Source organism: Cupressus sempervirens, chromosome 6, assembly GCF_028749045.1.
Source record: "Cupressus sempervirens isolate cs-2001-9-10 chromosome 6, ASM2874904v1, whole genome shotgun sequence".
NCBI classification, from domain to species: domain Eukaryota; kingdom Viridiplantae; phylum Streptophyta; class Pinopsida; order Cupressales; family Cupressaceae; genus Cupressus; species Cupressus sempervirens.
The window spans coordinates 229,545,991-229,690,169 of record NC_143123.1 but is presented as its reverse complement, the minus strand read 5'-3'; positions in this window follow the sequence as shown (position 1 = coordinate 229,690,169).

The following is a 144,179-nucleotide window of genomic DNA, read 5'->3' as shown; positions in this document are numbered from 1 at the left end:
AAAAAATAATAAAAATTATAGGCATAAAATTCATCCAATTCTACACATTTCATCAGTTTACATCATCTTCATATTTTAAACACAAATACCATTTTTTTTGTCACTAATGTTGAACTATCACATTCTGATATCACGTTTCTTTATAAAAGGTGACACAAGTTTGTGCTTTTACCCTCCCATTTTCTCAATCCACTAATTTAGATCTTTTGGCCAACTTGATCATATCTCAACAGTGTCCATCATCGTCCATATACTCTTTAACATCAATTTCATATCATATTTGAAATCATTTCATATCAACTCAAAACCATTTCATATCAACTCAGAATCATCCCAAATCAACTTAGAATCACTCAGAATTAGTCCTAATCATCACAAAACATATCAAATGTCCTAAATCAATCATCATTTGTCTGATCCTAGGCATTTTTGTGGCTTTTAGTGCCTTGGAAATCTATCCTTCTATCACCTTGAGTGTTGATTATAAAATGAGCACTCTTTCTCTCATTTCTAGTCTCTAATTTTCTCATTCTTTCACTCTTGCTCTCACATTCAAATCACAACTTCTAGTATTCTCATAGAATTATTCATATCATAGACCCTTGCTTCAATATTGTGTACACTATAGGAAATTTTGGAGCTACATCACATGGAGAAGAAAGAAGGACATGGGAGCTACAAATGAAAGGGGGAATTTTGGATTTTCTTTCTTATTTTGATTCATTTGGCTTTCATGGTAGACTAGAGGGTGTTAACATATGCTTATTAGGTTTGTTATTTTATCATAGTATGTTAGACATTAGATTATTTTATAGGTCCTACTTTTGGTGAACTCGATGTGAACATGCTTACCTAACTTGGGTTTTCTTGTTTTGTGCTTGTAGGTGCAAGGAAGGAGCTCACTTGGAAGGGTATAATGACTATCTGCACATCCTTATCACACCTAGATTAATTAGGGGGTATATTAATATGGTTATATGCTTTCATTCTATTCATTTTGTTAGCTTTCTACCCTAGGGTGCACTCTACTCTGTTAGGGCACACTTGGGACTCTTGGGAGTAGTTTTAAGGGCTGAGGAGACACCATAACCCCTATTTATTGTTCGTAACTAACCAATTGCACATATAAACTACCAACTACACCCTTATAATCCCTAAATACACCATGGGGATAGTTTTCACTATCTAGGCACACTTGGTAGTATAGGTGTCAAAATTTTCAATTTCTAGGTCTTGATTGGGCACCATTTCCACATAACTTGCCACTGACCTCCCAACTATGCCCAGAAACTACAAACTATGCCTTTGAAAGCCCCAAGTTCACCATGGGTATAGTTAACACTATCTAAGTGCACATGGGGCATTCTAAGCCATTCTAGCCTTCTAGGGCATAGTCTACTCTGTCAGTGCACACTTGGTTCACAAAAAGCACCTATTTCAATTAGAATTTGCACTTATGATTTTTGTTTGCTTCTAGGAACTAGATTAGAGGTTTTTGTGTTATTGATGGATTTTTTTAAGTATGTGGCAATCATTGGATGAAGACTAAGTATTAAAAAACAACTAATGTTTATCTGTAGGATGTTGTTAAAGACCATTGTGTGTTTGTCAAAACCATGTGTGTGGATTTCCTAGATTAGATAACACTTCATTTGGTGCTTAAAATAAACTTTTTACTTTCTACTTTGTTTGTCTACAATGTTTAAATACCTAGGAGTTGCATGCACATATCCTCTCCCCTCGCCATTTGTGGATCTTGGGTGTAAGAGAAATCCATGTAATATCTATAGGAAGCCTTCCTTTGACCAAGATACTTGATATTGGGTATGCCAGGGGACAACTTCAAAGTGGTAATGGGCCAAAAGCTAGGTCAACATTCTAGCCATATAAAAACTCAATTATAGTGAATGTTGTGCCGACAATATTGCTGAGTGATAGCTCTCCTCCAATACCCTTGTGGTGCATCAAGCCTTGGTTCTCAGGGCTGGGAGACCTTTTGAAGAAGTTTATCATTCACTTGTTTAACAGAATACCATTACTTAAAAACATGTTTTAGTGGCCAAAATCCTTTCTATCCACTAGCTCAAGGGGTCACCTATGCCTTTGAAGACATCCTACATTCTTGTGGTCCTTAGTAGAGGCAAAAATCCCTTGGGAAGTCATGCCCCTTGGGAAGCATATCTTGGTAGCCTCGACAAGTGAGTGCATTGTAAGGGGGGGCCTATGGTGCCAAGATCCTAGGTTGTCCACTTTGGATAAGCATGGCTCAACTTCAGTTCAAGTAGGAATTCAATGGATACAGTCTTAAAGCCTAGGTTGTGGTGTGTTTGTTCACTTTTAACAACAGTTATTCTTGTCTTAATGTGTCTTGTGTGTGTGTAAAACATTAATCAAGATAAAAGCCAACATTCAAATTTACACCTTGTCAAAACATCAAACACTATCAAAACATTGCAACTATTGTCAAGACTTTGTGAACTTTGTCCAATACATTCAAGTCTTAGAAAACATAGCAACTTGTGATCCCTAGAAGTGCTTGGCTTAACATAGTTTTCATCATTACATAGAATCCACTTGAATTCACCATAGCTTAGGCCTCATATTTACCTCATATAGGCTTCATCTTTCATCTTCTAGTCCTCATTGTGCATCCCTTATTCTTCACATTGGATTCATTAGGGTTTAGTTTGCATCGTTTAGTCTTTGCATTTCAACCCCAAAACTTGCATTTTCCATTATCCATCTTGCATCCTTGCATACCAAAACCTCATCTTGAACACTTTAACCATCATTTTAGGTGTCATAAACATCATTTTAAGCCTCCATTCTAGTCTTAACATTTTCCTCTACTGTTTACCTCACAGTGGCATCAATTTGGAAACCCTAGCACCTAAAATTGCCTTAGTTTTAGCATAGCTTCCCAACTATGCTTTGAAACTACTAAATATGCTCAAACTAGCCCCAATTTCACCATAGGAATAGTTGGTACTGTATAAGAGAACTTGGTAGTATAAGAACCCAATTTGGGCTTCCAGACAACATTTTGAGTCTTCAATAGTGTCCTTAGGTATCTGTATAGGCCCCCCTATCTCAACATGCCCTAATTTGCATTCTTCATCTCCTAACCTTCATTTGCTTCTTTTAGGACATCATTCCTTGGGTCATAGCCTCAATTTGATATCTCCTAAACCATCCTAACATCAACCCTAGCATCCTAGCTCTCTGGTAGAACAATTTGGCAACCACCCCACTTAGATTCAATAGACATTCAACCCAGCTTCCCAACTACACCATGAAACTACCAATTGTGCCCAAACTAGCCCCAACTCCACCATAGCTGAAATTGGTACTATTGGAGTGCACTTGGTGCTATTATGGCATAGTTGGGCACCTATATGACCATTTTGGGCCTCCAAACTACATTTTGGGACCCCAAAATTGCATTTAGGATCCTCTTTAGGGCCTCATTTTGCACATGACCCAAAATTGCATCTAGCACCCAAAACCTCATTTTTCATCTCAATAAATGTCCATATTGTATATTTGATTAAAAAACCACCATTTTGATTCACATAAATGCCATTTTGAACCCCCAAAACCTTTGAATTTAGTCAAAAATCTGAACAAAGTAGGAGTCTTGGGGTATCTCTTAGTGTTGATGGGTGATGGATCTTGACTAGTCTTTTTATCTTTTCTTATCATTTTCTTTGGTCAAACATTGTCTATGTCTTGATAGATTTGACCTTTTCATCTTTATCATTTTGATCTTTTTTTCTTTTATCACTTTTTGGTCAAGATCCAAAGTCCATTATCACAAGGTTAAACTCCTAGAAAAATGCTTTCTAAAGATTTCACCTAAGTTCAAAACCTTGCATATACATTTATCATTAGCCTAATCATATTCCTAGCATCCCTAAACATAATTTTGACTTACCCTAGTGGTATGTTCCCCTCATTTTTCATTCTTCAAAACCTTAGCACCATTTCTACTATCAAACCCTATCAACTTGTCTATCAACAAAATTGTCTTCTTAATTACTTATCCTCATTTTGCATATCCCAAACATCATTATCAACCTTGGAAAACCATCCCTTACATATTCCACCTTGCATGAATCAACCTCTAACATCATTATCAAGTCCAAAATCAAACCATAACCTTCATTTTTCATACTATAGGGTCATTTCATCTCCTTTAGTCAACCTCCAAAATGTCACTTTACGTTTGCATTTATATTGTCTCCCTAGGACATTTTCATCTTGCATATCAAAACCACACTTCATTTGGAATTTTCCTAGGTTGCATAACATCCTTAAACACTAGAAAATCCAAAAAATAGTCATATCATGCATACCGACATCCTAAGAATCAAGTTTTGACCTATTTTACCAACTGGACACTTTAGGTGCATAGTTGGTAGTTTTAGATTGCACTTGGTAATTAGGGACCTCATTCTAGGTTCTAGAACCCTAATTTTCACATCCACACCTTTCATTGCATCCCTAAACCTTGCACAACACTCTAAAACACTCAAATCATTCACATTTTGCATTTTAGGCACCCTAACACCTCTGTTTACCCATTGCATAACTCCTACTTACCAACTGCTTATCTTTAGGGCCGCAAGTGCACCAAGGGAACACTTGGTACTATTTAAGCACAATTGGTAGTTTAGGTGTCCACTTGGGAGGCAGGGAGTCCATTTAGGTTTTCCTCCACTTCATCTGCATCCTTAGGTATCATGCTGACACTCACTAGGACACAATCAGCTCAAAGACCTAAAGAACTTTATCAACCTTTGTTTTCTAAGGCACCAACACAACCAAAACCTCATCTAAGACAAAATAAGAGCAAGGAAACCCAAAAAACCTTTTACAAAGAAAAAATTGAGGCATCACAATTGTTACTTGTAGACCCATTAAACATGTATCCATAAGATCACCAAAATCAACAGATGATCCAACACACCCTAAGAAATACACCTACCATGAGGTTTCCTTAAAATAATTCTCCTACACATGGGATGGTTCAATGGAGTCCTAACTTTGAACCTATATTCATATCGATACCACCTAGAGGTGGAAGTGTACCAACCACACTCAAGGATGAACAAATGCACTCCTTTGAATTCAGAAAACCCAACACAAATACCTTCAACTACAATATGTCAAACACACAACAAGGTATTGTAAACCTAAGTGATGAATCTAACACTAACTATGGAATCAATGATGAAGAAAAGGCTAGGGCATGTCAAGACAAAAATTTCCACAATAACTTCAAACTATTGGCAGCCCAAGAAATTGTCAAATTCAACCCAAATGTGGAGGGACCTAAGTTGAAATATCAAACCAACACAACAATTGAAAATGTACAACCCATGATCAATTTGGATTAAGATAAGGGAAAACAACATTTGGAGTTTTCAAATGCAATAATGGCACCTATAAGGTCCCATCAAGAATCAACCATCGAAATCTTCCAATGTACATTTGAACAAATCAATATTAATCCCTTGTTTGATGAACCACAACCAATGAAGGGAAATAAGGCTCTTTCTAAGTATCCCAAAAGGACATTAAGACTTGATCTCAATCACATGGTGCAACAACAAGATGTGCCTAAAGGGATTTATGCTCTAGGGATGCCAAACATACCTACTTTGGAGACAGATAAACAAAGTACACCTTTGCTCCTAACCCTACCAAGTGTTATGACATCAAATGTTATGGAGCCTCCCACAAGAACACCATGTGAAACATCAACTAAAACAATCCCTATTGATACACAAAGGAAAATTTTTATTGACATTACACCTATTCTCAAAAGGAATGCATCTCATTGTCAAGTCAATATGATGTCACAAGGAGAAATCTCCAACACACAAAGGTGCGAAAACAACAATACCAACATGGTGTTCAATTCTCAAGGAAATAACCAACTACCCCAACAACATCAATTTGCCATAGTCCAAGGGCTTAATGTTTCCAACACACATTAGACATATCAATAGTAGCATCAACCACAAAAACAACTACAAGTGGTGTAAGCATCCAACATCCCTAACATGCGCTTCAATGTAAACCCACTTGACTTACATGCAATGTATCAACAAAAATTCCAACAAAAACAAGCCATGTTTGCTAAAAAACAAGAGCAACTCAAACAATAGTTGGAATATCAAAGATGACTTGAGCAAAAAATTTCATACCAACAACATTTATTATAGAAAAAATATGTGCCACAACAACCTCAATAGATACCTCTACAACAACAATCACATACACGCCCTCACATGCAACAAACAGATGTTACCCAACAACAACCACAAAAAATGGCATAACAACAACACATGGTACATCAATTGTAGTTGATACCGCAACAAGTGCCACATCAAATACCATAACAAGTACCCCAACATGTGTGACAATAGAGACACCTTTTTCTTCAAGGTAATAACATCCCTCCACCACCTAGTGACACATCACTAGACTCATCAGACATAGAAATGTTAGAACTAAGTAGACATAGCTCCCACCACAGCAAATGGTCTACTCATAGGCACAAAATACTTGAAGGGAAAGCTATCAGACAAAACCCTAATGAAGAGCTATTGCAACAATTCAAACAACTTTCTAAACAAGTTGAGGCATTGGGAGCCCAAAAGAAATAGGCTCTATATATAGAAAGGGACCTATTTCCTAATCTATTTGACAAAATTCTGTACATGCCTCCATTCACAAAACACTTTGAGGCTCCAAGGTTTGAAAAATACTGAGGAAAAGGCAACCCTATTGATCACATGCAAGAATTTTGTGCCTCTTGTGCCGAACTCAGTGATGAGCTCAATTACCTCATGAGATTGCTCCCTCATTCTCTAGGTGGGCCCACACTTGAATGGTACTCCAAACTTCGTGGTACTATCAAATCTTGGTCAGAGCTAGTAGACAAGTTTATCTCCCACTTTTCCTTTAACATTACAAATGATGTGTTTCTTTTCAATTTGTGCTCAACTAAACAAAAGATGGGAGAACCATTTATCACATTCTTGCTACATTGGAGAAGCTTAGTTAGTCAATGCTCACTAGACATTCCTAAAGAACAAGTTAACTTGTGCATTGAAAACTTAATCTTGGACTTAATGTATGAACTCAAAATCAAGATTCCAATCACCATTTCTAAACTGATCAAAAAAGGGGCTAGTATTGAAGATTCTCTTATCCATAAGGGAATCCTCAAGATAAACAAGGAAAACACAAACACCAACTCATCTAATGACAAGGAAATTTTTTTCTCCAAAAATAAGAATGTGACCAATGAAGGCATTGTGGATGCCCGTATGATTAGCATAGCACAACGTCAACTAAATTTGAAAGGAACAAACCCTACAAGTTCACAAACTCCCAATCAAACACCACCTCCACAATAGAAAACTGAGACTTCCACATAGGAAAAACCCTGAAGACACCCTAGAACCAAGGACAAGAAATTCAAACCATTGGGGATACCTCTTGAGATTGCACTCCAATAGTTACTCAACAATAACTTCCTATAGTTACCCCTGATCAAAGATGAATTGTTAACTAAAGCAGATTGGTGGGATGACAAGAAATTCTATGATTATCACTGCAGCAAAGGACATAAGACCTCATCATTTTTCTAACTAAATCATGCAATATAAGACCTCATTGATGATGATGTAATTACAATTGATCCATCACTGCTAGCATCCAATTCTGATCACACTATCTTCAAAGATCCATTGGGTAATCATGACAAAGAGAAACCCTCCAGGTCAAACTCAAACTCACAAGGTAATGTGAATTACAAATGCATTGGATATGACTACACCATTAACTATTTCAATCAGTCAAATTACCACATATCCACATTCACCTTAAAGGCTGAAGACCCTCGTTGTGCTATCACTACACATCATACCAAGATCACTCTACTTGGAGCCCCCTCTAGACCTACTACTTCTACTAGACCTACACCCCCTAGTAGACCTACTACCCCTACTTCATCTAATTATAGCCTTGTTGAACAATTCGACAAGACCCCTACATAAATATCCATCTTGGACCTACTCTGTGTGTCTCCCCAACATCAAAAGATCTTGGATCAAGCCCTTAAAGAATTAGTAGTCTCAGATAACATTGATGTTGCCCAATTCTAAGCCATGGTGGGGAACCTATCTACATCACAACATGTCACCTTTTCCCCTTGGGACATTCCTAAAGATAAACCAAATGACAATGATCCCCTTCACCTTGAACTCTTTGTCCACAATGTTAAAGTCAGACATGTCTTGATAGATGGAGGAGTAGGACTAAATATTTGCACACTTAAAGTAGTCAAAGGTTTGGGTTATTCTAAAAATGATGTGGATCCCTCTTAAAGGATCACAATCAAATCCTATGATGATGGTGAATGCTTCTCTATGGGGGGTCATCATCTTACCTATCAAAGTTGGTCTAGCTACTAAGAACACTTTATTCTAGGTCCTAGATATAGAAATGAACTACAACATGATACTAGGTTGCCCATGGATCCATGCTACAAAAATAGTGCCTTCTACCTACCACAAATGCTTTAAATTCTCCTATAATAATGTAGAAGTCACCATTTTGGGTGATCTAGATCCCTTCCAATTTTGTGCCAATCTTAGAGGAACCACTACATACCAGGTCCTGACAAACCATGCAAAAAATCTACTTGAGTCCTCCAAGTATGTTGATCCTTCCACACTCATGCCCACATTCAAAGGAAAGCTCAAAATCCAAGACCAAGGTTGTGGTGAGTACTCCATGTCACATGCTTTTCACATTGGGAAACTTCCTTTATCTCCCAAGTCATATGGTAAACCTCACCTTATATAGAACAAGCCTAAGTTCACATTTCAAAAGAAACCATTTGTGGCTTTCACTAGTGGAGGCAGCCTACATGAAGAACATGTCTATGAGAATACCTCTACATGGATTGAAAAAGCTAAAGAATAACAAGAACCTACTCCTATATCCCCTAACAAGTATGGACCTGGATTCACCATCATGAAAAAAAAGGGATATGATGGATGTAGTGGCATGGGACCTCAAAAGCAAGGCATTATTCAACCCATCACTGCATCAAGATGACCTTGTAGCTTGGGAATTGGATTCAAACCATTTATTTTAGGTCTTCGTAATACTGAGTCATCTGTATCTAAGAATGTGAATGCTTCAAAGTATAACAAGGCATCTGAGAATACCCAACCCAAACCCACCCAATCTATATCCAACATTGATGATCCTGATACCTCCCTTGGTCTTGATGATATGTTTGTTGACCTAAATAGCCTACCTATAGAAGATAAACATGTAAATCCACCTATCACTCAAACGAGTTCTTCACCTTGGATCAAAACATTTTGGGATCCAAGCCCTCCTACTTCTGAACATGATCTCGATGATATCACTAAAGCAAATATCCATATATATACCTTTGACCAAAGCTTATTCAACATTGATGATGGTATTTCCCTAGTTTTCCTTGAACTTATTGATTGGGACCAACAAGGACCACCAATTTTTGACTAGTTTGAGAATGATGATGCCATCATAGAATTCTTTGAGCTCTATGAAGATTTACCACAAGGCGATCACAAATCTAGATTTTGCATTGATCTAAATGTCATGGAATATTTTGGGGAGTCAATTCCATCTTCTAGTCACAAAATTGAGAAAATAACAAGAAAAGACACAAGTAGGTCTCTTTGTGAAAATCAAAAGGTGTCGTTAGACCATGAAAAAGTAAAAATAAAGGATGTATCTAAGGGTGAAAACCTCTTTGAGACACCGGAGGATGGAAGATTGGACACACCCCCATTAAAGGAAAGATCAACATTACTTGTGGAAATGGCAAAAGAGATTAATCTGGGAACTCCTAACAACCCCAAGGTCATACACTGTGTAGCCTCATTATCACTAGAGGAAAAGGATGAATTTGTTAGATTCTTTCTAGAGAGGTAGATCAACTTTTCCTCAGCTTATGCAAACATGCTTGGATTAGATCCTGAACTAGTCCTTCATCACTCACTGCTAAAGCTAGGAGCAAAACTAGTAAAGAAAAAGTTGAGAAAAATGCATCCTCAAGTTGCCCTCCTTGTCAAATCTAAATTGAAGAAATGATTGGATGCCAGCTTCATAAGACCCATTGATTATGTAGAGTGGATATCCATTCTAGTACCGGTAAGAAAACACTCTAGGGGTATCCAGATATGCATTGACTTCCATGATATTAACAAGGCATGTCCCAAGGATGACTTTCCTTTACCAAATATTGATATCATTATAGACATGACAGTTGGGTATGAGATGTTATCATTGATGGATGGCTTTTTCGGCTATAATTAGATAAGAATAGCCCCTGAAGATCAACACAAGATTGCTTTTACATACCCTTGGGGAACATACTGCTAGAATGTTATGCCATTTGGTCTTAAAAATCTCAAGGCAACATATCAAAGAGCAATGACTACCATCTTCCATGATTTCATGCACATCCTAATGGAAGACTATGTTGATGACTTTGCAAAACCTATAAAAGAAAAGATCATTTGGGCATCCTAGATTAGATATTCAATAGAATGGAAAGCAAGATCATTTGGGCATCCTAGATTAGATATTCAATAGAATAGAAAGCTATAAGCTTCATCTAAATCCAAAAAAGTGTGTATTCAGGGTTTTTTATGCAAAGCTCCTAGGATACATTATTTCTCAATGAGGCATTGAAGTGGATCTCGAGAAAGTAAAAGAAATACTTGATATGCCTCCTCCAACAAATCTAAAAAAATTAAGAGGAATACAAAGATGATAATAGTCTATTCATAGATTCATTGTGCAACTGGCAGATAAGTGTCACTCCTTTCAATACGTCTTATGTAAGGAAGTATCCTTTCAATGGAACAAGCAGTGCCAAGAATCTTTCCAACATCTGAAGGATTATCTATTACATCCACTAGTTTTAAGGGCTCCTATTATAGGAAAGCCATTCATTCTATACATATCTACTATAGATACAACATTAGGAGCTCTCTTAGCACAAAATGATGAACAAGGAAGAGAGTGATCCATATAATACATTAGTAGAACACTTGTGGGCTATGAACTAAATTATTCATTAATTGAATGGGCTTGTCTTGTTGTTTTCTTTGTAGCCCAAAAGCTGAGATATTACATGATCCATCTAAAAATAATGCTCATCTCTAAGATTGACCCACTAAAGTATCTCCTAAGTAGGGCTACTCTCATAGGACACTTAGCCAAATGGGTCATGATCCTCAGTGAATTTGACATAGAATATGTAGATAGAAATGCAATCAAAGGGCAAGTAATAGCAGATTAGTTAGTAGAAACACCTATGATGGATGGTCATCATATGTTGATAGACTTTCTAGATGAAGCCATATTTAACATGGATATAGCTAATTAATGGAAGCTTTACTTTGATGGATCACATACATGAAATGGTTCAGGAGCTAGCATTATGTTTATCACTCCCTAAGGAGACATAATCCCTAAGTCATATAGGATAGCATTCCATTGTATAAAAAACATAGCAAAATATGAGGCACTGATCACAGGACTCAAGATAGCTATCCAATGGAACATTCAACATTTACAAGTCTTTGGTGATTCCTAGTTGGTCATCCACCAAGTCAATGATGACTATGAAACCAAAGATGATAAGTTAATGCCTTACAAGCAAATGGTAGACTCCCTTAAGTCTAAATTTGTCACTATATCTTTTCATTAGCTACCAAGAATACATAACAAGCAAGTTGATGCTATGGCTACCATCGCTTTTATGATTGATATGCCTCAAAATGTGGAATGCTGTGAATTCCTTGTGGAGCAACTTTTGATTTCGACATTCAAGCTCCTTCAATTTGAGTTTGTGTGTGAACTTGTTGATCTCAATTCTCCCTGGTATCAAGACATTTATGATTACCTACATGTCCAAATTCTACAACCTAACTTGTCCAAAAATGGTTGTCAAGCCTTTATCTGTCAAGCTGCTAGATACGTCATAATCGGTGACACCCTTTACAAGAGATCCTTTGACCAAACCCTTCTTAGATGCCTTGACTTGCAAGAAGCTGAAATTGCCTTACATGAGGTTCACAAAGGTATATGTGGAGGCCATTTCAATGGTCTAACTCTAGCTAAGAAACTTCCTAAAGCTAGATATTATTGGCCAACCATGGAATAAGATGCCCATGATTTTGCCAAAACATGTCATAAATGTCAGATAAATAGCAATCTAATCCATGCACGAGCACAAGAATTGAAACCAGTCATATCTCCATGGCCCTTTTCACAATGGGCATTTGATCTTATTGGAGCTATTTCTCCTCCATCCTCTAATGGTCATAAGTTCATTATCATAGCAACATAATATTTTACCAAGTGGGTTGAACCTATCCCTCTGACCTTCACTACTGCAACATAGATTTCAAGGTTTATTCTAAACTACATCATATGTCAGTATGGAGTACCCTTGGTTATTATTACTAACCATGGTAGTTCATTTCAAAACAAGGATGTGGACAAGCTCTATGAGAAGTACAACATTTACTGTGGATATTCTATTATTTACCATCCACAAGGCAATGACTAAGCAGAAGCATCTAATAAGAACATTGTTAAGATTCTCCAAAAGACTTTTAATGATTTTAGTCAAGACAAGCACCTACAACTAAATCTAGCTCTTTGGGCCTACTTAAAAAGTGTCCATGCTCCTACTGGTGCAACCCCATACTCTCTTGTCTATGGAAATAAGGTCATACTTCCCATTGAAGTTGAAATTCCATCATTGAGAGTGTCCCTACAAGATGTTGTTGATGATGAAAACTACCAAATATCTAGACTCCATGAGCTATAAATACTTGATGAATAGAGATGAGCCACCTTGACAAATTTGCAAGCTTACCAAAACTGACTCAAATGGAGCTATAATAATAATTTCTAAGGTCATCATTTTGAGATCGGTGATCTAGTCTTGAAGATGAACTACAAGACTCAGTAGCATAGAGAAAAACAAGGCAAATTTGAACCAAATTAGGAAGGACCTTATCGAGTTACTGCATCATTTGGGTCCAGAGTATATCAGCTTGTGACTCCAGAGGGTGAACCACTACCCATGTCCATCAACAACATGCATGTTCATAAATACTACACTTGATTCTGTCTAGAAGTACTTAAAAAATATCAAAAATAATTGAAAAAAGTCATTTAAAAAAAAAAAAAAAAAGTGAAACAAGTCATGAAAAAATGGATGCCTTGATGAAAACCTGGCAAATAGGCATATTGGCATGAAAATTTGAGTCAAGAGAAAAATTCCATTCAAAAGTGAAAACCTAGCGAATAGGTGCTTTGGGCAAGTACCATGGTGAAAACCTTACAAATAGGCACCATGTGTAATTAGTTGTTGCTCCTCCACCTATCAAGATTCCATCTAGTTTTCTCCCCTTTTGTTATTCCTTGATCATATCCTTCATCTTGCAAGACATCCTTGGCTCCTTGACCATGGCTCAAAAACTAGCTAATATCTATTGTTATCATACCTAATGCACGACCAATCTATACATACTCTATCATTGGCCTTTGTACATAGTTCACATCTTGTTTGGGGGCACCTTACCTACATGGTGCATGAGTTCGAGCTTGAACTAAGGGCATATCCCTAAGCACTTTTTTTTAATCCATTGGATTTATTAGACAATAGATTGGAGCTAACACTTGTATATGATTTTATGATCTTGAAAAATTCAAATATGATCCTAAAAAAATTCTAAAAATCATAAAATGTCCTAAAAAAATCACTAAAAATTGTAAAATGTCCTAAAAAAATCACTAAAAATTAAAAAATGTCCTAAAATAAAGCCTAAAAATTGTAAAATGTCCTGAAGAAACTAGTCACACAAAAAAATCAAATATCCTCAAACAACCCTACAAATCAAAAAACCCACTGAAAATATATAATAAACCTTGTAAATAGTCACTGTGGATAATCACCCCTTTTATGCGAACATTTTTACTTTTATAAACTGAAACTCAAAGCATTGCACTTCAACAACAATCACCCCTATCTGAGCAATGTGAACCAATAATCAATCGAACATGTCACCAAAAAACTATCAATAGAACCATCACATGGTCAACCTATCAAGCACTATCTAAAGACCTCAAACACTAAAAAGCAAGTAATAATGGACAAGAATAGCTATTGGCTCACGCTATTTAGTGAGTGATTTATTTTTTCTTTATTTTTCTTCAATCATTTTCCTATGTCACTCGATGATATAAACTGATCTATAAGAGTGGTCAGGATGGTTCATGGTCATCTTTTATTTTCTACCTATTGTAATGTACTTTTGATAGTCTAGGGCATGTATATATGCCTTGAAAAGTACAAGATCATTTTTTGTCTACATTGTGCTTGTTTACACAAAAGGTTCTCTTTTTGCGCTCTGGCCCTTTATGCCATGATGCATCACATTCTATTTTTCATATCAAAATAAAGCTCCATTTGACATATAGTGCACTTTAAAAAAGCAAAAAACTTCTGATCATACTGACAATTCCTCATCTCATCTCCTTTATCTTCTATGTCTTCCTCATCCACTACCTTGGTCGCGTGCTTTAATACATCAAAAGCATTATTGTCCTACATTCTTGCAGATGTCAAAAGTCCAAAATAATCCAAAGCAATACATCTTTGCATAAACATGGAATTGATATTATCTTCACATTTCATTTGCATTCATTTTACATTTCATTTACATTCATTTTACATTTCCTTTGCAATTATTCCATATCATTTTACATTTCATTAGCATTCATTCCATATCATCTTACATTTAATTTGCATTCAATCCATATCCTTTACATTACATTAGGCATTCATTCATGACAAAAGCATGTGGCAAAAATAAAACATGGCATTTCCTACACATAACATGTGATAAATCAATGCATGATGTCATTATATCAAAATCCACATTAAAAGCATAAATACATCCATCTAAAACATCTAAAGCATCTGCATAATCCATCTCATGTAGTCATCATAACATAGGTGCATCTCATAACTATCTCACAAAAGTATCAGAGTACATGACCATGGTTTACATTAATACTAACTGCCCGTAGGTGTGAACCATAAAAGAGCATAATAGAAACCAAAAAGCAAAATAGAGAAGCCCCTCTATACATGAGTCTATCAGTGTCATCCCATTCTATCCCTAGCCTCAAATCCTCTATCCAACCTTGAGGATGATCCCTCTACTCTCTGTGGTGGCCTCATAGGCCCCATCATGCTTTCACTACTTTGTGTCCTTTGTATCTTGTGGGAGTGAGATCTTGATACATAGAAACTCTCTACTCTCTGCCTTGGTGGAACCACTCTCTCATACTGATCCCACCATTACTATGCTTCCATGTGTTCCTTGCTCATCATCATTTCCATCTCCCTAAAGTTTGCATCTTGGATGCTACTAATGAACTCCTAAGACTCTTGTACTACCATATCTACCTTGTGCATTGTGATGTGTCTCTGAACCATAGCTCAATCTCTCTTTGTTGCAAAGGCATCCCTCTCAGCCAAAACCAAATCCAACTAACTCTGTAGACCTCTAATCACCTCCATTAGATCTAACTAACCAGGCCCTATCTGTACCATTACTAGTACCCTATCAACATAGTCCACTGGAATCTCCTCCACATCCATCATAGCTACATCCCTAGCCTCCCAATAGTCATCCTCATCCTCTCCCTTGTCACCACCTCTAACACTGTCCCCAACCCCACTATCTCCTCCCTCCTCATTATCACCCCCTGCATCACCTCAGCATCCTCATCTCCCTCCTCCTCTCCCTCAGTATCCTCCTCATCATCTCCCTCATCCTTCCCCTTAGCATCCTCATCATCACTCCCCTCATCACCCTCAACATCCTCCTCCTCCTCCTCCTTAGTATCATCCTCTCCCCCATCCTCCTCCTCTACCTCTTCTCCTTCCTAATTTGTTCCCCCATCCTCCTCCTCCTCAACATCCTCCTCATCCTACTCTACCTAAGACCTTGCTTTTGGTACTGGTACTGTTGGATCTATCAAAGGCCTAGGATGATGTTGTGCAAAAAATTTGTCATATGCTACCATGGTTCCTGCATCCACTATATCTATTGCTGCCCTCATCTCCTCAACTATAACTCTACTAGCTATGCATATGCCACCTATGTTCTAATGGGTGCTCCTGACTCTTGGACCTTTTCTTTAGACCATGCAAATAATGCTAGACTAGTTGGTACATCTTGTATCTCCATAAACTATCTCTGTACTTGCTCTAGTAGGTACATCTCTATCACCAAATGCCCAATCATTGTGTTCTCTATGAGATAGCACTCCTACCTATAGTATGGTAAGTGAATATCATCATCATCCCATATGAGGATATCTCTATAAGGTCTCTAGATAAACTATGTCATAGTATCTATCTGATGCTGGAAGTACCTTGTGTACCCTAGTGGTCCTCATTATAGTACACCCCTATAGCTATATGCATAAGGCATGTCCTCCACCAACTCTCACTCTACAAGAGGCCTAAATACTACAATGTGCTCATAGGCCTAGATCTATAACAATGTACTACCAGTGCTAAATGATAGCCCACCTCTGTATGCCACCTGATGCAAATAGTATTACAACATCACTAGCATGCATGGGCCCCAGGAAAACATAGTACCCTCCATAATCATATGCTCTAGAACTCAACCCCATTCAATAGGGAATCCATTTCCTCACCTATCAAGAATCAACAATCTACCAATCACCCAATAGATCATAGCTGTTAGTCGCTCATAATGTGTCACCAATAGGTCCCACTCGATCTCATAATCTCAAATCCCTAACTCTACATCTCCACATCTCAATAACCAGTGTAGTGCTACTCATCCTATAGCTGGGTCATACACTACTAACTCTCCATGAATAGGGATCTTAAGGATGCACCATACATCCTCTAAAGTCATAGTTGCCTCCCTTGTTAGGAGATGGAACAAACCAATCTCTAAGTTTGATCTCTCTGTTAAAGCTATCAGTAAAGCCCTATTCCCCTCACCTCAAGCATGAAGGTAACATGATATAAACCACGACTAGCCAAGATCCCCCACTCACTAGCTATTATCTAGTGACATAGTGCAAGACTCTGTGGCCTATGTCCCCTTGTCTATAATACAAGCAACTCCTCCTACATAATCATATAGCCTATGTCAACCTCCTATGGTTTTCCATACAGTTTACCTTACTTTTGACCCAAGTTTGGCTTAGTTTGACTCTTGTTTGACTAATTTTGACTTTTACTAAGCATTTTTTACTACATTGACTTATGTTTTTAACTCTTTCTAGGGTTTTGAACATGGTTACCAAGTTTCAATTCATTCTGAGCTCATTTGCATCATTTTTGACCCTATCCCTAGCCATCTATCAACCTTTTTCCTCTATCTGAGCTAAGTTTGACTAGGTTTGACTTTTTTTCTAATCACCCTAACCTTAGTTAAACTATATTTTCCACTCTTCCTATGGTTTTGAACACATGCTCTAATTTTCAAGTCATTTTGAGTCTATTTGCACCCTTTTGGGGCCCTTGAACTGTTCTTTGTCAACATTTACCTGAATTTGACCTACATCTACCCTAAGTTTGACCAAATTTTGACCACTTAAACCACCTTTGACTACATTTTAACATTTTCTAACATCCCCCTAGGGTTATGCTAGTCTACCCCAAGTTTGAAGTTGATCTGAGACCATCTAGACCCTGTTCAGACTCCCAGAGCATCTTGGGGCATAGTTGGGGCTCCTAATTACACCCAAGGCACACTTGGTCATACCAAGTGTACCTAGGGCACACTTGGGCATGCCAAGTGCACCCATGGTGGACTTGGATGCATTTTGAGCATAGTTGGGGTGTTTGGATGCCCTATCCTGGCCCCACGACCCCTATTTGACCTCGACAGACTGCTAAGTGCCTAAAAAGTAGGAGAAAGCATGGGAAAAGCATGAAAAAGCATAAAAAATACAAATATGGCCTTCATGTACTCACTAGAGGTCCAACATTTTCCTGTCATCGAAACGTTTGCACTTGTTCACCATAGTGTTGCTCCTTAGGTAACCAATCCATTCTCCTTGCTCCAAAGCTCTTTTCTTCCAAAAGTGAAGGTGAAAATGACTTCCAAAACCTATCCAAGCCCTTTTATAGTGTGTTTTTTCTTAGATGGATGTGCATGAGGTCTTTTCTATGTTGGTCACAATGGCATTTTTCACTCCAGAGCCCATAACTTTCAATTTTTAGCTCTGATTTTTGATCCATTAGTTGATATGGATTTTTTTTATCATTGTTGATGAAATTGACCTATCATATGCCTATGTTGGTCAATTTTTTGAGGGGGCATAAATATATACCACATTTTTGGGGCATGCTTTTATGGCTTTTTCATTAGCATTCTTTGACACAATGTTCTAAATCACATTGTATCAAAGAGGGGCAAAATGTAGATGCTAAAAAATGGTTTGCATCTGTGTTTTCATCACTTCCTCATAATAATTCATCCCATTTTATCAATCCACTAATTTTGATCTTTTGGCCAACTTGATCATATCTCAATAGTGTCTGTCATCATCCATATGTTCTTCTACACCAATTTCATATCATATTCGAAATCATTTCATATCAACTCAAAATCATTTCATATCAACTCAAAATCATCCCAAATCAACTTAGAATCACTTAGAATTAGTTCTAATCATCATGAAACATATCAAACATCCTAAATCAATCATCATTTGTCTGATCCTAGGTATTGTTGTGGCTTTTAGTACCTTGGAAACCTATCAATCTATCAAGCCTTATCAATTTGACCTTAGTACTATCATGGCTCTCAATGCTAGGTCAAACTATCATTCATGTCATTTGATCTTTGACATAATTGAGTTTTTCAGTGTCATATCATGGCATTATCAACCATTTTAATAATATTGACTACATCTGTTGATATTATTATGGTCAACCATATCAATCAATCTTGATCCTGTAGCATTTATGATATTAGTTAAATGTTACATATCTTTAATTCATGTCATGTGTCCTTGGCATGTTATCAATTTTGATCAATCAATCAATTTGACCATGGCTTTGGTCTATCTATCATCATCCCAGTTCAATCCATATCATCATCACATTTTCATCAAAGGATACTGTCACACTTATTAAATCAATTTGGCCAATCATTTACTAATTTTCTCTATAGGATTAAATAACCCATAATTTAATCCTATCATTCTTACTAATTATTCTTCCTAATTGTCATCTTCAATCAATTAATTAATTTTATTAATTAATTGATTTATCATTCACAAACCTTGGAAATTCTCAATTTCCTAAGCCACATTTTCCATCTTTAATTCCATTTCACTAATTTCTATTTTGTGGAATAAATGATTTTTAATTCAAATATTTCACAAAATATTGACATCATCATGACACATGGGTGTGACACCTTGTGGATTCTCCTTTGACACTTGGCTAAGATATGTCATAATCCAATATTCTTATTCCCTTATGCATGTCTATCTTTAGCTTCCTTTGTCATAGGTTCTTGGCTTTAAGTGGGTTTGAGGTGTCATAGATTCTCAACCATATTTAGCCTTATTTGACTTCCAAGTGTCATAGAATCCTACACTTGGAATTTTGTGTCATATTTGTCATGGATTCTCAAAGGAATCTCATGCCAAGGTGCATATCTAAGGGTGATAAATCCAATGCTCTCACCTTGAGTGTTGATTATAAAAAGAGCACTCTTTCTCTCATTTTCGGTCTCTAATTTTCTCATTCTTTTACTCTTGCTCTCAAATTCAAATTACAACTTCTAGTATTCTTATAGCATTATCCATATCATAGACTCTTGCTTCAATATTGTGTGCACAATAGGCAATTTTGGAGCTACATCACATGGAGAAGAAAGAAGGACATGTGAGCTACAAATGAAAGAGGGAGTTTTGGATTTACTTTCTTGTTTTGATTCATTTGGCTTTCATGATTGACTAGAGGGTGTTAACATATGCTTATTGGGTTTGTGATTTGCTCATAGTATGTTAGAAATTAGCCTATTTTGTAGGTCCTATAAGTATATGCATGTGCTCCATGATGATAATTTTCTATTTTGAATCATCTTGTGAAATTCCAATTTGTGCAATTGAGAAATTTGCATTTTTGCCCTGTGTCAAACAAAATTTGGAGGGCCAGTTTGCATTTGAATATCTTATACCTATTATATGTCATGAATCATCACTTTAGGAATTTTTAGTGTGCATATAAGAGAACCTATGTTTCAAATCTCAATTCTCCATCATAAATTTTGATAGTGTTTTCAATTGTTCAAAGTCTCGTGTTTCATGTTGGTCTGCTATTTGCACTATGCCACAAATCTAAATAGCCCAATGTTGAAGGTTAGTATCATGTGCCCAGTTGATTCTATTGATGAAATTCCTTCAATGGTGTGAAGTATACATGAGATAAATTCTTGGTATCCATTGTGAGTCCCTCATGACTCCATTTGATAGGTTTCCTATGGCCATTTAAAATGAAATTTGTTCTAATATAGTGTTGGCATATTTTGCAAAGTTTTAAGCACCCTCTTCATAATTTTCTATCTCACACATTATTGACATAAAACTAAAACCAATGATTCTTCATTATTTTCTTCTATTTTATCTACTATTTTTCCAATTTATATCCCCTTAGTTCTCCATTTGATTACCTTTTGAAGCTCATACATTATGCATTTCTTAAAGGTTTCTAGAACTAATATTTTTAAGTGTGCAGAAATGGCTAAATGTGCAACTTTGAAAGTGAATAAATTTTCCCCCAATATACAAATGAACATCCATTTTTTTTTGTGGATTTTGAATGTGAAATACTATCACCATGCAAAGCATCAACTTCTGAGAATGTAGTTTGGTCACTTTTTGAAGTCATTTCCAGAGGCTACATAACTATTTTCAGCATTATAAAAGTGTGTCCAAGGGATTTATCTCACATTCATCATGTTGAGCGTTTTATGTTTTTTTATATGTGCAAGTGAAAACATATCAAATGTCAAAGCTTAAGGGATTTTGACAATGAAGACATGTGCACATGAAGCCTAGTTGACTCGATGGAATATGTACAAATTTTTTGACCAATCACTACCTGACACTTGGCACTGAAGGTGACTTCGCATGATGTGGACCAATCCCAATGTGCCATGTGGCAATGAATAATGATGACATGGAAGATCAAGTGCTCATTCCAAGTGGAAATAGTGAAGAGCTAAAGAGGTGGAGAAGTGGAGATGAAGGTTAATCTCCACAGTTAGTGAGCAATTAAGGAAGGAGGTGGGGAAATGGAGATAAAAGGTTAATATCCACATCTCCATAGTTAGTAAGAAGTTATTGGAGATGAAGAAAAGATTCAAGGGCCTATCAAATGATGACACATGATTCCTACAAGTTGGTCAACCCAATTTGACCTAGATTTGAATGTGAGGGAAAATCTCAAAGTGCAAAAAAAAAAAAAAATTTATTATTTTTTCCATTTGAATGTGCATCAATTTTTAAATAAAACTGGGTTATATTATAAAGTTCTTACTTTATAATCATTTTTTTTTTTTTGCAAAAGAAGGGCATGGTAATATGTTTTAGGCTTGAAACTTCAAATGCACACCCAAGGCATCATTTTTATTTTGATGTATGAGAATAATATATTGTCGGTAATGGGAGAAGATGAGGAATCCACTTTTTTAGTCAATTTGTGTGCAAATTTTAGTAGGAAAAATACTTTCTTAGTTTTATGAAATTGGAGCAATTTTAACAATTTATTTTGGTTTTTTCCATGGAGTTTCTAATTTAGTTTTAGAGAAAAATTTAAATGGGTCATCGTCAAATTTGTAAAGAATGTTCCTAAGAATGGTATTTTTATGGTGGAATTATTTAGTGGGGTTTTTGGCTTAAATTTTAGATACAATTTTGGCTCTTTTTCATGCAAATTAGTTTCTTCATCATTTGAAGATATATTAATGAGTTTGTTCAGGCAAATGATGGGATTTGATATGCAGTTGGAAGAAGAGAGATAAGAGAGGGTTTTCAACAAAATTTGATGAAGTTTGAAGATGAAATTTGGCACCTTTAGATTATATTTGACCATCTTTCATTCTTCTATATCTTTCTTTTTCTCTCATTGTAAAGGGTTCATTCTAGATTTTTGGACAAGTCTCCATAGCTATGATACCACCATTCTTCAAAATTTTCTCTATTATGAAGAACATTGGAATTTCTTTGATAATTAGATAATACAATTGTCTATTTTGTATTTTATAGGTTATTCTATAATCTTCACATTTTTTGTTTCAAGGAAATGAATATAAAGCTTCTTGATGAAAGTTTGAATTTGAATCTTGTCTCCTTTCTATGGGTCACAGACTAGAGTAAATGCTTAATATGGATTGACAAAACTAAAGGATTCATAGAAGGATTTGGTAAGAATGAGTTTCATTTTGAATATTGATGTCTGTTTACAAAGTGAATGGATAGACCACAATCATAAGTGTATATTTTGACTTGTTTGGTGCCCAATGGATAAGAGACTGATTAGCTAGGAGATTGTTGGAATTCTTTTGGAATAACTAAGAGGTGGGGTGAATTAGTTGTTCAAGGTCTAGATGTACAAATAAAACTTTTCTCAAAATTAAGTTAACCCATAAAACATTCATATCTATGCATGCATTCATTGTGTATCAACTAAAACTTATATCTAACTATCAAATCAACTTGTAGAAATATAAAGCATGAAACACAACACATCCATCAGCACATTTGACACAATGATTTAATGTGGAAACCTAATTTGGGAAAAACCACCACTAACATGCTACTCCTTTTTCATTCTACTAAAGTGATGCCCTATTAAAGGCCAACCTTATTAAAGGTTACAATACACACTGTTAAATGTGACTTGGTTAAGGGATTTCGGTCACCGTATTAAAAGTGGGCCTTATTAGAGGACTTTAGGCCATTCACTTGGAATGTGACCCTATTAAAGGATTTTATAATGAGTGTTAAGTGAACCTTACTCCAAAGGATTTTCCCTAGACTGATACAATTGTTAGAAAGTAACAGTAGAGATTTGATTTGATACAACTTACAACCTCACTTGTAGATTACATATCTCTATTTAGTCATCAACTCTACTTGGATTTCATTCTTTGTAGCTCTAACAACTTGTGCACCCTTCAAGCATTCAACCTCTTAAGCCTTCTTTCTTAGTACACCATTGTAGACTCTTCTCTTGGGTCACTTAATGAAGCAAAACCCCTTTATCCTTCTCCTTCTGAGGTTTTGACACCAAAATCTCTAACTCTTTTGCTTCATGACTAGCCATTCCTATATACAAGAAATTAGAACATTTTCCTACTCATTATCCATCATCTAAATTAGGGTTTTAGATGGATTAGGTAGGATACAATGTATCTACCCCATATCTTGTCTTCTCTAGAAACTTCTCTTAGAATCCATTTGAATTCACCTCTAAAATGGTTTACATAAGATTTTATACCACCAGCTCATCAATCTTATCTTCCTCCTAATTTACAAGTTCCAAGAAAAAAAAACTTGTTGGCTTTTATTTGGAAAATCTTTGATCTTTTTCATAATGTAGTAGCTCACCATTATCAATCTTCTGATGCTCAACACATACTGTGTCACTCAACATCAATTGTAAAATCACTTGGCATGAACTAGATTTTATTGGTGCTCGACATCAACTAAAAATTACTTGGCATCTACTATCTTGCTCGACATCCACTAGAATATTTTTTCACTTGGATCTGACTGACTTTTTTCTCAGCTTGTACTAACTTTGTTTGGCACCTACTATCTACTTGTTCAAGCTTGGAAAATGAACTTTGTTTGACTTATTCTTTTGAGCTTTCTTAGTGTAGCTAGCTATTTTGTAACCTCAAGTAGATCATGAATACATGATGTTATCACTATCTTAAATGATCCTTGTACTTCATTTCATAATCATAACTCAACCCTTCCTCTAGGTACTTTTGTTACATCTTGTTGATCAAATCTTCCTTGTCAATCAACTAAGTGATAGTACTTGAAACATATAAGAAATTGTCTTACTAGCAAATAGTAGGTTTAACATTAGTGACAAAACAATGATTCGAACACATAGTCTTCTACAAAAATCTTTCTAATTAATGATCTTTTCAATTAGATATCAACAATCTCCCTCTTTGGCATTGATGAAAAACCAAATTGATCAACCAAGTCATGCAAATGATGAACATCTTGTTCCATCAAACTAACTAGGTTAAAATAGTAGGCCAATACCCAAAAGAAAAATTGTATTGAAATTTCTCCCTCTATCAAAAACTTCCATCTTATGATTAGGCTACAAAATATAACGCCCTCTATGTTCCTTCTTAATTCTCTCTTTCGTACTAAATTGATCAGTAGAATATTTCCCTCTTTGTTTTGATTTTTTTCTCAAATTGATTTCTCCCTCTTTGATCAATTTATGCTATTTCTCCCTCTTTCTTTCTTGATCTTCTGATGATGTACTTTCTCCATTGTTCCTCTTGCACTTGATCAGTTTAATGTACTTTCTCCCTCTTTGACAACAATGCCAAAGACATATACTCAATCACTTGGCATCTTTAATATATGGAGATATAGGCTTTTGCAAGTTCTTCAATTTCATCCACAGTCACCTTGCTTGTGACTAATTTGTAGTTCTAGTTCTATGATTACTTTAGGAAATTCCTAAAGTAAGATCCACTACATCAATTTGTATTAAATGAATGTCAGCTTGTTTGATGCAAGGCACTCCCTCTATCTTTTACATAGCCTTTGATAGGGGTATCACCCCTAGTTTACCTCTTATATACTCATAAGCATCCTTAGGTAATGATTTTGTGAAGATATCAACAAATTTCTCCTTTGTGTTGATATATTTCATCTTCATCTCTTTATCTTGAACCAATTCCCTCACATAATAATACTTTATTGCAATGTGCTTTGTCTTTGTATGCATCATTGGATTCTTTGATATATTGATAGCACTTGTATTATCACAATAAAGTGTCACTGGTTCTATGATTTCTTCCTTCATTCCCTTAAGTACCTATTTGATCCAAACAACATTTGTGTAGTTAATAACAGTAGCAACATACTTTGCTTCAGTAGTAGATTGGGAAGTACAACTCTGCTTCTTGCTAGTCCATATAACAAGCCTTTTACCTAAGAAGAATGCTCCTTCACTAGTGCTTTTTCTATCATCAATGTTTCCAGCCCAATCAACATTAGTGTAGGCTCTCAATTCAAAATTTTCATTCTTCTTATAGTATAAACCAAACTTTTTTGTTCCTTTCAAGTATCTCATTATTCTTTTCAAGACCATCAAGTGATTCTCTTTGGGATTAGTAGAGAATCTTGCAACTGGCCCCATAGTTAATGCAATATCAGGTCTGTTGTGTACTACATATTCCAATTTTCCAATCATAGATTTGTATAATGTTTGATTTACCTAAGATAAATCATCATTCTTTGATATCTTGAGTGTTGTCACCATAGGTGTACTTACTAGTTTGGAATCCTCTAGTCCAAATGTCTTCAATATCTCTTTGACATATTTTGACTAAGTGATATATACACCATATTTCATCTAATATACTTGTAGTCCTACAAAGAATTTGATCTCACCAAACATTGACATTTCAAATTATTTCTTCAATTGATTTGCAAAGTCCTTACACAAAGCATCTTGTCCTCATATATGATATCATCAACAAATATTTTAGATAATAGTATACCTTTGTCCTTATCTATTTTCATGTACAAATTTTTGTTATCACTAGTCCTTTCAAATCCAATCTTCACAAGTATGAATTCTCTCACACCATGCTCTTGGTGCTTTTTTCAATCCATATAAGGCTTTGTGTAGTCTGCATACCATGTTCTTTGTTGGCATAAAGTTATTTGCCATTAGTGACAACACTTTTCTCATAGTCCAAACCGAGCATTGAAGACACAATTCAAACCGAGTGTTGAAGATTCAGTTCAAACTGAGTGACGGTGACAACAGTTCAAACCAAGCAGATGGACTCAGTATTAATTGAGTTCAGTCGGTTAACATAGAACTCAGTATTAACCAAGTTCAGTTGGTTAATTAAGAACTTTGTGTTAATCGAGTGAAGAGGGAAGCAGTGTTAACCGCGTGTAGTATTAACTGAGTGAAGACGGAAGCAGTGTTAACCGAGTGTAGTATTAACTGAGTGAAGACGAAAGCAGTATTAACTGAGTAAAGAAGGACTCAACGTTAATTGAGCTTAGTCGATAAGCAAAGAAGTTAGTTTCTGCGAAGTGACACTATATCTACCGAGTCACAAATGGTTACCGAGTTCCAAGCAACGTTGTATGACTAGTATGAACCGCGCCCCTACCTCTACCTAGTGCATGATGATGCCGTGTAACGTGGTGGTTTCTGTGTATCAGAAGGTCATCATGTCTATTTGAAGAACTCAAGTTTATTTTACCATTTGGCCGACTCAGTTGTATTTTTTTTACTTGTGTTTAGCCGACCTTGCATCTATTATTACTGGAATGGTATAAATAATGCTTTACATTTTGTAAAAAGAAAACAACAATAATAATAATAACAATGAAAGGATGTGTGATGTGAATATAGTAGCAGAACAGTATATTAGAAAGGTCTACAAGGTGCAACAAAGACTTCATCAATCACAAGAGGTGATCAATTGTAAAAGATCTAATCAAGTCATATATAGATCTGATTGGTTCATCCTAACAGGTGAATCATCTTGTAAATCCTCTAACCAGGTAGACTTAACAGTCTTTGTATAAAATCTCCTAACAGAGTGCATACTTATAAAGTGTGTTTCAAATCCTTTAACAAGGTGGATCTAGCAATCCTTCATGCTCTTAACAGGGTAGATCACTAGAAGTGATCATTGTATGCCTTAACCGGCTAACTTCCTACTGTAGTAAAGAAGATTTGTGGGTTTCATCCCCACCCCAGTTTTACTTTCTATTTTGGAAGGTTTCTGGCTCACCAAAATCTTTTTGTATATATGTTTTGTATGTTTATTTATCTCTTACATGCTGCAGATTAGGTGAATGAATACTTTACTGGTTTATGTTGAATTGATTAAAAGGTGTATTGTTACTGATTCACCCCTCCCCTCTCAGTAACCTGTTATATCTTGAATATTTCCAACAATTGGTATCAGAGCCTTTTTGGTTCTCAGGACAAAGCTTGATAGCTTGAGTAAAGATCAAAGTCAATGGAGATATTCAGACTAGAGAAAGTTATAGAAAATGAAAAGTTAGATCTAGAAATGGCCATGGTTCAACTCAAAGAAGCAAATGAACATCTTTCTCAGTCCCTAAAAAGAAGAAAGGAACTTGCAAAAAAAATGAATGACCATCTTTATGTTGAAGAAAGAATTGAAGATCTATTACCATCAAGCAATTCAGAAGAAGCTGACAAAGCAATCAAAGAACTTCTAGAAAAGAATGGATCTTTGCAAGAAGAGGTAAGAAAGCTTAAGAGAGAACAAGAAATACAGTCAATCAGGCTATGTGAAGTTTTGGATCAAAGAAACAAAGCACAAGAAGAACTGGAAGATAGAAGTCATGAAATCTACAATCAATCTCATCAGCATGATGATCTTATAGACCAACTTGCCAATGCAAATGAAGAAATCAAGATTCTCAGAGCACAAAATGAAAGAATAAGGAATGATTTAAACACTAAAAATAAACTCAATGAAAGTCTACAGAGTGACTTAAGATCTGAGAGACAAATCAATGAAAGCTTGGAAAATGACCTAATCTCTAAAAGGAAAGTCAATGAAAGGATGATGAAATCTCAGGCAGATGTGAATCAATTAAATGAGCAGAATCTTCACAGACAAATAAGCAAAGCTGGTCTTGGATACAAGGAAGCTGGTGAATCCTCCAAACAAGGTGAACAAAGGAATAAAAGACTCACTTGTAATCACTATAGAAAGTTAGGTCATACATCAAAAAAATGCTGGAGCAATGGGAAAGCAAAATTCAATGGTAAATGCTTCAACTGCAATCAGCATGGTCACAAGGCAAATGAGTGTAAAGAAAAACCAAAATTTGAGGGCAATTGTCACAAATGCAAAAAGCATGGTCATAAGGCATTCCAGTGCAAATCCAAATCATTCAATCTAGCTGAACAACTTGTCAAAGCTATATTTGGATGGGACTACAACACCTGGTGCAGATGTCACTATTGTGGAGAATATGGACATACTGGCATAAATTGTGCTAGACATCACCTAAGGAAGAAGGACACTATTGTAAGGTGCTATACATGTACAAAACTTGGTCATATAGCTAAAAATTGCATGAATATCAAAAGAATTGAAGATGAGAAGAAAATCAAAGAAGAAAATATTCGAAAGCAAATGAAACAACAATGGATTCCAAAATCTACCAAGCAAGATAAGTCAGATAGAAATGTCACTCAAGAAATGGGTGACTCCACCATTTCCAATTAATATTCATATAAGAAATATTGGAACTGCATCCTCCAAGATTTATCCTAAGCAGCTCCAAAGGAAGAAGAATGATCAAATCAGTATTTCAGATACACTTTGATTCCAGGTCTGTTCAACACTTTACCGAGTTCGATCGGTTGTAACAAAGCTTCATTAACCGAGTAGCAGTTACCGAGTTGAGTCAGTAAGAGACTTTACCAAGTTCAGTTAGATGCAACAAAGTTTCATTAACCAAGTTGTGTCAACCGAGCGAGGTCGGTTCGTGACCTAACCGAGTTAGGTCGGTACTTCAATATTTTCATTCGATCGCCGAGTTGATAATATCTACCAAGCTAGTGGATGACAACCTGTCATTTCATCTACCATTGTACCAAAAAATTTATGGCAAATTTGTTATCAAAAGGGGAAAAATTTGATCTTAATTTTTACTGTGAACAAAGAGCTAAGTTATCTTCTGCGATTTCAGAGCGAGCTTAAAACATTCTCGAGCGAATTTTTCAAAAGGGAGAAAGAATAAGTTCAGAATTCTTCTACACCTACCGAGTAGCAATGGAATCCAGAAGTGGCAGCTCCAAGACCAAGAAAGGTTCAGAAATGCTGGTTAAAGGAGAAGAATGGAAGGCGCTGAACTTCAAATTGGCACCAGCTATTGCAAAATCACTGGACCCTAACGGTGCTCAATCTCAAATCCCTACAAAGGTACTTCTTATTAATGATATCTGCTCTCATTTCAAATGCTCCATTCAAGAACTTGGAAACCTAGAAATTGATAATGCCCTAGGTGAAATGAGCATAAATGGAAACCTGAAACCCGAACATAAACATCTTGAAACAAAAGGGTTAACCCACATTTTGCACTTGCCAAGGAAATTTCATGTAAAATGGGTTAGGTATGTACTTAGTCGGGTTCACAATGGCCAATTATGGTTAGAGAAACTAGTGCCCATCACAAAGAAAATGATTAGCAAAATTACTGGACTCCCTATGTTGAGCAAAACCAAGACTACCAAAACCCTAGGTCAGGAAGAATTGCAGAGACTGACCTAAGTAGAATGGGATGGTAGGGGACTTAAGCTTAGTACAGTAGCTAACGTTGAATTGAGATTTGGTATTCACATCATTGCTCACAAAATCTACAGTTCAAGCCGTCCAAACAGTGTATCCTATGAAGCTGTGGATTTGGCATACAAAATAGTAAAGAAGAATGTAGAATTTGATTTATTGAAATTGCTTTTGTCCCAATTCAATAAGAATATGGAAAGCATAAGAACCTCCAAAAACAATCCCTGCAAATTCGGTTCGCTTTTGATTTGTTTATTTTTCTATATTCAAAAGTCTTTTCCATCAAAGGGGTCAGTAGTATGGAGTAAAGATATTCCAATTCTTTATCAGATAAATGAGTTCATTGCAGAATTAGGAAAAAATTTTGACAGTGTTTTGGATAACTATTTTGAAGATTTTAAGGAAAGAATGAACCATAGGTTCCGAATTCCACCCAAACTTGTTGAAGAATACAAGGAAGAAGTATGCTTCATGGTAGACTGCGACAAGGTATACATACAGGCAGTTAGGACTCGGGTAGCATGGGTGAAACCTCTTCCGTATGAGGTAAATATTGATGAAACCAGGGACATCATAGAAGCACTGGTGAATGAACCAGTAGACCCAAGGCAACCAATTTTTGGAACATATGATCAAGCTAAGGCCAAAATTGAGCTTCAAATTAAAATCCCTCAGGCCATTAGCAAAGGAAAGAGAAGGGTAGCCCAACTAAAAACAGAAGTTGGTTCTCTTATGATAACAAAAGGAAAAGGAGAAGATGATGAAGAAGAAGAGGAAACCGAGTCAGAAAAAGAAAAAGAGCCTCAATGAAAGAAAGGTAAGGTGATCATCACCAAACCTAAAAGGGAAACTTCTGCAGTTTTCTCCAGGAGAACAAGATAGGGGAAGAAGGAACCTATACTCATTAAGCCTCCACTCACATTTGAGGCAAGATTGAAGCAATTAGAAGTAGGTGCTAGCTTCACAAACTTCAAAGCATTGAAGTTTGAAACTAGAACAGAACAAGAAAAGATGCAGATTGAGGAACTGGTACTAAACAAGATGGGTAAATGGAAATACTCACCAGATCAAATAGCCTCTTAGATCTCCAAAGAACTATTGGAGAGGTTGCAATCAAGATGGGAAGCTGCAACCAAGACTGTCAAAGACATCTATGAGTAGAACCTGAGGAATCTCCTGCCGAGTCTCACTGATGCTGAAGTGAAGACATCACTGAAAGACCACGAAGGTAACATGATGATTAGATTCCACACCTGTTTGATACTTGTCAAAGATATTGAGCATGTGGTAAATGATGCAACAAACATGTGGAAAAACATCTATCATCTACACAAATCCAGTGATGATACTATTGAAATCAAGGACATTGACAACAGTGATGATGATGATGATGATGATATTGAAGATATTCCAGGGGATCTCCATTCAATAATGTTAGAAGTTGAAGAAGAAGCTAGAAAATAAATTGAGGAAGAAGAAGCTAAAAGAGAAATGGAGGAAGAAGAGGATGAACAAGACAAAGAGGAAGAAGATCCAGTAAAAATTGCAGCTGAAGTCATTGCATCTCTTCCACACTCTCCACCTAAAATAGTTACAGCTTCTACTGGTGAGATTGTGAGCTCATTGACCTCATCAATTGATCAATCTTCACCTGTCTCCTCTCAGCTCTAGGTACCATCTATGCAAGTGTCAACCACTTCATCAACCGAGCTGCAACCACCTTCATTGACCGAGTCTTCCTCAGTCACAGCAGTAAGATGATCAAGCACATCAACTTCTACTATAGAGTGTATAGTAAGTGTACCTACAAGTACTACAATTTTGACTTCTCCTACTCCAATTTTGGCAACTGTTAGTTCTCCCACTCCATCCTGTACAAAAATTTTGGGAGTAACATCAATTTTTGATACTATTAGCACATCTCTCAGTCTTCCTCTACTTAGTCCTATTCTAGTTTTGTCAGCCAGCCCTGCCTCATCAACTATAATCTCAATTTCCAAGGGTCAAGGTGAAGTCTTTGCAGGAAAAGCAAAAAGATACATGTTTTCCAGAAAGACAATGGATGAGGAAATTGACTTGGATAAGGACATTTTCATTCCTAAAATAGATCTAGATATAGCATCTGTTGATGAAATGAGAATGTTTAGTCAGCTATTAGAGCAGAAGGCTAGGCAAAAATAGCTCAGGCATGAAAGAGAGCAGGAATATAGCATTATTGAAAGTGCTAAAAATATAATAACAGAGGCTATAGGTGTTGAAGTAGATTCTACTCAACACATTTTGATTCAGTTGAAAGAGGCTGTATATAAATTCAATGAGGATACCTCCGGCCAAGAAAAATTGATTGAAAAGGCAGAGAAGAAATTTGACAATAAGGTGCTTGAGCACATTGCTCAGCATATTGCATTAAAATGGGTAGAATTGTCTACAATTTTGAGTAATTTTGAGAATTCTTTTAATAATGTAACTTCTCTTTTTGGAAAACTTTGTGATGTTACCGAGTATACCAAAGAAATCAAAGAAAAGTTGAATATGATTCTTCCTATCATGGATACAATGCAGAAGCATATTGCCCATTCCAAAACATTGATCCATGACAACAACTTCTCAATTGCAGATCATATGATTGAACTTTCTGCAAAAATTCAAATAGCACTCTCTGCCAGCAAAATTTTGCAAGAAAATTGGGATAAGACTTTGGCTCTTATTCTCAAGGTACATTCAGGATTTATCTCTCATTTTGGAATCTCTGTGTAAATTGTTTGGCATTATTGTCAAAAAGGGGGAGATAGAACTTCAAGAGCTAACTATGCAAAGACATATGTATTGACTTGTAAATACTATGCATATTGTATGGGGGAGACATATATGTAGACACATCTAATAAGATTTTCATTTTTGAAAACTTTTGAACTGTATGTCAATTTCTGTACATAAACTTTGATTCATAATTGTTTTTGTCACTAATGCCAAAGGGGGAGATTGTTGGCATAAAGTTATTTGCTATTAGTGACAACACTTTTCTCATAGTCCAAACCAAGCATCGAAGACACAATTAAAACTGAGTGTTGACGATTCAGTTCAAATCGAGCAGATGGACTCAGTATTAACCAAGTTCAGTCAGTTAACATAGAACTCAGTATTAACCGAGTTTAGTCAGATAATTAAGAACTTAGTGTTAACCGAGTGAAGACGGAAGTAGTGTTAACCGAGTGAAGATGGAAGCAGTGTTAACCGAGTGTAGTATTAACCGAGTGAAGACGAAAGTAGTATTAACCGAGTAAAGAAGGACTCAACGTTAACCAAGCTCAGTCAGTAAGCAAAGAAGTTAGTTTTTTCCGAGTGACACTATATCTACCGAGTCACCAATGGTTATCGAGTTCCAGGCAACGTTGTATGACTAGTATGAACCGCGCCCCTACCTCTACCTAGTGCATGACGATGTCATGTAACATGGTGGTCGCCATGTATCAGAAGGTCATCATGTCTGTTTGAAGAACCCAAGTTTATTTTACCATTTGGCCGACTCAGTTGTATTTTGTTTACTTGTGTTCAGCCGACCTTGCATCTATTATTACTAGAATGGTATAAATAATGCTTTACATTTTGTAAAAAGAAAACAACAATAATAATAATAACAATGAAAGGATGTGTGATACGAATATAGCAGCAGAATAGTATATTAGCAAGGTCTACAAGGTGCAACAAAGACTTCATCAATCACAAGAGGTGATCAATTGTAAAAGATCTAATCAAGTCATATATAGATATGATTGGTTCATCCTAATAGGTGAATCATCTTGTAAATCCTCTAACCAGGTAGACTTAACAGTCTTTGTATAAAATCTCCTAACAGAGTGCATACTTATAAAGTGTGTTTCAAATCCTTTAACAAGGTGGATATAGCAATCCTTCATGCTCTTAACAGGGCAGATCACTAGAAGTGATCATTTCATGCCTTAACCGGCTAACTTCCTACTACAGTAAAGAAGATTTGTGGGTTTCATCCCAACCCCAGTTTTACTTTCTATTTTGGAAGGTTTCTGGGTCACCAAAATCTTTGTGTATATATGTTTTGGATGTTTATTTATCTCTTACATGCTGCAGATTAGGTGAATGAATACTTTATTGGTTTATGTTGAATTGATTAAAAGGTGTATTGTTACTGATTCACCCCTCCCCTCTTAGTAACCTGTTATATCTTGAATATTTCCAATAGTTCTTATTATTTTTATCAACAAAATCTTCTAGCTATTCTATGTAGACTTCTTCTTCTAATATGCCATTTAGAAATGTAGACTTGGCATCCATCTAATAAAATTTGAAACTTTTGTATTTCATCATCTCTTTCATGTATGATAATCTCAGAATCAGAATGTGCAATTTCTTCATTTTCCAAATCAGCATCTGAATGCAGCTTGGTTCTTGAATGCAACTTGGCATTCATAGGTTGTGACTCAATAGTTATTGAGACTGTAGCATCTTCTTTAGTAGGCATTCCTTCATAGAAGTATACAAATGATTTTTATTCTTCTGGTTTCTTTGTAGTTCAACCTCATGTACTTCTATAAACTCATCAAAATTCACATTTGTAGTTTTCACAATTTTGTTAGTGTTAGTATTTAAGAGCTTGTAAGCTTTACTTCTTGTAGAGTAACCAAGGAATATACCTTCTTCATATTTTGCATCAAACTTTCCACTGCTAACATCTTTAAGAATATAACACTTGCTTCCAAACACCTTAAAGTATTTCACATTAGGTGGATATCCATACCATAGTTCAAAAGGTGTTGAATGAGTACCTTTCTTGACTTGCACATGGTTCAAGGTATATACAACAATACTTATAACATACTCCATTATACACTTATTTCTTCTTTTAGCAATTCTATTTTGTGGAGGGGTCTTAGGTGTAGATGTCTATCTTTTGACTCTTCTATCATTACAGAACATCTCAAACTCATTTGAAGTGAATTATCCTCCTATATCTAATCTCAAGCATTTTAGACTTTTACCTATTTCTTTTTGAACTCTTGCCAAGTACCACTTAAACATTTGAAAAGTATCAGACTTTTGTTTTAGAAAAATGGTTGTCATCATCCTAGAGTAATCAACAAAAAATAGCATTATGTACTTATCTCCTTTGTATATTTTCATATCAATAGGTCCACAAAAGTCAGTATGAACAATTTCTAGTATTCCTTTAGAGGTATAAGCTTTACCTATAAATCTTGACTTTATCATCTTGCCTAGCTGACATTGTTTGGATATTCTATTATCAGGTTTCTTTAACTTAGGAAAACCTCTAACTCATTTCATGTTATTGATGCTAATCAGATTATCAAAATTAACATGACATAATCTCTTGTGCCAAAGCCATACATCATCAAATTTTTCAATAAGACAAGTAGCATCTTCTATATCCAAATAGAAAAAACTACTTCTAGTTTGATCACCTTTTCCAATTAAGTTTCATTTGTGTCATATATCTTGGCATTTTTATTTTCAAACTCAACTTTGCATCTCAAATTATTCAATTTTGATACACTTAACAAGTTATAATTCAATCCTTCAACATAGTAATCATTGTTACATAAAATCTTGTCTATGAGTTTGATAGACCCTTTTCCTTTTGTCAAACATGGTACATCATTACCAAACCTTACACGATTTCCATCATAACAAGTGAAGGTAAGAAACTTACTTTTGTCTCCAGTCATGTGATGTGAGCACCCACTATCAATAATCTATTTATCATTCTTATTCACACAAGTCACAAGTGCAGTTACCTCATCCTCATCAAATTCCTCCTTCATTGCAACATATACCACTACATCATCATGTTCATCAGAGTCAAGTACATCAAAAATGTAGCATGACTTCTTGCCTTTGTCTCTATAGCCTTTACCATCATCCTTTCTTTTGTTTTTGTTCTTGTTTCCTTCTCTTTAGTTCTTCTTCTATGTACATCTTGCAGCAATATGACCAACTTCATTGCAATTGAAACAAATGATGGGTAACTTACCATTGAACTTGCCTTTTCCTTTGTGAAATCTTCTTGCCAACAATGCTTCCAATTGTTCAATGTCTTCCTCATTTGTGTTGCTATCATTGGATGCATATTTTATCTTTCTTTTCTTCTTCTTCTACTTTACCTCCTTAGAATCCTTCAATAAAAATTTTGCTTCGAAAGCTGATTCAACACTCTCTGGTTTGTAGTTGTCAAAATTAGATAGCTGAAAAGTAGTGAGTCTACCTATCAGACCTTCAAGGGTTAGATCATTTCCTAGTATACATCTTAACTCTTGGATTGTAGAAACTCTAATGGTATTAACATGAAATAATGTCCTCAAGACTTTTCTTAACACAATATCATCATCTATTTTACTAGTAGTACCTTTTATCTCACTAACAACTTCTTTTATTCTATCAACATATTGAGCAATATTCTCACCTTCTTCCATTCTCATGTCATCAAACTTATCTCTTAGACTCTTTGATTTGGCTCTTTGAACATTTTTGTCTCCTCCATAGATGGTGACCAGGGCATCCCACTTCTTCTTTGCACTATCAAGACCTTTGATATCATCAAATTTGGCATAGCTTAGGGTAGAGGAAATCTCCAACATCACTTGATTGTGTTCTTTCTTTTTCTTCATATCTTCAGCAATCAGGGCTCCTGCTAGATCAACATGCTCCACTAAAATGCAATATTGTGCATGATCTCCAAGTCCTCAAAGATGTAGCTTCATCAAACTTTTCCATGAAGGAAAGTAATCTCTATCAATCTTGGCTGCTTCTCTTTTTGACATCTTGATGTTTTTGTTTCTAGTACCTTAAAACTAATCCACTTAAGCAGATGGCTCTGATACCAATTATTGGAATTATTTTAGAATAACTGAAAGGGGGGGTGAATTAGTTATTCAAGGTCCAAATGTACAAATAAAACTTTTCTTAAAATTTAGTGAACCCATAAAATATTCATACCCATGCATGCATTCATTTTGTATCAACTAAAACTTATATGTTACTATCAAATCAACTTGCAAAAATGTAAAGCATGAAAGACACCACATCCATTAGAACATTTGACACAATGATTAACATGGAAACCCAATTTGAGAAAAACCACAATTAACATACTACTCCTTTTTAACTCTTCTAAAGTGATGACCTATTAAAGGCCAATCATGTTAAAGGTTACAATACACACTGTTAAATGTGACTTAGTTAAGGGATTTCAATTACCCTGTTAAAAGTGGGCCTTGTTAGAGGACTTTAGGCCATTCACTTGGAATGCCACCCTATTAAAGCATTTTCCAATGATTTTTAAGACAACCTTACTCCAAAGGATTTACCCTAGACTAATACAATAGTTAGAAAGTAACAATAGAGCTTTGATTTGATACAACTTACAACCTCACTTGCAAATTATAGATCTCTATTTAGTCCTCAACTTTTCTTGGCTTCCATTCTTTATAGCTTTGACAACTTGTTCACCCTTCAAGCATTCATCCAATTAAGCCTTCTTTCTTACTATGCCATTGCAGACTCTTCTCTTGGGTCACTTGATGAAGCAAAACCCCTTTCTCCTCCTCTTTCTCAAGTTTTTGCACCAAAAAATCTAACTCTTTTGCTTCATGACTATCCATTCCTATATATAGGAAATTAGAACATTTTCTCTCTCATTATCCATCATCTAAATTAGTGTTTTAGATGGATTAGGTAGGATACAATGTATCGACCCCATATCTTGTCATTAGCTATTTCATATCTATTTTATTTGCACAAGAAATAGAAGAATTGAGATTTACTCTACTTTGTATAGATTCAAAAGAATGCTTTGAATTGATGCCATATAAATGAATCTAAAGGTCTACCCACCTAGGTTTTGCAGAGCCTATAGTAAAAGATAGAGTTTAGCCTTATAGGCCCAATTTTTTTTTGTGTGCATTCATCATAGGAGTTAGCTACACTTAGATGCATTCTGATCTAGTTATTTCATTATTCAAAAACTGTTAAATTAGGAGCCTACAAAATAGTGACTCTAGTGAGAATGTATTGAATCTCTCTAATAGAAAAACCTTTAGAATCTAAAAAGAGATTCAATATAGTGAGAAGAAAGACATGAAAATGTTTGCTACAACAACAATGTTATTATGTATTTTCCATTTCTTTGTTGAAGATTCATGTCTCTTAGTGGTTGCCTTATTTAGGACAACAGTACTTCAAGGGTTGAATGAAAATTACGTGCTACAACCATTGTAAGTTTATCATCAATCAGTTTAGCTAGGTAATGTTTTAACATGTTATTGTAAAATTTAGAGTCAAGAGTGATATGATCATCTATTTATCCTCTTTTCTAAGTGTGTAAATCTTCAAAGGTGGTTTGATGGTCTACAAGTCTACAAACTGAAAGTCTAGTTTAATTTTTTCAAGTGATAAATTATGTTTCAAATAATTTCTCACAAGTGTGAGTAGTGACTCTAAAAGATCTCAATACTAGTTCCTAGTTGATTTCATATTGAATGTTTAAATAATTTCAACATTTTGTGGGTAGATCTGAGGATTTTGGTATTAGTTCTTTGAAATAAAAGTTATGAGTTCCTAATTAGAGAGTTAAAGTGTTGTATGCATCTACTATTTTATGAAGTTGAAGTGTTACAAAATAAAATTATAGTAGTGATTTCTTTGCCCACTTTAAGGAGCTATATGGTGTGAAGAATTTCATGTTTATACCCATCCCAAATCAGCAGATCTAGTTGCAACATCAACACTTAAAGGTATTTTACTTTTCATGAGCTTTCCTTTCATGAAAATTAAGTGATAAGAAGGGTTCTTTCTATTAATTAATTTCATCACTAAGAAAATAAGTAGACATTTTTGTTAGAAATGGATTCTGATGTTTTGAAGTTAGTTTACCAAGTTATGAAAGTGTGCTTGAAAAAGTTGTTGTGTTGAGAAAAGAACTTCGTGATTAGACCATTAGTTTTATAAGAAATATAATATAGTACTCATGGAGCTTCCCTTTTCCTTGAGACCTAAAGAATCCTCATGGTCTATTGTCTTTTTAGATGTCTACATGCTTGATTCAAGAAGCTGGTCAACACACTTAAGGTTAGAAAACTCTTTAAATTCAAGAATATATGAAAACTATGGAGAGTTATTTGTTTAAGGATGGATATGAAATTGGATCTCTTAATAGTGATAGTGAGAATTCTAAAAACCTTTATGAATATAATGAATCCATAGATGCTGATAATGTGTCCTATGATTATGAAGAGATGGATACTAGATCTAGTGAATAAGATGATTGTAGTTAGCAAGAGAAAGATGGATACATAATTGAAAATGAGTCATGTGACAGTATCTATAAGAGTGAAGAAAACTCTAGCAGTAGTAAGGAAAACTCTTCTTGTGATGAAAATGAGCATGGTGAGGTAGCTAATGTTGAGGTATTGTGCAAAGAAGAGGAAATATGTTGTAGTATGGATTTTGATTTTTTAGATTGTTCTACTTATGTCACTATTGCTATAAGTATTTCAGATCATCCAGATTACGATCATATCCAAGGAGAACAAACTTATGATGAAGTTTTCCTAAATGCTGATGAAATTTTAGAACTATTGGCTCATGATTGTTAAAGGTATGCAAATGTTTCTAAGGATGTTCCTAATTTCCCTTGTTATGTTTTTCCCCAAGATGAATTCCTTTCCCCAAAGTTTGATGTTGAAAGTAATACAAAATTAGAATATAGTATGTCAAGTTTTGGAGGTGTATATGACAATAGTTCAAATGTAAATACATATGACAACTTATTTGATGTAGAGAATACTACTAAGGAAAGATTTAGCATTGGTTCAAATTGCTCTCATGTTGATGATGTTGCAATAAGTTTTGATTATTTTTATGATGATAAGGAAAGGGCTAGGAGTTATGATTTTGATTATGAGTTTTCCTTTTTGTGCTGATATAAGATTGATACATTCAAATATCATTCCAATGTTTTTTGGAAGGAACAATGATGGTAATCAACATGTTATGAGTGAATAATTTCATGGTAGTTGTTGTAACTTGGTAAATAGTCCATTATTTAAAAAATGTGAAGGAATTTTAGAACTTTTTGGAATTGATTAGATGAGCAACTAGATTGTAAATAAGGAGAAATCAGGTTTCATACACCTCCATATCTAGTTACACAAGGTGAGTTTCAAATTCATGACATATGTGACTCCTTAAATCAAGTAGACTACAAATCCTTTGTATTTCCATTGGATAGTGTGCAAAGGTCATTTGAAAAAAATGAATTTTAGGTTGATTACTAAATCCAAGAGCATGTTGATTTGTACTTTCATAATGAGAAAGTTATAGGGAATGATTCTAGTTTTTTCATGCATTATGAAAGTGAAGATGTAGAGTTTGTTTTGCCAAGTGAATTGATTGAAGATGCTAATCTGATTGATGAAACTAATGGAATTGATATTTCTATATTACCTCAAAAATATGTAAATGAAAATTAGGTTTATGATAGATATAAGAATTTTTGTTGAAGTTCGGTGGCCTAGGGCCATCTTTTGCATAGTTTAGGAGTAGATTTCTTGCTTTTAATAAAGTTGTTCAAAAAAGTTTGTTTGTGTGGCCTACTTATTCTAAAGATTTGAATCCTTTCCATGTCCACAAGGGATATGCATCCCCAGACAGAGTCACTGTTGGGATACAAAAATGCATCATTGTGAAAACTTTGCTAAAGAAGCCCCCATAAATGCTTTCCATGCATATGTACTTGACTCTCAATTTGAGGCCTATGTAATGTTTCAATTATCCTTCACCTTTAATTTAGTATATGAATGTGATACATGATGATAATTATCTATTTTTAATTATCTCATGAAGTTTCATTTTGAGTAATTGAGAAATCAACTTTTTTGCCTTAGTGTCAAATAGAGTTTGGAGGGTCAGTTTGCATTTAAATATCTTATACCAAATTAAGTTTTATGAATCACCACTTTGGGAATGTTTATTGTGCATATAATAGAACCTATGTTCCAAATCTCAAGTCTCCATGATGATTTTTGATAGGGTTTTAATTTCTCAAAGTCTGTTGTTTCTTGTTGGTTTGTTGTTTGCACTATGTCACAAATCTGAATAGCCCAGTCTAAAGGGTAATATCTTGTGCCCAATAGAGTCTATTGATGAAATTAATTTGGTAGTGTGTTCTATCCATGATATAAATTCTTTTTATCCATTTTGAGCCCTACATGATTCCATTTGATTGGTTTCCCATGGCCATTTAAAATGAAATTTATTCTGATATAGTGCTGGCATATTTTGCAGAATTTTAAACACCCTCTTTATTATTTTTTATTGCAAACGTTATTGATTTACAATTAAAAAAATGGTACTCTATTATTTTTTACTATTTTATCTACCATTTTTCCAATTTATAGCCCCTTAGCTTTTTATAACATAACCTTTTGAAGCTCATAGATTATGCAATTTTTAAAGGTTTCCATAACAATGTTTTGAAGTGTGCAGAAATGGCTAAATGAGAAACTTTGAAAGTGAATAAATTTTCCCCCCAATATCCAAATGAACATCCATTTTTTTCTATGGATTCTCCATGTGAAATACTATCACCATGCAAAGCATCAGCTTCTGAGAATGCAGTTTGCTCACTTTTTGAAGTCATTTCTAGAGGCTACTTAACTATTTTCAACATTGTAAAAGTATGTTCCAAGGGATTTATCCAAAATTCATTATGTTGAGTGTTTTATTTGTGTCTATATATCAAATTTCAAAGGTTAAGGTCTTTTGACAATGAAGACATGTGCACATGAAGCCTACTTAACTTGGTGGGATATGTAAAGAAATTTTGACCAACCACAACCTGACACTTGGCAGATGACTGGAAGTGACTTGGCATGGTGTGGACCAATCATAGTCCACCACATGGAATTGAATAAAAATGACATGGAACACCAAGTGATCATTCCAGGTGGAGATGGTGGAGAAGTGGAGATGAATGTTAATCTCCACATCTCTAGAGTTAGTAAGTAGTTAAGGAAGGAGGTGGAGAAGTGGAGATGAAGGTTAATCTCCACATTTCCATAGTTAGTAAGTAGTTAAGGAAGGAGGTAGAGAAGTGGAGATGAAGGCAAGATTCAAGGGCCTACCAAATGATGATACATGATGCCTATAGGTTGGTCAACCTAGTTTGACCCAAATTTGAAATTGAGGGAGAATCTCAAAGTGCTAAAAATAAATTTTTATATTATTTTTTCCAATAGAATTTGCATCAATTTTTAAATAAAATAGGGTTATATTATAAAGTTCTTACTTTATAATAAAGTGATTTTTTTTGCAAAATAAGGGCATGGTAATCAATTTAAAGCTTGAAACTTCAAATGCACACTTAGGGCATCATTTTTATCTTGATTTACGAGTATCATATATTGTTGAAAAGGGAAGAAGATGAAGAATCCATTTTTGTAGTCAGTTTGTGTGTAGATTTTACTAGACAAAATATTTTCTTAGTTTTATGAAACTGGAGCAATTTTAACAATTTATTTTGGCTTTTTCCATGGAGTTTCAAATTCAATTTTAGAGAAAATAGCTAAATGAGTTGTCCTGAAATTTAGAAAGAATGTTCCTAGGAATGCTGATGTTGGAATTATTTATTAGGGTTTTTTGGCTTAAATTTTAGTAGCATTTTTGGCTCTATTTTAGGCAGATTAGTTTCTTCATCATTTAAAGATATTTTGATGAGTTTGTTGACTCAAATGATGGGATTTGATATGTAGTTGGAAGAGGAGAGATGAGAAAGGATTTGCAAAAACATTTGATGAAGTTTGAAGATGAAATTTGGCACTTTCAGATGAGATCCAACCATCTTTTATTTTTCTATATCTTTCTTTTTTCTCTTATTGTAAAGGGTTGGTTCCAGACTTTTGGACAAGTCTCCATAGCTATGGTACCACCATTCTTCAGCATTTTCTCTATAATGAACAACATTTTAATTTCTTTGAGAATTATATAATATAGTTTTTTATTGTACATTTTATTGTTTATTTCATACTCTTAATGTATTTTATTTCATGGAAATGAATACAAAGCTTCTTGATGAAAGTTTCAATCTGAATCTTGTTTCCTTTCTATGGGTTTTTGATTTTTTGTGATATATGAACAAATAACATATTATCTACTTGAAATTTGGTTTAAAGTTGTATGCCATTGTATATTTTTTTGTTGGGTCAAGGACTTGAGTAAATGTTTAATATGCATTGACAGAATTGTAGGGTTCATAGAAGGATTTGGTAAGAATGAGTTGTATTTTCAAGATTGATGTCTATTTAAAAAGTGAATGGATAGATCATAGTCAAAGGTGTATGTTTTGAATTTTTTGATGCCCAATGGATAAGGGATTGATCAAATAGGAGATTGCATATTTCTTTTTTTTGCATATGTGGGTATGTTGTTTTTAAATTAATTAATCAAATATCTTTTCCCTTTCATGTTGTAGAGCTGAAAGGATACCCACACTTAGCTTGTCAATCTTATAAAGTATGTCATTATATATTTCATATCTATTTCATTTGCATAAGAAATAGAAGAATTGGGGTTTAATTCACTCTGTATAGATTCAGATGTATGCTTTGAAGTAGTACCATATGAAAAAATCTAAAGGTCTACCTACCTAGCTGGTTTTGCAGAGCTTGAAGTAGAAGACATAGTTCATCCTTATAGTTGGCCCAAATTCTATTTGTATATATTCATCATAGAAGTTAGCTTCCCTTAGATTCATTTTGATCTAGTTATTTGGTTATTGAAAAGTTGTTAAATTAGGAGCCAACAATGGGTAGACCTTTAGATTCATTCATATTGTACCAGTTCAAGGAATACATCTGAATCTATACAAAGAATATTAAACCCTTATTTCTCCTATACTTATGTAATATCAAAGGTATACAATAGCAAGTTACAAAACCTTTGAAATCCACAAGCTAAGTGAGGGTATCCTTTTAGCTCCTAAATAGAAAGGGAAAATGGATAATTGATATTTGATTTTGAATTAGTGAAACCCCATATGTAGCAAAAAACTAAATTGATCGTATAGCTTATTAGTGCCCTATCCATTGATTATTCTAAAAATCACAACATACATAAGGTATTGGTGATCTATCCTATCACTTTGTGAATCAAACATCTATGTTCAATCTGAACCTCATAATTATGAAACATCCTTCTCATAAAATTTGCAACCTTATAACAATATATCAAGAATTTACATGATTATTTGAACCAAAAGCAAAACACATCAAGATATACAGCTCAAAATGAGATGCAATTGGACCTATGGTATTTTTCCATAGATCAAAAAAGTTTGCAAACAATAGAGGCAGGAGACAAGACTCAGTATGAAACTAAATTTTTTTCTCTTTGTATTCATTCCTTTGAAACAATTACATCCAAGATGCATGAAAGACACATAAAACACACCATAGACTAGAACTATACTCTATACTTCTTTATTGTTTTTCATACAAGAGAGAAAATGCTGAAAGAATGGTGGAAACCCAATTGAGAACTTGCTCAAAACTTTGGGAACCAACCTTGTACAATGAAAGAAGAAAGAAAAATATAGACGAGGAAGGAATCACATATCTGATCTAGAATTGACACTTGTCCACTTGAATCTCCCTCCAATGTTGTTATAAAACCTCTCTCTTCTCTCTAGAACTGAAAACTATATCCAATCCCATCATTCTGACCAACAAACTCTGAAAATATCTCCCAGAATGATGAGAAAATCCCCTTTCTAATAAACTATCAGATTTTCTATAAAAAATTTCCAAAAACCACACTTGTCTATTTTGGAGGAAAAATAATATTGATGCTAAGACCCTCTCCAAATTTAGTGAATACTCATTCACCATTTTGCTAGAAACTAATTCTGAACTTCCCATATCATAATGCAGTTGCATAAGAAGAACCTCAGACAAAACCCAATATAATATTTACCCACTAATACCTATGCAAATACTGATGGAAGAAATGAAAACTAGATGTCAGAAACTTTTTGACTATATATAACAGTCCTATACTTGCTTAGGAAAAATGCCTAGGACAACCATTTGAAGACCAGGCTCAGGAATTAATTCTCAAGCACTAATTTCTTGCAAATATTTAATTTTATGCCAAATTCAAAACTTTCTTATAAAACTTATTTTCATTTAAATCAATCCTACATGTTCAAAAATATTTTTTTTATAAAAATAAATATGATTTTTTGATATTTTCAATTTTCCCTCTCATCTTGAATTTAGGTCAAACTTGGTTAACTGATCCTGACACATGTCAGTCATTGATTGGTCCATTTTTACATTGTCATATGCTTTTAACTGATGCATCATCACAACTACCACATAAGTACCATGTAATGCCTCTTGATTGGCCCATAGTCTACTTGCTCACTTTTGATACACTGCCAGGTGTCACCACCTAGTTGGTCATTGCATTGTCACATTTCTGAATGTCCAAGCATCTTCCCATGGAAACATTATGATAGCCATCAATTTCCACCACATGGCACAATCTAGTGCATCCATCTACAACCTGCTTTGACATCACCTCTACCACATGTCACACTATCACTTTGTTTCATGTTGACTCACTAATTGCCACATAATTTGTGATAATGCAATGCGTCGACACATGTCCTCTTTTCGAACATCACCCATCTTGAAGTGTATGCCATGTCATCATCTCCACCTCAACACCCTTGCACATGTTGATCTCTCACATTTTCATGTGCTGCATCACTATTTTCCACATACTTTGTGAGATTGCAAGGTTTCATGACATTGTTGCAAGTGTTAGTCTCTCCAGTTTATCTTTTGCAAGATCTTTGCTACATCATCATCTTGTCATCATGATCTATGTAATGTGGTGGTTTCAGATTCATCTGATTGATCCAAGTTGTCATCTAACTCATTATCCATGTTGATCCTAATTAGCCTGAGCCCCACACAAGCTGTCTCTGTTGTCATGAAGCATGTAGCTTTAAGATACTTGATAATAAAGTGCAAGTGTATACAAATAAAAAAACTACCCATCCCCTACCATTGTGGTACTAAATCCCTTTAAGTGATTTCACGTTTGCAATAGTCAAACTACATTTTCTTCTATTTAGAGTGTGCAATCAAATTTGTGTGAAAAAATTGGCAATTTTAATTCACTATTTCCCATCATGTACACTGGTATAAGGATCTTGCATATGTTCTACTCAAATACAACACAAATCCTCCATTTTACTTAGAAAACATTGATCCATAGTTCCTATTCTTTTTTAATGAATTGAAATTTAGGATTATCAATGTTCATCTTTGATTCTTAGTCCTTTTCTCCAAATGGTTTCTCTCTCCAATTAGTATATTGCTACCTCTTTGGCTCGAAATGAGAAGCTTGTGAGGGAGAAACATCTCAATTGAGGCTAGATGCCTTAAGAATTTTCTCTATAGGAGAGGCAACATTAATGTGAACCACATTAGGTGCATCTAGATCCTCCAACATGCCATGGACATCATGAAAATTTGGGGGAATGACCTTTGAAGTGGTGTTTTTTTCTTGCTTCAAAATATTGGGCTTGATCCTCTATAATTGTGATTTAAGTGGTAGACATTATATGTAATTTCATGAAACAAGCCCCTCTATTAATTCAAAAATGGTTATGGCTAGAAGAATGTCATCTTGGTATAGACATCTAAGTGTGATGAAAATGCTTTGATATTATAGCACTCCTCCCACCTTGAAGTTGTAGGCATAGTTCCTCAACAACATGTTGTGGCGAGTCAGTGCATCAACATGTTGCCTCATAATCCTCTCATCTCCTCACCTTATTCTCAACTAAAAGAGTTAGAGAGGTACATTTTTATCATCAAGCATGGTGCTTGTGATCAAGGAAGTAGATCGTCATCTTAGCCATGAATCATTTTTTGAAACCAAAACTGAAATATATCTAGGGGAGCAATTTCATTTAGAGAGAAACCAAATTGAAGTAGACAAGTTATTCATCTATGCATGAATGTCTCTTAACTCAACATCATCAAAAGAGAATTCTTTCAAACTCTAGCTCAGAAGGATGACCATTTCTTATGGTATAGGAGTGACCAAGAATAATCCACTTGTCTTCTTTCTTTCCTTTAAATCCAGGATCAAGATTAGTTCTAGCAGATTCAAATAGAATAGTAACCTTTCAATCAATTTTTTTGAAATCTTGGGCTGCTAAGTCAATGATCATTTATTTGTATATGCTCACACCATTTTTATTATCAAACTTGCATCGAATATCCCATTGAAAAATGGAGATAAGAAGTTGCATAAGTGTCAAGTTTATTTAATGTGTACTAGGTTGTAAGTCTCTATCACATACATCTACACACCATCTATATATCTAAAATTTGTTTAAGGAAACACAACTATTAATTTCAAATGCCAACCAATATTATGCCCTGTCCATCAACTATTTGGTTCCATTTGAATAAGGAGTGTATGCTTTTCTCCATTGACCTATATAGCGGCTACAAATCAAAACTAGTCTTCATGCATTGGAAAAATATTATGATGATTTAAAATCATTGCAATCTCCTCCTTAAAATACTTTCAATCCCCATATTTCATATCAATTTCAAAAAATTAGTTAGGACCCCCAAAGTAAGCCTAGGTAAATTTTTTTTTTTTTTTCAAACAACTAACCTTTAGGTTGATCCATTAAACTCCTCACACTAATCAGATTAAAAAATGATCACTTTTTTATCATTTTAAAAATGCATTTCTACCACTTTCTAAGAATTTCCCATTTAATGTCAAGAGGTTCTAAAATTTATCTTTAAATTTGATTGAATCAAACAATAAGGCCCTAAGATTTGACATATCTATTCTTTGTTCTACATTCTTTTACCCTATTAAATTTTATCTCATAAAGAATTTGGGGTCAAAATATATTGACCATCAAAGTTTCTCACTTCAAACTATCATGCAAACAACCATGTTAGAAGCAATAAAATGTGTTTGGTTTTGGCTTTGAAAATAGGTCAAACAGACACTTGGGGTCCTAAAATCTGGGGCATTGGTTTAGTGTCATATGGAGAGCATAAGTTTTTGATTTAGGTTCATGATGAATAACTAGGAAAATTTGGTAAGTTCTCAAAGCTGGGTACTTGGATTTGCATAACTGGGAACACTAGCAGAATAATGATTTTCGTAAATGAAATGGACCTAGGAAAGTGTGTAGACAGATTCATCAAGATTTGAAAATTGGCATACCTAAAGTATTTTTAGAGTAGAACATAGTGGTAAAATATATTTTTCTTAATTGATCATGGATTCAAAATTATAGTGTCTCAGGCTACTAATAAATCTACATATTTAGCTACTAGTAAGACTTAAGAAATTGCATTTGGAATCACATTTGAAAACTAGTCAAACAAATTTTTTATATGCTCAAAATTGAAATATCACAAGTACTTGACCCCTAGAATACAACACAAAAGGAAATTTATCAATAGGATCAACTGGCTCAAAGTTATAACTGGACAAATAGGGCTTCCTAGAATTCTGAACAATATTAATCAACATGACAAGAATAAACAATCAACATTGAGGGATTCAAAACTTGGTCAAAATATATCAAAACAACTTGAAATATAAAACATAGGTTCTTGATATATATAATAAACACTCCCAAAGTGGTGAATCATGAAACTTAACTAGGTGCAATATATTCAATTACAAACTAGACTTCTTCTCATTGTTTGACACTTAGGCAAAAATACAAATTTGAACAATGCTAAATGACACTTCACAGAATGATTCATAATAGAAAGTTATCATTATGGGATGAAAGAGTATACATCTAAAATAAAGGTTTTAAACACATGGAAGACATCATAGGCTTCAAAATGATGATTGGGTACATATGTATGAAAAGCACTTATAGGGGCTTAATTTGGCTTGGTTTTCAGAATGGTACTTAAAATTAGAGCTTCAATTTTGAGTCCCAATAGGGTTGAGGGAAAATTTCCACATGGTATTTTTTGAGGGTAGGGCATCCAAAGCCAAAAATGACCTAATATTGTGAAAGGTTCTACTACTATTACTATTGGATGACTTATTCGAGCCTCAATTTTGTAAGTGGCAAAAGCTTGTATATAATAGCTTAGAGTTATGGATTTCATAATGTATGGTGATATTGTAACTTCTATTGATAGTATTGAGCTATAAGGGATTGTAATCACTAGATAATAATAATATTGGACTTGCTATTGGTGGACATAGCCCAACAATTAGGTGAACCATGTTAAATCATTGTGTCTTGTGTTCTCTTCTGTGCGATCTATTATTTTTTGATATTGGTTATATTTACATGTAATTGTTATTTTTTATCTGTGGTTAATCCTAACATATGGAATCTATCATCAAAAAGTGTTCTCAAATGATGAAGAAGATATTGATGATAGATCATGTAAAATGACGTCAGAGGTAGGACATATGAATCGAAGGAAGCCATCCAAGGAGGAAATTGACAAAATAATTGCAGAAATGGTCACCCAAGTTTAGAGTACCTATTATTTGAGAGATAGGAAATTGAATGATAGCACTACTAAAGTGTCATTGGTTGTTAAGGTTAAAATTGTCAAAGATAAAAAAAAAAATGGGAACCAAAAAAGAGTGTGTCAATTTACAATGAAGAAAAAAAAGAGAGCATGTTCTACAAAATGACCTAAAATAAGACTCATAGCCATCATGAAACTACAATTGAGAAACCAAAAATGAGCATGTGATTTATAGTGAAGATAAAATGAAAGAGCATGTTGCTACAAAAGGACCTAAAATAGGACTCATAGCCATCATGAAACCACTATTGAGAAACAACAAGAAGATAGAGGTATTATTATTAAGCCTCCCCCTTTTACTCCCATTAATATGATGAAAATTTTATCACAAATCACTCTGAAAGTTCCTTTATCTAAAATTCTTAAGCTAGAGGAACAGAAAAATAAGGCCTTAGCATGGTTGGGAGAATTTTGGAAAGGCAATTGTGTTAAAATTGGAAATACCCCAGAAGATAAAATCTAATAAACACCTATAATTAAGAAAGATGAAGGGGTGACATCTCAAATAGCACAAATATACCTTGATAATTCAACTACAAATTATACAATAAATATTGACCCCTTCTTTCTAAGCTTGATAGTAAATGGAAAGGTTCTAAAGAATTGTGTGATTTACTTTGGTGCTTCAAATACCATTATGTCTTTTAAAATTAGGAAATCCCTTAGTTTGAAGGTAGATACTAAAAAGGGAAGGTGCTACACCTTGGATTCAAGAGAGATCCCTGTGATAAGTACCATTAGTACATTGCCATACAAGTTGGTTGCATACCTTGACATTGACCTTACCATGAAAGTCTTAGTGGTGGACATCCCTCCATAATATGATATGCTCTTATCATTAAAGTGGAGCACTTCTATGGGAGGGAGCTTATGATGTGACTTATCCTTGTCCACTTTTCACATTGGCGATAAAGTTGTTAAAGTGAATAGAGAGCCTAGGATAACTTATATGATTGAAGAAAACATAGATAATGATGCTCCATGTTTTTTGGATACTAATATAAATACCTTTTGGACTGAAGTGACCATTCTAGAAAAGGAGAAACCAACCCAATTGATTACACAAGAATTGTCTCAATGGTCTAATTTAGAGGAAATGTGGATAGTATACTTTGATAGAGATAACTCAAATGAAGGGTTAAGGGTTGGAGTGGTTTTTATTTCACCTAATAATAAGAGTTTTAGATATTCTTTCACCTTGAATTTCACATGTACCAACAATATAGTAGAGTATAAATAACTCCTACTAGGATTGAAGGTAGATGCCAAGCATTGTATAAGGAAATTGCATGTGATTGGTTATTTTAAGCTAGTGGTATCTTAAATTAGTAAAACATATGCATCTAATAAAAAAGGCTTAAATAGTATAGAAATATTGTTTGGGATGAAATTGAAGCATTCGATGCATTTGGAATAACTTGGATGGATAGGACAAATAGAAAATGGCTAATTTACTAGCTAATGTAGCTATCAAACCAAATGATGCATCTTTTTTAGGGGTTTCCAAAATTGAAACATTGACAAGGCCTTCTATACTAGGAAACATTGAGAATTGGCAAGTATTTGAAGATGATCAAGATATTTTGAGTTTCTTCTAAATGAAGATAGATATCATGGTTAGGAACTGGATTACAGAGCATTACAAGTCTAAGAAAATACTCGAATATCAAATCAGGAGATACCAAGGGATTAGCTACTTCCCATCTGTAGAAAAACCTATTTGGATTTAGACCAATTAAATGTAGCAAAAATGCTTCCTACACTTTAGGCTCTGCTAACCAAGGTGGGTTTACCTAGGGATTTCATATCTCTGCATCTTTTCACACTGCACATCCCTTTTAAAGTAGATTTGGTCTCTTAATCTTCTTGGAATTGAAATCAACTATTGAATTATAATAGCTAACTACATACTCAAAAGCTATTACAATAAGTGAATGACCAACATATAATCCATTGTCACAAAATTTGGATATTAATTTGATTTGAAATATTACTTGTGTTGCCACAAGACTGCTTCAAATTGCACTTTGACTGATAATTAGTGCCTTATCCATTGTTACTAGAGTCATATCAATAAATTTTAATCTATTTAATTGACTCACAACTAAATCTATCAGTTGTTAACCCTAAATCTCACTCTTATGATATCCCTTCGATATACTTAGAAACCATATCAATCCATAGAAGTATTTACTTAATTGTTAAAATTAAAAGTAATAATGAACTAATATACAACTTATCCAAGATCCATTAAATGAAATGAAATTTTTTCATTTGATCTCAAAATGACAAACATATGAAAATGGAGACAAAAATTTAGGACACACATATTTAGTAACTTCCTTTTGCATTAATCTTCTTGAGAGTGATACATGTATCTAATACAATACTCAAATTATAACTCAAAATATGACAAGTATTTCATTCATTCAATGTGTTTTTGGGATACATAATTGGAACAACATAAACATCAACACAAGAAATTTTAGATAGAATACAAAATAACATTATTACTAAAATGAAAATAGAATTCAAACCCTGACTCCACATCTTGGAAATCCCTTTATAGAAACAAGGATTGTAACAAGCTTCAGATGGATGGCACATGTTCAAAATCTGAATAAAACTATTTGCATATAAGAAAAAAAGTTTATGAACAAAAAACTAGAGGTAACCAAAATTTGAGCAACTTTCAATTCTGATATTAAGGATCAACTCTCTAATTTTCAATAGGAGCACACCCATAGTAGGTGAACTAAAAAGCTAAGGTATCTCTATCAAATAATTATCATCCCTCTTGATATTCTTTGACTTTTCTACATGTTTAGTTGCTATTTCTAGATGGAAAATCTTTGATTCTAGCTACAAGCTCCCAGATGGCAAGGTCATTATCAATTTCTGGCTAGGTGGCATATCTTATTGTGTTTAGCTCATCTAGACACTTTTTCCATTTTTTCTCAATTATTGCCTTAACCTTTATAGTAACTTTTCCCATGTCTGACTCAATTCTGTATAACAGATCAATCATGCAATATATAGTCATGACATCTATTTCATTATTACAATATGCAACAAATCTTAGATGCTTCAAAATGTCATCAAAAAAGGAAGACCATTCTTGTTATTCCCTTATATTTCCATTTTCATCAATGATGCTTGGTACAAACTTGGGAGTTCATGTGGAAATTGACTTTATTTTATTTTGAACTAGCTATAATTTTCCTCAGAAAAACTCATTTAACTCTTTAACTCTATTAATTAGCTTTCTAACAGAGATAATTACTCCCTTGGGCAAATCCTTCTTTTCTGTTAGCATTGGAACAAGACTGTCAAAAAATTGTGTATAAGGGCCCCATGTTGTAAATAAAGGGGATAATAGAGAAAGGCCTCTAAGCATTGAAACTTTTCTCCCTACAAAGAAATGTAACTACTATGAATATTCTATGAGCCATATTTCAAGGCACCTATTTTGCAAGTCAACAGGTTCAGTATTGTCCTATATTCTACCTACTTTGCATTATCCAACTCACATATCTCCATTTTCTAGCTCTCTCCCACATCTGCCACATCAACTTCTATTTGGGCTTCTAGGTCCTTGACCTCTATAATAGGTCTTGTCACATTCCTCAAATTTTTTACCTCATCCTCAAGGATAGATATTCTTTGCTTCAATATATATGTCTTTTTGATCTTTTCTTCATACTTTTTTCTACCATCAATAGATATGTTGTATGTTTGGTATAGCTGGTCTTCAAGCATATCCATTTTTATTTTCCCATTAATGATGTTGTAATCATCAGGTTGTGTATTTGATCACTTGAAACTATAGTGACATTGCAAAATATCACATTATGTTGCGGTGAGTCTCTAACCTCTATAAGAGTAGGTTTATTAGATTCAAGAGACATGCTCTACACTAACATTGTCTTGCTATCTACATTAAACCTTGACCCTTGTAGATCCCCAACAATGTTTGTCTCCTCAAATGAGACTAATTTATCCTATCTTCTAATCTATTCAAGAATAAATGATGAGATGCGATCCCATCCTAGGAAGAGTAGCATTCCACTTCTTTTAACTAGCTCCCTAGAATCATCAATAGTAAGAGTCTCACTATTTGGTTCATATTCTTAAAGTTTCTATACCAGTTCAATAGTCTTTTTAGGTGAATCTCCTATTTGCACCCACAATGTAAGTTTGTTCTATTTGAATTTAAATAAGAATGGATTGAATTCCTTTGATCTTATGAAGTCATCATCCTTCATAAATTCCTAATCTTGGACTACTATTTCATCCAACATTTTTATTTGCATCTTAGTCTTATTTGGTATTTGTTCATGTTGACCAACTTGCCTTATCAAAAAGGTGTGCTTGATACTATCAAAATACTATGACCCCCTAGGTAATATTTGCAATGGCTTTTCTTTGGTCTTATATAGTATCTCTATTAGCTTTTTCTTCTTTCTTCCTCCATGGGCTCATGATGAACTTTTAGGTTGATCATCATCAACCTCTATCTTAATCACAGCCTCTTGTTTAGGGGATTGGGGCTCTCCTCTATCCCTTGTTTTAGTTGGCCCTTGGGACATTATTGTATCAAAAATTTCCAAGCACCTATTGTACCTATCTAAGTACTTCTCCTCATGATAGAAACCCTTGAATGAGGGATCTATTTACTTCATGGCCTCCTCTAACCTAAATATTTCTCTCCACCTTAGGGTTCTATTCATATAGTCCTCTATCTCTAGACAATTCACTACGATATCCTCATCCCAAAAAGGCTTGCTAATTGGGAGAGTGTACTTCCTCAAAATCTTGAGGGAATTCCTAATAAAATTATTTGGATCATAGGTTCTAGCAAGGTAAGTTGTCAATAGGAATTCACCTATGCATGCATATATTTCTTCTATTACATCCTTTCCTATAACAAAATCTCTAATTTTCACATTCCTAGGGATAAAGGAACCCTTCTTCACTATGGGATGCAAATATTCCCTATTCATCATGATCAATTTCCAAAATAATTCTAACTAACCCATCCTTTCTAGGATATATCTAGTCAAAACATTAGGAGTCTGGGGACATCCATAAACCCTTATTAATGAAAAATTATAAAAAATAAATAAATTAGCCCAATCATGGCTTAGTCTTTTATTCCCATTAGGGAAAGAATAGGGCCTTATTAACATCCCAACTCCCTTGGAAACCATTTCTATTATGTTAGCTAGCATATTAGAAATGGGAAATACAAAATCATTATAAAAAATAACCATTAGCATAAGGGTAAAACCTTTGCAAGAATCATGTCCATAGTTGCATAAGAAAATTTTCTCTATTCTCCATAGTTCCTTCAATGAATTCCTAGCTGCTGTGTCCTATATTATTGTATAGGATGATGTACATCAACAATGAATAATTATGGAACTTGAAGCTCACCATTTCTCTCTTCCAAGCAACAATAATCTCATTGTGCATCACATTGGTTATGTATGTCATAAAGTCATATGCAACATTATGATGTGAGTCTTGGATATCCAAGGCCATAATGTAAACATAGCCATGAGCTTTCATTGTTCCATCCAACCCATTTACTTTATCAATTCTAAACATAGTATACTAGAAGTAGTTGCTAAAAATCTCTAGAGGCATGCATTCTCCTACCTTCTTTGGAAGCTCACCCTTTTCCTTCTTGGTATTGGGTATGTGCCTTCTCATGAATTTACCAATAAAGAAGATCTTCTAGTTCTTGAAAGTCTTTTTCATCTTATCTTTCTCAATGGGTCAAGTCATTGGTCCTCTAAGGCCAAAAACTTCAATGAAAGTTTCCTTGTCTAGTTTGTATAGCATACTCATGTCTTTCCTATGCAACCCATGAGTGGTAGGCTTATAATATTTGATCAAGGCTTTAACCAAGTCAATATTGACTATTACTAATGGCATAATTATCTTTTCCAAGTTCCTAACCCAAGGGTTACAGATTAGTAGATTTTCAAATTTGTTGTTGTAGAAATACCAGAATAGCTCATTCCTATTTGTTTTAGGCACAATGGTATCCCTACATAAACTGTATGTTTATTTGAAAATGTGAGAGTTCATAGTCTATGCATGGGATGACCTTGGGAGGAAATACACCCATTCCTTACCATATAGGCTTACCAACTTAAGTTTAGATTTCTCATCACCCTATGAAGCTTCTTCTACATTTATTTGAGAAATTATGTTTCCTTCTTCTTGTGCTATTGTTTTGCTCTAAAATTTTTAAATGTTGTAATTAGAAATCCATATCATCATCTCTTTCATATCAATTTGAGAAATAGAACAAAAATTATGGTGTCTTTAAGTCAGCATGCATGAGAATTCTCAAATTCTCCAAAAGCATCAAAATCTGCTTGTACTGTTAGCCTCTCAAAATCCATCTTGCACTTTTTCAAAATGTACCTTCCTATTTAATCATCATGACCTCTCAATGGTAATTTTCATAATAATAACCTATGTTGTGACCCAATGACCATTATAAAAAATTTCTCTATTCACAACTTCACAAGGCTCTTTTATCATTTGAAACTTTTTTCTATGACCATGCAAATTCCTTTGGTTGTTGCTTCACATTTTATCATTATTTTTTACCTTTTAAGATTTTGACCCAATGATCACTACTTCTACAACTTATCACTACTTTTTAGCTTCATTTATGCTCCTTCCATTTAACTGTGTGATTGAGCACCTTCATTAATATCAATAGTTTTCAAACCATGTTGCATGGTTACACTTCAACATAAATCTTAGCATTTCCTACTTACGACTATGTGAAACCCCTTAATATTGAGTAGTTTTGGTGTCACTTCCTTCATTCATCCTTAAGAGATTAACCATGTGACCATATGATCAGATAACATTTGTGAGATCGTATTTGTTTTTCTCATTTGCAGTCTTTAATTTAGCTTTAAGCTCCTACTATGTGATTGTACTATTAAAGGATCCCTTAGAGGTTAAAAAATTTGTCACGAGGTCATGACTTCAATTAACCTTTCATATTTTAACTACATGATCATACAACTAAGAACCTTTTATGTTCTCCTTAAGTGCTTCACCAAGTCATGTTTTAATTTCTTCATATTCTTTCTAACTAGATGACCCCATAATTGAGAAATATTTAACAGGCTCTTAACCTTGTCATGTAGTCAAAACTTATGCCTTTTTTTATCTCTTAAGCCTCGTGATCAATGATTTTAACCACTTGTATTAATATTTTCACTCTTTTGATACTATATCAAGGTGTTATGTTTTTTAGACTCCAACCTTATGATCATAGTTGGTCACTGGGTCACATCATTATCTTGACCTCTTGAGCTTAAAACAACAAAATGATGACTAATGCCTCTTAACCTTAGTCATATAGTCATAATATAAATTTACTATTAAAATCTACAAGCCTTATCATATGCTTCCACATGTCACAATCTTTGAACTGCAAGAGGATTATGACTAAGTGATAACCCCTCTTTGTGCAGTCACTACTTGAACTCCTAACATTTCTTTTGACTACATGATCACATGACTATTTCCTCTGTAACCATTTTTTTGATTGCTATATAAAGTTCTCTTATGTGTCTAAAACTTTCTACCAAGCAATCAAAGGGATTTCTAACCTTTTCACATAGTCGCACCATAAAATGTTAAGAGCTAAAAATATGCTACAACCATTTGATTTCCTTGGTCGCATGGTCTCACCTTAAGAATTTTCAAAATTTCTTTTAAAGGTACAAAATTAATTCAAAATAAGAGGAGGGTTTCTACTAGAAGAAAGGGCACAAATTATGAACTAGGGTTTTTCTAAGGCAACATTTCTTACAAAAACTACAAACCCTAACTGCTTAAGATAGGAACTAAAATTTCATAGTGAATTTTTAGGATTTTAGGCCAGGTGAAAATATAGCCCAATAGTGGCTCTATCTAGGGATGAAGGATAGCTAGCATTCATACAAGGGTTCAAAAGTTCTAGTTTGAGTAGACCACATACTTATCAAATGAAAACTTTTAAAGAGAAACACTTACAGGAAAATACAACAAATATATATAGAGAGGAAATATACATATGAATACAAATATACATGTGAATATAAAAATTTTTACACAAACCTAAACTACTATTCATGGAGAGAAAAGTACCTTCAATAGAAGTACTTCTTCAAGAATTGTTAATGAACTGGAAATTCAAGAGTATGTCTTGGTAGTTCTTTCAAGATATATAAATCTTCACCCCATGTGGAGTCTATCAAGTATGGACCAAGCCAAATTAGATCAAAATTGTCGTGCTTGACTTTATCTTCAATCCTTGCATTCCACATTAAGATCATATCTTTAGGCTCAATATTTTCTAGCCACTGCCTTCCTATCATATAGGTATTTTGCCTACAGTTGTAATTTTGTATTCTTGGTGGAGGCTTCCTTCCTAATTTAATTTAGACCTACGAATTCATCCATTCTTTATTGCATATCATCTATTATATCATCATCATACATCTTGACATAATTATATAGGCCTATCAAGTTATTTTGAGGTATTCAAGCTTGGATTCCATATACTAAATCAAAATGTGAAATAACTATTGTCTTTTTAATACTCACTCTGTCATCCCAAACTGCTAGATGAAGCTTGTAATCTCATGCATTCTTATTATCCTCTAATGTCTTCTTGATAATTTTCAACAAAATCTTATTAGTAGACTCAACCTTCCTATTCCCTTGTAGATGATAAGGTGATTATGTTGACCTTCTAATGCCATATTTATCCCAAAATTTTATGAGTTTCCCTAATCTAAAGCACATAGCATTGTGAGTCACAATTTTTTCAGGACACCCAAATTTGGTTATTATATTATTCAATAGAAAATTGTTTACCACTTTTCTATTTTCTTTTTTGGTAGGGATAACCTCTACCCATTTTGTAAAATAGTCAATTGCTATTAAAATCCATGAATAACCTTTGCTAGATTTAGTTGATATTTTACCTATGAAGTCCATTCCCCATTGCTGGAAAGGTGCTTGTACTTCCACTGACTTCAAAGGGGCATTTCCAAAGAATTTTAACTTTCTAGCAAATATTTGGAAAGAATCACATTTCCTAACTAGAGCATGTTCATCCTTAAATAAACTTGGCCACCTAAAGCCAACTCTCATTACCTTATGGACATTAGTCTTTTCCATGTAATGACCTCCACATACTCCTAAATGCATTTTGGTGAGTATCCTTTTTGACACTTTATGGTCAATACATTTCAATAGTATTCCTTCAAAATTTCTCCACCATAAACTCCCACTGACAATAATATATCAGATTGCTTGCAGCTTTACAAATCTCTTCTCATTATTAGTCAAATGAGATGGAGCTTCCATATGTTGCAAATAATAAATAACATTTCTATACCAATCATAGTTATCCATATCACATATATTTGACTTGTGGTCCTCATCTACAATATTGATCTCATTAACATCCAAATTTGACTATGTCATCAACTTTGTTAACCCTTAGCCTCTCACTAGCTTTATAATATGAATCTCAATATTAAACTCCTAGATTCTATTAACCCATCTGCACTTTCTACCAGACACCTCCTGTTGGGAAAATATGTCTTTGAAAGTTGTGCTAGGCACAAATGCAATAAAAATGGCACCAACCAAATAAAATCTAAAAGCCTTGACAACTTTAGCAAGATCATATTTCTATTTCTCATTGATTTCATATTTTAGTTCTGCAGATTGGAGTGATTTGTTGAAAAATGCAATGGGTTGTTCATAACCCTCTTCATTCTTTTGAAGGAGGACTGTTGCAATAGTATGAAAAGATGCAAATGGAAAAAAATGCATAGGTTTTTGCATAATCTAGTGTCCTAAGCATTGGAACATTTTTATGGAAATTTTCTATCTCTTGGAAAGCATTAGATGGTTCATCTTCCCAATTAATTACTACCCCTTTCTTAAGAATTTTGGAGATAGGTCCATTGATTTTAGAAAAATTTGTTGCAAATCTTCTCAAGAAATTGACTTGGCCAAAGAAGGACTAAATACCTTTGACATTTTTAGGCTTAGGAACCTTATCTATTGCTACAACTCTTTCTTGATCAATCTTAACTCCATCTTTGGATACTATATGGCCAAGCAATTTCTTCTATATTACTCCAAAGGTACACTTCTTTGAGTTTAGTGAAACTCCATACTCCAAAGCTTTTAGAAATATCCTTTCCAAATGCATGCAATGATATTCAACCTTATTGGAATAAGATGTCAAATTATCCTAGTATACAACCATGAATTTATCTATGTATTCTTTGAAAGCAACATCCATGGCTCTCTGAAATGTAGCTCCTACATTGATCAAGCCAAAATGCATATGAACATATACATATGCTCCCCAAGGAGTAGTAAAGGCTCTCTTGAATTGCTTCTTTCATCAACCAACACTTGGTTGTATCCAGAAAAACCATCCATCATAGAAAATAGTTCAAAACTAGTAACATGTTGCAACATGGCTTCCATGTTTGGTAAGCCATGGTTATCTTTCAAGGAAGTAATATTCAAATTCCTAAAGTCTACAGAAAACCTAATGTCACCATTTTTCTTAATTGGCACTAGGTTGGACACCCATGAAGAATGCCTAATATGCTTAATAATCCCCCCATCCCTCGACTCCATAAGCTCTTCTTGCATCTTGGGGGATAATGTTGGATTAATAGGCCTTTTTTTTTGTTTGAAGGGCTTGAAATTCCCTATTAGTGGTATAATATGCTGAAGTAAGTCTAATGGTAGGAGATAGAGTTTTATCTATGTACACCTTCTTAAGTGACTCATTTGTTTCAAAGTTCAGTTCTTCAAGCTTCTATTATTTCTTGTTCTTAACTTCTAAATGAACTTTGTCCTAATTGTCAAAGACACTCTTCAACACCACTTATCCTTTGGGAACTTTGTTTGTTTTTAGCTATAGAATTTATTTTCAAAAAATGGTCTCCTTTCCATCTATATTTTCAACCAAAGTACTACAATCTAGTTCTTGGCCATGGTATTTATCTTTATTTAGAAGAAAATTTAAAATATATTTTTCATCCTCAAATACCTACTAGTTTTCTATGTTGTCAGGAATGGACAATCTATTATGCATTTCAACCTTGGAAGCACCAATAAATGATATATTATCAGGCTTAATGGCTACATTAGCTAGCAATCGGTCATTTTTTTGTTACTTCTATCCATCCAAGAGATCCCAAAAGCATAAAATGCTTCAATATAATCCCAAACAACATTTTTTTACTACTTCAACATCTTTTTCTTTGATGCATATGTCTCTTTAATCTAAGAAACAACTAATTCTAAATCTGTAGATGCTTAAAAATGGTTCATGTCTATGGTTTAATCAAATTTTCACACTAACTCATCCCATTTGCTCATTTTACTAATTATGATATTTTGGCCAACTTGATTTTCATTTGACTATATCTCAATAATATTCTCCACATTCATATCCCCTTTTTAAATCAATTGCAGATCATTTTTTAAACATTTCAAATCGACCCAGAATCATATCAAATTAACCTGGAATCATATCAAATAAACCCAAAATTGCCTCAAATCTACCCAAAATCACCCCAAACCAACCATAATCATCCAAAAGAATTCAAACATCTCAAATAAATCATCATTTGTCCCTAGGAATTTTCATGTCTCTCAGTGCCTTGGCAATCTATCAATCTTATCAAACGCTATCAACCTAACCTAGTACTATCATGGCTCTTAGTGCTAGGTCAAAATGTCATTCACATTATCTAATCTCTGACATTATTGAGTCCCTCTGTGTCAGATTATGACATCATCAAATCAATTTAATAACATTGACAATGTTCATTGATGTTATTATGACCAACCTTATCAATAAATCTTGACTCTGTAACATTTACAATGTCAGTTAAATGTTATGTATCCTTAATCCATGTCATGTTATCAATCCTAATTAGTCATTCAATTTGATCATGTCTTTGGTCTACCCATCATCATCCTAGTTGATCTACATCATTGTCACATTTCATCAAAGGATATTGTCATACTTATCAAAGCAAATTGGCCAATCATTTACTAATTTATCTTATAGGGTTAGATAACCCATAATCTAATCATATGCCATTTCAATAATTTTCACCTCTCACTAATAATCATTCTTCCTAATTAACATTCTCAATTAATTGATATTCATTAACTAATTGATTTGTCTTCACAAACTATGGGATTTATGATTTCCTAAGTTCAATTTTTCCACCTCTAATTTCCATTTTACTAATTCTCATTTGTGTGGATATATAGATTTTTAATTCAAATATTCCACATAATCTTTCCACATGGACATCTTATGTCATGTATTTTATCTTATAGTTGGCTAAGATATGCCATAATCCATATAATCTTAATCCTTACACATATATATATTTAGCCTTCATTGTCATAGATTCTTGACCACATGTGGCATTGGAATGTCATATCCACATCATAGTTTCTCATCCATTTTTAGCCAAGTTGAGTTCCATGCATTATAAAATCTTTATGTCATAGATTTCCAAAGGGAATCTCTTGCCAATTTGCATATTCAAGGTGACAAGTTCAATGCTCTCCTCTTGCATGTTGGCTATAAAATGAGCCACATTACTCCCATTTCTAGTCCTTCAACATCCTTAAGAGCCATATCCTTAGAGTCTCCATCTTATAATCCTTTAGGCTTAAAATCACTCTTCTAGCATTCTCATAGCATTATCATATCATAGGATTTTTATTTTCAATTATGTGCATTATAGGCAATTGTGGCTACATCAAATGGAGAAGAAAGAAGCACATTGGAGCTACAACTAAAGAGGGAGTTTTACTCTATGTTTCTTTCTTTATTTTAGTTGGCTTTCATGGCAGACTAGAGGGTATTAACATATGTTTATTGAGTTTTGTGATTTCTTATATTATGTTAGATATTAACCCATATTTTGGTCATACAATTGGTGAACCTGATGTGAAATTCATGCTTAACTAACTTCGGTCTCTTGTTTTTGTGCTTGTAGGTGTAAGAAAGGAGCTCACTTGGAAGGGAATAAAGGCTATATGCTCTTTCTTATTGGTCTACCTCACAATAGGTATATAATAATCATGCTCTAGGCCATACTTAGGAATAATATATTTGATCTAAGGACTATTTTTCCCACTATGAAGTGCATTTAATCTTGTCAACCTAGGCACATATACTTGAAATGGTTAGCATGATATGTGCACTATGTGTCTTAATGAGTCATGATTATGCTATAGGAAAGTAAAATGTAAGGAAAAGAACCTACACTATTGCTGCAGGAAACTAACATGTTTAACTCTTTACTAAAATTAATACTGGAAATACAACGAAAGACTAACAAATATTCCAACTTAGTTCATCTACTATAATTGTTCTTATAGATGCTACAAGAACATTCACAAAGTATGATGCTACAGGAAGGAACTTACAACTTCTACTTGCAATAGTAAAAATGCTTTCAAATAAATCTATACTATTCTAATCTAATCCACCTCCCAAGTGGGCCCCCTTGGTTGGCTTCTACTAATCTACTAACATAGTATAGAAGCCAAAAACTATTTCATTACATTTTAAAAATTCATTATATAGAAACAATACATAGAACTGTAAAAACAACTCACTGCAAAAGTTAACAGTTTTTTTTCATAAACTTTCCCCCTCTAACTAAACTAATACACTTGGTATGATCCCTATATATAGAAGATCAATGCTTATTCTAAAATATAAAAGTAAACAACCTAGCTATAAATCCATAGGAGATAAAGAAGGAAAATAATAGCTCAAGGTGGAAAGAAGAGATAATAGCTCAAGGCAAGAATAATAAAGTCTAAACAACCACTTGCCATAATAATAAATGCACAAAATGTAGTAAGTCTTCATAGCTCCTCCATACTTGTAGCCATGTCCTTTGGTATGATTATGATTTTTCTCCACCATGGCTAAACCTCAACATTCTTCTCTCCTTGAATGCTATTGGCTATCTTCAATGTTCATCTTCAAATTCTTCCAATCATCTTCAGCCTCATTGCTAACAGGTTAGTTATAATGCAAAGATAATTGCAAATAAGCACTAACAAATTAAATTCAAATATAAGAACATACATTCTAATAATTATATGAAATACTGCATCATATATATGATATTGTAAAATTATGGCATGCTATCTACCCATAGGTTAATCATTGGTTTAGGTAAACATAAGTTCACAAATGTCCTAATGAAAATGAAATAGAGTATTAATAAAGTGTTTAAAATTATCATGAAATAGAGGCAATAATTAGCCTCATCATTTGCCCCTTGGTAAACTGATGCTTTTCCTCAAGCATGGAATTTCCTAGTCAGTGACCTAAATTCCCCCACTTCTATCCTTCCTTTCCTATTGTTCTTGAAGGTATAATAGAAACCTCATATTCTTTCACAAACCTCCCTTCTATTGTCCTCTTGCAGCTTGTCAAGTCTATCAAAATTAATGTCATATAAAGGCCACATGAGCATTAGAGGTTTCATAGTGATTGGGCACAATAGTTCTAGTGTAGCATATTTCCCTAACTCTAGATACTTTGGAGCTCAATGAATGGAAACCTCTAGTTGATGGAACTATGTGGCTCTGACCTTATAAGTGACTTAGGTAATCTAGCCCATATACTTCTAGCACTAGCCATAGCTCTTTGGAAAGAAAAGTAGGGCAAGTTCTCATAATCAACATAGGTGTTGGTTCTAGTAGTGAAGATTCTATCCCTTACTCCCTTGTTCTTATCCCCATAAGTTAATCTGAACTAGTCCCTAAGAACTTTTGGCTTATTGCTCTTGGCTCTTAATGGCAAGGGCTCTATTCTTTCCTCATCTATGTAATTATTTAGTTGCTTATCATAGTTTTCTTCATTAGACATCAAATACATCAAATCTCTTAAATGTATATCCCCTATATAGAGTAAAGGGTTCCATTGGGTTTCTGAAGGGATAACAAAATTATGCACATATAATTCACAAAGCAAATTCTACTACAAAAATGGTAGAGTCTGATATAAACAATAAAGTTCATAGGATGATTTAAATTCTACATTTATATTCTTAAGGGTTAGCATAAGTTGGAATAAAATAAAATTTTATTTTAAACAGAGAGCACAAATTCATGGCGACAGTCTATAGGCAAGTGCTTGATTAGCCAATTTGAGGGCATGATCCATCCTTTATTTTTTATTTGTCAATTGCTCTTTCAAATCTATAATTTCTGCACTTAGAGACGCTATGTCTTTCTTCATTCTTTTCCTCTCCTCTTCCCATAAGGCCTTAGCAAACATATGTTATCCAAACAACTGGAAAAGGAGTTTCTGTAGGGTAATGGAACCACTTTCTTCTTCATGACTTATTTTCCTCTTTCTCTATTCACTCCATAAATGTTCTATAAAATCAATAAGCCATGTTGATTTATAGGGAACTAGGGTAGTGTTTGGATAAACTTTCTTAGGAACTATTTCATCTCTACAGCTTGAAGTACCTAGTTGGCCTGCTAGGGTATTATTTGGATTTTCATTGACTTTAACCCTACATTCCTCGTTAGGGTTTTAAAAAATGTTTATAGTTTTAGGGTGAGGAGGAGAGTGATCAAGAAAAATTTGTATAGGGGATCCTTTAGTAGATAGCTTGAATAAGGGGGATTCTTTAGAAATTTGTCCTCTCATTCTAGGACTTCTTCTTACAGGGGTTTCTTCTAGTATCACAGCCTTTTACCTACCTCTTCCTTTTGGTGTCTCTACTAAAAGAGTAACTATTGCAAGACCCTTCTTATATCTCTTTTGCCTCATGACTATAGGGTTTGGCTCTTCTTTTGCTGGAATAGAAGTTTCTTCTTGCAATTTTTGTTTTCTCTTTGCTAGACTAGAGGTAGGTTTCTGGGTTTCTTGAATAGGTAAAGGCACAATCTCTTGCACATTTTCTTGCACATTTTTGGCTTCATCTTCTTGAGTGCTTTGCTAAGTACGTTCATTAGTGGCATAATACTTAGTATGAGGTATGGAACTATTGTTGTTTATTTGTTGTTTATTTTCAATACTTAGTATGGGGTATGGAATTGGCATAATGCCACCATAATATAAAGAGTGTAGTATTAAATATAATCAAAAAAAATGTGTACTATAAATGAATAATAATTTGAAAATCTTAAACCTTTTAATTGATCATCGCACATACCAAAATGTGGCAGAAGTTACATTAGTAGTGATAACATTCGTTAGCAAACTTGCAGTGTTTATTGAAAGCAGTAGAAAATGATGACATGGAAAGTGGATGGGTGAAAGGTAAAGAAATGAGATGAAATGAGAAAGTGAATGGAGAAATTTGGAACTTTATGTGGGCATAAAGTTTTTATTGTTGAAGGGTGGTAGGTAGAAGGTTAACACATTCAACTATAGGAACAATTACCTGGTTTGTATTTGAGTTTGGTTGCTAGAACTATTGTAGGAAGTCCTCTTTTTTTTGGGGCCATTTATATAACTTGAGTCTATGACCATTGACTACTAATTTAAAAGGCACTAGATCAATGGTAGTTAATTAGATAGCTCCATTGTCAAAGACGTGATTAATTTCATATGGACCTAGCCATCTTGTCTGTAGCTTTCCTAACATATCTTTAAATATGGAATCATATAGTAGTGCCTAGTCACCAACTTGAAATTTTTTATTGATAATATGGGAGTCATGCCAATGTTTTCTTTATTTTTGTATAATTTTAGTATGTTCCAAAGTAGCTTTTCACATTCTGTCTAGAGATTTAAGATACAAAAGATGTTCTCTTTGTGCTACAAGAAGTTCAATGTCTAACTCTAGTGTAGTTCTTAAAGTTTTATGTTTGAATTCAATGGGGAGCATTGCTACTTTCCCATATAGGATCTCAAATGGTGTGAATCCTATAGTAGTCTTCCAGGTTGTTCTATAGGCCCAAACAGCTTCTTGTAATTTGCTGGTCCAATCTCTACAATGTAAATGAACTATTTTTGTTAAGATTTTCTCTAGCTCATGGTTTGTGACCTTTTCTTGCCTATTAGCCCGAGGGTGATAAGGACTTGATTTTTGCTACCTAATGTTATATCGTTTCATCAATTCTTAGATCAGATTAGAGGTAAATTATGCACCTTGGTCAATGACTAGCTCTTTGGGTACACTACAGTAAGTAAAAACTTCTTCTATAGAAATTCTACAACTTTTTCATCACAAGCATGTTTCATGGCTTTGACTTCAACCCATTTTGTTAGGTAATTAGTACACAAAAGGATATAGGATTTTCCATTGGATGGAGGATCAATTGGACCAATGAATTCTATGCCCCATTTGTCAAATGGTGTTAGTGCCAGTTGTGGGTTCAGAGGAATTTTATCTATTCTTGTTGGTTAGCCCATCCTTTGACACTTATCACACTTTTGTGTATAGTTGGTTGCATCTTTATGAAGTGTAGGCCAATAATAGCCAGTTGTCAAAATTTTCAAGGCTATTCTTTTTGCTGCAAAGTGCCCTCCACATGGTTCATTATGACATGCATGTAGAATTTCATATGTCTCATCCTCTCTCACATATCTTCTCATAACTTGATTAGGTCTAGTGTAAAACAAGAGATTATCTCTCCAAGAGAAAAAAAAAACTTTTCTCTACAAGAAACTTCTTTTCCTTGTAAGAAAAATGTTCTGGTATTTTATTTAGCTACAATATAATTAGCAATATTTGCATACCATGGAGTTTGAATAGCAATATGAAATAAATTCTCATTTAGAAATGCGTCATCTACCAGAGTAGTGTCAGTATCATCATGATGGATTCTTGATAAATAATCAGCTACAACATTGGCTTTGTTGGTTTGATTTTTCACTATGCAGAGGTTAAAGGAAAATCTTGTGAAAAATCATTTAAATCTTGAAATTTTGAAAGTTAGGGTTTTATTTCTTGTGTTTTTTTAAAGTCATCAGATTGCCCTAGCTTTAGAATACCCTCAAAAAAAATTTCAAAATTTTTTTTTCATTGACATTTTCCCCAAGGGAGGGCTTGCATAAGCATGAAGTCATTATATTTTGTTTAATCCTACGTGACTGCACTTAGCATACAAATTGATTAATCATTTTGTTAGCAATTTCTTTTTAATCGTTGATCTTGTTCAAACCAACAAGTATCGTATACCCGCATTTTCAAGATGCAAGACCTTTAAGCAAAGTGGGCATGCGACTTGGTGACACGTTGCCTTTACATTCCTAAATTCCAGTGAATCATAAATTGTCAGGAACTTTTGTAGGTTTGTCAGTACTTTTGTGCACGTCCTGATTTTCTCGTGATGCCATTGGAGGATTTTCTTGTAGAGATATGTCATTTGTCACCAAGAAGCGTTAGCCATTGATTTCATCTTAATCAAGGGCTAGCACTTTCTCACAAGAAGAATATGCTCGACAGATAAATAATGTAGGGAAGCAAAAGTTGGACAAGTGGCACGGTTTGATGAGATGGGCCCGTTGTTAAAAGAATAATGGTGAGATGTCCTCCATGATGTATGTCAGATGAGTTGGAACACGTGGAGGAACATCATTCATCACTATTAGCCAATATGCTACTCAAAAGCCAAAGTTTATGTAACCATTGATCTATCAGAGATCAAAGGCTAGCGCATGCCCACACTTTGAAACTGCACAGGAAATAACTAATGTGGGCAAGTGGATTTGTGACATGTGGCAAGGTGGGGTCAAGTATTTGCAAAGCAGTATGCCACACTATAAATAATTGATGACATGTATTGCCAGATGTGCCACATGCAGGAATTTTGACTTTTGGATGGAAATGAGGTCTTATCAACTGTAGATCTTTTGAAGATCTACGGTTAGCACAATCTCACATTATGAAGTTGCAAGTCAGATAAGAAAAGTAGGAATGCACATTTACGATGCGTGTCATAATGGGACTAGACCATGAAGAATGTAGGAGTCACGCCATAGGTTTTGCCAAAGGTACTTAGTTGGAGATATTTATGACCTGGGCTAGAAAGGTGTCAGATGTTTAAACACAATAGTCAGAACATGCAGGTTAAAAGTAGTCATGCCATTGGCCCAAGTGGATAATGCTAGCATAAAGTGAAGAGTTGTTCCTAATCAATGATCTTTATCTTGATTAACAAAAGGCACTTCCCCGCATTTTGAATTTGAGCGATGTTTAAACAAAGTGAGAATGCGCCCTGTAGACATGTGTCTGTGGTGACATCAAAAATTCTGTTTAGATGCTCTGTAGGGTAAGATCAGTATCACTGTTGATTTTTCAATGATCGACGACTGGCGCAAGCCCACAATTTGAAAATGCTTGTTAAATAGGGAAAGCGGGAATATGCCAGCATGACACATATACTAAATGATATCAACTACTTGCTCACCCAGAAGATGATGTGGGATCTACTAGCATGGAATGTGGTCAAATGGCATGAGCTCATATGGCAGTTTCATATTGGTTAGTATAGCTGACTAGTTTTTATTAGAAAGTGGATTAGTCAGATCGTCAATCTTATCTTGATTGACAAACGGTGCTCCCCCAAAATTCTAAGATGAAGGGATTTTAAATAATGCGGGGAGGAAAAATTATGACACATAGCATTGCTTCAAAAGCCGTAATGCTAGTTACTTTTTGAATCAGGACCATCTGATCTAGTGAAAATCTATGGATGGGATTCAAACTTGGATGCAAATTGTAGGTAACGGTTACTTAGAGTAAATATGATCTAGACCTTATAGGTTATGATTCAAACTTGGATGCAAATTGTGAGTAACGGTTGTAGAATTTTCTAGGGTTTATTCTAAATGCCTCCCCGAAAAGAGTTTACTAGGCAAACAGATTATTTGAAACGTTCTATGCATGATGACTTCCTTGAAAAATTTCACTTATCAGTGCATGAAATAACTAAGGGGAGGGAACTCATCCCGAAACATCCTAGAATAGTTATAACAGAGGGTTTTTACGACAAAGCTAATTGGGTAAGAGATGCTCAGGTTTCTATGGGAAGTCTAGAGTTATTCAAGAAATGGTTTTCAGAGCAAAAATTGGATACTCCTATGAGTAATGTTTGGGAGTTTGATATTGGTAAACTAGTAGTTCCCACTATTTTCTTTGATAGTGATTTATTGATGGACCTAGCAAAGAAATATGATCCTATTACGAGATGGGTAAAAAATCATTCTAGAATCAATCTTTTTAGGGTTTGTCCTGAGCTTTTTAGTGAAGTTTTCAACCTTAACCCTAACCACGTTGTGCATGAAATCATTGATATGGATGATCTACAAGCTAGATATGATGCACAACGAATTTATCTAAGAATAGGGCCACTATAGGAGCATGTTGCCAAGGTTGGTAATTTGCCTGTGATTACAGCCAGTACCCCAAAGCCATTGTTAAGAAGACATTTCAACTTGAGAGCTCAACCACTGTATTTTTCTCTTTGCAAGATTTTGGGGATAGATGAAGGTGATCAAATTACAAGTTCTATTATCCTTATAATGGCTTAAACCCTTCAATTTGGAATGAGTACCATTCTGGATTTTGCCACTTTTCTATCAAAAGAGATTCACAATGGTTTGGTTGGAATAGCAAGGGGAAAAGTAAACAAACCATTGTGTTGGTATTCATTGCTGATGCATGTATGCTTATACAAGGGACACACTCTCTTCTCCAAGGGTATGGAGTTGGAAACAACCAAGGATGAAGAAAGGAATCCAGTGTAGTTATGGAGTGTTGATATGACTTTAGAAGCCACAAATGCTAGTTATGTAAGGTTTGAAAAATTTTTCCCATCTAGGCTGAGATTTCTTTTGAGAGGGAATAGCCCTAGAATTCCACAAGCATTGGTGGAATTTATTAGACCTAAAGATCATGCACAAGGGCTGTTGGTTAGTCATAATTGGGTGGATATAATCCCTTATAATGTTTCAACTATGATAAGGGTATATGGATTTATGGGAAAGCCACATGTGTTACCTTTTCATGTGCCTTTGAAGATTGGGATTGCTGAGCTCTTATGGTATTCATTACTGATGCATGTATGCTTATACAAGGGACACACTCTCTTCTCCAAGGATATGGATTTGGAAACAACCAAGGATGAATAATGGAATCCAGTGCAGTTATGGACTGTGGATATGACTTCAGAAGCCACAGATGCTAGTTATGTAAGGTTTGACAAATTTTTCACATCTAGGCTGAGATTTCTTTTAAGAGGGGACAACCCCATAATTCCACAAGCATTGTTGGAATTGATTAGACCTAAAGATCATGCACAAGGGCTGTTGGTTAGTCATAATTGGGGGGATATAATCCCTTATAATGTTTCAACTGTGATAAGGGTATATGGATTTATGGGAAAGCCACATGTGTTGCCTTTTCATGTGCCTTTGAAGATTGGGATTGCTAAGCTCTTATAGCAGATAGGCACTATAGATGAGAGGGAATTGATTAAGAAGGGCACTTACTTTCCAATTGTTACTATAGTGCATGATTTTGTCTTTTTCAGAAAAGGTTGGAAGCACCTGAATTTGTTTTTGGATAGATATAACATGGTAGAGTCTCACGCTAGATTCAGTGACCCTGAAGGATTCTATGACCTTTTAAAACAAAGGGTAAGAGCTTCCCATATGGTACATCAGGTTTACTATCCAGAAGATATAATCAAAAATATCTTTACATTGTAGGAACAAGAATTGAGAAAAGAGAAATGGATAGTTTTCAGTAAGACCCTAGAATTTATTAATGCTTTTGAACCTCAGTATGACCCATTGAAAGACAAGAAATACTGGGGAGCTAAAATACAAGCATTAATGAATAATTTTGCCATAATAATTCAAACCATGAATGAAAAGAAAGCTACGTATGTTGAAACACATCCAGACAAGGCTGCAGAAGTACAAAGAAGAATAAGTAGTAGAAATGTGGTAGCTCTTGGCCAATATACATTATAGAAGAGGGCAAGTTATGTTATGACTCGAAATGTGCAACAAGCACCCTCTCATCAAAAGCAAAGGTCAAGAAGCCCATCTGCAGCCCGCTCTCCAAAAAGGCAAAAATTAGAGTAGGGGTCTTCTTCTTCTCAAAAGGAACAATACTGCCCAAGCCAATCTCCAATCGATATAGATGATGAAGCATCTCTAAGAGAACAATTTAGATAGATGGGTGGATAAGGGGATGTGATTGTCACTTCTACAGACTTCAATTTTGGAGAGCCACAAGAACCTCCTGTACCTTCCTTGGACCTAACCATTGTTGCTTACCAAGGTAAGGAAATTGACCCAATAGTTGCACAAGCTTCTGAAAGCTTTATTAATGATGAAAATTTTGTAAGATCTAGGGCTTTTGCTCAGTTTATTTGGAGATTAAATATGGAAAATTTTGAGAAAGCTTGTGAGAAAATCAAAGTTGAGAAACCAGATAAAACTGACTCAGTTATTAAGGGAGAGTCAAAATCAAAAATTTTGAATAACTTTGACCAATTTACTCATAAAGTTGGGAGGCAAATAGTTAGACAGTGAGGAGTCCTCCTTTTACCAGAATGGGATATAGCAAATGTAATTATTTTTGATTTAGTAAGGAAGCAAAAAGATGTTCAACTAACAACTGTTGAAGAAATATTACAGGCTCACATAGGACTCAAATTTAGTGATGACCACCAAGCCCTTGTTATATGGTCTATGGAAAAGAGGGAAAATACCAAGCTGCATGAGTTTCCCACTACAGAGCATACTGGTACATTGACAGTATATAGGGCTAGTGAAGTAAGTAGTAAGCAAATAATGGGAATGGCCTCAGAAGTGCTGAAATTGGGTGGTGTTGTATTTGGCCAGGAAGAAGATAAGTTTACCCAACTCAATGCTAGGTTTGAAGAAGTTTTAAAAGCATATGAGGAAAGGGGTATATAGATACAGTCACTAGAAAACAAAGTGTCTCAAATGGAGAAGATACTTGGGAAAAGAAAGGTGGGAGAATCCAGTGCACCTAGAATTGCATACCCTTCACAGTCATTTGATAGAACAACCCTTATTTTTGAAATACCAGACACCCCTGAAAGGCCCCAATTCTAAACTGCAGAGGACTTTGAAGAAGAAAAAACCAAATTACATGAGTTGCAGGTAGAATTAAGAAATCAATATGAAGGAAAATTAAAGCAGGGTGTGATGTATGTAAGGGATAAAATAAAATTGTCAACCTTCTTTGATCAATTGACAAGAATTTCAACCCTCATGGATGAGTTGAATAGAGATAAGGATGAATTGACTCCCCTTGAACAGAAGTGGAGGGAGAAGAATAATGATATCACAATTATGTGTATATCTATCATCCAAATGCCTTATCATCAAGTAGAGAAAAAATTTTATTTGTTAAATAAACTAGAATATTTTGATGATAAAAGGGATTCTTCGCAGAAGAGATTAACATTTTGTTTTTCTCAGTATATTGCTGAAAAAATCACTTTATTTCCTCGTGCTTTAGAATCTATTGATACAATAAAGGAAAAGGAAAAGTGGAAAAAGGAGTTGGATGAATTATTTTATGAAAGAATCAAGAACATCATGAGTGAAACTAGCCACTGGTTATGGGCAAGGACAAATGAAGATTTAGTAAAGATACAATTATTTTATAATGCTATGAGAAAAGAGTTTGATGATTTAGAGGAAACTGCAAATTCTTTAGTGATTATACAAAGAGAAACTCTAAATTTTAATTGGCTAGATGATGTTGCTTATAATAAATGGAAAAATTAGTTTGTAGAAAAAATGTCAGAAGGTGATGGGGAGGAAGATGCAAAAGTAAAAGTCACCCTCATAGTTAGTAATGAAGACATGGAAAATCCCTAGATTAAAGTAAGTTTGCAGGTAGTTGAAGATGACACGTCACTTTTTAACCTCATGGCCACTTACTCTGAGGATGAACAATAAATGAAGAATCAAATCATATTTTCTTGTCTCAATAGTTGAGAAGCATAATAGAAAGGGACCCACCAAGGAATGTTCAATGTAATAGCTTTTCTGTTATTGGCTTTTGTCTTTTATGACAAACATTTGTCAGTATCTTTTAGAAGGCACATGTCAATTTATTTTAGCCTAAAGCTTGTTGCATCTCACATGATTTAAGTGAGATTCCAAGGCTAAAGAATGGTCCAAATTCTAATTTTCTAAGGGATATACTTAGTCTGTCTTTGGTCCAAATTTTTGAAAGCAAGTTTATGATGCATTTTCTCTATCAATTCTCTGAGAATACATGAATACAGAATGAGTTGTGTTTCTTTCTGAAGGTCATTTTGAGTCTATTGTAAATGATATACCATTTTTAAAGAAAATGAATACAAATTGTGAACTATCCCCATATCAGTTCTTTTTGAATCTTGTCTCCTTCTAATTACTTGTTTGTCTTGATATTGTATAAGTAAAGGCTTGTGCAATTGAATGCAATCTATTTAGGTTGTATATCTATTTATCACTATTGTTAATTCAATGGATTAAATAAAAGCTTTAATGAATGTGATAAGGCTTCTTTAGTAATGGAAAGGGTTTTGAATGATAAATTCTGATAAGAATTACTGATAGAATTTATTGTAAGGCAACAAGTTAGATCTAAGAATTTGCTATAGACTCTAAACCCCAATGGATTAGGCACTGATCAAATTGATTCAGCTGAAGGAGAAGTATGTCACAAATGGTTGTCAAAAATGTAGAATTAAATCAATTTTACTTTTGTTTCCTGTAGATCTTCAAAGCTGGCCAGCACTTGTCTGCATGGAATGTTTTAGCTTCAGTTAGCCACTATTGTTAAGAGCATCTGCAGATCTAAATAATTTTTTTTGGCCATATCTGCTATATGGGATGTGTTAATCAAGTTATTAGGAATTATGTATGTGTTTGAGGATTTTGAAATGAGAATCAGAATGAAACTAAAAATAATCCTCATACAGTTTTCCCAATCTTAAATCATCCTTGAGTATACCCACCCTGGTTTTGCAGAGCCAAAAGAGTAGAAAACCACCTTTAGTTTTGTAGGAGTTGGGTCAAAATGTTTTACACATGTAATTGTTAACAAGAATTGGCTGATCTTTAGATTGTATGAGTATTATCATCTTGGTATTAAGCATTTTTTTGCTTAGTAGTTTTAGTCCTTTTAAAAAACACCAACAAAATGGTGACTCTGCTGGGGAGTTGTCCAACACATCTGTGAGAAAGTACTATAGTTTCTTTGGTTCTATAGTGTACATGTGTGTTAGGTTGTCCAAGTTTTTCCCGTGGTTCTAAGGGAATATTTTAGTGACAAACCTTGAGAATTTAAAGAAGATAAAGCCCAAGTACCGTAGCTACACACTGACGTATCTAGTTTATCCAAGTGTCTTATCTAACAAGCAAGAGTTGCAGTCGTATAGCATCAGTGATTGATCTATATGTGTCAAATGTTTTTGCTCCTACTTGTGTGTTGTTTTCTTTGAGTTAGCATTAAGTGTCATTGAATATTTTCCCAAGAATAGGGTGGCAACTCAATCAAGGTTTTGAAGCTAGTGCTTATTTTAACAAAAGGTGAATATGGCTTACAAGAGAAAGAACACAAGAGCTTACATGAGAGCCAGTCTAGATGTATCAATGTATACTAATCTACCCCAAGGTGGTAGGAAGAACCAAAATAAGAAAAAGATAGATCAAAATCCCACCTGGAAACCCAGAGGCAATGCATCCATCAATTCTTAGTATCAACCAGTATAAGGAAGAGAGTCTTCTTCACTTAGTTCTAAATCTGAAACTACAAGACTCTTAGGAGGCATTTTTAGTACCCCATTACTAGATGAGAGAGTATTTTAGGACAAAGATGTGTCCACAGTTGGAATTGCTTCATCAAGGCCAGATCTTGTAGCAGATATGAACTATAGGCTAGGATTTAGAAGTTCATTTGATAATCCTTTTAATCCCAGAGTAGCCCCATATGTGGAACCAAATCTTATAGATCTGGATGATCCTACTGATTCAGAAACTACTTAGGTAGATCCTAAAGAAGTGTATTTTGAGATAGGAGTTTTGAAGAAATGGATTGCTAAGGAAGATGCCAAATGCATTTGTCTTGAAAAAGAAAAGGAGCAAGCCACCTTGGATGCCATAACAAAAAGGGATGCTCTGCTAAGAAGGATGGCTGCTCTGAAGGAGAAGAATAAAAAGTTAGAAGAAAATACCACAGCTCTCCATACTGATGTATTTGGATATGTAGACAATCTGAGAGCTAAAGTTCAGGAACAAGAAAAATGCCTGAATCAAAGGCAAGAACCAGTCATTGCTCAAGTCCAAGCCTATAAACCTGTTCAAGTGGACCCTATAGAGTCCACTGCAAAAGCTCCAGATAAAGGGAAAGGCAAAGCTATAGGAATCCAAATAAATGAACCTCAAGCTCTACCAAGAAAACCCATACAACCCTCCATGTCAAAATTAGATTTAGATCTAGAGAAGGCTAGAAAAGAGAAAGAAGATCTTGCAAAAGAGCTTGATAAGGTTGAAAATGAAGCTCAAGCTATAGAAACTAGGAGAAAAATCCAATTCATAAAATCTAATTCTGCATTGGCTTCATGGCCCAATTTGTCTATCCTACCTACAATTCCTGCAGTAGCTAGTGGTCCAATAATCTCAACTCAAGGAATACCCCAATCTACTCCTACCTCATCTTCCACTATTGGCACCCAAGTCCCATTTGTCCCACCTCAATAATCCCAAGTTGCTCCTCTGAGTCAAGCTAATATAACTAGTACCCCAAATATTCCTAGTTTCTAGAAGAAACTTGTATACCTGGAAAAGTATAGACAAATATCATTTGTTGGTATTCCTGGTGCTCCACATCCCATATCATTTGATTTAAGAGAAAAAGTGGTTAAGTTCTATGGGAATAATGCTGTTACTAGTGAAGAACATTTGAGAATTTTCATTGAAATGTTGAATGATTATGAGGTTGAACATGAAGATATGGTAATGAAATTGTTTGTGCATTCACAATCTTAAGATGCAAGGGATTGGTTTAGGAGGTTGCCTGATGACAATATCACCTCGTGGAATGACTTGGAGAAATTATTCAAGGAGCAATATGGACACAACACTAATGCAGGATTCATGTTAAATAAATTCAACAACATCAAGAAGAATCCAAATGATTCCACATCTGATTTCAATGTAAGATTCCAAAAAATTATGTATAGATTATTTCAAGTTATGAGGTTGAATGAAGATGTCTGTCTCACAACATATTTCAATGCTTTTGATAGCAAAATGGCTTATCAATTGAGGGATAAGGATCCCAAGACTTTAAGGGATGCTTATAAAATTGCAGTAAATATAGAAAATAATAGGAAGGTAGCTGGAAAACTGGGTAGGAGGGATGATCCAAAGCTTTTCAATCCTAAGAACAATAATAAAAGGGAGGTTGATAAAACCCCTATAGGAAAGAAGCCAAAAGAACCCACTATAAGCCAGGTTTTGGAATTGCTTAAGAAGATGAATTTGAGTGATTTTAATAAGCCAAATATTGCTGAGAGAACTCCTTTGAATAACAACAATTTCAATAGATAGCCTAGAATGCAAAATTACCCTTACACCACTCAGTGGAAAGATGGTAAGCTGGTTCCAAATTAGACCCAAAATGTGAAGGATAAGGGTACTCCAGATCCCCTACAAAGGAATACTATAAATATGAATGATGATGTACCATGGTGCATTATATGTCAATCACCTCATTTTGCTAATTATTGTGCTATTGCTTAGTCATTTGCCCAGGGTCAAGGTGTGCAACCTGAAGAAGAAAGTGAAGAGAAAAGCCATGATGATATAAGTTGCAATATGGTAAGCATGTGTGATGATTTGATAGATTCTAATTTAGAAGAGCCTAAAAATAAAATTATCAATTAGAGAGTTTCTTATCATTTACATCATCAACAAGTGCTTTTAGATGATGAAGGGTATGATATAGATAAGGTGTGAATTACATCTTCTGATGTAGGTCTCACAAGCTTAAGAATGGCCTCCAAAGAGGAGATTGATAGAATTATAGCAGAAATTATTTCACAAGTCCATAGTAACTATAATTTGAGAAGTAGAATAGTAAATAATGATGTAGGAAAGCCATCCAGTGTATTCATCAAAGATATCACTCATAAGATGAATGATCAAAACAAGAAAGTCAATATAGATGTGCCTAAGATCAAGGACAATAAGGGTAAGAAATGGGAACCAAAGAAGAAGGTTCAATTTCAGATAAGTGAAGCAACAAAACCAGTTGTGCAACCAAAGAAATCAAAACCTGATACTATCAAGCAAATAGTGGTGCCTGTTGCTCAAAAGATTCCAACTCCAAGTACTCTTGTAAAACCCACTATTGTTGAACCTATTGATATGATATCTATGTTATCTCAAATTACTGTAAAAGTGCCCTTGTCTAAACTTCTTAGAATTGAAGAGCATAAGAACAAGGCTTTGTCATGGTTGGGTGGAATAGGAAACAATAATATTGTTGAAGATCAAACTGTGTCCCAACAAGCCCCATTAGTAATAGAGGATAGTGGTATCATATCTGAGATTCCTCAAATGTTTTTAGATGATTCCTCAGTGGCATTTATAGAAGATATTGATCCTTTTTTTCTTAGTCTAATCATAAAAGGGAAGACCCTAAAAAATTGTATGATAGACTCAGGAGCTTCCGACACCATAATGCCTTTCAAAGTAATGGAAGCCTTAGGATTGAAAGTGGATACCAAGCAGCGCAGATGTAGGGGAATGGATGCTAGGGAAGTCCCAGTCATAGGTACCATAAATGCTTTACCATTCAAACTAGCTGCATATCATGACATAGAGTTAACCATGTCTTTCTTGGTGGTGGATATACCTCCACACTATGGAATGTTACTATCTAGAAAATGGAGTGCTGCCATGGGGGGAAACCTACTGTGTGACTTACCCTATGCCACTTTCCACATTGGGGATAAAGTTGTCAGGGTAAATAGAGAACCAAGGGTTAATCACATTTTAGGGGAAGAAATTGACAAAGATGCCACTTGTTTCTTAGATACTGGGGTTAATGCTTTCAGAGCCAAATTGATTATTCAAGAAGTTGAGAATTTACCTACTATAATTGAACATGAAGTTGAATGTTGTACAAACTCACCAAAATTATGGACAATGTTCTTTGATGGGGCTAGTTCTAAAGAGGGTTTAGGGGCAGGTGTAGTCTTTGTCTCCCCTGAGAATAATACCTTCAGATATTCATTTACACTGAAGTTTTCCTACACAAATAATATTGCAAAATATGAGGCATTTTTGCTAGGATTGAAAGTTGCCACACATCATGGGATCAAAAAATTACATGTTATAGGGGATTTTGAGTTAGTCATCTCCCAGATAAAGGAAACTTATGTATCCAAGAATAGGAGACTAAAGCAGTATAGAAATTTAGTTTGAGATCAGATAGAATCCTTTGATGCATTTGGTATCTCATGGAGAGATAGAACACAAAATAAGATGGCTGATTTGTTAGAAAATGTAGCAATCAAGCCTAAGGAAATATCATTTGCAGGAATATCTCAAATTGAGGTACAAAATAGGCCTTCTATACCTGATAACATTGAAAACTGGCAAGTCTTTGAAGATGACAAAGACATTACAAATTTTTTGCTAAATGAAGATAAGTACCATGGTTAGGAAATAGATTGCAGTGAACTGGTTGAAACCATAGATGGTAAGGAAACCATTTTTGGCCAAGAGATTATGCAATTGAAAACCAATAAAGTGCCTAAGGGGCTAGTGGTCTTAGAAAACATTTTTGATAACCAGGATAGAGCAAAACCTGGAGTTAAGGATCTTAAACCTCAGGACTTAGAAGAGATAAACCTAGGCACTACTGAAGCTTCCAAAAAGGTTTATATTGGCCAAAATCTGCCTGTTAAAATCAGAAAAACATTGATTGACCTACTTAAAAAGTATAGACATGTTTTTGCATGCTCATATGATGACCTTAAGGCTTATAGGGAAGATCTTTTCTAGCATGTCATACCCTTAAAAGATAATGTAAAATATTTTAGATAGAAATAGAGAACAATAAACCCTACCCTAGCTCCCAAAATGCAAGAAGAGTTAATGAAGCTAAGGGATGGGGGAATAATTAAACCAATTAGGAATTCTACCTGGGTTTCAAATTTGGTCCTTGTTAGAAATAAGAATGGGGATATAAGATTGTGTGTCAATTTTAGGAACTTAAACATTGCATTTTTAAAAGACAATTATGGATTGCCTAATATGGAAGCCATGTTGCAGCAACTGACTAGTTCTGAGTTAATGTCAATGATGGATGGTTGCTCTGGATATAATCAAGTTCTAATAAAGGAAAGTGAACAATTCAATAAATTCTTCGCAACCCCATGGGGAACATATGTATATGTAAGGATGTCATTTGGCCTAATTAATGCAGGAGCTACTTTCCAAAGAGCCATGGATGTGGCATTTCATGATTATATTGACAAATTTATGGTTGTATACTAGGATGACCTTACAACATATTCTAAGAAGGCTGAGGAACATTGCAGACACTTGGAGAAAATCTTTATCAAAGCTCTGGAATATGGACTGTCCTTGAACCCAAAGAAATGCACATTTGGGGTGACAGAAGGTAAATTACTAGGACATATTGTGTCTAAGGATGGGGTGAAAATAGACCTTGAATGAGTAGCAGCCATTGATAAAGTCCCCAAGCCAAAAAATATAAAAGGAATTCAATCCTTCTTTGGTCAAGTCAATTTCTTTAGGAGATTTGTTACTAATTTTGTTGAGATCAGCAAACCTATCTCAAAGATGCTCAAGAATGGAGCCACTATAGATTGGAATGGTGAACCTTCACAAGCATTCCAAGATATTAAAATTGCAATAAAAAATGCTCCAAAACTGAGAAACCTAGATTACACAAAGCCTATGAATATCTTTTCTTTTGCATCTTTTCACACTGTAGCTGCAGTTTTATTGCAAAAAAAATCAAGAAGGATATGAGCAGCCCATTTCCTTTTTCAGTAAGTCACTGTAGCTGGCTGAATTAAAATATGAGATAAATGAAAAGCAGGCATATGCTTTAGTAAAGGCTGTAAAAGCTTTTAGATGCTATCTAGTAGGTGCTACTATCATTGCCTTTGTACCTAGTGCTACAGTGAAAGATATATTTTCTCAGTAGGAAGTATCAGGCAGAAGGTGTAGATGGATCAACAGGATCCAAGAATTCAATATTGACATACAGATAACTAAGTTGGTAAGAGGTCAAGGTTTGGCCAAACTCATGGCTGAAGCTAATCTAGAGGCAAATTAGATAAATTTGGTAAGTGATGATCTCAGAGCTAACTTATGTGACATGGAATAGTGTGATTGGTACACCAATGTTATATATTATCTACAACACATGGAAGCTCCCCCTCATTTTCCTGAAAATGAAAAGAGGAGTACTAAATTGCAAGCCATTAGGTATATAATTGTCCAAGGCAACCTATGGTGGTGAAATTTTGAGGGAGTATTGTTGAAATATGTTGATCAAGAAAAGGCAAAAGAGGTTTTGAAGGAAATTCATGCTTGAGTGTGCGAGGGACACTATATGGCCAAAACCACTGCACATAAAGTAATGAGGGCTGGATTTTGGTGGCCTTTCCTTTTCAAGGACACTCAGACTATGATTAGAGAATGTGACCCTTGTCAAAGATTTGCTGGAAAATTGAAGTTCTCAGATAATACTCCATTGAAGCTAGTAGAGGTTCAAGCACCCTTTCAACAATGGGGTCTAGATTTCATAGGAGAAATTTTCCCCAAGTCTAGCACTGGTTACTCTTGGATTCTAGTGGCTACTGATTACTTTACAAAGTGGGTAGAGGCTATCCCCATAATAAATGCAACAAGTAGAGTTTTCAATAATTTCCTACTGAATAATATTATCTCTAGATTTGGTTGTCCTTAGAAAATTGTAACAGACAATGCTATGTGCTCCAGATCTGAGGAATTTATTAAATTTTGTGATAAATATGGAATAACAAGGTCATCATCTTCTCCTTATCATCCACAAGGGAATAAACAAGCTGAATCCACAAATAAGAGCTTGTTGAAGGTTATTAAGAGAACTTTGGATGATAACAAAAAGGCATGGGATTCCAAGTTACAATTAGTAGTATGGGCTGATAGGGTAACTATGAAAAAGGCCATTGGTGTAGCTCCATTTGATATGGTATATAGAATTCAAGCTAGAATGCCTCAGAACAACTTGATGGGACTCTAAAATTACATTTAGTTGTATGATGAAGATACTACAAATGAAATGCAAGAAAGGATGGATGAATTGGTAGGACCGACAGAAACCAAAAGAGAAGCATCTCTTAAGAACCAGAAGTTGTAACTGCAAGTTAAGACACTCTATGATAAAAGAACGGTAAGCAAAAAGGTTGAAGATGGAGATCTAGTCTTAATGTGGAATGCCAAAATTGAAGAAAAGGGGAAATATGGAAAATTTGATCCTATTTGGTTAGGCCCTTATTTGATTGAAACTACTTGGGGTGAGGATTCCTATATACTCAAAGATTTATTGGACAATATTCTTGAACTGCCAGTTCATGGACAGTTCTTGAAGAGGTATTTCTCTTGAAAGATACTTATTTTCTCCATGAACAATAGTGTTAAGGATTCCTGGTGTTTTGTAGATTCTATATATTCTTTAAATCCTTGTAAATATCCCTATGTAGTCTGGTTTTTTCTTTCTGTTTGTTGCTCTATGCTCTCTGAAGAAGTTGTCATTTTGCACCAAGTATGTGGTCTGCTCTCCTATAGATTCTAAATTCTTGCATAGACTCAGGTAGTCTATCATCTCCAGATAGAGCCACTGTTGGCTTGATTTTTCACTATGCAGACGTTAAAGGAAAATCTTGTGAAAAATCATTTAAATCTTGAAACTTTGAAAGCTAGGGTTTTATTCCTTGTGTTTTTTTAAGTCATCAGATTGCCCTAGCTTTAGAATACCCTCAAAATTGTTTTCAAAAAAATGTTTTCAATGACATTTTCCCCAAGGGAGGGCTTGCATAAGCATGAAGTCATTATATTTTGTTTAATCCTACGTGATTGTACTTAGCATACAAATTGACTAATCATTTTGTTAGCAATTACCTCTGATGATGCAAAGTCTTTTTAATCATTGACCTTGTTCAGACCAACAAGTATCGCATACCCACATTTTCAAGATGCAAGGCCTTTAAGTAAAGTAGGCATGCAACTTGGTGACACTTTGCCTTTACATTCCTAAATTCCAGTGAATCATAAATTGTCAGGAACTTTTGCAGGTTTGTCAGCACTTTTGAGCACGTCTTGATTTTCTCATGATGCCATTGGAGGATTCGCCTGCAGAGATATGCTATTTTTCATTGAGAAGCATTAGCCATTGATTTCATCTCAATCAAGGGCTAGTGCTTTCTTGCAAGAAGAATATGCTCGATAGATAAATAACGTGGGGAAGTAAAAGTTGGACAAGTGGCACAGTCTGACAAGATGGGCCCTCTGTTAAAAGAACAATGGTGAGATGTCCTCCGTGATGTATGTCAAATAAGTTGGAACAGGTGGAGGAACATCATTCATCACTATTAGCCAATATGCTACTCAAAATTTGAAGTTTATGTAACTGTTGATCTATCAGAGATCAAAGGCTAGCGCATGCTCGCACTCTAAAATTGCATAGGAAATAACTAATGCGGGCAAGCAGATTTGTGACATGTGGCAAGGTGGGGTCAGGTATTTGCAAAGCAGTATGCCACATTGTAAATGATTGATGACATGTACTACTAGATGTGCCACATGGAGGAGTTTTGACTGTTGGATGGAAATGAGGTCTTATCAACCGTAGATCTTTCGAAGATCTATAGTTAGCGCAATCTCACATTATGAAGCTGCAAGTCAGATAAGAAAAGTGGGAATGTGCCTTTGCAATGCATGTCATAGTGGGACTAGAACATGAAGAATGTAGGAGTCATGCCATAGGTTCTGCCAAAGGTACTTAGCTGGAGATATTAATGACCTAGGCTAGAAAGGTGTCAGATGTTTAAACACAATAGTCAGAACATGCGGGTTAAAAGTAGTCATTCCATTGGCCCAAGTGGATAATTCTAGCATAAAGTGAAGAGTTTTTCTAGATCAACGATCTTTATCCTGATCAACGAAAGGTGCTTCCCCACATTTTGAATTTGAGTGATGTTTAAACAAAGCAGGAATGCACCCTGCAGACACATGTCCATGGTGACATCAAAAATTTTGTTTAGATTCTCTACAGGGTAAGATCAGTATCACCGTTGATTTTTCAATGATCGACGATTGACGTAGGCCCATAATTTGAAAATGCTTGTTAAATAAGCAAAATAGGAATGCGCCAGCATGACATGTATACTAAATGATACCAACTACTTGCTCACCTAGAAGATGATGTGGGATCTTCTGGCATGGAATGTGGTCAGACAGCATGAGCTCATATGGCAGTTTCTTATTGGTTAGTACAGTTGACTGGTTTTTATTAGAAAGTGGATCAGTCAGATCGTCGATCTTGTCTTGATCGATGAATGGCACTCCCCCACAATTCTATGATGAAGGGATTTTAAATAATGTGGGGAGGCAAAATTGTGACAGATAGCATTGTTTTAAAATTCATAATGATCGTTACTTTTTGAATCAGGATCGTTTGATCCAGTGAAAATCTATGGATGGGATTCAAACTTGGATGCAAATTATGGGTAATGGTTACTGAGAGTAAATATGATCCAGACCTTATACATGTGATTTTATTGCATGATAAGAGCCCACAATTTCACCATTAATGAACCACTGAAGCACAAAGAGAATATCAAGGCATACAAAATTTTCAGAGCTAGGGCATGGAAATTCTTGGTTAACAATCCAGTAGAATTGCAGAAGTTTTCCCATAGTGCAGAAGTGCAAATTTTGGCGGGTAAGTACTCTGTGGTTTTCTAAGTAAATTTGAAGTATCTGTTGTTGTAGAATTTTCTAGGGTTCATTCTAAATGCCTCCCCAAAAAGAGTTTACTAGGCAAATAGATTATTTGAAATGTTCTATGCATGATGACTTTCTTGAACAATTCCCCTTATCAGTGCATGAAATAACTAATGGGAGGTAACTCATCCTGAAATGTCCCAGAATAGTTGTAGCAGAGGGTTTTTGCGACAAAGCTAATTGGGTAAGAGATGCTCAAGTTTCCATGGGAGGTCTAGAGATATTCAAGAAATGGTTTTCAGAGTGAAAATTGGATACTCCTATGAGTAATGTTTGGGAGTTTGATATTGGTAAACTAGTAGTCCCCACTATTTTCTTTGATAGTGATTTATTGATGGACTTGGCAAAGAAATATGATCCTATTACGGGATGGGTAAAAAATCATTCTGGAATCAATCTTTTTAGGGTTTGTCCTGAGCTGTTTAGTGAGGTTTTCAACCTCAACCCTAACCACATTGTGCATAAAATCATTGATATGGATGATCTTCAAGCCAGATATGATGCACAAAGAATTTATCTAAGAACAGGGCCACTAAAGGAGCATGCTGCAAAGGTTGGTAATTTGCATGTGATTATAGCCAGTACCCCAGAGCCATTGTTGAGAAGACATTTCAACTTGAGAGCTCAAGCACTATATTTTTCTCTTTGCAAGATTTTGGGGATAAATGAAGCTGATCAAATTCTAGTTTCTATTGTCCTTATAATGGCTCAAACCCTTCAATTTGGAATGAGTACCATTCTGGATTTTGCCACTTTTCTATCAAAAGAGATTCACAATGGTTTGGTTGGAATAGCAAGGGGAAAAGTAAACAAACCATTGTGTTGGTATTCATTGCTAATGCATGTATGCTTATACAAGGGACACACTCTCTTCTCCAAGGGTATGGAGTTGGAAACAACCAAGGATGAAGAAAGGAATCTAGTGTAGTTATGAAGTGTTGATATGACTTTAGAAGCCACAAATGCTAGTTATGTAAGGTTTGACAGATTTTTCCCATCTAGGCTAAGATTTATTTTGAGAGGGAATAGCCCTAGAATTCCACAAGCATTGGTGGAATTGATTAGACCTAAAGATCATGCACAAGGGCTGTTGGTTAGTCATAATTGGGTGGATATAATCCCTTATAATGTTTCAACTATGATAAGGGTATATGGATTTATGGGAAAGCCACATGTGTTACCTTTTCATGTGCCTTTGAAGATTGGGATTGTTGAGCTCTTATGGTAGATAGGCACTATAGATGAGTGGGAATTGATTAAGAAGGGCACTTTCTTTCCAATTGTTACTGTAGTGCATGATTTTGTCTTTGTCAGAAAAGGGTGGAAGCACCTGAATTTATTTTTGGATAGATATAACATGGTAGAGTCTCACACCAGATTCAGTGAACCTGAAGGATTCTATGACCTTTTAAAACAAAGGGTAAGAGCTTCCCATATGGTACATCAGGTTTACTATCCAAAAGATATAATCAAAAATATCTTCACATTGCAGGAACAAGAATTGAGAAAAGAGAAATGGATAGTTTTCAGTAAGACCCTAGAATTTATTAATGCTTTTGACCCCCAATATGACCCATTAAAAGACAAGAAATAATGGGGAGCTAAAATACAAGCATTAATGAATAATTTTTCCATAATAATTCAAACCATGAATGAAAAGAAAGCTATGTATGTTGAAACTCATCTAGACAAGGCTGCAAAAGTACAAAGAAGAATATGCAGTAGAAATGTTGTAGCTCTTGGCCAATATACATTGTAGAAGAGGGCAGGTTATGTTATTATTCAAAATGTGCAACAAGCACCCTCTCATCAGAAGCAAAGGTCAAGAAGCCCATTTGCAGCCCGCTCTCCAAAAAGGCAAAAATTAGAGCAGGGGTCTTCTTCTTCTCAAAAGGAACAATACTCCCCAAGCCAATCCCAAATCCATATAGATGATGAAGCATCTCTAAGGGAACAACTTAGATAGATGGGTGGAGAAGGGGATGTGATTGGCACTTCTACAAACTTGGATGTTGGAGAGCCACAAGAACCTCTTGTACTTTCCTTGGACCTAACCATTGCTGATTACTAAGGTAAGAAAATTGACCCAATAGTTGCACGGGCTTCTGAAAGATTTATTAATGATGAAATTTTTGTAAGATCTAGGGCTTTTGCTCAGTTTTTGTGGAGATTAAATATGGGAAATTTTGAGAAAGCCTATGAGAAAATCAAAATTGAGCAACTAGATAAACCTAACTCAGTTATTAAGGGAGAGGTGAAATCAAAATTTTTGAATGACTTTTCCCAGTTTACTCCTGAAGTTGGGAGGCAAATAGTTAGATAGTCAGGAGTCCTCCTTTTGCCAGAATAGGATATAGCAAATGCAATTTTTTTTTATTCAGTAAGAAAGTAGGAAGATGTTCAACTAACAACTGCTGAAGAAATATTACAGGCTCACAGAGGAGTCAAATTTAGTAATGACCACCAAGCCCTTTTTATATGGTCTATGGAAAAGAGGGAAAATACCAGGCTACATGAGTTTCCCACTACAAAGCATACTGGTACATTGATAGTATACAGGGCTAGTGAAGTAAGTAGTAAGCAAATAATGAGAATGGCCTTAGAAGTGTTGAAATTGGGTGGTGTTGTATTTGGCCAGGAAGAAGATAAGTTTACCCAACTCAATGCTAGGGTTGAAGAAGTTTTAAAAGCATATGAGGAAAGGGGTATACAGATACAGTCACTAGAAAAAAAAAAGTGTCTCAAATGGAGAAGATACTTGGGAAAAGAAAGGTGGGAGAATCCAGTGCACCTAGAATTGCATACCCTTCATAGTCATTTGATAGAACAACCCCTATTGTTGAAATACCAGACACCCTTGAAAGGCCCCAATTCTATACTGTAGAGGACTTTGAAGAAGAAAAAACCAAATTACATGAGTTGCAGGTAGAATTAAGCAATCAATATGAAAGAAAATTAAAGTAGGGTGTGATGTATTTAAGGGATAAAATAAAATGGTCAACCTTCTTTGATCAGTTGACAAGAATTTCAACCCTCATGGATGAGTTGAATAGAGATAAGGATGAATTGACTCCCCTTGCATAGAAGTGGAGGGAGAGGAATAATGATATCACAATTATGTGTATATCTGCCGTCCAAATGCATTATCATCAAGTAGAGAAAATTTTTGATTTGTTAAATAAACTAGAAGATTTTGATGATAAAAGGGATTCTTCGTAGAAGAGATTAACACTTTGTTTTTCCTAGTATATTGCTGAAAAATTCACTTTATTTCCTTGTGCTTTAGAATCTGTTGATACAATAAAGGAAAAGTAAAAGTGGAAAAAGGAGTTGGATGAATTATTCTATGAAAGAATCAAGAACATCATGAGTGAAACTGGCCACTAGTTCTGGGCAAGGACAAATGAAGAGTTAGTAAAGATACAGTTATTTTATAATGCTATGAGAAAAGAGTTTGATGATTTAGAGGAAATTGCAAATTCTTGAGTGATTATACAAAGAGAAACTCTAAATTTTAATTGGCCAGATGATGCTGCTTAAAATAAATGGAAAAATTAGTTTGTAGAACAAATGTCAGAAGGTGATGGGGAGGAAAATGCAAAAGTAAAAGTTACCCTCATAGTTAGTAATGAAGACATGGAAAATCCCTAGATTAAAGTAAGTTTGCAAGTAGTTGAAGATGACACATCACTTTTTAACCTCATGGTCACTTACTTTGAGGAAGAACAATAAATGAAGAATCAGATCATATTTTCTTGTCTCAATAGTTGAGAAGCATAACAGAAAGGGACCCACCAAGGAATGTTCGATGTAATAGCTTTTCTATTATTGGCTTTTGTCTTTTATGATAAACATTTGTCAATATCTTTTAGAAGACACATGTCAATTTCTTTTAGCCTGAAGCTTGTTGCATCTCACATGATTTAAGTGAGATTCCAAGGCTAACTAATGGTCCGAATTCTAATTTTATAAGGGATATACTTAGTCTGTCTTTGGTCCAAATTTTTGAAAGCAAGTTTATGATGCATTTTCTCTGTCAATTCTCTAAGAATACATGAATATAGAATGAGCTGTGTTTCTTTCTGAAGGTCATTATGAGTCTATTGTAAATGATATACCATTTTCAAAGAAAATGAATACAAATTGTGAATTGTCCCCATATCAGTTGTTTTTGAATCTTGTCTCCTTCTAATTACTTATTTGTCTTGATATTGTATAAGTAAAGGCTTGTGCAATTGAATGCAATCTATTTAGGTTGTATATCTATTTATCACTGCTATTAATTCAATGGATTAAATAAAAGCTTTGATGAATGTGATAAGGCTTCTTTAGTAATGGAAAGGGTTTTGAATGACAAATTTTGATAAGAATTGCTGATAGAATTTATTGTAAGGCAACAAGTTAGATCTAAGAATTTGCTACAGACTCTGAACCCCAATGGATTAGGCACTGATCAAATTGATTCAGCTGAAGGAGAAGTATGTCACAAATCGTTGTAAAAAATGTAGAATTAAATCAATTTTACTTTTGTTTCTTGTAGATCTTCAAAGCTGGCCAGCACTCTTCTGCATGGAATGTTTTAGCTTTAGTTAGCCACTATTGTTAAGAACATCTGCAGATCTAAAGAAGAAATTTTGGCCATATCTATTATATGGGGTGTGTTAATCAAGTTATTTAGAATTATGTATGTGTTGGAGGATTTTGAAATGAGAATTAGAATGAAACTAAAAATAATCCTCATACAGTTTTCTCAGTCTTGAATCATCCCTAAGTATACCCACCCTAGTTTTGTAGAGCCAAAAGAGTAGAAAACCACCTTTGGTTTTGTAGAAGTTGGGTCCAAATGTTTTAGACATGCAATTGTTAACAAGAATTGGTTGACCTTTAGATTGTATGAGTATTATCATCTTGGTATTAAGAATTTTTTTGCTTATTAGTTTTAGTCCTTTTAAAAAACACCAACAGGCTCTTCCAAGCTTATCAATGGTAGTTATATCAAATTCTTGCAACAACAGTAACCGTCTTGCTAACCTACCGATTATAGCAGGTTTGTGCATGAGATATTTAATTGTCTCATAATCATTATGAAAAAATATGGGATAGCCAATTATGTAATGCCAAAATTTGTTCAGGGCATAAACTATTGCTAGCAGTTCTTTTCCAATCATCGTGTAGTTTAATTCTAGTCCATGAAGGTTCTTGCTAATATAATATATTGCATTTTCAAGATTTTGAGATTGTTGTGCTAGTACTGAACCTATGACATAGTTAGAAGCATCTATATATATATATATATATATATATATGAAAAGGTAAATTCCAATCAAGCCCTTGTAAAACTGGAGTTGTAGTGAGAAATTTCTTAAGCTATAGGAAGGCTTCATTACATTTGGATGTCCAACTAAATTCAACTTCATTTGTGAGTAATTTATACAAGGGACTAGCTATTTTTCTAAAATCTCTTATAAAATGTCTATAATATCCAACATGACCTAAAAAAGATCTTACATCTTTTGATTTTGTAGGTATGGGAAATGTTTCAATTACCTCTATCTTAGCTGGATCCACTTATATTCGTGCAGCTAAAATGAAATGACCAAGTACCACACTTTCCTACATAAGCATGAAACATTTTTAACTATTAAGTGCCAAATTATGTTCTTTAAAACTTACCAAAACCTTTTCAAGATTCATCATTTCTTCCTCAAAAGTGATTCCAAATGTTGTGAAATCATCCATATATATTTCCAGACAATCATGTGATATATCAGTAAAGATGCTAATAACAACTCGTTGGAACATTGTAGAGGCATTACATAGACCAAATGGTAAAAAAAAGTATGCAAAAGTACCCCATGGGCATGTAAATGTGGTTTTGTCTTGATCTTTAGGAGCAATACTGATTTGATTATAACCACTATACCCATCTAGAAAAGAGAAATATTTCTTTCTAGCTAGACCATCTAGAACTTGGTCTATAAATGGTAAAGGAAAGTGATCCTTTTTGGTGGCCTTGTTCAATTCTCTATAGTCTACACAAATTCTCTATTTTCCTCCCTTTTTGGGCACTATGACTAGGGGTGACACCCATCTACTATTGGATATAGGATAAATAAAACTAGCATCAAGCAATTTTTGCATTTCAGTTTTAACTATTTCTCTACGGCTTGGATTTATCTTTGTTTAGGGTTGACAGAGTGGTAGAAACTCTTCATTGATGTATATCATATGGGTGCATAATGTAGGACTCAACCCTTTCATATCACCATAGTCCCATGCAAAGACCCTTTCATGCCTTTGAAGCAACTTTGTTAACTGTTCCATCTGTGTGGTTGTTAATTTGGGATTAACATGGAGATTATGACTAGTAGACAGTTCAATAGTAGTGGTAGACTCTATCATAGTGGCTTTAGAGATTGGACTTGCTTCTAATTCACACAGTAAGAGTGGATGGAGAATATTAGGTTCTTTGAGTAGAGTACAATTCTTGTCACATTCCTGATATGTGATTAATTCCAACACAGAACTTTCAAATACATCTTTTTCTACCACACAACTGTTAGTAAGAATACTCTAAAGTACTGAATCTTCCTCTTGCAGCTTTAGAAAGGATTGTCTATGTAACATCATGAGCTATATCATAGAATTTAACTCTTCTTCTTCATCCCCTAAATTTAGCCAAATAGATGTGCTCAAATCTAGTAATGGTTGTGTTGGAGGATATAAATCAAATTTCTATATTTCTTGGCCATTGGATATGGTCATATTCCCTGATCTAAAACTTATATTTGCATTAGTTGTGACTAACCATGGTTGAACTAGGATGACAAGGTAACTAGATAGATTGACTTTGGGGGATAGAATCATGAAGTCTATAGGATACTCTAGAGAATCTAAGGTTACAACTATGTTTTCTATCATCCCATCAGGGGTGATAGTAGAACTATTTGCAAGTTGTAGAATTGTTGGAGTAGCCCTTAATCCTTCTATTTTCAACTTCTTCATAGTGTCCTTGGTCATGAAATTTATAGTAGCACCAAGATCTATTAAAAAAAATTTAACAGACTAACCATTTATACTAACATTCACTACTAGACTACCTGGATTAAAATATTTTGGTGTAATCAGTTTTCTTAACATAATGTCAGCCAGTTGTCCCACAACATGGATTGTGGTGGGGTCTTTTTTCTTCCTTCTAGGCATCTTTAGGCGGGGATCTCTAATGGCTTGGAATAGGGGTATTTGGACATGTATGTTCTTAAACTAATCAACAATATCAAAAGGTTGTTCCTTTGCTTGTATAGGTTTACTTTGTATAAACTTTTTTGGAAAAAGAGGTTCCACAACTAGTTGAGCTTGAGTTGAAATTGTGATGTTAGTTGGGTCAACCATTTTAGAGACTATGGGTTATGATGCTATAGGAGTATCTGGTATTTTAGTTATAAGAGGTGGTTTAGGCACTGGTAAAGTTGTACTAGATCTTAGATGTATAACTGCAACACTTAGAGCATAAGCAGGATATTGTTGAGCATCAACACTATACATGGGTTGCTATGGCTATTGGCTATTTGGATTTGGCTAAGGTTGTGTACGTAATCATGGTTTCTTTTGAGGTCCAAGATTTGTAGGTGGTCACATTAGAGTAGGTTTTTGAACTGGAGGTGGTAATTGTGGAGTACCGGTATTTTTGTTAGGCCACTATTGAGATTACCTCCATTAGTTTATAGACTACCAATTCCCTTGGGGTGGTTGCCATTGGTTCTACTAGTTTTGCTAGTAGTTTTGTTGGTTTTTCCATTGGTTATTTTTTTGGTTGGGCTAGGGTGGCTGGGAATTATAAGGCCATTGGGGTTGTTATGGATTGTTTTTCCCAGCATTATTCCAATTAGGTTGATATTGTGGAGGACCTTGCGGATTATGATTTTTCCATTGATTACCATATAAATTTAAATTTAATTTTTGCAAAGGGTCCTAAGTATTACCTTGACATTGGTCCCATGGCCAACATTGAGCAACAAAAAATACTTTCTCATCATCTCCATCTATTTTGAGGTACTCATTTGGACGACGTTGGTTCTCCATGCTTGCAACCATTTTGCACTGACAATCCTTCTTTTGGTTCCAACAATGATGGCAGTATTCAACTAGTTTTAACTTAGCTTCTACATACTTCTTCTTTGTAGTCATTGTGTCAAGATGTGTAGCAACATCATTGATGATGTCCTACTTGAAATCTAACAATAGATTATATATCTCGAGCTTTGAAATACCTTAGTTGATTCCTTCAATGACTGTGGAACAAGGTCGTTGGTCTTTCTTCATGGTTGACCTTGAATAGTTCTTACAAATCTTCTTGAGGTCATCCCAGGAAGCTTGATATACATCACCACTAGCCATCAGGTCTAGTGCTTCTAGAAAATTATCATTCACACCTCTTAGAAAGACTAGCTTTTGTGAATCCTTCAACAACACATGCTGAGGGTTCTTCTATAGTGTATATAAGAAATGTGAAACATAGTTCCTCCTTATGTGATATCCTAAAGACATCATCTCCTCTTGAACTAGATGCTTTGCAATACTCTTTATATTTATCCAAAAATAGAGTTTACATTTCATCCCAAGTTCTTGCTACATTGGCTCCTAAGCCCATGAACCATTGTAGAGCTAATCCTTTCAATGTTGCTAGAAATAATTTGAGCTTATGGACATCAGTGTTGTAGTCAAAACTATTAAAAAGTATGTCAAATTCAAACAAGAAATTATCAAGGTCTTTGGTTGCATGGCCATAGAACTTTGGAAGAGCAACTGCAAGTATATTCTTGAGATTATCAGTATTTATGAGGCTTGGGAGAGGAAATAGAAAAATAGGTTGTGCCATTACTAGAGGTATTAGATTATGAGGTTGCTGCTAAAAAGGAACATTGGGTATTGGATTATTAATGATTGGTGGATTTAAAGTAGTATTATCAAGGAAACTAGCCAAAATTTTAGTAAAAGGATGAATACCACTTATATCTATTGGTTCTACTTTGAAGATGATGTTGTAGGAAAAATAGAGCTTGCATCTTCAAAAGGAAACTCAACTTCTTCTTCTTCAATTTCTTCATTCAAATTAATAGACTCTCATGGAAGAAATCTTCCATATTCATCTCGTCATCTTCCTCTTTGATGCACGCAATTGAACTCTTCACATTGGTGAAGGAAGCTTTAAAACTAGAAATTTATAAGAAAAAAATTTATCTAAGAACTATGACTCAAGAATGCTCCTAGCTTGACACCATCCCTGGCAATGATTCCAAAACTAGTTTGGCTCACAATAGGTATATAATAATCATGCTCTAGGCCATACTTAGGAATGATATATTCAATCTAAGGACTATTTTTTCCACTATGAGGTGCATTTAATCTTTTCAACCCAAGGATCTATACTTGAAAAGGTCAGTACAGTTTATGCACTAGGTCTCTTAATGAGTCACTATGCTTATGTTGCGAGGAAGTAAAATGCAAGAAAAAGAACCTACACTATTGCTATAGGAAACTAACATGTTCAACTCTTTACTAAAATGAGTACCAAAAATACAAAAAAAGGCTAATAGACATTCCAATCAGTTCATCTACTATAACTATTCTCATAGATGTTGCAAGAACATTCACAAAGTATGATGCTATAGGAAGGAACTTACAACTTCTACTTGCAATACTAAAAATGCTTGGAAATAAATCTATACTATTCTAATCTAATCCACCTCCCAAGTGGGCCCCTTTGGTTGGCTTCTACTAATGCACTGACATGGGATATAAGCCAAAAACTATTTCATTACATTTCAAAAATTCATTACATAGAAACAATACATAGAACTATAAAAATAACTCACTACAAAAGTTAACAGTTTGTTTTCATAAACTTTCTCCCTCTAACTAAACTAACACACTTGGTCCGATCCCTATATATAGAAGATCGACACTTATTCCAAAATAGAAAAGTAAAAAACCTAGCTATAAATCCATAGGAGAGAAAGAAGGAAAATAATAGCTTAAGGTGGGAAGAAGAGATAATGGCACAAGGTAGGAATAATAAAGTCTAAACAAGAACTTGCCATAATAATAAATGTAGAGAATGAAGTAAGTCTTCATAGCTCCTCCATACTCACAGTCATGTCCTTTGGTACCATTATGATTTTTCTCCACTATGGCTAAACCTCAATTTTCTTCTCTCCTTGAATGCTATTAGTTATCTTCAATGTTCATCTTCAAATTCTTCCAATCATCTTTAGCTTCATTGCTAACATGTTAGTTATAATGTAGAGATAATTGCAAATAAGCATTATCAAATTAAATTCAAATGTAAGAACACACATTCTGATAAATATATAAAATACTACATCACATATATGATATTGGTAAAAGATGAAATAATATCTACCCATAGGTTAATCATTGGTTTAGGTAAACATAAGTTCACAAATGTCCTAATGAAAATGAAACAAAGTATTAACAAAGTGTTTAAAACTATCATGAAATAGAGTCAACAATTAGCCTCATCACTTATCACACCTAGTTTAATTATGGGTTCTAGTAACATGAATTTTAGCTTTCATTCATGAAATTTGGTAGCTTTTTGTCCTAGGGTGCACCCCGCTCTATCAAGGCACACTTGGGACCTCTAGAAAGTAGTTTTAGGGGCCTACGAGTCACCATAACCCCCATCTATTACTCAAACTTGACCAACTATTCCTAGAAACTACCAATTTCAACCTTGTGGGTCCCAAGTGCACCATGGGTGCACTCTATACTATCTAAGTGCACTTGTCTGAGTATATTTCAAAATTTTAAGTTTTGGGTATTTTTTTGACCCCATTTCCCCACAATCTACATTCGCTCTCCCAAATGCACCTAAAAACTACCAAATGCTCCCTTCTAGGCCCAAAGTGCACCATATGCATAGTTAACACTATCTAAAAGTGCACTTGGGGGCCTCTTGAGTAATTTTTGCCTTTTAGGGTACAATCTACTTTGTCAGAGTGCAGTTGGTTCATAAAAAGCACTTATTTTGATCAGAATCTACATCTAGGGTTTCAATTTCATTCTAGGGCCTAGGATAGATGATTTCATGTCACTAATGATCTATTTATAGTATGGTATATTTACTTGGTAAAGGTTTTGCAAATGGGGTTGCAAGCTTTGGGTTTAACCATGGAAGAAACTCTGTAGTTAAGCATGCTCAGGCTGGAGTAGTACTGGGATGGGTGACCTCCCGGGAAGTCCTAGTGCTTCACCCTTGTGAGCATCACCTAGATCCAATGAGTGCTAAGTTTTCCATTTATTCTCATGAGATATGGATTCATGTTGAATCACTACTCATGAAATATGGGTCAATGAGTTTGACTCAAAAATCACACAGTTAAATCTTGATAGCAATATCACAATTTGACTAGTTGTGGAAATTATCTCCTACTTACACATTAAAACATTGTGAAAAAATTGAAAAATTTGGTCTAAAACATTCAAGACTTTCAAAACATGGAGACTTGTAACCTTAGGAGAGCTTGGCATGACTTGGATGCCACCCATGCATAGCATACACTTGCATTCACCATATTTTGAGCCTCATACATTCATCCTTTAGGTAAAATATTTAATCTTATTAGTCCTTATTTTTCATCCTTAATCATTCATATTGTATTCCTTAGGCTTCACTTTGCATCCCTTATTCTTTGCATTTTAGCCCTTAATCTTCATCTTGCCTCTGCCACTTGCATTCTTTCATGTCCAACCTTCATCTTGTACACTTTAACCCTCATTCCATGTGTCCTAATCATAATTTTACACCTACATTCTAATCTTAGCACTTTCCTCTATCATTTGGCTCTCTAGGACATTAGTCTAGAACTCACAAAACCCAAAATCACTCTACTTTCAGCCCAACTTACCAACTACACTCAAAATAGCCCCAACTACACCATGGGTGTAGTTGGCTTTGTCTGAGCATATGTGGTTTCTAGAAAACCCAACTTAGACTTCTAAATAGAATTTTGGGCCTTTAGGAGTGTAAGAATTTTCCTTAGGGAAAAATTCACCCAAGAACTAATAACTCAAACATAAGCAAAACTATAGACCAAAAAGGAGTATGATCATAATAAAAATGTATTTGATTCAATATGCATTAAAGTACACTAGGAGTGCCTAATATAAAGGCCTCTAAGATGCATCTAGAATGCCTAAGAATCAACTACATGATAAGTCATATAACTAGGCACATGTCCACTAGATATGGGTTATCCTCCATTAAGCACGGAAGTAACTGCGATGATGAGAGGATAAGCCTACAAGGGTGTAACATGAAAATCAATGTTGTAGACAACATGTGCTAAAAAGAAAGTACAAATAACTATGTTGTCTACATGACAACTCAGTGAATGATGCAAACTCCAGTATTATAGACACCATGTGCTGAAATAGACTTGCATACTTCTATGTTGTCAACATGACAACTCATAAAGGTACAAAAACTCCTAAGTGTCTCACAAAATTAAATAATAAAATAATGCAATATAATAAAATAATGTATTAACCTAAGTAAACTTATGTAAGTTTAAATAGTAAATACATATTTACACTAACACCCCCTCTTAAGTGCAACATAGGGGAATACCCTTAAGCTTATGAAAACTAGGATGAAATGCACAATGGGTCTCGACTACTAAATGAAATGCAATCTCTCATAAAGTAGAGAAAGAGAGAAAACCTCATGGGAAAAACCCGTCCCCAAAAAGAGAGATGAACAAGGTATGGATGGATGGAGTAATCAAAACCCCCCCATTATGACATACATCTAGTATATACAAAAGTGAAGAATGAGAAGAATAAGATCTCATAAGAGGAAAAAGTCCCCCCACATAAGAAAGAAGAGGAAGAGAGACAAGGTAACCCCTCTTGCTAATGAAGAATGTTGACCAGTGAGTGCTGCTCCAAGGAAGAAGCTAGTCTAAGAGTGCAGAATGATGTCCCTCCCCTTTGGAAGAAACAAAGCCAAAGGAAAAATCTTAAAGATGTATGGTGGCCCTAAAACTAGCTCAAGTGTCCTTGTCAAATGCAGATTTGGCAAGGATGTCTATTGAACTTGTCCTAATGAACCATCTATCTCCTCAACTAAAAAAGAGACCTCTGAAAACTACTACACCTCAAGATCCATAATCACATCAACTTGTGAAGATCAATCATGTAGAGAATAGACATGAGGGTCAAAGTGAGCACTCACAACAACTATAGAAGGATCTTCTTCATCAAAGAGAAGATGTAAATCATCAAGGTCATCTCCCAAGTTTGTAGTGTGTGACTCGACGAACAAACCTACAATGTTTTCCATGTAGTCATATACTAAGGTTGGAGCTTGAAGACAACATGTACCTTGTTGTGTTGGACCTTTCATTGTGGCAATATAAGCATGTGGACTATATTAATGTCATGACCTCTTGCTGCAATTATCGATAGAACCCCACATCTTTGAATCTGTTGAAGCACTATCACTGGTGTCACTATCAATTTCCATTGTGTATGAAGTGTGGAGAGTATTAGAGGATAATATGGGTGAAATTTCCTCAAAGTGAACATCCTTCTGCACAAAAATCTCATCTGTCTCTAGATTCATAAGCCCGTAAGCCTTAAAACTATCTTCATAACCAATAAAAGTACAAGGCCTAGGTGTTGGTGCCTTGTGTCCCCTAGAAGATAGGTTTGCCCATGTTGTACAACTAAAGACTCTAAAGTGACTCAAAACTAGTTTTCTACTACACCATGCCTCTAAAGGAGTCTTCCCATCTAGGGCTTTATGAGGAGACATGTTAAGTATGTGAGTAGCATTGCTAATGGCTTCAACTTCAAGTGTTAGATCAAGAGACTTGGCTTTAATCATGCAACTTTCCATGGTTTTAAGAGTGCTAATCCTTAGTGCTAAAACATCTATCTTGTGCAAACTAAATGTTGGTGGATTCTAAAGATCAATTCCCTTAAGTTTGCAAAAGTTTTTGAGTCTTTTGTTCACATATCTACTTTCATTATCCATCCATAGAACCTTGATGGCTTTCTTAGATATATGTTCAACATGAATCTTAAATTCTTGAAGCTTATCAATTACTTAATTCTTATGATGAAGGAAGTAGACCCATGTGAAGCATGAAAAGTCTTCAACAAAAGTAAGGATGTAGTGGTCTTGGTTGACCAATGTCACTGCAAAAGGTCCTACTAACACCATGTGAACCAACTAGAGAACAATTGGAGCTATTGAGGACTTCCCTTTATCATAATTCTCTTTGATATGCATATCCACTGAACATGATGAATACTCACCCTTATAAAATTTGATGTTAGGTAGACCTTTGACCATGTTTTTGGAGCAAAGTTGTTGAAGATAGTGAAAGCAAGATGACTAAACTGCTCATGCCATAGTTTGACTTCCGAATGTGAGTGATTCAACAAGGCTTGAGAAGGAGACTTAGGCACAAAGTGGGAGAAGGAATAAAGCCTCTTTTCATGATTGACTTTCCCCATTGAAACCAATGAATTTGTTTGTGTTTTAAAATTCTACGGGTTTCCAATTATTCCAATGAGAATATGACACATCTAGGGGCAGCTAACTCCTATCATTAACATATCATTTCAAACACTAGGCCAATTATAAGGCTTGACCCTTCTTCTACTTTAGGCTCTACAAAACCTAGGTGGGTGAACCTTAGATTCAATTAATATGGTACCAGTGCAAAACATATCCCTAAATCTCACAAAGCATATTTAACCCTTATATCTCCTAATAACTCATGCAATGACATAGATCTATAGTAGCTAAATGTGAATCTATGAAATTCATAAGTTGAGTGAGGGTATTCTATTATAGCTCTTCAACATGAAAGGAGAAAAAGCATTTGATTAATAATGTTGAATTTCAACAAAATTCCTAATATGCAGTAGTAAGAACTAATGATCCTCTAGCTAATCAATGCCTAATCCATTGGGCAATCCCATGAATCAATCACATACATATGGATACCTGAGACATATTCATCGATTTATATATTTGATCTATCCATTAACCTTGTAAATAGACATATGTGCTCAATCTAAATCTTATTCTTACCTGATATCCTCCTCAATAATCTTGTAATCCTATTAATTTTCCTAAAGCATTTACATAATTCCTTGAATTATAAGCAATAGAAAAACAACATACACCCTTAAGGGACTACAACTATGACCTAGGCTCTTTGTTCAAAGATCATAAAACATTAGAGGTCACTAAGAAAGGAAACAAGATTTAAAATGAAATTCAATCACCTACTATTCTTTGTATTAATTTCGTTGAAATAATACATTCATGTGCATGTAATCAAAACATAAAACACCTGATAGATCTAAAATTATTCTATAATCTACACTACTACTATTCATACAAGAGAATTATGCTAAAATAATGGTGTCATAGTCAAGGAAACATGTCAAAAAAAATTGGAACCCCTAATGGTATCACAATAATGAACTTTTTCTTCCCAAAAACTAGAGCCTCCTACAATGTGAAAGAATAGGAAAGATATAAAGGAAGGAACTTTCGCATCTACTCTACATCTAAGATGTGTCCACTTGAAATTCCCTCTCCTAGAAATGAAAAGACTCTTTCTAATCTCTCTCTCTAATGTGTGAATCAAATCCTTGATCAATTTTCCTCCCAAAGACATAAAGTGATTCAGATATTTGATTGGAGGGACTAACTGATTTCTGATGTCAAATTTGAACTCAAGGTAAAAGTGGGAAATTAGTTATATATGACCCCAATACAATCTTTTCCAAATTGTTTTTTCCATATTCATGCTTTAATAAGTCTTCAAATTCGTTCTTTAACCAATTTTGATGATCAGTACTAAAATCTACCTGTTCTGCTGAGAATGCCCCAAGAATCACAAATTGACTTATAGCATAAACTAGTGAGAACCTGTACAAAAATTAACCTCAGAAATGGAAAATTCAGATTGTCCCAATTTTGACAGTATATTAGAGCATATATTTTGAGCAAAAATAGTGCCTATTATGCCTTTCTAAAGTTTAGGTTTCCACTCTATGGCCAAAACAATTTAAAATTGAATTTGTTTTAAAAGTCCATAGTTTAAACTATAGGAATTCATTATTTGAAATCAAAATTTTCAATTTTAGGATAAATGTGCAAAGAAGGATATTTTAAAATTTTAAACTCCTTTATATCCCCTCAACCTCTCCAATGGCACCATGTGTCATCACATTATTGGTCCTTCGACTATTGCAGGTCCCACCTCTCATTTTGAACTCCCACCAGATTTCTAGATTTTCTAGTGAGTCACCATGTCACTTGCTCGTAATCCTCTTTTTTTTTTTGTGGTGACATGGAAACCACTAGATTATAGTCACATTTTCTAGGATACTGCTCTGCTGCTATCACCATGTCATCACCATGTCATCTTGCCACCTAGGAAGTCACTGTATCACCTATTTTAGTAGAGTAAAATGAACACTAACTATTAAATGAAAGCAGTAAAAATACTAAGAAAGCTAAGACTTAAGATAGGACTGAGGATTATCACGACAAAAGGAAGCAAACCAATGAATGGTAGGCTCCTAATGGCATAACACATGATACAAAGGATTTGTCCTTGATTGAGATATGCATGCTCACATGTACGCTCAAGCTTTAGATGGATGGATCAAGTGGATGAAGCTAGGTTTTAACAATGGATTCATGGAGGTATTTTAGCATTATAATAGTATTTTAGTAGTTTTTAGGCTCTCAAAATAGCATTATAAGTTTTCTTGAAAAGTTGATTGTGTTTTTGAAGGGAGAGGCTTCTATTTATAGGCCAAGGGGTAGAGGGATGGATAGTCAGGATGCAAAGATGGAAAAATGGTGAGGGAGGGTCAAGATGCACTCAAAGGGAAGCACATGGATTGTGCTTGTATGAAGCCAATTAAGAGGTGACACATGTCACATGGTGATTGGATGTGAGAGGGTAGGATATGGGTTGGTCAAAGGAGTAATGAGGGAGGTTGAGTCATAAATGGGGATGGTTGGGTCATAAATAGAGATGGTTGGGGTCAAATAGAGATGGTTGGGAGGAGGATGAGATTGTTGACTTTGGCTTGAGCCATAAAGGTTGGAGGGTGAGGGGAGAATGAGATTGTTGACTTTGGCTTGGGTTAGCAAGTCTTAACCCATGTTTATGATTGTGCACATGATTAGAAGAGGATTAGGCTTGGATTAGAGGGGGGATTAGCGGGTAAGTGGCTTAGATTTGATGGGATGGGTTAGTTAGGTGGCTAAGTGAGGTTAGTATGTGTGAATGGGTTGGATTAGGGCTTAAGATAGAGTTTAGGGAGGCTCTTAGGATTTTAGATATTTTATTAAATGATTTATATAATAAAATAGGGATATAAAATTAAATTGAATAGATTTGAGGATTTATTCAATTTAATAGAGGAATAGAGATTTAATTGATAAATTGATTTTGGGTGATCTTTATCATTTGGACTATAGTTAATTAAATTAACTAATTAACTAGGGGATGAAAATAGATTAATTAAATATTAAATACTTAATTAATGATGCCTTAGAAGAGGAATAAATAGGATTACTTAAGTGATGTAATCAGATTTAGGTGTCTATAGTCACTATGTTGCTATCGTTATTGCATGAGCAACTCCACTTGGCAATATAGCGACAACCACAAGATCATACATGTGGCATCATCTGGGTGCTTGGATTCTATGTCATCATGACTACATGTTGAATCAAAACTCTACCATTTTTATGGTCCAATTGTCATTTTCACTTGTGGTGGGGTCCCATGCATACTTGCAGTTTCAAAAGTTAATGTCTTTCAAGACATCTTAACTATGGTGTGCTCTAGTTTTTAAAAACCTTGGAAGCTCACATTCTAAGCAATATGGGACAAATCAGTGTAAAGACTACATGGTGACCCTACAACACCATGGCATTACTCCTTCTCTGGTCTTCCCTTATAACCATTGGCACCTTGGTGGCTTTTAATTTAATATAGTGGTTCCATTGTCTCCATGTGCTTCTTGCTAAACAAATTCTCTTTCTTATAATGGGTGGCTTCCATTTTACATGGTCCTCTATTCCATTGGCTCTATGGTCTCCATTTGCTATGCTATTGATTTGTTAGCTATTTTTCTCCCCAAGTGGCTTCTTGTTCCTTTCTGTGGATTTCCTTGGTCAGCAGTGGCTTTATTCCTCTCATTTTCCTCCTAGATTGTGTTGAATGTGAAACTTCCTCTCTTTTTTAGGCCATTGACTATCTTCATGGTGGCTCTCTCTTACAACTACCTATCATGTGTTTGGCATGTTTTTTTGTTTGCATGCCAACCATCCCTTCTAGAACTCGTTGCCTCTCCTTTACACAACTACTTCTCTTTTTTAATGCATACAGACAAATAAAAACATCTGTCCCCTGCATTATGTGTGAATCTCCCTACATGGGAATTGCCATTGCAAAAAAGTGGCTTCTTCTTTGACTTGCCTCTTCTTAAAATTGGTGCCTCTATATTTTAGTTGGCTGCATGTTCTTTGGCTCTTAGTTAGCTTCCCTTAATGGTGTGGATTTATTTTGCTTACAGCAGCTTGGTCTACTTGGCAATCAGCTTCTCTATTTTTCATGGCATCTTCCTTTACCATCTTAACTATCTCTTTCTCTAAACAATGCGTGTGCACTCTGCTCTGATGGCATGAGCTGTTAATAAAGGTAGATCTAATTATCCACATGCAGTTAACATTTTGGTACCAATTTTCAATACTTTAACAATAGCCTACTCTATCATATGCTACATGCTACAAAATGTTCAATACCAATTATCGACATTGCCTCTAATTGTTAAATTTCATTGGTGAAGAAAAGGAGAAATAAAGAATATTTATTTGGGTGAGCAATTTGTTTCCTTCTCATGAAAGACGTTGCAAATAAACCTTTTTCCTCCTCTTTTTGAAGGCTTGCAAGTTTTGGTATCTTGGTGTCTACTTTTCACAAAGATGCCAAAGCTCCTTATTTGACATCACCCATAATGCACTTAGCCCCTTCAACTTGCTCACTTTCTTGTACCTCTCGATACCATCAAATTTTCTATTTTTGATTTGTGCCATTTTTATCAATTGGTGAATTTCCAATTGGCCAATGGAGGAAAGCCAATATTTCACCATCTTTGAATGATGGGAAGTTTTCTTTGGAACTTCTTTACATGTGTATTCAATCAAAGAATCACTCACTCTTAGTTTCTTCATGCAATTTGGACCAAGAAACATCTTTAGTAATCCACCATTTAGAAATATGTATAATTGCATTTACAATTGATAGCTTGAGATGGGCGTATATGCAAATGGGTAACTGATTAAGCAATGGAGGGTCTCCAAGTAAATGACATGGTTGGCTTCTTGGAAAATGTGCCCCTTTTTATTTGACTCCATTTATTTCAAAATGAAAACCCTTCAAAACATTGAGATGTGAACTTTGTATATATGGTCCTTCAAGTAATTGAAAAGAATTATCTTCGAGCAACATATACTAAATACTTTTAACTGGAGGGTGTGAAAGTTGCACTTCACCAGGATGGTGTTCTTAAGGCTCGTGAATGTTCTTCATCAAAATCTCATTTACACATTGACTTGATATTGGAGAATGATGTTTACATATCAAACATATGAAAGTATAATTATTTTAATAACTTTATAACAACTCCAATCTCAAATACCTTATCAGTTTGCTGAAGTTAGTCAAACCCCAAAGTGGGTTCAACTAATTTTTTTTTTTTCCCTCGGACAACTGAACTTTTAAAACTGATCCATAAGTAATATAGTATTGGTTTGATCAGAATTCAGTTACTGTCACATCTTTTAAAACTAATATTCTACCTTTCTTGCAAACTATTAGTTTTGTGCCAAGAGGTCCTTAGATTAGCCTTAAAAACTGACCAGAACACTTGATCGAGCTCTAAAAAATAGCACACTGACTCTTTCTTCCGCATACTTGCACCCCATCAAATCTTGTCTCATGATGAAATCTCAATAAAAATATATTGACCATTGAAGTTTCCTTCTCATAATTACCTGCATGAAAACATGTCAGAAAACACTAAACTGCGTTCAGATTTGGCTTCAAAACTAGGCAAACTAACACTTAAGAAGACAAAGTTGGGGTGTCAGTTCACTATCATGAGGAGAGTATAGATCTGCAATTTGGGCTCATGAAGAATTAAAATATGTGTTTGGAGAGCGGTCAAAGTAGGCTACTCAGGTTTTACAGATTAAAACAATGGTAGAAAAGCAATTTTTGCAAATGGAATTGACCTGGAAAAGTGTGCAAACGAATTCGTCAAGACTTGAAAATTGACATAATTAAAGTATTTTTAGACTAAAACATAGTGGTACAATCCATTTGATCTCACCTATCATGAATCTAAAGTTATAACATCACAAATAGGGGTACTAACAAATCTGTACTTTTTGACACCAGTAAAGAGTTAGAAATTGCATTTGGAATCATGTTTGAAAATTGATCAAATGGATTCGTCAAAAGCTTAAAATTGAAACATAGTAAGTGTCTAACCTCTAAAATGAAATGCAAAAGGAATTTCATCATTTTGGTCAACTAGATCAAAATTATAACAAGTCAAACAGGGCTTCCTAGAATTCAAAACTAATTGCATCAGCATGACAACATTAAAAGACTAAATTTGAGGGATTCAAAGCCTAGTCAAATGGATTCAAAGCCTAGTCAAATGGATTCAAAATTACTTGAAATATGAAAAATAGGCTCTTAGGTATAGAAAATAAACACTCCCAAAGTGGCAATTCATGAAACATTACTAAGTGTGAGATATTCACATGCAAACATGGCCTCTTGTCATTGTTTGACACTTAGGTGAAAATGTAGATTTGACAATTACTCAAAATAGGACTTCACGAGATGGCTCGAAATGAAAATTTAACTTCATGAAACAAGTGGAAATACTAAATGGAAGTTTCTAGAAGCATTGAACACCTCTTATGCTTCAAATGGGTAGCCAGGTACATATGCACAAAAAAACATTTATATGACTTAATTTCTCAATGGTGCTCAAATTTGGGACTACAATTTTGCATGCCAACAATGGCTCTATCTGGGTATGCATGTCCCTTTTAGGCATGGAAAGGATTTACACCTCTAGAAGAAGCAGACCATTCCTAAAACATCAAAACTTCTCTCGAACAACTTTATTGAAAGCAAGAAACTACCATGTACAAGCGATGACCCCAGGCCACCAAACTTCAACAAAATTTTTACCTCTATCATATACTTGATTTTCATTTACATCTTCTTGAGGTAAATTGAAATTATATTTCTCCTTTGTTTCACCCAATAAATTAGCACTTTCAATCATTTCATTAGGCAAAACAAAACTATTATCATTACTTCCATAGTGCATATAAAAATCATACATACTTTCTTCATCTTGCTCACTATGAAAAAATGAATCAGCATGATCATAACAACTAACATCAAACTAAAATTGATCACCACTAACTAAATCATGGATCCCTTCTATCAGAAACATAAAAGCTTGGTATTCTACTTCATTCAACGAGTTACATGAATTGGATGGTAACTCACCTTGTGCATTCAGATATGAAGAAAATGTAAAATCTAATTTCTCCTCATTTGCAATATCAATACTCCACAAATTAGACTGAACATATGCTGCATTTTCTTCACATTCCAACAAATGATTAGATACCAAATCACAAGAATCATCATGAAATTGCATGTTCACATTATGCTGATCCATATCAATGTTTTCTTCTAATAACTCATTAAAATGAACTAATTCATTACTATTTCTTTCCTCATCCCATGAGAAATCTAAATGTATCTCGGCCTCATGAAAATAAGAAAACCATTAACCAGTAACATACCAGCATAATGTGAACATGCAATTTCATGATGATTCTTGTGATTTGGTATCTAATCATTTGTTGGAATGTGAAGAAAATGCAGCATATGTTCAGTCTAATTTGTGGAGTATTGATATTGCAAATGAGGAGAAATTAGATTTTACATTTTCTTCATATCTGAATGCACAAGGTGAGTTACCATCCAATTCATGTAACTCGTTGAATGAAGTAGAATACCAAGCTTTTATGTTTCTGATAGAAGGAATCCATGATTTAGTTAGTGGTGATCAATTTCATTTTGATGTTAGTTGTTATGATCATGCTGATTCATTTTTTCATAGTGAGCAAGATGAAGAAAGTATGTATGATTTTTATATGCACTATGGAAGTAATGATAATAGTTTTGTTTTGCCTAATGAAATGATTGCAGCATAATGTGAACATGCAATTTCATGATGATTCTTGTGATTTGGTATCTAATCATTTGTTGGAATGTGAAGAAAATGCAGCATATGTTCAGTCTAATTTGTGGAGTATTGATATTGCAAATGAGGAGAAATTAGATTTTACATTTTCTTCATATCTGAATGCACAAGGTGAGTTACCATCCAATTCATGTAACTCGTTGAATGAAGTAGAATACCAAGCTTTTATGTTTCTGATAGAAGGAATCCATGATTTAGTTAGTGGTGATCAATTTTAGTTTGATGTTAGTTGTTATGATCATGCTGATTCATTTTTTCATAGTGAGCAAGATGAAGAAAGTATGTATGATTTTTATATGCACTATGGAAGTAATGATAATAGTTTTGTTTTGCCTAATGAAATGATCCCTTTCTTTTCAACATAGAAGTCATTATAAGCATTAATGTACGAACTACCATCACATACACCTCCTAAACTTGACATAGCATATTCTGAAACTACATCCTCTTAAGCATCAAATTTAAGGGAAATGACTTCACCATATGGAAATGCAAAACATGGAAAAGCACAAGCATCCTTGGATAGATTAGCATACCTTTCAAAATTGTGAGCCAACAAATTGGAAATCTCATCAACACTTAACAAGACTTCATTACTAGTTTCTTCTCCTTGGCTATGATTATTATCTAGATAGCTTGACACATTTATAACAATAAACTCATTAGTAATACATCCTAAAGAATACAATTTTTTATCATTCCATACATCTTCTTCTTTAGATAATACCTCAACAACTGGCATTGTAACACATTCACATTCATCACTAGAAGAAAGACTAATACTGTTGTTACACTTTTCCTCTTCTTTATAGTCATCATCATAAAAAGATGAATCCACATTATGCATGTCATCAAATTGTTGATTACTATCCTCTGATTCATAAAACTATGACTCTTCGTATTCAATATCACTTTAAATAGACTCATCGCATTCATTATCATTAGATTCATTAGCATTCAAAGCATTTTCAATTTCTATAATAAAATCTTGGATTTCACAAATCCTATCTAATCTTGATTTTTCTGACCAATCACTCGAATGTGGCATAAAAACTTCTAAGAGTACCACTGGCCATGAAGACTTCTTAGGTCTAAAGGACTCATCAAAATCATTCATAACTACTGATTTAAACTTCATGTAAGTTTGAAATCCATTAAGACCCTTAATATTACCAATTGTATTTCTTATGCCAATGATGGTCTTATTATGAATTTCTCTTTTCAGCCAAGCAATATTTGCATGAATACTTTCAAGAGTTGGTGCATCATTTTAAGACCTAGACTTAGAATCCATCTCTTTAAATTTTAAAAACTCCTACCTTTGTTTTCTTAGTGTTGAAACTGCTAGATGGAGGCAACTATTTTGTTCATTGAATTTTCATGAAAAATAGATACATGAAAATTGTAAATACTTCTATGTGTTGCTATCTGAAACCTCAAATCTACTGATTGGCATGGGTGCAAATATGAAATCTTTCACACTGTAGAGCCACCACCTCTTTGAAGAGGAAAATGAAATCACAACAGTGATTCACCTTTTGAAATCAAATACTTCAGCAGATACACACCAACACATAAACCATTAATCAAGAACTTCTACTTCCTCTTTCCCAACAAACTAGATTTGCCCACAAATATTGAAAGCCTTTGATATTAAAATAAAACATGCATTGGTATAGAGACTAACTTCAAAGTCACCACTCACACTTAGTGAGAAAATATTTGAAACAATTTTACCATTTGTACATTCTGAACCAGACTTTCAATATGGGAGACTTGTAGATCACTAACACCTTGGAAAGATAATACACTTTATAAATTGATTCTTGACTCTAAACTTTTCTCAAAAACACTTGCAAAGACTAAACTAATTAAAGATGGACTTATAATAGTCATAAAACACAATTTACATCACATCTTACAACCTACTACTGTCCATGAGGAAAGCTAAACTAGGGAACACAAAATTCAATAAGGATATGAAAAGAACATCACAATTACCTCACTGATGTACTACTTTCCTTGTGTTTCTCCTATTGAATTGAATCTCCTCTTCTAAATTTTCAAGGTTTATCTATCATTAAGATTCAATACAATTCCCCACCAAAGTCACCATTTTGTTGGTCTTTTAAAATGCTATAGGTTTCCAATTACCTCAATGAGAATATGAGACATCTAGGGGTAGATAACTCTCATCTTTAACATATCATTTTAGACACTAGGCCAACTATAAGGCTTGACCCTTCTACTTTAGGCTCTGCAAAACCTAGGTGGGCGGACCTCATATGAAATTAATATGGTACCAGTGCAAGACATATCCCTAAATCTCACAAAGCAGATTTAACCCTTATATCTCCTGATAACTCACATAATGACACAGATCTATAGTGGCTAAATGCAAATCTATGAAATTCACAAGTTGAGTGAGGGTATTCTATTATAGCTCTTCAACATGAAAGGGGAAAAATCATTTGATTAATAATTTTGAATTTCAACAAAACCCCTAATATGCAGTAGTAGGAACTAATGATCCTATAGCTGATCAATGTCTTATCCATTGGGCAATCTCATGAATTGATCACATACATATGGATACCTAAGACATATTCATCTATTTAGATATTTGATCTATCCATTCACCTTGTAAATAGACATTTGTGCTCAATCTAAATCTCATTCTTACCTAATATCCTCCTCAATAATATGGTAACCCTATTGATTTTCCTGAAGGATTTTCATAACTCCTTGAATTATAAGCAACAAAAAAACAACAAACACCCTTAAGGGACTACAATTATGACCTATTCTCTTTGTTCAAAGATCATAAAACATTACAAGTCATTGAGAAAGGAGACAAGATTTAAAATGAAGCTCAATCATCTATTGTTCTTCATATTAATATCTTGAAATAATACATTCATGTGCATGCAGTCAAAACATAAAACACCTAATAGATTTGAACTTATTCTATAATATGCACTACTATTGTTCATAAAAGAGAATTATGCTAAAAGAATGGTGTCATAGTCAAGGAAACATGTCCAAAAAAATTGGAACCAATGGTCTCACAGTGAAAAATTGGAACCTCTAATGGTATCATAGCAATGAAATTTTTCTTCCCAAAAATTGGAGCCTCATACAATTAGAAAGAATGAGAATGATATAGAGGAAGGAATTTTCAGATCTACTCTGCATCTGACATGTGTCCACTTGAAATTCCCTCTCCTAGCAATGAAAAGACTCTCTATAATCTCTCTCTTCAATGGGTGAATCAAATCCTTGATCAATTTGCCTCCCAAAGACATAAATTGATTTAGATATTTGATCGAAGAGACTAATTTATTTCTGATGTCAAATTTGAACTCAAGGTAAAAGTGAAAAATCAATTAGATATGACCTCAAGAAGCCAATATAATCTTTTCCAAATTGTTTTTTCCACATTTAGGCTTTAATAAGTCTTCAAATCTGCCCTTTAACTAATTTTGATGATCAATACTAAAATCTGCCCATTCTGCTGAGAATTCCTTGGGAATCAAAAATTGGTTTATAGCATGAACCGGTGAGAACCTATGCAAAAACTAACCTCAAAAATGGAAAATTCATATTGTCTCAGTTTCGACGATATATTAGAGCAAATATTTTGAGCAAAAATAGTGCCTATTATGCCTCTCTGAAGTTCAAGCTTCCATTCCATGGCCAAAACAATTTAAAAGAATAAATTTTAAATTTTTTTAAAAGCCCATAGTTTAAACTATAGGAATTCATTATTTGAAATCAAAATTTTCAATTTTAGGATAAACATGCAAATAAGGATATTTTTAAATTTTAAACTCCTTTATATCCCCTCAACCTCTCCAATGGCACCACATGTTCTCACATTATTGGTCTTTCGACTACTACGGGTCCCACCTCTCATTCTGAACTCCTGTTGGATTTCTAGATTTTTCAGCAAGTCACCATGTTGCATGCTAGGAAATCCTCTTTTTTCTGGTGGTGACATGGAAACCACTAGATTTTGGTCACATTTTCTGGCATACTACTCTACTACTGTCACCATGTCATTACCATGTCATCTTGCCACCTAGGTAGTCACTACAGTCACTATCATTATCGTGTGAGCAACTCCACTTGGTGACATAGCGATAGCCACAAGATTGTCCACATGGCGTCATCTAGGCACTCAAATTCCATGTCATTGCAGCTACATGTTGAATAAAAAATTTACCATTTGTATGCTCGAACTATCATCGTTACTTGTGGTGGGGTCCCATGCATACCTGTGGCTTCAAAATTCAATTTCTTTCAAGACATCTTAACTGTGGTGTGCTCTAGTATTTAAAAACCTTGGAAGCTCACATTCTAAGCAATGTGGGACAAATCAATGTAAAGACTACATGGCGACTCTGCAACACCATGGAATTTCTCTTTCTCTGGTCTTCCCTTATAACCATTGGTGTCTTGGTGGCTTTTTATTTAATATAGTGGTTTCATTCTCTCCACACGCTGCCTGTTAAACAAACTCTCTTTCTTATAATGGGCAGCTTCCTTTTTGTGTGTTCCTCTATTCCATTCGCTCTATGGTCTCCATTCACTATGTTGTTGATTTGTTAGCCATTTTTCTCCCCAAGCGGCTTCTTGTTCCTTTCTAAGGATTTCTTTGGTCAGCAATGGCTTTATTCCTCTCATTTTCCTCCTAGCCTATGTTGAATGTGAAACTTCCTCTCCTTTTTGGGCTATTGACTGTCTTCATGGTAGCTCCCTCTTATAGTTTCCTATCATGTGTTTTAGCATGTTCTTTTGTTTGCATGCTGACCATCCCTTCTAGAACTTGCTACCTCTCCTTTACACAATAGCTTCTCTTTATTAATGCATAGAGACAAATAAAAACATATGTCCCTTGCATTATGCATGAATCTCCCTACATGAGGATTGCCATTGTAAAAAAGTGGCTTCTTCTTTGACTTGCCTCTTCTTAAAACCAGTGCCTCTATATTTTAGTTGGTGGCATGTTCTTTGGCTCTTAGCTAGCTCCCTTAAATGGCATGGATTTATTTTGCATGTAGTGGCTTGGTTTGCTTGGCAATTAGCTTCTCTATTTTTCATGGCATCTTCCTTTACCATCTTGACTCTCTTTCTCCAAACAATGCATGTGCACCATGCTCTGATAGTGTGAGTTGTTAATAAAGGTAGATCCAATTATCTACATGTAGTTAACATTTTGGTAGCAATTTTCAATACTTTAATAGTAGATTGCTTTGTAGTATGCTACATGCAACAAAAATGTTCAATACCAATTATCCACATTGCCTCTGACTATTAAATTTCATTGGTGAAGAAAAGGAGAAATAAAGAATATTTATTTGGGTGAGCAATTCATTTCCTTGTCATGAAAGATGCTGCAAATAAACCTTTTCCTCCTCTTTGTGAACACTCAAAATTTTTCATATCTTGGTGTCTACTATTCACAAAGATGCCAAAGCTCCTTATCTAACATCACCCATGATGCATTTACCCCCTTTAACTTGCTCACTTTCTTGTACCTCTCTATACCATCAAATTTTCTATTTGTGATTTGTGCCCTTTTTACTAACTGGTGAATTTCCAATTGGTGAATGGAGGAAAACCAATATTTCACCATCTTCGAATGATGGGAAGTTTTCTTTTTAACTTCTTTACATGCATATTTAGTCAAAGAGTCACTCACTCATAGTTTCTTCATGTAGTTTGGACCAAGAAACATCTTTAGTAATCCACCATTTAGAAATATGTATAATTGCATGTATAATTGATAGCTTGAGCTGGGCCTATATGCAAATGGGTAACTAATTAAGCAATGGAGGGTCTCTAAGTGAATGCCATGGCTAGCTTCTTGGAAAATTTGCCCCTTTTTATTTGACTCCATTTATTTCAAGATGAAAACCCTTCAGAATGTTGAGATGTGAACTTCGTATAAATGGTCCTTCAAGTAATTGAAAAGAATTATCTTCAGGCAACATATACTAAATACTTTTAACTGGAGGGTGTGAAAATTGCATTTCACCATGATGGAGTTCTTAAGGCTCGTGAATGTTGTTCATCAAAATCTCAATTACATATTGACTTGATATTGGAGAATGATGCTTACATATCAAACATATGAAAGTATAATTATTGTAATAACTTTATAAAAACTCCAATCTTGAATACCTTATCAACTTGCTAAAGTCAGTCAAACCCCAAAGTGGGTCCGGCTAAAAAAAATTTCACCCTCGGACAACTAAACTTTTAAAACTGATCCATAAGTGATGTAGTGTTGGTTTGATCAGAATTCAATTACTGTCACATCTTTTAAAATTGATATTCTACCTTTCTTGCAAATTGTTAGTTTTGTGCAAAGAGGTCCTTTCACTAGCCTTAAAAATTGACCACATAGTTACACAATGTCAAATCTCGTCTCATGAAAAAATCTCAGTAAAAAGATATTGACTATTAAAGTTGCCTTCTCTAAATTACTTGCATGAAAACATGTTAGAAAACACTAAACTATGTTTGGATTTGGCTTCAAAAACTAGGAAAACTGATACTCAGGAAGACAAAAATTGGGGCATCAGTTCACTATCATGAGGAGAGAATAAATCTATGATTTTGGCTCATGAAAAATAATAGGACACGTTTGGTGAGCTATCAAAGTAGGCTACTCAAATTTTACAGATTGAAACAATGGTAGAAAAGCAATTTTTGCAAATGGAATTGACTTGGGAAAGTATGCAAACGGATTCTTCAAGACTTGCAAATTGACATAGTTAAAGCATTTTTAGAGTACAACATAGTGGTATAATCCATTCAATCTCACCTATCATGAATCTTAGGTTATAACATCATGAACAAGGGTACTAACAAATTTGTACTTTTTGACACCAGTAAAGAGTAAGAAATTGCATTCGAAATCGTATTTTAAAATTGATCAAACAGATTCGTCAAAAGCTCAAAATTGAAACATAGTATGTCTCTAACCTCTAAAATTCAATGCAAAAGTAATTTCATCATTTTGGTAAACTGGGTCAAAATTATAACAAGTCAAATAGGGCTTCCCACAATTCAGAACTAATTGCATTAGCATGACAACATTAAAAGACCAACTTTGGGGGACTCAAAACCTAGTCAAATTGATTCAAAATGACTTGAACTAAAAACATAGACACTCAAATATGGATGCTAAACACTCCCAAAGTGGCAAGTCATGAAACATTACTGGGTGTGAGATATTCAAATGCAAACATGGCCTCCTTTTTCTATTTGACACATGAAAATGCAGATTTGACAATTACTCAAAATGAGACTTCACGAAATGGCTCAGAATAGAAATTTAACTTCATGAAACAAGTGGACATATTGAATGGAAGGTGCTAGAAGTATTGAACACCTCTTATGCTTCAAATGGGTTGTTGGGTACATATGCATCAAAAAGCATTTATAGGACTTAATTTCTCAATGGTACTCAAAATTGGGGCTACAATTTTGGGCGCCAATAGAATCATCTTTGAGACTATGCACCATCACTAAATCTGAAAGGAACTCAGCTTTGTGTACATCTCCAAGGTGATTGATTTGGTAAATTGAGAAGAGATTGGAGCTAAGGTTTGGAATGCAGAGAACATCTTTGAATTCCCCATTGTCTATTTCCACATGTCCTTTCCCTTCAACTTCCATTTTTGTATCATTTCCCACAAAGATATGTAGTACCTATGACTACTTCAATGAAGAAAATTCTCCCTTTGAAGAACCTATATGATAGGAGGCACCTGAGTCAAGTATCCATTCTGAAGAAGAACTTGTATTTTCCATAAGTGGTTACCCTTTTCCCTTTGAAGAGGTTGGAGTTGGATCCTTAGAAGTACCTGGCACTTAAATTTTCTTCTTCCTAAGTAGATTTTCTAACTCATCGATTCTTTTGGTCTTGCAATGATGCTCATCATGATTTGGATTTTTGCAATATGCAAAAAAAAGTTTGTCCTTCTTTTCATTACTTCCCTTCTTGTTGGAAGAACAATTGCCTTATTGTGAGGAGGATTATTGTGTCTTAGATTGTGATTTCTACTTCTACTACTTCTTCTTCTTGTTGCTAGAACTTTTCCCTCCTTAACTTGATTGCTGCTCATCACTAGCCACCAATGCTTTGGTCTTTTATGTTGTGAGGAGTCCCAAATATATCAAGTGAGATTGTTCAAAAATCAACATCTCTACAAAAAACATCAAATGTAGGCTTCTGGTAAGCACTTCCCATGCTCACCCTGTGAGTATTATAACTTGAAACAAAGGAAGCATACTCTAAATATAGCCTCTTTAGGATGTGATGAATCAAATTTTCATCCTTCATGAGATTTCCACAATCTTTAAGTAGTGACCTATACTCATTGGCTTTTTTGATGTAATCTTGAATTGTGTCAAAGTTATTTGGATTCAAGAGAAGTATATTGTCCTCAATCTGAAATCCCTTTTCCTCATTCACCTTACCATACAATGCTTCAAGTTTGTCCCATGCAGGTTTGGATTCCTTGAAATTAGAAATGTATAAGAAGAGATCTGTATGTACACAGTTCTTGATAATTCCTAAAGCCCGTTGGTCTTGTTTTTGCTAATCAATGAGTGATGTAGCATCAGTGGGTTTGGGAATTGTTCCATCAACATAAAGACTTAAACCTTTTTCCATTAATCTACTCCATGCAGTATCTTTCCATGTAGAATAATTATGTGAAGTTAGAAGTGGACATTTAGCTAAATCCATGATGTAGAAAATGAAAAGAGCACACAAGAGAGACACAAAACATAGTACACACCTCCCCTTTTCACTCAATCAAAAGACCCCCCCAAAAAAGATGCTTTTGGTACTTTATATGTAGTGCAAGTACAATAGGCCACTTGTTAAAATGAAAAAAGTGGACTTCTAATTTTTTTTTTTTATAACTACCTTTTGAGGCCCAAATTTGTCACTAGGCACTATAGCTTAGATGTACAAAAATTCTAAAAAGTAATCAAAGCAGTATAATGCATAAAAAGCCATAGTTCTGAAAGTGAGAATTTTGTCCACACAAACCTAGAATTTGACTATAGATCTAGAAAGTAGACAAAAAATAATGCACTTTCAAAAAATTGGAACCTAAAAAGGTGTTCAGATGAGCTTGTATGAAGTGTTTGAAGTTACAAAATGCAAGATTGAATAGATACAGTTGCCAAAGATGCAATTTTTGAAAAATCCTTGCAACAAAACTAGAAAAGAACATCGCCACTGAAAATTTTGTGAAATTTTACCCAAAATAAAAAAATTGCACCTAAATTGGATTCTAGATGTTCGAGTTATGGGGTATCAAAGTTAGGCTACCAAATCAAAAAGCAATCCAGAGAGCGGTCTAGCAAAAAAAAATTGTTATCTTAAATCTAACGATCAAACGACCATTGTAACAATTATTAAATCCCTAGTTTTTATTATCAGATGACTATCAAATTTAACCTTGAAAAATGCTGACATCAACAAAAAAATAGTGCCTGGGTGATGTGGCATGCTGACTAGACCATACAGTTAGTGATGTGGCAAAAGTAGAGATTGTAGTTTGAGAGGATAGGTGGTAGTATAGAATCCAATGTGTCTATATGGCTGATCTTCATTAGTAGATGAGGTGGTAGTGTATGACAATACATGTAATGCTAACATGTAAGACACTTGGCCTGCTAAGTTAACAAATAATGGCAACTGACATGTTCCATGTGGTCCATGTGTCAATATATGGTTGGGTGGATGGAGACTGTGATTTTGAGCAGAGGCTTACGTGGCATATGATTGTATGCATATGTGGGTTGCCTACTAGATCCAAAATGTCTTAGCTAGCTTGCGACCAAGTTGTGGTGGGATTTTATAATGTCGCATAGTGTGGGGAGTAGGCCTCAGTAGTGGGTGTATGGTGTCTTTGGAGTTTGTCGCATATTGGGAGGTTGTGAGCTACCACTAGGAAGACCTTCATGGGGGTTAGCAAAGAGTTTTTGTCTATTAGAGATTCAAATATTTATCCCACATCGACCTAAAATAGGAACTTTGCAAAGATTTTAAGAAAAGGGTAGCTATTGCCAAAGTAAAATGAGCCCACAGGGTGGTTGGCCGAGCTGGTGTAGTTTGCTAGTTTCCAGTGAACTCGGCTAGGATTTGGATTCTGACCAGAGGTGCCTTCGCTAGGATTGTGCCAAAAATTTATGAAGTTGGCTACCAGTTGTTCTCTATGGTGGCTAGAATAATGTATATGCCACTAAGAGAAGAATATTCCACATTGCAAGGCTAGAGTGTGACTGTTTGATTTTGTAAAAAAATATTTCTTTCCTAGCCCAACTGGGTAGAAAATTTCTTAAAAAAGCAAAGAATTCAAAAATAAAGAGAATTAGTTAGATCTAAAAATTAAAACTGCAGATCTAAAAGATCATACTTGAGTTGCAGATTAGGGCCTTCGAGTGCTGATTTGCAAAAAAAAAATCCTCATGATCGACTTTGGCCTAGGGTAGGCAATTTTATAGCTGATTTTCACTGAATCAACATTTTAGATGCAATGGTGATGTTAGATCTGGCTCTAAATGCTCCTGATTTCTATAGTACTCTAGATTTGAGCCAAGGTGCTAAAGCAACAATGGTCTCAAACAACTATGTGAAGTGAAAATCTTGAAGTTCTGATACCATGTAATAATTTGGTATAGCTTTGATACCATGTAAGAATTTTCCTAAGGGCAAAATTTTCCCAAGAAATAAGAACTCAAACACAAGCACAACTATAGACCAGAAAGGAGTATGATCAGAATAACAATTTATTTGATTCAATATGCATGAAATTACACTAGGAGTGCCTAATATAAAGGCCTTTAAGATGAATTTAGAATGCCTAAGAATCAGCTACATGATAAGTCATACAACTAGGCACATGTCAACTAGATATGGGTTATCCTCCATTAAGCACATAAGTAAGTGCGATGATAAGAGGATAAGCCTATAAGGGTGTAACATGCAAATCAGTGTTTTTAGACAAAATGTGCTAAAAAAGAAATGCAAATAACTATGTTGTCTACATGACAACTCAGTGAATGATGCAAACTCTAGTGTTGTAGACACCATGTGCTAAAATAGAGTTGCATACTTTTGTGTTGTCAACATGACAACTCATAAAGGTGCACAAACTCCTAAGTGTCTCACAAAATAATATAATAAAATAATGCAATATAATAAAATAATGTGTTAACTTAAGTAAACTTAACTAAGTGTAAATTATAAATGTGTATTTACACCAACAATGAGTGTATTAGGTGCCTAAATAGGCCTCCCTTTCTCATCATATCATGAATTACATTCTACATGCCCTAACCTTCATTGTGCACACTTTAGAAGTCATTACTTAGGTCATTACTCTCATGTTACATCTTTAATTTGATGCTAACATCATCCCATAAACCTAGCTCTCTAGTATAACAACCTAAAAATAACCTGATCAAGAATCAACATACATTCAACCTAGTCTCTCAACTGCACCATGAAATTACCAACTATGCTCAAACTAGACCCAAGTACACCATAGGCATATTTGGTGTTTTTGGAGCATTCTTTTTGCTATCATAGTGTACTTGGTTACCTGCATGACCATTTTGGGCCTCCAGACTACATTTTGGGACCCTAAAATTGCATCTAGAAGCCTCTGTAGGTCCTCATTCTACACATGACCCAAAACATCATTTTTTACCCCAAACATCATTTTTCATCCTATGACCTTTTCATATTACATATTCAATCATCATAATCATCATTTTGATCCCCCTAAACATCATTTTGAGCCCAAAACCTTTGAACTTAGTAAAAAATTAGAACAAAGTATGAGTCTTAGAGTATCTCCTAATGTTGATGAATGATGGATCTTGACTAGTCATTTTGTCATTTTTATCATTTTATTTGGTCAAACTCTATCTATGTCTTGATGTATTTGACCTTTTCTTTTTTATCAACTTGGTCTTCAATGTCTTTTATCTCCTTTTGGTCAAAATCCAAAGTCAATCTTCACAAGGTTAAACTCTTAGAAAAAATACTCTCCAAAGATTTGATCCTAAGTTCAAAACCTTGGATAAACCCTTGTCATAGAATTATCACATTCCTACTCTCCCTAAATATCATTTTGATTGATCCTAGTTGCATATCCTCTTCATATTGCATTATCCAAAATGCTAGCACCTCTTTCAATATCAAACCCCATCACCTTGTCTATCAGCCAACTTGTCTTCTTGATCTCATATCCCTCATGTTGCATGTCCTAAACATCTTTATCAACCTTAACATACCTTCCCTTTTCATAATCCAACTTTCATACATCAACCTTTAACATCATTTCCAAGTCCAAAGTCCAACCCTAACCTTCATTTTTCATACCATAGAGTCATTTTCATACCCATTCTTGTGACAATCCAAAACATCCTTCACATTTGCATTTGCATCATTTCCTTACAACATTTTCATCTTGCATATGAAAACCCTAGTTCATTTTTCACTTCCTTAGGTTTCATAACACTCCTAAACATTTAAAAATCCAAAAAATACTCATATCTTGCATACCCACATCCAAATTATCAAATTTCCTCCTATTTTACCAACTTCATACTTCAAGTAGATAGTTGGTAGTTTTAGCGTGCAATAAATATTTTTATAGCACACTTGGTAATTAGGGATTTCATTTTAGGTTTGAGAACCCTAAACTACACTTCCATAGTTTGCATTGCATCCCTAAACCCTAGAAAAAACCTTAAAAACACTCAAATCATTCACATTTTGCATATTGGTTGCCCTAACATATCTTTTTACAAACTACATATCTTCTACTTACCAACTTCTTACATTCAAGGCCCTCATGAACCAAGGGTTCCCTTGGTACTATCTATGTTAGAAATAGGGAATACTAGGGGGGGGGGGGTGTGTGAATCAATATTCTACAAAATTTTGTCACCAACTAGATATTATTAAATACTTTGAACCAAGTAGTCATAACCATGCATGAAGAGAACTTATAACACCATATTTTATTAACTAGGGAAACCCTAGCCAAGGGATAATCCTAGTGGGGATGATACCCACTAGATAATATACTAATATATAAGTTCATCATTAGAGGATGCACCCTATTAGGAGTCAGTGAGCACATCTAGTATAGAGAGTCCCTGTTAGGAGACCTTGAATCCTAGTTAGGAGATTCCAACCATGTTAGGAGTTGTAGTACAATAGATGCAAGAAGAGCTCACTACCTAAACATGTACTTCCAATTACAAGAAGAGCTTACTACCCAAACAAGCAATAAGTCTTCAAGTATATAGGTTTTGTATCTTGTTTCTTGATTAGTCTCTGTCCTCAGTTGAATCTTGAATCATGAAATTAGGTTCTAAAATTTTTTGCATATATCGCTTCACAAAATTTTTTCATATCACTTATCACAATACAATTGCACATTGCATCACACTTGATTTTGCAAGATGTCTTTGGATAAATACTGTGCCTTTTCACAAATTACTACTAGGTCAGTTAACACCATAATATACCTTTCCAACATAGAGTAAACATCTAGGATGTTGGCCCTAATTGGTCAAGTAATTATTTTATAAATAAAATAATTCATTTCATTTAATTCTACTATTTTTTTTCGCTTGGTAAATCATGAATATATCTATTCTATACTATCTATACTAATGTCTAAGGTTACACACATCATCTTAAACACATATACAGTATCCATCTAACTTTGCTAGTCATAATATGATGTCACAAACATTTGACATATTAAAAAATGTACTATTGTAAACCAATTTCATACTTAGACTATTTTTTGAGAACCAAAAGGTAAGTATTGTTATTACCAAGGTTTTTTGCAAGTAAGTACATCATGTGTTTCCATTAGTAACAAGAATTACATCACTACATCAAGCCAATTGTCAATGATCACCCCCTTTGGCATTGATGGCAACAAAGTAAGGAAAATTGGCTAAGTGACAAAACCTTAACAAAAACTTATAATACATAATATCTAATAGATTAGATATACTTCATATTACAAATTCTCAATTGCTCAACTGCTCCTCCTTCAGATATGATTGCTACATCCATACCTTACTAAAAAAATTTCTTCTATAACATCTCCCCCTTTGACATCAATGAAAAATGTCAAAAGATCCAAAACTATCCAAAAAATTTCTATCCACTATCAAGTTGCTAATAAATTCATACAATCATCAAAATTTCCTTCAAACTATTCATACCTTTCTCCCATGTGTCTTTTCTACTTTGTAACATTCTTCCAATTGTCTTTCAATAGTTAATATCTTTAGAGCAATAAAATCTCTAAATCCTAATAGTCTTCTCAAAGTTAGCTCTTTTTGAATTTCAAGTTCCCTAATGTCTGAGTGAACACTGACAACTCATTCTTCCAATTCATCAACTCTGTAAGAGGGTTACTATAACTAACTAGCTAGAGCTTCCAGCTCACTTAACTTTCCTTGAATCTTTTTATCCACATCTTTGGTCAACATATGAGATAAAGTACATTTTATGTATAGTACCTTGCCAACTTGTTAACATCTTTAGAGTTCCTTAATACAAGTATCAAGACTCAACAAATCATTCTGAATATTCTAACAAATGGTGCTAAAATGATTAGCATCATGTGAGATTTGAGCCTTAGACTTAGCAACATTTAATAAATTTGTAAATTCATCATTAAACGATTTCAAAACTTCTTGTGCTCTCTGTTTGGGATCTTCTTTAAGGTGTTTTTCTATGAGGGTGTTGTGCAATCTACTAATCACCTCCATTAGTGGTCTCTATAGGCTTTTCACCTTTTTGTTCTTCTCAAATAATTTTGTCAAGGATGAGATCAAGTTAGATTGATCATCATCATCACCTGTAAGGTTTGCAAGAGATATAGGAGAGGATGAGCTAGATGCTTTCACCTCATCTTCCTTTAGTTTCTTCTCTACTACCTTTCTTGACTATCTATCTTCTTCTTCCTTCTCTTCTCTTTCTTTCTTTTCTCATTCTTTCTTTTCTTCTTCCAACTTTTTCTTTTTTTCTTCTTCTTTCCTCTTTCCATCTTCTTTCTGCTTCTTTTCTTCTTCTTGTAATTTCAGCTTATCTTCTTTAATCTTCTTCTTTTCCTCTTCTAGTTGTCTTTTCTCTTCCTCATTTAGTCTTAACTTATCCTAAATATCTTCAAAAAGGGACTCAATTTGATTGAGCGGGTCTTCATCAATGTTAATTGTAACATTGTTTGATCAATCTGCATAGTATCACCTCTTACTAATACATCCCAAGTTTTCTCTATAGTAGTAGGTTCTTCCTTTAACTCACACATCATTTGATTTATGGTTGCTACAATTTCACTTCTTATAACATTATTTTCTCCTCCCATGAATAGAAATGGCCTTATCTTACTTTGTAAGTAACGTGCTAGTTTCTTCATCAATTTCTTCATTTCATATTCATCATCTATCTTTCATATAGCTCTTAGCATTAACTTTTGAAGTTCCGTGTCTTCCTCATGAATTGGTGCCTTCTTAGCTATAATTTTTTCATAGACTTTTTGATTCATCATGCCTTTAATACTCTCAAGTTTTAGGTTATTAAGAGTCATATATCTCATAGTAGTGATATCATTTTGTTCTTTCTCCATTTCATTGTATAAATCATAGAACTTATTCATTTGTAAAAAGTTCCCTTCATTTTCAATAACTATGTTAATCTTCTCTATCTTAGGTTTCCAGCATTTCTTTATTTTACCTACTGGCTACATGGAAACAATAACTTTCTCCAGTTTCTTGTCTTCTCATTGCTCTTCTTCTTCATCACTAGAGTCTTTAATTGTCAACAATTTCTTCTTTCTCTTCTCTAGTTGACTAGCTTGCTACTTGACCCTTTTAGACTTGTGAGTCTTTACTAACCTTTCAGACTTCCTCTTAGGTTCACTTAATTTCTTGACTAATACAACAACATATGGAATGCTCTATTCTATAGGAGTTTCTATAATAGATACACTAGATGCTTGGCCAACTGACAGAGGTGTCACATACATTACACCTTCTTCTCTAGTTTGTTTCAGTCGAAAGATAGTTTGTCTGACAACTTGAAACTCTTCTTCTAAAATTCTACCCTTAAATAATGATTTCTTCATCATAGATACAATCCTCTTATGAGATTCCTTTTCTAATGATTCCTAGTAGGCTAACTCAGTTATCTCCTCATATGATCTGAATCTATATGATGCTTGATCTATATTTGATTTAAAAAAATATATATAAATGATAGCTATATCATCACTCAATTCATAACCTAGGGGCTCAAGAAATGTTTCCTAAGGTTCTACTACTTCAATGTAGGTTAAGTCAGTATCCACCATAAAACATATTTCATTCTTGAATCTATCAATAATTGTAGGGGCAATTCTGTATCTCTATTTCATTTCATTCTAAAATGTTCTCATAGTCAAATTTCTACTGTCCAAGACTTTCTCTATTGGATGTCTTCTACATACATCTATTATCTTGTCCATAGTACATCTTTCACTACTCATAATATTAGTAATTGATAAGAATGGAAATCTTTTAAGTACATGAAAGAAAATATGATTCATCAAAGACTAGAATCTAAATGCACCATTCCTAGTTCTCTTAATCTTCTCTAAATTTTCAATAAGTTGTACTCTCAAAATTTCATTCAAATTCACTTGTTCTTTCTCAACACATATCTTATAAGCTACACAAATGAATCTTGCTAATAAATCATCATTCTTAGAACTTGCACATAGAGAGTATGCAATGATTCTACTCAAGAATCTTACATCATGTTGTCTGATGGTGTTGATCACTATTGCTTTACCATTGTAAATTGCCCATAACTTTCAACTTTCTTCTTAACCAATTTCTCACCAATAGGTACACTATCTTGTTTGCTAAGACTAGTGACCTCATGAATAAGGTTGGCAAAGATGTCAACCACATTATCTCTAATCCAAATGTATTTTTTATGAATTCTTCTTTATATGATTTGTGTCCATTCTTCTATATCAAATTTGTGGTAAAAATGATATCTAACTAAGTTTAGGTCTTTTAGATGCTCATATTTAGGCTTAAGAGTCATATTATGATTGAAAATAATTTCCTTATCCTTGTTCATAAATTCACTTCCAATAGTTTCACACTTACTACATAGATAGTTTCCTACATCTTCCAATAACACTACATTGTTTGGAGTAATTGACAAAGTTGAATTAGGGTTTTCTTCTAGGGGCTTCATAGGAACAACCTTTAATTTGGGTCTGTTAATATTCTCAACATTCTAAACAACTAACATATCCATGATTATACCATAAATAAATTTATCGAAGAATTTCTGTGTGGAGAACGATAAAATACCATTTTTCAAAGAAGGGTTTTGCTCAAAATTACCTTTTCCAAATTGATTATGTGTGCTATTAGCTTTTGAGATGATTGTAATAAAGAAATAATCAAGTTCATACTCCTTTTATTCATCTAGGACTTGCATTAATTATGTACTTCATTTAATCAAAAAAAGCTATTTATTTCATTCTGAAATTAAATATCTACTCAAGATCAACTGTTTGATCTTGAAATGCTATCTAAATTTCACCATAGCTTCCTCTCATCATGACAATACTCCACAAAACTTTGCTCCATAAATTCTTTTGTAGAAACATAGATTTCATCTTCTATCACATAGTAAACTTTCTCTATTATAATAGTAACACTTATTTCCTTCATAACTTGTTTCAATAAGCTCCAAATTGCAAGCAAGGTTAACTACAATCCAAACTCATCAAGATACATCTTTCCTCAACCTCGGTATGAGTATCTCGATCTCTAAATGAAGTTTTTGATTCTAGTGTTGTAAACAAGCTTGATTCAAATTGGTTGAATCAAACTTGATTATTGACTTTGATTCTCCTATCTCATCGCCATGTAACTTTTTTTTTGATATGTCTAATTTGTTTATGAATTCCTCATTGAGTTCTTCTCAAAGTTCACTGACTATATTTGTTTGTTCTTCATTGTCTTTCTTAGTTTCAAAGTTACTTTCATGATTCCTTCTACCATTTCTAAGGTTTTTCCACTATTGCTTCTATCCATTCTATAGTACTTTGTCAAATGTCTAAAGTTGTTGCATAATTGAAATACTGGGGTTTTTCTTCTAGGATTTTGTTGATTAATAGGTGCTTGACAATTTTGGGCGATGTGTCCAAAGTTGCTACACTTATAACATGATATATGCTTCCTTTCTTCATAAGGTCTACTTTCTCTTGATGTCCTTTCATTAGATGTTTTTCTATTTTTAGGGTTAGTATTTCCAGACATTCTACTATGTCTTCTATCATTATCATATTTAGGTTTCCTACAATCAATTTCATTATGACCAATACCATGACAATTATGATAGTTAAATTTTGTAACATGATTAAATGATATATTTGTACAATTTATTTTCATATGACCTATTTCATTACATGAAAATCATTTACCTCTAAATTCATACCTGGTTTCCTTAGGAGATTCCACTTGCTTAGGTTCGTCCAATTTTGAAGTTTCCTTCTCAACTTCTTTGGATTTATTAGAAGATCAATTGGATTCAATCTTATCATCAGATTTATGTTTCTTTTTTAGATCTAATTTACTTTTAGGTTTCTTTGCAGACATTTTAAATAGATAACCAAGACCAATTTTATCATAGGTAGGTCTTTTTATTGACACAGATTCATCAAGCTCTTCTCTACTAGTGTAAAGCTTTTCAAGTTGTTTCTTACATTGAGTTAGTTCACCTTTCACAATAGTGTGGTACTTATGAAGTTCTTCATGATCTTCTTTTAATATTTCAAATTCAAATTTCTTCTTCACTAGACTCACTCTAAGATCTAAATTTTTAGTCTTCAAATCAAATTCAATTTTTCTAGAATTATTCCTCAAAATCAATTTTAAATTGGTAATCTTCAATTCATGCTTTAAGATCTTATACTTTGTTTTTAATTTTGAATATTCATCATCATTAGTAGATTTAGTAGATTTAGGCTTGGACTTGAGATGTTCAATCTTGTCCTTCAATTGTCCAATGTATACTTTGGAGTCTTCATAGCTATCTTTTAGCTTGTCTCTTTCCTTAGTAAGGAGATCAATTTGTTCAAGTACCTCTTCAAGGTTCTTTATCAAATGTTCCACATCCATAGGGATCTTATTCAAGTTGTTAAGCCTCTTCTGAGTAATTTTTCTCTGATACAAATTGTTAGAAATATGGAATACTAGGGGGGGTGGGGGGTGAATCAATATTCTACAAAATTTTGTCACCAATTGGATATTATTAAATACTTTGAACCATACATAAGAAAGTAAACAAGTAATGCTAAATATTAGTAATAGCCATGCATAAAGAGAACCCATAACACCATATTTTGTTAACTAGGGAAACCCTGGCCAAGGGAGAACCTCAGCGGGGATAATACCCACTAGATAATATACTAATATATCAGTTCCTTGTTAGAGGATGGACCCTGTTAGTAGTCAATGAGAAAATTTAGTATAGAGAGCCCTTATTAGGAGACTTTGAATCTATGTTATGAGATTTAAACCCTATTAGGAGTTGTAGTATAATACATGCAAGAAGAGCTCACTACTGAAATAAGTAATTAGTCCTTAGTTATATAGGTGTTGTATCTTCTTTCTTAACATATCTCTATCCTCAGCTTGATCTTAGATTATGAAACGGGGTTCTAAAATTTTTACATATATCACTTCACAAAAAGTTCACATATCACTTATCACAATACCATTTCACATTGCATCACAATTGATTTTGAAATATTTCTTTGCATAAATATCATGCCTTTTCACAAATTTCTACTAGGTCAGCTAAGACCATAATACAATTTTTCAACTTAGAGTAAACATCTACGATATCGGCCCTAATTGGCCAAGTAATTTTTTTTGCAAACAAAATAATTCCTTTCCTTTAATTCTTCCATTCTATTTCACTTGGTAAATCATGAATATCTCTTTTCTATACTATCTATACTAATGTCCAAGGTTATACATGTCATCATCAACATGTATACAATCTCCATCTAACTTGTCTAGTCATAATATGACTTTAGAAACATTTTACATGTAAAACAATGTACTATTGTAAACTAATTTCATACTTAGACAATTTTCTAAGTACTAAAAGATAAGTATCTTTGTTACCAAGGTTTTATAAAAGTAAGTACTTCATGTGTTTCCATTAATAACAACAATTATATCACTAGCCAATTATCAATAGTTTAAGCACAATAGGTAATTCAAGTGCACACTTGGGAGGTAGAGTATCCATTTAGGGTTTTCTCCATTGCATCTATACCCTTAGGTATTATGCTAGCACTCACAAGGACACAATCAACTCAAAGACCTAAAGCACTATATCAACCCTTGTTTTTTGAGGTACAAACACAACCTAAACTACAACCTAAAAATTATCCAAGAAAAAAGAAAAGAAAGATGTTGAAAATAATTGGTTAATTGTGTACTATCTTTGATGTTACAAAAAATGTCATATCATTGCAAGTCAGTGTATTTTGATCTCATTTAGGTGATTAAGACAATTTTCTGTGTTTGCCGAGCTTTCTAGAGTTTGCCAAGTTTAGAAGTCAGTGACTAGCAAGTTCACTCAAACATCAAAGAGAAGTTCAAAGAAGATGAGAGTTAACCAAGCTCACTTAGTTACTAAAGAATTTTTGAAAAGATGTAGTGTTAACTGAGTTCACTTGGTTAACATAGGAAAGTCATTTCTGAGTTAGTGTCTACCAAGTAGGGTCAGCTAACGAAGGATTTTATTATTTTGGCATAATTAATTCAAGAGTTTTTTTTATTAGTTCTAGATAACTAAGGAGATGAATATTAATAATTCTAAGTTGTATTCAAGCTGACTTGATAATGTGTATGATATAACTATAATGTCAAGTTGAAGATTGAATGTGTGCAAGTAATAGAATATTTGAATATTCTGAGAGGAAGCGAATTATAAGGATAAGTAGAATATCCTTATCAAGCTACAAAGACACATTCAATTAGAAAGGATCAAGTATACAAGCTAGAATTGAGATCTATAATAAAAAAAATTAGTTGCATTAGAAATTAGGTCATGTCATTGTTACTCTCTAACCATTGTAGCAGTGATCTAAATCTCTTGACAGAGTTGGCTTAAAAACTATTTGTAAATCCTCTAACAAGGTGTCATTTCTAGATTGAAGTTTCTAAAGACCTCTAAAAAGACCACTCCTAATAGGATCACACCTAATAGTGTGTTTTTAACCTTTAACATGGTTGGCTCCTATCAAGGCTCACTTTAGAAGAATGAAAATTAGTAACTAGTTGTAATTGGTGTTTTTCCCAAATTGGGTTTCCATGTTAAATCTTGTTGTCACTTGTGATCATGATATTTATTTTATGTGTATGAAAAAAAGTTGAATAAGGTTAATCACTGATAATATCTTAAGATTTTCATTTCTCGAGTTACTATTGCTATTTCAATATTTACTGAGTTACAACATTTGTAAATTGTGTAAACTGAGTGCCTATGTATTTACTGGGCATCAATATATTCAGTGAAATTTATGTTATGTACTAACATTTAAGGGATTTGGGATTTATTTTAGTGGTAACTAATTCATCCCTCCCCTATTAGTTACTCCTCTTATATTTCCAAAAATTGGTATCAGAGCTTCTTGGTGCTTGCAGAGAAAGGTTTCAAGGACTGAAGCTAAAGATCATGGTCTTACAAAAGAGAGATTACCATGCTAAACAAAGATAACTTCCATGCATGGTAGTAACTTATGAAGTTACACTTGGAAACCATCAAAGCTTCAAGTTTGAAAATTTTGGAAAATGCTTACAAAAATCCCACTAGAACATTGACTATAGAAGAGATTGTTGAAAGAAAAATCATAACATCATGATGATTGACATTGCATTAACTCTTCACTCTGTTGAATTTGATAAAGTCAAAGGATGCACTACTACTCATGACATGTGGACCAAACTGAAGGATATCTATGAAGGTGATGATAATGTAAAAAGAGCTAAGGTAGAAAGCTTGAGAGGTCAATTTGATCAGATGAAAATGAGAGAGGATGAAACCATTGCAAAATATGTTGAGAGAATCAAAGCTAGTTTTAGTGTTATCAAAACCTCTCAAGGAACAATTGAAGATGTAATAGTGGCAAGAAAGGTACTCAAAACCCTTCTTCCTATCTATGCAATTAGAGTGTCTAATATTCAAGAAATCAGATGTGATCCAAATAACAAGATAAATTTGGATGCTCTAGTTGGAAGACTGACTGCATTTGAACTAGATAACTTTGATAATTATACTCCTAGTTCTATCAATCTTGAGTTTGCATTTGAAGCCAAGGTATCACTTAAGAAGAAAGCTAAAAAGTCTAAAAGCAAACAATCTAAAAGTGAAGAGGAAGATATTTTTGATAGTGATCTTGAATCCATTGAAGTATTTATTGCAAGAAGGTATCCCAAAGGCAAAGGAAAGTATAAAGGTAAAATCCCTTTAATATATTTCTCTTGTGAAGAAGTTGGACACATTGCTGCAAGATGCCGAAACAGAGAAGAAAAGGATAAAAAGAAGCACAAAAAGTATAATTAAGAAGGATTTCAAGAACTTCAATGACAACAAGGGCAAAGGTAAGAAATCTTGTTTTATGGCTAAGGATTCAGATAGTAGTGAAGATGATGAAATGGTTTATATTGCTATAAAAGATGAATTTGATGATGGAGGTAAAAAGGTACTTATCTCCCATGTTAGCAAAAATGATACATGGATTATTGATAGTGGCTACTCACATTATATGATTGGTGAAAAAATAATGTTTAAACATATGAAACATTATGATGGTAAAAGTGTGAGATTTGGAAACAATTAACAATGTTGCATAAAGGGAAAAGGTTGTATCCCACTAACCAATGAAGTGAGATATGATAATGCTTATTGGGTTGAAGGAATAAAACATAATCTACTGAGTGTGACATAGTTGAAAAAAATTGGATTGAAGGTAGAATTCATGAATGGGAAGGCCAAGCTGCTAGATGGAAAAGGAAATTAGGTTAGGTTTGGCAAATAAACAAAAGGTAACTTATTCTACCTAGATCTTAGTGAAAGTTCATGTTTTATTGCTCAAGTAGAAGAAAGTTGGCTATGGCATAAAAGGTTATGTCATGTGAACTATTATAATCTAATCAAGATAAGTAAGAAGAAAAGAGAAAGAGGTATTCCTAGTCCGAGGAAACCTGATATGGGCCTGTGCAAAAATTGTCAAATTCATCAGATGGGAAAGACAATATTGAAAAGAAAGGACTATCGTTCTAAAGAAGTCTTGGAGCTAGTTCATATAGACTTATGTGGACCTGTTGGAATAGAGAGCTATAGTGGAGATAAGTATTTTATTCCTTTTTTTTATGATTATTCTAGAATGATGAATATAATGTACCAAAATGAAAAATATGAAGCATTTCAAAAATTTAAGTGGTATCTGACAAGAGTAGAGAAAGAAACTGGAAAGAAGCTAAAGTGTTTGAGACTAGATAGAGGTGGTGAATTCATTTACAATGAGTTCAATGAATTATGCATTGAAAGAGGAATTAAGAGATAAGTATTAGCTCCTGGTACACCACATTAGAATGGTATGGTTGGAAGAAGTAATGGATCCATCATGGATTGTGCAAGAACTTTAATGATAGAAAAGAGTATTGCAATTAAATACTAGAAGGAAGTAATCAGTACTACAGTGCATACCTTGAATAGAGTACAATTGAAGAAAAACTCAAATAAAACTTCTTATGAATTATGTTATGGCTACAAACCCAATGTAAGTTGCTTGAAAGTATTTGGTAGAAAATTTTATATCTTGAAGGTATCTAGGAAAGGTAAATTTCATGTGAAAGGTGATGAAGGCATATTCCTAGGATACTCCTACAGAAGCAAAGCATATAAATATTTGAATTTTTTAACTCATAAGATCATAGAAAGTGCACATGTAAGAATTGATGAGTTTGTAGAAAAGAATGAAGAAGAGAGCATAAAAGAACCTAAGGATTACTAGAAGTTTGTCTACTATGAATCTAATACACTACCAAATCAAATTGGAAGTTAGTAGACTTCACCTCTTGAGTCCCAAAAATATCCAAAAGCTACCAAGTTGCAACCAGTACAACATGAGTCATAGTCTAAGGGATCTGAGTCATAGTTAGAAGCTATTGAGCTATTACCAAAGCAAACTAAGTCTGATGGACCTGAGTCAAAAACAGTGGGACCTGATCTTGATATAGAAGATCATGGTGAGGTTACTGGAACAAATTCTAAATCCAAACTATCTGTGTTAGAAAGGTATGTCAAAATTTACCATGTACTTGATTATATCATTGGAGACAAGTTAGATGGAATAATGACAAGAAATAAATTGAAAGGTACATGTTTTGTTTCTAAATTTGAACATAGATTAGTAAAAGATGCTTTGCATAATAAAAGTTGGATTAAAGCCATGAATGAAGAAATATAACAAATAGAGAGAGGAATAAGACTTGGACTCTTTTTCCTAGACCCAAGGATAAAAATGTAATTAGCACAAAGTGGGTTTTCAGAAATAAGTTTAATGAAGATGGAGAAGTTTCTAGAAATAAAGCAAGGTTAATATGAAAAGGTTATTCTCAAGAAGAAGGTATTGATTATGGTGAAAAATTTTCTCCTGTTGCTAGATTAAAAGGTGTTAAAAATCTATTTGCTTATGTTGCACATAAAGGATTTAAATTTTATCAAATGGATGTAAAATTTTCATGCTTGAATGGAATTTTTTGTTAGGAAGTTTACATAGAACAACCTAAAGGTTTTGTGCATCCTAGGAAAAGGGATATCATCTATAAATTACACAAAGCATTATATGGTCTAAAGCAATCTCCTAGAGCTTGGTATGAAAGAATTCATTACTACTTGATAAAGATTGGTTTTCAAAGAACAAATGATAACAACATCATATATATATCAAAGAAGGACTAGACAAGAAGATTGTGTTAGCAAAAATATTTATGGATGACACTTTATTTATAGGAAATGATGATTTATGCAAGGCATTTTCAAAAGAGATGAGTAAAGAATTTGAGATGTCCATGTTTGGAGAGATTAAATTCTTTGTTGGATTGCAAATCTAGTAGAAGAAATATGGTATCTATATTACTCAATCCAAATATATCAAGGAGACACTAAAGAATTTGGAATGGAAAATTCAAGACTAGTTGGAACACCTATGTCTATTGGACATAAGATTTCCAAAAAATGATGATTCTAAAGAGGTAGATCAAATCACATATAGATCAATGATTGGAAAATTGTAATATGTAGTGCACACAAGGCCTGATATTGCATTAGCAGTTGGTATGGTGGCAAGATTCTTAAAAAATCCCAAAGAAAATCATATGATGGGAATCAAGAGAATCATTAGGTATCTGAAGGATATTGAAGAATATGGATTATAGTACAAAAAGGAGGCAATTTGGATTTGAAAGCATTCACAGATGTTGATTGGGAAGGAAGTGTTAATGACATGAAGAGAACTAGTTATGGAGCATTATTTCTTGGTAAAAGACTAATGTCTTGGACAAGCAAGAAGAAGAATTATATTTCTCAATCTATAGCAAGGGAAGAATATGTGGTAGTAGTAGTTAATTGTTCCAATGTTATTTGGTTCAAGCAATTGTTGGCAAGAATGAAGATAGAAATCAAGAATCCAATGGTTATATTTTGTGATAACACCAGTATAATTAATATATCAAAGAATCCTATGATGCACACCAAAACCAAGCATATTTCTATAAAATATCATTTTCTAAGAGAATTGGTAAAAGATAGAGAGGTAATATTGGAATATGTGAATACTAAAGAACAAATTGCAGACATATCCACTAAGCCATTACCTAAGGATGCATTTTTATATCTAAGAGGTGAGTTAGGGGTCATTCCCCTATCTAAAGCTCACTAAAATGAAGTTTACTGATGCATCAACTAGACCATGTTGAAGATCAGTTAGTTGTTGTAGTATTGAAAAAGGTAGATTGCATATCATTAGTATATGATGTACATTGATACTCATTAAATATTATCTTTGGCATGAGATGTCAAAGAGGGAGAATTTTTTATCTGTCATATCTCATAGAAATTTTCTAAAGAGGGAGAGTATACATTTCACAAAAAATTAATAAGGGAGAATTATTTGCAGAGATGTCAAAGAGGAAGAACTTGGTTTGATATAAAAAAGGCAGAGTGTTGACATTTCAATCAAGTTTGTTTATTAGTGACACACACTTATTTAGATGGCTAGTGTTTATTGAGCTTATTGTAAAGTTAATAGTGTTAACCAAGTAATTCAGGTTCTACCAAGTTCTACAGTTGCTACTAAGTATCAAGAACAGTATTCAATTTGTGCCAAGAAATTTCTACTAGGTTGGTAATTATTAGTGTAAACCAAGCTTCTTAGTGTATACCGAGTTTCCTGGTGCAAACTGAGTTCTTTAGTGGTTACCGAGTTCACAGTTTTAGTAATGTGAATCCAGTGTTAACCAAGCTACATAGTGTCAACCAAGTGATTCAATTTATACCAAGCTCACAGTGATAGCATTGACCAAGCTATGTAGTGTGAATCAAGTAATTTAGTTTATACGTCGAGTTTCATAGTATTCATTAGGTCACCAGTGCAAACTAAGTTTAGATGACTTGGAAGTGATTAGTATGGATTGAGCTTCTATGTCTACCAAGTGCATTATGATGTCGAGCATTGATAATGGTTTTCGAGTATCAGAACCTTATTGACTTCATCTTCAAAACTCAAGTTTCTATAGCTAGGTTGACTTTGTGTATTTTGGTGAAACTTGTATTGTAGCTGACTTTGATGAATTATAATTTAGATTGGTATATATGTAATGTATTGTATCACATCCAAATAAGTATGAAACAACTAGTAAGAAGTAGATGTGTTAAGTATAAGGCTACAAATAGTATAAGGAGCAACAAAGGTTTATCTATCATAGTAAGATTATTATTACACTCAAAAGAATCTCATCTAGCAAATCAAGTTGTACATTAGAGATAATTCACTAGTTCATCCTAATAAGTGGAATAATTATATCCTTTCACAAGGTAGACTTAACAATCTTTTGTAAATCCCTTTATCAAGTGCATAATTCATTGTATGTTTGTAAATCCTTTTACAAGGTGGACCTATCAATCCTTATTGATCCTAATGGGGCAGATCATTAGAAGTGATCACTGTAAGCCTTAATAGGACAACTTTATACTACAATACTAAAGCTTGTGGGTATCATCCCCACCCTAGTTTTACTTTCTATTTGGAAGGTTTCTGGGTCACCATATTGTGTGTCAAAGTGTTATGAATGTTTTAATGCTTTTAGTTTTTCATGCATGCAATTAGATCAGAATACTCATGAATGATTAATTGGTAAATAACAATTAAAGTTTTATTAGTTACTAATTCACCCCTCCCCTCTCAATAACTTAGCCTATTATATATTTCCAACAATTGGTATTAGAGCTTTGTGGTTCTTAGAGAAAAATTTTAACAACTTGAGCAAATATCAGAGGCAATGGAGGTATTTAGACTTGATAAGACCATTGACAATGAAAAGTTCTATTTGGAATTGGTTATTGGGAAAGTTAAGAAGGAAAAGGAGCAACTCTCTCAATCCTTGAAAAGAAGAAAAGATCTTGCATTATAGATGGATGATCAACTCTACATTGAAGAAAGAATTGAAGACATCCATTTAGAAAGTAATTTAGATGAAGCTAATGAGGCAATTAGAGAACTATTTGAAAAGAATGGTATACTTCATGAAGAAGTAAGAAATAAGAAAAGAGAATAAGAAATTTAGTCAGTAAGATTGTTTGAATTCATGGAAGAGAAAAATAAGACAAAAGAAGAGTAAGAAGGAAATAATAATGAAATTCAGCATCTATCCCTTCAACAGGCAAGCTTCATTAATTAGCTCACTAATGCAAATGAAGAAATCATGAACTTAAGATTAGAAAATGAAAGATTGTAGAATGATCTAAACACTAAAAGGCAAACCAATGAAAGGATGATGAAATCTAAAGGATGCATGGATCAACTAAATAAGAAAATCCAATATAGACAAAAGGGAAAAGTAGGATTTGGATATATAGAAGAAGGTGAATCATCTAATCAAGGAGATCAAAAAAATCAAAGACCTACTTGTAGTTACTGTGGTAAGTTAGGTTACACATCAAACAAATGTTGGAGCAATGATAAAGCTAAATTCAATAGAAAATGCTACAATTATAATCAACATGGTCATAGTGCTAATGAATGGAAAGAGAAACTTAAATTTGAGGGAAAATGCCACAAATGCAATAATCATGGGTACAAATCTTCTAAATAAAAACTAAGATATTGAATCCAATAGAACAAATTGTAAAAGCTATATTTGATTGGAATTATAACACTTGGTATAGATGTCATTATTATGGATAATTTTGGCACATTGGAATGAATTGTGTAAAACATCACATGAGCACAAGAGACACTACTAAAAGATGTTTCATTTGTATAGAACTTGGACACCTTTCCAAGAACTATATAAAGACTAGAAGAATTGAAGATGAAAAGAAAGACAAGGTTGAAAACATCACAAAGTAAATGAGACAATAGTGGATTCTGAAATCTTCTAAAATACAAGTCCAAGTAATGAAGCACATGTCACTCAAGAATTGGGTGACTCAATCATTTCTACTTGATCTCCCACAAGGAGAACTAGAACTATTATTTTGAAGTAGACATCTTACATCAGTTCCAATTAGTAAAAAAAAAAAATCCATATCAGCATTCAAGATGTAAAGGGAGCACTAAGTATCTATAGAAATTTTGGACATTACTGAGTGAGGTCAGATTGCAAGACCCTATCAAGAAAGGTCAAGAGTAACTAAGAATTTTATGTGGACACCAAATTATGAATGTTCCTACCAAAAAATTAATTCAAGCTGAGTGGAAGATAGTCTATCATCAACCAAGTAATCATAGTAGGAATTTATGGTGATTGAAAGGAAAAATTTGATAAAAAGGGTAAAATCAAATTCATTTGTCACCATGAATTTTCAAAAGCTATTTGTGAAGAGTAATTTCTGTGTATCCAAATGATTTGTGTGAATTTTTGCTAATATTCTCCATATTTTTTCAAACCCTACTGAGCAATGGCATCATCTAGCAACAAGACAAAGAAAGGGTTGGAAATGTTGTTTCAAGGTGTTGAATGGAAGGCACTCAGTGCTAGGGTTGACACTTCTCAACCTATTTTGGCTCAGTTAAGAAGTGGTCCAAAAATTCAATGAAGATTTAAATGGACAAGAAAAATTGTTGTAGAGAATGGACAAGAAATTTGAAAATAAAGTATTAGAGTTAGTAGTATAGAAGATTGCAATACATCAAGTAGACCTATCTACTATACTAGGCTCACTAGAAACCTCTTGCAACAATGTGACTTCTCTATTTGGAAAACTCTATGATACATCCATCTTCACATAGAAACTAATAAAGAAAAAATTTCCAAGATTGATGAAGATTTGAAGGAAAGTGCACACCAATTATCTCTTGACCCAAGCTACAATTTTTCTCACTATACAAAGATCAAATTTTTGACTGATATGCAGGTAGAATTGCTAAGGGAAGAAGCCAAAATAAAGGTTACACTTGTAGATATACAAGGCTTGATTCTTCCTAACATGGATGCATTGCAAAAATATATTGCACATGCTAAAACTCTCATCCATGATAACAACTTCTCTATTGTTGATCACATGATAAAATTATCAGCATAAGTACAAATTGCAACCAAGCAGCGTATTGCAAGAAAATTGGGACAAGACAGTGACACTAATTCTAAAGGCACATTCTGATTTCTTGTCACATTTTGGCATTACCATGTAAAATACACCTTTGACATTTATGTCAAAAAGGAGGAGAAGATGAGAAGACATGTAAATCATAAGGGGGAGAAGATGTAATAAAAGATGCAATATATAATGATATAATAAAAGGGGATAAGATGAGAAGATGTATATAATGTATGTTGTCTATATATATGGGGGAGCATTATTCAAATAAACATCTCTTACAAAAGAAATTTTGTAAAATCTAAAAAATAAAGTATGTTACTTTTGAGGTCTCACCCCAACCCATCATAGCATAGATATTGTATTTCCATTTTGTTATTTAGGACTGGATATCTCAACATATATTTTGATACTTGATGGACAATAAATTTTGCTACTTATATAATGATATTTACCTTGTGATTTTCCATTATGATCTGTATTAGGACTTAATTTGGCATAATCGATGAATTAATGGATATTTATTTAGTACTTCACTACTATGATAGAAAATTGAATTATATTGTGATTCAAAATGCTTAAATTGATCTTGTTAGGAAAGTCAATAATGTTCATATTTTGAGGTTTAATGATTAAATGGATGTAAGAAAATGATGGAGAATAGAAAGTTAATTATGAAATGTGTTATATGTGAAATGTAGAATAACAAAATTATCATGTATCTTTACTTTCATATGTATTTTATATTGGACTATCCATTGGATTACTGATGCTTGAGTTTAGTTTTTAGGAAAGGAACCATGGAAACATAACGAGGAAGCAAGGTATAAACACATGTTAATATGACACTATCATGGTGAAACTTTAGAAGATTTGTAAACCTCATTGTGATGTTTTTTTTTTGTAAACATGAGATGTATGTGTGTAGCATGTATTTTGTGAGTAGATTTAGAACATGTCATGTAGTGAATTTTGTGTGTGTCACTTGACACTTGTACTCATTATGTAAAAATGACATGTTCTCTGAAGCTGGATCATGTAGCCACCTTATTTCAAGTTAAATTTCTTAATTAAGAATTAGACTTAATTACCTTGATTTAGCAAGGGAATAAAGGTTACCATCATAGCAACTTAAAATTAGACTTTGCCTAGCATTATGAGGGCCAAAAAGTAGCTCTAAGGTGAATTTGTAATGAAGATAAACCCTACCCATGATAATACTTTAAGTTAGGGGACTAATAGTGACCACTAGGGTACCTAGAAGACCTAAGAGACCCTAAAAAGAATGCATTTTATATTGAATCCGAAAATGGGAGTCATATGTAGAGGCATAGCCAACTTAGAAACCCACTTGCCCACTCTTTAACCTTAGAGACATTTAGGGTTTGGAGGAAGAGGATAAGAAGCTCTACAACAACTTTCATTTTCCATTGCCTAGAGTAAGGTTGTATGTTGTGTAATATGGGTGTGAAGTATCAGTTGCCCTTGGGAGGGAAGAGATGCTTGGGTGAAGGGGTTAGTTGGGTTCACCCATGTAGTTGAGAAACTCTCCCATGTGTGGAGATGATTTTGGTTTGTTCAATGGAGTATGGACTTCATGTTTACTTGCATTCTTGGGAGGTATAAGGAGGTGAATGAAGAGGGAAGATATTATTAAGCCTTGAAACGGCATGTTACTTATGGGAATATGTGAATATATGGGATTCATGGATTTGTAATTCTCCTCATGGAGAAAGCCCATCTTCACCCTATATCTTGGTTCTATTGTTGAGTCTATGTGCAAGCCTTGGGATGGGTTGTATTGTGTTGTATTGAGATGTGTTATTATGGTTATGCATGATATGTGAGCTTGAAGGTGTGCAACCACTTGTGCCTTGTTTCCCCAAGCTCAGTGGGTGGCCTCCTTGAGGCCTAAGATGGGAGGTGAGCCTCCATGGTTCCCCATTTTTGTCTCTTTCTTTTGTAGGATTTAATTAATAATTTTGGAAACTTTTAGTTCTTATAATCCTTTCCTTGGCATGGAAGAAGAAGACACTATTGTATTTGCATTGAATAGAGGGCAATTCCATCTTGTTATGTGATCATGTTGTGTTGCAAAAGTGTTACCTTGTTCTATTCATTTTTCAATAGAGAGGTTGGGAGACATCTAAGCATTGTGAGAAAGTATTTCCATTGTGCAAATTTTGATATATTGATTTCACCACCCTATGTGCATGTTTGTTGAATGTGTTGTATGCGAGCTTGAGAGGGACATGAAAGAGAATTCTATTGGATTACAATTGTAGTTTCATTTTCTTGAATATGAATGCATTGAAGAAAAGGATTAAGTGATGTGGTAGACATTAGAAAGCTAGATAGTAGATTATCATATTGTTATTCTTATTCCCTCAAGTCTCATATGAATAATTTAGATGCATTTATGTTCAATATTGAATCACATTAAGTGTACATTATGTTTCTAATTGATAATAAAATTGTAGTAATGATGGAGACATCAATAATAAAGTTGGCGTAATTGAAGTTCATGAATAACATGCAAAAGATTGTATTGTGACTCATATATAAAAGTATTTACAATTTATGTTTGATAGTAATAGGGTAGTTGTTATGTATCAACTATAGATTCACTATATGGAATAAGCATTGAAATACATAATGCAATGTTCAATTAAATTAGCTTTGATATAAGTATCCATAATGGAAATTGTGAAGAAAACCAGGCAATAAGCTCAACTTAGAAAACAAGTGCCTGTAGATGCATATTTATTCTTTGGAAAATTTATGAGCAAACTCAAATAATGTCTCTTTCCAATATAATCCAATAAAATAATATACCCTAAATAAGATATTAATATCTTCGAAATTATGAGTTAGAAATAAATAATTTTTGCAACTATTCCCCATTAATAATGTGTCAGTCTTGAGATATGATGTCCTTAAATCATGTAAGGACCTTGTACTAAGCAAAATAATAAGCTAGCATGTCAAGTTTTTTTCTTTTTTTTTTCTTTTTAATAATTGTTATCTAGGAAATGATTGAGGAAATGGACCCCATTCTTAGCCAGGGCCAACCATGCTGACTAAAGGTCAGTTCATCTTTAAAAAAAAAAGTTAAATTTAAAATTTCAAGGAGAGTGGAGGGTGACCCCACCCACTGTACCTTCCCACCTCCTCTCTCCCCATTGGCTTGCCTTAAAACCCCTAGTAAGCACATTTATGGGGGGGGAGGGAGGAGGGGCAAGTATGCCTAGAAAGGCCACCCACAACTTGCATGCCTCCCTGTCCCTGCTCAATTGAAGCAAGGAGGGCTAGCACCTAGCATGGGGAAGGGTGTAGTCTAAGGAAATGGTAAACTAGGTTTGTTGAGTTTTTTTAAAAATTTTGTTTTGTTTTTTGGTTTGTATTTGGTGCATTGCTAAGTAAAAGGGGTAATATGGGATTAGAGATTTAGGAAATGTTAATGGATAGAATTATAATTTTAAATTTAAAAGTTTATTTATTAGAACAAGGGTAGTTTAGATAGGGTTTAATTTTAGGAATGTTTTTTTTTTTTGGAAAATATATGTATAAGGTAAGTGCCAAATTAGCATTCTAATTATAAGAAAATTTGTTGTGATATTAATTTTTATATGTGGGATATTAAGGTGTTAATGTTGGGAATAAATTAAGTAGATTTAATATCTATATTTAGGGGATAAGTATAGGGGGATTTTTCGAGTTTTAACTCAATTGTTGTGATGTGGGTTCAGATTGGTTAATATAGTTTTTTCTTATTTGTTCCAAGGAGGGGAAGTAAAAAAGATGGTTATATTTAAATTAGGAATCAAAATTAGGAGTAGGAATTGCATAGAATTGAAATTAATTAGATAGCACTAATAAGGGTTAAGTTAGGAAGTGATGTATCCTTTAGATTAATGGTGCAACAGTGGTATTGATAAGAAAATTTTAAACTACTAAGTTTTATGGGATTCAAATTTAATGTTGAGTTAGTATATATTAAGTAGAACATTTGACCAATCAAGAAACATTCACTTTAGGAATTCATGAATCCAACCTTCCATATTGGAAATTGATATAATATTATCATCATGCAAGGGCTAAACCATCTAATAATAGACATCAATACCAATAGTAATAAGTGAAATTTGGAAGTAGTTGAGACACACTAAACACTAGATTAAGAATGACATAACTATATCTTCTTATTTTGGAAATGACTTATGAAGGAGCTAGTTTGGTTAACAAAGTTATGAATATGTATCTCACTTATCTTATCGAAATTTAGAACATTTAGGCAATGACCAAATATTTTTTCATATCCCATAACCTTAGAATACAACATTCACACACTAAGTTATAACAGTTACCATTTAAGGATAACCACAACATGATAAGAGTGAAAACCCTTTCAAATTAATCATCATAACATTTGACTAAATTATAAATATTAATGTATCTTTCAAAAAAAAAAAAAACTAGTTGTGTTTTTTCCTTGTTGACTTTTAGGCATGACATTACCAAGTTGAAGACACAAGTTGAAGACTAAGGATTGTTTGAAACTTTTTTAAGAATTTAGCTTTAATTGATAAGTGTTTTTTTTCACTAATTCCAAAGGGGGGGATTGTTGACATTTTAGTCAAGTTTTTTTTATTAGTGACACATACTTATTTAGATGGTTAGTATCTACTGAGCTTATTGTATAGTTAACAATGTTAACCAAGTTAGGCTCTACCAAGTTCTACAGTTGCTATCGAGTATCAAGAACAGTATTCAGTTTGTGCCAAACACTTTCTACCAAGCTGGTAATTTTCAATGTAAACTAATCTTCTTAGTGTTTAATAAAAAATTTAGTGGAAACTGAGTTCTTTAGTGGTTACCAAGTTCACAGTTTTAGGAATGTGAATCCAGTGTTGACCAAGCCACAAAATGTCAACCAAGTGATTTAGTTTATACCGAGCTTGTAGTGATAGCATTGACCAAGCTATGTAGTGTGAAGCAAGTAATTCAGTTTATATGTTGAGTTTCATAGTATTCACCAAGTCCAGTGTAGACTAAGTTTAGACTACTTGGAATTGATTAGAATGGATCGAGCTTCTTTGTCTACCAATTGCATGACAATTTTGATAATGGTTGCCGAATATTAGAACCTCACCAAGTTTGTCTTCAAATCCAGAGTTCCTACAGTTGGGCTAACTTTGTGTATTTTGGTGAAACTTGCATTATAATTGACTTTGATGAATTGTAATTTGGATTAGTATATATGTAATGTATTGTTTCACATCCAAATAAGTATGAAACAAGAAGTAAGATGAAGAAGTGCAAAGTACAAGGCTACAAGTAGTATAAGGAGTAGCAAAGATTTATCTATCATAGCAAGGTGATTATTACACTCAAAATAATCTTATTCATTAAATCAAGTTGCAGATTAGAGATCATTCACTAGTTCATCCTAATAGGTGGAACAGTTAAATCCTTTGACAAGGTAGACTTGACAGTCTTTTGTAAATCTCTTTACCGAGTGCATACTTCATTGTATGTTTGTAAATCCTTTTACAAGGTGGACCTAGTAGTCCTTATTGCTCCTAATAGGGGAGATCATTATAAGTGATTATTGTAAGCCTTAATAGACCAACTTTATACTATAGTACTAAATCCTATGGGTATCATCCCCACCATAGTTTTACTTTCTATTTGGAAGGTTTCTAGGTCACCTTATTGTGTGTCAAAGTGTTATGAATGTTTTAATGCTTTTAATTTTTCATGCATGTAATTAGATTAGAATACTCATGAAGGATTAATTGGTAAATAAAGATTCAAGTTTTATTAGTTACTGATTCACCCCTCCCCTCTTAGTAACTTAGCCTATCATATATTTCCAACATAGAGTTTGCTGACAGAGGGAGAAAATGAAGATAAAGGGAGTTCGCACTGATAAAGGGAGTTCTCAAGGATGAGAATTAGAATGAAACTAAGGATGTTTTTTAAATTTATTTTTCTCTAAAAAAATTATTGTATTATGACATGTTGTGTTGCCATCAATACCATAGAGGGATATTATTGAAAATAATTGGTTAATTATGTATTGTCTTTGATGTTACACAAAATGTTATATCATTTCCAATTAGTGTATGTTGAGCTCATTCAGGTGATGAAGATAGTGTTATGTATTAGGAGAGCATTCTAGAGTTTTGCAAGTTCAGAAGTCAGTGACTACTAAGTACACTTGGATGTCAAAGAGAAGTTTGAAGAAGATTAGAGTTAACTAAGTTCACTCGGTTAATGATATTCAATCAGAAAGGATCAAGTATACAAGCCAAAACTGAGATCTATAATCAACAATTTAGTTGCATTATAAATCAGGTCATCTCATTGTTACTCTCTAACCATTGTAGCAAATATCTAAATCTCTTTACAGAGTTGGCTTAACAACTATTTGTAAATTCTCTAACAAGGTGGCATTTCTAGATTGAAGTGTCTGAAGACCTCTAACAAGGCCACTCCTAATAGGGTGATTAAATCCTCTAATAGGTTCATTCCTAAAAACATGTTTTTTAACCTTTAATAGGGTTAGATCCTAATAGGCTCACTTTAGAAGAGCAAAAAATTAGTAACTAGTTGTAATTGGTGGCTTTTCCCAAATTGGGTTTCCATGTTAAATCTCGGTGTCACTTGTGTTCATACTATTTTTTTTATGTGTATGCAAAAAAGTTAAATAGGGTTAATCACTGATAATATCTTAAGATTTTCATTTGTCGAGTTACTGGTGTGATTTCTATATTTATCAAGTTACAACATTTACTAGTGTAAATTGAGTACCTATGTATTTAATGAGCATCAATATATTTAGTGAAGTTTATGTTATGTACTGAAATCTAAGGGATTTGGGATTTATTTTAGTGCTAATTGATTCACCCCTCCCCTCTTAGTTAGTCCTCTTATATTTCCAACACAAGAAACCCCAACAAACATTTGACAAGGACCAAACTGAAGCATCACAATAGTTACTTGTGAACCCCTTAAACATGTATCTGCAAGAGCATAACCATTAAGGAAGGAAACAACCAATCCCAAAAAACACACCTCCTATGAGCTTCCCTTCAAATACTTCCCCTACACATGACATGGTTCAATGGAGTCCCAATTAGAAACCCATATTCATACCTATACCACCCAGATGTGGA